Source organism: Lissotriton vulgaris, chromosome 5 (assembly GCF_964263255.1).
Source record: "Lissotriton vulgaris chromosome 5, aLisVul1.2, whole genome shotgun sequence".
In the NCBI taxonomy this organism is placed as follows: domain Eukaryota; kingdom Metazoa; phylum Chordata; class Amphibia; order Caudata; family Salamandridae; genus Lissotriton; species Lissotriton vulgaris.
In genome coordinates this window covers 1,050,372,590-1,050,516,768 of record NC_141693.1, presented here as the reverse complement: position 1 = coordinate 1,050,516,768, position 144,179 = coordinate 1,050,372,590, and positions in this window count along the sequence as shown.

Genomic DNA, 144,179 nt, shown 5'->3' with positions numbered 1-144,179 from the left:
TCCCCTGAGTGATGTGGTGGTGTCCCCGACTGATGTGGTGGTGCCCCCGAGCAATGTGGTGGTGCCCCCGAGTGATGTGGTGGTGCCCCTGAGTGATGGGGTGGTGCCCCTGAGTGATGGGGTGGTGTCCCTGAGTGATGGGGTGGTGTACCTGAGTGATGTGGTGGTGCCCCTGAGTGATGTGGTGGTGTCCCTGAGTGATGTGGTGGTGTTTCTGAGTGATGGAGGGTGGAGTTGGAGGGTGGAGTTTGAGGGTGGAGTTGGAGTTGAAAGGTGGAGTTGGAGGGTAGAGTTGGAGGGTGGAGTTGGAGGGTAGAGTTGGAGTTGGAGGGTAGAGTTGGTGTTGGAGGGTGGAGTTGGAGTTGGAGGGTGGAGGTGGAGTTGGAGGGTGGAGTTGGAGGGTGGAGGGTAGAGTTGGAGGGTCGAGGGCGGAGGGTGGAGTTGGAGGGTGAAGGGTGGAGGGTGGAGGGTGGAGTTGGAGTTGGAGGGTGGAGTTGGAGGGTGGAGTTGGAGGGTGGAGGTGGAGGGTGGAGGTGGAGGGTGGAGGGTGGAGTTGGAGTTGGAGGGTGGAGGGGGAGGGTGGAGGGTGGAGGGGGAGGGTGGAGGGTGGAGTTGGAGGGTGGAGGGTGGAGTATGGAGGGTGGAGTTGGAGTTGGAGGGTGGAGTTGGAGGGTGGAGTTGGAGGGTGGAGTTGGAGGGTGGAGAGTGGAGGGTGGGGGGTGGAGGGTGGAGGGGGAGGGTGGAGTTGGAGGGTGGAGGGTGGAGTTGGAGTGTGGAGTTGGAGTGTGGAGTTGGAGGGTGGAGGTTGGAGTTGGAGTTGGAGGGTGGAGTTGGAGGGTGGAGTTGGAGGGTGGAGGATGGAGGTTGGAGGGTGGAGTTGGAGGGTGGAGGGTGGAGTTGGAGGGTAGAGGGTGGAAGGTGGAGGGTGGAGTTGGAGGATGGAGGGTGGAGTTGGAGGATGGAGGGTGGAGTTGGAGTTGGAGGGTGGAGGTGGAGGGTGGAGGGTGGAGGGTGGAGTTGGAGTTGGAGGGTGGAGTTGGAGGGTGGAGTTGGAGGATGGAGTTGGAGGGTGGAATTGGAGGGGGGTGATTGCATGAAGAGAGAGTTAGGTGGGGTGAGGGGCATAGAGAGGGTAGGGTGAGGAGATGGTAGAACGGAAAAGGGAGAACACTGAATGAGCAGAAAGGTGGGACACGGATACAACCATTGTGGTGAGAAAGAAAAAAAACAAACGAGAAAACACACAAACCCGAGGAGGGCCACAAGAGGCAGGAGGAACAGAGAGAGAAGAGACTGAAATGGGGAAGAGAAGACAATTGAGCAGAAAATGGGAAGAAGAGTGTGACTGAGTGACATCATATGCACTCGCCTAGGAGCCTCGAAGCCAGCAGCAGCGCAGTGCTGGCTGGCAGCGCAGTGCAGACCTAAAAAAATGATATTGGACTTAAGCACGTGTGAACTAACTTTTGCACAAATCTGTTATGTATCATTTACGTATTACTTTTTCGTTTTTTGTAATAACTGATAGATTTAAATTTTGATGTTTCAACTTATCATCTTTGACCTTTACTGTGGTACTTGTGACATTTTTACTAATACTGTTTTCCTTTTCTTCTTTGTATTTTCCTCTGCTTATGTTTCCTATTGTATCTTTGAAAGTTTCTGTTTCTATGCAGAAGTTTGTTTACTGATCGTTGTTTGATTATTATTGCTGAAGTTTAATAGAGAATTGAAATACAAAAAAAGGATTTCATGTTCAGATAGATGGCCGATTCAAAATACGTCTCAGTCTATGAACTCGTTGTCTCAGACGTTAATATTTGACCTTAACAAGGTTTGCTGCTCGTTTCCGGGTCAGACCGGAGATACCTCTATGAAGTCAAGCTCACAGACTTTAATCGCAACGCAGGTGGTCATCCTGGTTGCAATATGGTGCTCGAAACCTAAAGGTAAAATAATTCATTTTTTTGCGTTTTGAAACCTAAAAGTGCCAAAACGGATGACATTGAAATGTCCCTTGTAATTTCACGTGACTTTGTGCGTCCACGTGTTTCAATTAAAACGATGAGTCCCTAAAGAGGTAATGACTGGCCCGTGTGCAGTGGGGACAGTCATTGTACACCTGACCTGACCCTGCCGGGCAGATGGGTGGAAGCAGTCAGTGGTTTTTATAGCATATTTAGTTGGCCTTGGAGGCGGCGAAAAAATAAAAGATTTTATTGGGGTAGATAGCCGAGGAAATAGCTGAATATCACGGAATACGGTGTGATAAGCAACATGTGCCGGGAAGGGCAAAACAAGCACCTGGCTGGGACAAGGGAGGTACTAGCGGAAAGTGCCGATGGAGATTGCATGGAGGAAAGAGTGCGAAAAAAGAGCGGCGAAGTGGAACCGAAAAAAGAGCGAAAGGAAGAGAAGCAATGTGTTGGGAGAGGTGGAAATGAAGGGAAGGAACACTTGTTCCGAATTGTATGCCCTCTTTTCACAGGTTTGGGGTGTACCACCACTTCTGGCTCATCAGACGCGGAACTAGTTTCAATACAGGCCGACATGTGGAAAAAACGTACCTTTAACAAGCAAGAGGGGGAAGTGCACTGCGCCTTCTGAACGTGCCTGCTGAAATGCGAATGCCGTTTATGCCAATGCAAGAGGAGGAAGTGCACGGAACAGGAACAGGCACCCTTGGAAGCATCTGGTGAGTCACATAGTGGAACACACATTGCTCACATTGCAATACAAGTCTAAAACATGATTATGTTGCATAAGAAATTCAAATATAGTGGTTAAACCTCTCAACTTTAACAAACATGTTATGCGAAACCAAGAGTTTATTTTGAGATCCTTCTGAAACCCCAGACAAAATGGCAGCTTGTGTCCATGGAGGCAAGTAGTATACTTAACAAATGGACTTCGTTAATCCCAGTAATGTTCATGACGAGATTATGCTTGTACAGTCAATGAAACTTGGTTAAACAAAAAAAGATTGAGCAACATTTTGGACAAACGTCAAGTAAACTGAAGGGTGTCCGCACAATAAGGCAATGTCCGGTGTTACTGCTTCCCTGGAAAAGAGACAATTGCTGGCAGTCACTAGAGACATGCTAACGCCCTTGTTGAGATCTTACAAAAGATGATTAAACAAAGGTCAACACCACAAAAAAAAAAAAAGCTCCCGGCATTGCTGTGGCGGGGGGCGAGAGGAGCACTTTCCTTTGAAGTCTGATGGTGGGGGCGGGGAAGCGGCTTGAGAGCGGATTCCTTTTAAGACTGATGCGAGGCAGATGGTGTTTGATGTGCACGCGCCTTCCTCACACGAGTGCATCACATGAACTGGACGTAATCCGCATTGAAAAGCCCCTTGGTAAGCTTCCTGGAGCAGCTCTCTACATCTCTCGCATTGCGATTGCTTACGCAATACGCTAGGCGAGACCTAAAAACCATAGACATGTCATAGTCCTCTTTCTATGATTGGAGCCGGTGGCGTGACCTATTACTGAATCACAAAACGGGTTTGCGATTTGGTAAAGCAGTTGCAAAACATTTGCATTTTACCGCTAACTCCAAGTTGGTGGTAACCCATCCGCAAACAAGAAGGGGTCCCCAAGGGACCCCTTCCTCTTTGTGAATGTATGAAAAAACGTTTTTTAAGCGCAGGCAGTGGTCCCACGTACTGCTGCCTACTCTTAAACAAGCATTGCCAAAGTTAATAGGCGGTGCCTATGCAAGAGCTACTGTCTTTGGCAATGTGTTTATGTCATGTTGTACACCAGTGTGGTTTCTGTTCAGCATGACCTAAAGTAAGTTGCATGGAGTGTCACAGAGTCGAATGGGGAATGTGAGCATCGCAGAGGGGATTTGTTGGTAATACAGTATTGCAAAGTGGAGTAGGGAAGCAGAGTGTCACAGAGTTGAGTCGAGGGGAGTAAAGTTCAATGGTTCTGTGGTAGAGAGTGTCGTAGAATGCAGTGGCGTCAAGTGACGTGGGATGGGGTGGGGTATGGTGGAATAGGGTGGTGTGGATTGGAGTGGAATGGAATGGAGTGGGCTGGATTGGAGAGGGGCAGATGGGCGTTAGGGAGATTTTTATGTATTAGAGTGAGGCAGATTGTTTCATATAGGAGTGGAGCAGTTCTTTTGAATTGAAGTAGGGCAGATTGTTTTGGATTGTAGCCGGTCGGATTGGTTTGGATTGAGGGGGCAGATTGGAGTTGGGCAGACCGTTTTGGATTTGAGTGGGGCTGTTTGATGTGAGGCAGATTGTTTTGGATTGGAGTGGGGCAGATTGTTTTGGATTGGAGTGGAGCTGTTTGGAGTGGGGCAGATTGGTTTGGAGTAGAGAGGGGCAGATTTTCTTGGATTGGAGTGGGGAAAATTGTTTTGGATTGGAGTGGGGCAGATTGTTTTGGATTAGTGTGGGGCAGATTGTTTTGGAGTGGAGCAGATTGTTTTGGATTAGTGTGGGGAGGAGTGTTTTGAATTGAAGTAGGGCATATTGTTTTGGACTGGAGTGGGGCAGATGGGTGTGGTGTGGGTTGGGAGGATTAGATTGGTGTATTGGGGTGAACTGGATTGGTCTAGGGTGGAGTGGATTGAGTGGATTGATGTGAGGTTAGGTGGTAGGTGGAGTGGATTGGCGTGCATTGGAGTTGGCCAGATTGAATTGGAGTTGAGTGAATTGGGGTGTACTGCACTGCATTATTCCGAAAATTACACATAAGAATGGAACATTGTCAGTTTGCAATATATAGAACAAGATAATCGTCATATTTTGAGAACAGCGCCCAGTACCAAAAAAACTATAGAAAACATGAGTGCAAAGTGAGGAAAGAAGAATTGGCAAAATTAAAGAAAGTTAACTATAGATAATAAAACTTAGAAATGTTGTTAGTCCTGCTAAGCACGTTTTTGCCAGTCACACGTCTTCTGTTTGCGGGGCACTAGAAGTTAAAATAAACAAAACAGTACCTCAATCACGTCTGGAGCAGCGGACGGGCACTGAATATTTTGAATCAATCAGGGCTTGGTCCCTGTTCCACACAAAGGAACGGAAATTATGTTAGGTCTTCAGTGACCATTTACGAGGCTGTAAAGAAGAGTGCCAGGCAAGCCAACAAAATGTAAGCAACAGGGCAGGTTTCAAGCCCTTTTTGCTAACAACAGTGTCTTTCAAGTGAAACGCATGCGCTAGCGCATACTGTTGCAGGCTCAATCCTAAAAATTACAAAAAAACTCTTCATTTCACATTTTGAAACGCATCCCATTTTCTTTTAAGGAAAATGGGCTGCAGTAAAAAAAAACATTCCTTTTATTTTTATTTAAAAGAAATCACAGACGTGCTCTTCTGAACCCAACAGGCCACCATCCCTGTAATTTTAGCGATTTCCAATAGGCCGCAAATTGCGACCTACCTCATGAATATTAATGAGGTAGATCAATTTGCGATCCACTGCAAATGGCAAACAGTGTAAAACACTACCACATAATTGTTTGTAATTACCAAATAGTAAATCATAAAAAATCGTTATTAGGTAATTCCAAACCCAAAGCTATTTATATCTGGCCCATAATTCTATGGAGTGGATGGAAAACAAAGTGTGTCAATGCTGTGTGCCCTACTTGGGAAGCATTTTAGTGTAATGAGTGTGTCAGAAACCGCTCAAACTGTTGAAGTTACCTGTACTTGCAAGAGAACGTGTATTTGCGCTTGCATGAAGTTATCTAGAATAGACTAATGAACATTTTATGATTAGAATATTTATCATTTTTTATGATGAGAGAATTTGGATGTGCTGTGAGATTTTCTTTGTAGTTTTGCATGTGCCTGTCACTTTTTTACGGGAGACTAATAATGCATTCGAATAAATTAACAGACAGTGATTGCTTTCCTTAGGCTTTATTACATAAAGTTCCGACAAACTATGTGCCAATTGGAATGTCTTAAGTTTATAATAAATGTATCAGTTCTGAAAAGATTAACTTCTAGGGAGAAGTTGGGTCCTACCAGGGTCCGACTGGCCTATTGGGCAATCAGGCACAGTGGCGTAACGAAAGTTGATGGGGCCCACCTGCAAGGTACGTGAAGGGCCCCCCCAGACTCTATCAGGAGCTCTCCGGGCAAAGAGCTGTGCAAAGGCAGGCCCGCCCGCACCGTGAGGGTTGGGGGCCTGTGTTACACCCTGATCAAGCAGTGTCCAATGGGCTGGTCTGAAATGTCAGTGTGTGGGCCGTTTTTTTGGTCCCCTGGTACAGTCTTTACCGTTGATTTCCCTGATATTAAAACAAACATTGCCTGCAGCAAGTTCAAATCTATGCAGCTTCCCACACCTTGCAAAACACTTATACAGCGAACATGGATCCTCTTTTAGTTCACTAATGAGGGCCTTTGTTATTTTGCTGCCCGGACGTATTTTTTGTCTCAGTCCGATCCTGCTTACTACTTCTGATTTGGTTATATGGAGAGAGTGTCTTCACCTTCATTTGTATGTTACATTAATGTTATCTAAGGCTACTCAAATGTTTTAGTAATGGTCCCTAGGCTAAATCATATAAATAGTGACATTTCTTACCCTTTCAAAACGAATCAGAATATTCTTTATCTTGTGCTGCTAAAAAACATACAGTTGATTTCTTGAAGATAGGTTTCATAGCTTCTTTTATTGAAGTCAACACCCTTTATTTTGTGGAACAACAGACCAACATGTGTTTCGCACCCTTTGTCTCACGGGCCTGGGGATTTTTCAATGCATTAGCAGACTCTCAGATTAAGTGAAGTGCTAGCCCCAGTCGTAGATCTTGTTTTTAGGCTTATAGTGCTTGTTTTCTTTAAAAAGGGGAACAGGCTTCTTTGGTTCTGCGGCCATCATAATAATCTGTGGTCTGGATCTGATTGGTTTCCTGTTCTAGGAAAATATTTGGCAATGGTGGTGCATTGCAAATTATATATGTGTGTGTGTGTGTTAGTTTAGCGGTCACTGTGGGACTTGGAGAAACGTGTGTATATATATATATATATATCCATACTAATATAATAAAGAGAGAGCCCAAACCTTTGAGGTGGGTAATCTCAGGAACCACAGCACCAATCACAACACCCAATACAGCGTTGGAAAGGGCAGTTGCAGCAGAAGGACATAGGCTATGCAGACGCCCACCATATACATTTAAAAGGTAAAAGAACCGTGCCAGCAAAGTAGTCCCTTGTGGGCGTGTCTGCGTTGTGCTGTGGGCGTGACAAATGATGGGGGCGTGTGGTACTTTCCACCCTTCATGCCATGTCTCATATCGTGTGCTAATCCCACCCTGCTCCCTTTAAATACCCCTGCACCCCATAATCATAACACACCCTTACTCCTTAAAATACCCCAACACCCTTAAACACTAACCCATCTTAACCCTATGAATATACCCTGTATCCCAAAATCCAAACCTATCCCTAAACCCTAAAAATACCCCTGTACCCCAAAACCCAAACCTAGCCCTGAACCCTATAAATACCCCTGTCCCCGAAAACCCAAACCTAGCCCTGAACCCTAAAAATGCCACTCTACCCCAAAACCCAAACCTAGCCCTGAACCCTTAAAATACCCCTGCATCCCAAAACCCAAACCTACCCCTGAACCTTAAAAATACCCCTGTACCCCAAAACCCAAACCTAGCCCTGAACCCTAAAAATAACCCTGTACACAAAAACCCAAACCTACCCTGAACCCTAAAATACCCCTGTACCTCAAACCCCAAACCTAGCCTTGAACCCTAAAAATACCCCTGTACCCCAAATCCCAAACCTAGCCCCGAACCCTTAAAATACCCCTGTATCCCAAAACCCAAACCTACCCCTGAACCCTAAAAATACCCCTATACCCCAAAACCCTAACCTAGCCCTGAACCCTAAAAATGCCCCTGTACCCCAAAACCCATACCTATCCCTAAAACCCAAAACTACCCCTGTACCCCATAACCCAAAACTATATCTGAAGCCTTAAAATACCCAAACACCCCAAAACCTATACCTCAGTACCCCAAAACATATACCCGTATACCCATACTTACCTTATCCAAACATTTAAAAAAACATGCTTTTACCATTCATGCATTTACAACGAATTTCCTTGTAAATGTATGCGTGGTAAAAGCATATATAATGTAATGCCATGCGTTATAATGGCATTGCGGAGTCATGGTACTTTCGTAATGAAAGTATGCGGAGTGATGGTATGCGGAAAGAAAGTTGCGGAAAAATGGGTGTTTACCCTCCCCTGGTAAGTACATTGGTGGCACGGCGACACACATCTCCAAAAACATAATCATATTTTTTCACCCCCCTTTTGAAAAATACACAGGTCTCTCTCATTGATGGCCAGCACCGACATACACTTTTAGACACACCTCCCGCCACAAGTTTTAGAATTGCGAACTTTAGAGCTGGGGAGCTACGTTCGAATCTCGGCATCAGCTCAACATCCTGTGATTCCAGGCAAATCACTTTGTCTCCCCGTGCCTACCACAAATGAATGTGTTCTTCTGTAATGTAAATTGTGCTCATGCCATGTTGTCGAGTTCGCGCTATATAATATTGCAAGGAAAAATAAAGTAGGGAAACTCGAGTTCACACACTACTGAACGCGCACTCTTAAGTGCATCAGCAGTGCACTGCGAATCGGAGCGTTTCATGCCTGTCACAGATAAGAAAGGCTATCAAAACGAAATCCTACAAAACAATATACTACTAGCCGGCAGCAATTCATACCCGGACAACGTCGGGACGGGCTGCTAGTATATATATATATATTCATACACACACACACACACACACACACGCACACACACACACACACACACACAGACTAACAAGCATGATTGATAAGAAGTAGCCTTTCCTTACTTTTCATATACCACCTTAAAGGCTTAACCATGAGACACTCTGACTAAGCAGTGGGATTTATCCGGCTTGCCTTTCAACGGCCACCAAGCCAGCAACCTACAATTATGTGTGATGATCTGATGGGGCAGCCACACCACGAAAGACTTACAGCAATGCTTAGTTTTTGCAGGTGGTTGCAAGTGGTGGGCATCAGCACTTTCAGTGGGGAGGGTCCCTCTGGGACTGACTTTGAAACAGGTCAATATCAGGACCTATTCTCCTGCCCTGAGTGTCCAACTGTTATCTGGATCCCTAATGCTGATGTTTGTTGTCATATGCAAACATGGATCATACATCTACACCATGACATAGGTCTGTCTCTTGGGTTGTGGTTTTGTCGGACTGGGAGGTGCACCCAAAGCAGCACCCTTATAGTGTTGGAAGGCTACCACCTTCAGCAGGAGTTAAGCAGCTCAAGCCAGTTGGAGGCAGCATACTGTGTAAATACCAGTAGCAGTAAACAGTTCATTTTTAGCCTGTGTCACTGGATTGAGGCCCACAGCCTCACTCATCTTTTCTGCTGTTGGGTGCTAATCTCACTGTTGGCCTACAACGGTGAGCTCTAAAGTGCTGCGCAGCGCAGGAGTGGTGACTCTGCTCTAGTTTTATGTGTGTCTGGGTAGGGTAAAGTACAAGGATAGAGCAGTGTTTTGCAGCATGTGCATGGTGAGTGCATGTATGTAGTGAACGTATACCTGCAATGAGTACATTAAATGAGAGATGTAGTGCTGTGCAGTGCATGCACTGTGAATGCTGTACTGGGTGTGTGTACTTGCAAGAAGTACAATACATGAAGACTAAAACGTTGTGCAACGTGTGCATGGTGAATATGTGTGGTAACAGAGTGTGTGCTTGCAAGGGGCAGACCATGACAATACAGAAAGGCTACCATACTGAGCACCGTGTGCAGAGGAATGTATGTGTGCCTAGGTTGGCACAATGCATGGAGGTAACAGTACTGGTTAGCAAGAGTGCTGTGTGCATACACTGAGTGCAAGTGTATCTGTAATGGAACATTACATGGAGGACACTGGGTTCCATTTTGGTGAGCCATGACATGCCTGGTAAAGACAGTATGAGGCAGAGGAACCCCCTCCGCCCCCCAAGATAAATTTGTGTATTGCTGCAGTTTAGTGAGCTGGAAGGAGCACACTGGAGAAGGGAGGGAGAGACTCTCCTCCTGTACGCTTCAAAGGGCGCTCTATCACCCAATAAGAGGTCAGAAGGAAGGGACTTGGACACATCTCAGGAAGGAGATGAAGCTCATAAGGGAATCATAAAGAGTAGGACTGGGAGCCCAGGATTAACCTGCTGATGCACATATCACTGTGGCTGACATTGAGTTGTGAACTCTAGTCACTCCCATGGCCTGTGTTGTGGGACTATCAGCTTCGGAGTCTCTGCTGCTGTGAACCCTCAAGAAACCCTACATAAAACTTCAAAGACCCAGACCTAAAATCACATTTGCTGTATGGAAATGGACTATAAGAAGGGGAGGTTGAGACCCCAAAACGTTTTCATCTGCCAAGCAGCCAGATGGACTGTGTGAGGAGGGAAACTCTGCCAGCCTGTAACCAGGACAGGGGGGGCAAGTCCCGCTAGCCTTCCTGCTAGCTGAGGAGATATCACCCAAGGAAACGAAGACCCTGTGCCCTGGAGCACGAGTTCTTACCTGCTTTTCAATATCAGTGTGTCCTGTGAGACCGCTCAAGGGAGCAAGGTCCAGTTGACAGCGCAGCCAATTGGATCTTAACAATGAATGTAAAACCCATTAAGGAAACGTGTGTCTGTGAGGTAGTTCCTGTTTGCGTTTCACACGCTTTACTTAATTTACTTCCCCAAGAGTGTTTGCTTTGTGCAGGATGTTGTTTTTCTCTAGTTTTTTATGCTACATATTGTATTGGGCGTACCGTAAACTGGGTCTGTGAGTTCGATTTTATGGGTGGGTGTATATTACTGGCCATGAATGAGTGCTCTGGAGTTGAGGCTGAAGGCAAAGTGAGCTTCTCCCAGTGCCTGTCAGTTTTTCGTAAGGTGTTCAAAATACAAGGCCATCCAATCTTCGCTACCTCTGCAGAGGACTTGTAACATGTTCCAATTGTAATTGTGATTATTTGTGAAAGTAAGTGAAGTAGGTACAACTCTGTTGAAATATTGAGAAGGCGAAAGTAAAAGAAACTGCAGTGCTTACCGGTGAATGGGTGCGTTGTTGTGTGCGAGGGAGATAGTGTATTCAAGAAGATGCCAGGAGTTACATGCACAGAGAGAGAGGGAAAGCAGGGTGAAGAAGAAGAAAGTGATGAAATGTGAAACATGAAATAAACCTGCCTGTTTTAGGCACATGCCTTCTTATGTGTGTGATCTGAGAGGCACTGACATACTAATCAGGTTGCAAGCTATTTGAAGCACAGGATTTTAGTTTGCACGTCTTAAGCCACACCCTTAACTACGTAGGCCAAGCCTATTGGAACTAATTTATAGTTATAATTATTTGGCCACAGCAGTGTCTATATAAGTGCATTTTAGGTGGGTGGAACATATTAGACCAGAAATACACAGATAAAACACAGATTTGCTTAAAATATTTAAATCTAACTTTGTATGTATGCGTGCATATGCATTTATTTATTCATGTTTAGATTTAATTATACACTCACATACATCCAAAGTAAAATGTTAACATTTTAAGCAACAACACTGCTTTTCAATGTAAGGCGATTGAGCATATAATGTGTGTGGTAAGGTGCAGTGATGTTTTTTCTGTGTCACGTTCTGGTACATTCAGAAGCAGTGGTGGGGAACAAAATGGGTTAGAACAAATAGTGCAATGACATAGCCCCCCACTCTCAGAGATACCACTGTTTGAACAGAACCCTTTCAGAGACTCCCCAGTTTTTTCATTGCAGTTAATAGCCCGGCCAGCTAAAGGTGGGTGAGCCAAAAACTTAACAAGGAGATCCGAACTAAGGGTCTGGCTTGCCATTTAAATCGTGCAACAGACATCATATAAAAATATGTTATAGTGTCTTCAAATTTGAAAATATATATTTCTTTACTAAGCAGAAGCATTTCACCTTAATACATCAAATTATATCACTGCTTTGAAAGACATTTTTAAAGTGATAGGTTTTAAACATAAACTTGGAAACATTCCTGCCCCGCACTGACAACAATGCCATTAGTAAACTATGAGGCAAGTCAGCTGTCACGTGTACCCTATATGTGGCCTAGATTCATTGGAGCAAAATTATAGTCTATTAAATGAATCACAACATTTTTTTTCAGCACAGATTCTGAACTCACATATTTCAAGATTCTCTCATCTGCAACAATGGAGGAAAAAGAGACCTGGTAAAATAAAATATCTGTCAAAGATCACACAATTTGGTCAAGCAGGGAAGCTGGATTAATACAAGATGTTCTGGTTGTGCAGTTCAGCCAGTAGATTAGTATCTGTTTCTCTGTCCTGTTTTACATAAAAAGTTAAAACTTTGGGCCTGAGTACGAGTGCGGCGGTCTTCGGATCGTCGCACTCGCCGTGGTGCAGCAGTGGTGGTACGCCGCCTGCCGTATTACAACTCTCACATCGTACCGGTGGCAGGCCACAGCCTTCTTCAAGAAACCGCTGTTCCGCTGGCGCGGAAGGAGGGGCAATGTAGCATGCTAAGCAGGACTGGCACAGTCCAGCCGAGCATCTTTTGAGTTCCTCCACCGCCAACCTTGTCATGGCGGTGAGCCTGCCATGTAAAGGCTGGCGGTGGGGGAACAAAGGGGAACCTACAGAGCCTGTATGCCCCCCACCATTGGGATGCATTCAGGGGGGGCACACCATGTGCCCCCCTACCTGCTTGCACACCCCCAGTTCCAACACGGCATGAACTTCCCAGTCCATGCTGTGCTGGCACATTTGTGCCGTTCCCATAGCGGTGCCCTTTTTCAGAGTACAGCCGAGGGAAAGATAAAAAGTCCCTCCGCCTGCACGAGTTGAACTCATAATCAGGCGGGCTGTCTTTGCACGGCTTTGGCGCAGCCGCGCCGGTGGATAGCCGGTGCAACTGTGCCAAAGCCGTAATCAGCCCCTTTGTCTTTTAATTTCTGGTGCATGAGGTTACAGCATGGACTGGAGCCAGAATCCACATGAATGCGTCACTAGTTTTGGGCTTGAGGGGTCAAGAGCATCTTGAGCTGAGCCAGAGGTAAGCATTTGGCTCAAGTCTGTCTTGTGCCATCAGTAGCTTGCCCACCTCTACTGCTGGCACTCATGTTTGGATCCAGGACATATTGCTCTTCTTCAGACTTTGACCGAAAGCAAATAATGGAAAGGCAAACTGGAAGGAGTGGAAGAAAGATTGTAAAGGGGTTGTGGAAGAAAGAGACTTGAGGGAAAACAAAGACTAAGTGAGTGCTTCCCAAGCTTTTTTAAACCACCACACAATTTTTAGAATGACAAACTTTTGTGACATGTGGTGGGCGAATATTTATTGTAACTAAACATGGTATGGTATCGTACTGTCATTTACAGACAGCACATTTTCTATTAAAATGGCCACTTTTCCTGATAAAACTATATTGTACACAAATGATAATGTGTGGAAATCGGGTTTCAGTGAATATTTATCATTTGTGAATCACCAAGTAAAGTGTATTGATTTGTTTTGATCCTATTAAAATCTTTCTTTCTATAACTCTGCAGAATTACAGAAAATATGCTTTTTTTTGCTTTCCAAATTGCTGAATGTGTATAGTTAATTTACAAGTATTTGCATGTTGTTGGGGGTGTTACAAAAAAATATAACTTACAACCTTTCCTTTCACACTCCCTATACCCGAGACAGACTGTCATATAATTCACTATACTTTTCTTCAGCAGCGGCCTGTGCAGGTAAGAGCAGTGTGGCGGTGGGGAGGGGTGGGAGGGGGTCATTTCGACAGATAACCACAAGGGGAAATTAAATAAATGAATACCTTTCCCTCATCGTCATCTGTCGAAATCCCCCCATCCGCTCCCACCTTCCCACCGCTCTTACCTTCACGAGCTGCTGGAGCTTTGCCTTCTCTGTCTGCAAAGTGAGAGGAGATTGCAAACACCAGCTCCAATAAAAAAAGTAAGCAGCAACTTCTTAGAAGTCATGGCCTGACAGTTGGCCTCTGTCTTTGAAGTACAGTAAATGTGACAAGATAAATATAGAACTTAAAGGCAACCTCTAATAATTTATTGGCCTTTCGTGACGACCTAAAGCAGCTTGCGACCCACAGTTTGTGAAACACTGAACTAAGCACCTTGATATTTCACAACAGGGGTTTTGAGCAGTGCCAGTCATGGGCCAATCTTTGGGCCCCTGCACTTTTTTTGGGGTCTCGTTTAGCAGCACAGTTGCTCAATACTTTCATCATGGCCTGTAAGAAAGGAAATCTTAGGGTCGGCCGAGCAAGGGTGAGAGGCCTCCTGGCGAGGTTCCTCTCCTAGGATCGTACAGACGAGCAATCACCCCCCCTACAGATGGACATCACACAAAGATAGGTTCTTAACGTTTTTATCAGTACTTTTAGGCAGGTTATCGTAACGATACAAGAATAACTGGATCCAGGGATCTTCTCAAAGTTAGTCTCTGTGGGAAGGGGGTAGCTGGACAGTCTTGGCACCAGCCTGGTACCGGGATACCCTGCGCTCAGCTCTCAATCCTCGAGCTTGGGGGTTCTTCGGTAGGGGCAGCGGCAGCGGCAGCGCCAGCAGGACTTCCAAGATGGTTTCACAAAGATGGGCCGCGGCAGCGCCAGCAGGACTCCAAAGATGGTTTCACGAAGATGGGCCGCGGCAGCGCCAGCAGGACTCCAAAGATGGTTTCATGAAGATGGGTCGCGGCAGCGCCAGCAGGACTCCAAGGATGGTTTCACGAATATGGGCCGCTGCAGCGCCAGCAGGACTCCAGAGATGGTTTCACGAAGATGGGCCGTGGCAGCGCCAGCAGGACCCCAAGGCGGTACGGGTTCCAAGTAGATGAGTTCGTCTCGGTGTCTCTCGACTCCAGGATACATATGCCGACCTACTCCGGAGCTGCCCCAGTTATAGGTCTGGCGTCCTTTGATGTCCGGACCCTCGCACTTGGAGGTCGGAGGGTCCGGGATGTGCGGGTCCAGACACCCAGCAGGGGGGTGGAGCCAGCACCCAGGGAGGCTGGGGTCGATCGAAACCAGCCGTCGGGGGACGGATGGGGGGACCATCGAAACTCCTTCTTTTATTGATCCGTCGAGTGGTCTCTTTACCCCCTGGTTGGATCGTGGTGCCTTGATGTCGGGGCTTCGCTGGGTCTGCGGCTGGGGTCGGGCCGAGGCCACGAGGCCTGGTCGTGGAGGGTCCAAGATGGAGTCTGGGTCTGAGATGGGGGCCTGGAGTAGGATTCGGGCCAGCCGAGGGTGTTGAGGAGAGGTCGTTGAGTCCCAACGGGGGGGAGCTGGGGGCGGCCCGGAGGAGCGGCACTCGTGGAGGGTGGATGGCACGGCTCTCGACCGGGGAAAGAGGTCGAGGTAGTCCGGGACCGGCCATGCGGGAGGAGTGGGGCCATGCCACGAGGCTGGGTCCAACACGGCCGCTCTGAGCTATTGCTCCGTAGTTAACCCTCTTTCCAACTTCGTGAGCAGCGCTCTGCCGAATGGTTTCTCTACCTAAAGCTGTTATTCCTCCACCGGAATACAAGCGGAGCTCGTGGAGTTAAAACCCACCCTTCTCCGACCGAGCATCGCAGAGATATAAGGTCAGACAAAATCGGCACCTCGGGGCTCGTCTGTCCCGAGAAAGCAGAGCGGTTTAAGCGCAACACCTTCCCGCATAGAGACAGCAGCGACCCTCTAGGGTGATACAGCGGAGGCGCATTGTGAACCCAGCCGGTACAGAGAGGGTGCGCACAACATGGGGAGGAGATAACACCGATCCTATGAGGATGCCGCCCGCCATTGCAGACACTCACCACAAGATGAAAGACGGTGAGCGGGGACATTGTTTACATTGCCGGGAGCACTGATGGTGAGCCCGCGAGGCTGGAGCTCCTGACACTGTCCTCCTTAGTATTTTAGGGCATTCAATTCTATTTGAGAGCCTCTATTTAATGCGCCTGACCCCAAAATGGCGCCTGCAGAAGATCGTCGCCAAAGGTAAAAAAAGCAACACCCCAAGGGAGGCCCCCTTTAGTGCCTACAGCATAGTGGCCGCTAAATAGATGGCCATGGTAGTAACAGCTCCAACCTCTAGGGAAGATCATGATCAGCTTCATGATCGACCGAGAGAGACGCTGGAGGCGCCCCGCCTGACCCTAAAATGGCAGCCGTCTCCCCCTCGGCAGCAATAACACAGAAATACTCTCTTCCTCGAACACTGGCTCCTCCCTCAAGCTGCTTCTCTGCACAACAACTCCCCTCCCCCCTTGTTGAGCGAAAGATAAAAATGGGGACCGTCTGAATGTTAACACCAAGGTCAGAACCTCTTACCTGACCCCAAGATGGCTGCCCCAGTGGTCTCTGCCACATTGTGCTCCTACTATGGGATATAAATCTTGACACCGACCAGATCTTAAACCTTTCCCCCATCTGGCCTACCCATCAGGACATTGAATCTGTGAACTTACCCCCGACCGTGGAGCCCTAGTTTCTGGCTGATGCCCGGTGGAGATACCTGATAGCTAAAGAGGCGATGGGCTGTGGACTTCCCCCCCTCGGCCGTCACCTACCCAGCTGATCATTGGGCAGTTTTTCCTTCGTCTCTCTGTTGTATTCTCCCTCCTACCCCATTACCCCTCTACGCTCCATTTATTTCATCCTCTGTGTTCTTTAAATGTTTTCTCGTTGAGACCTAGCTATTTGGCCAATGCCCGGTGGAGCTACATGATAGCTATAGAGGAGATGGGGTTTGGACTTTCCCCTCTACCGTCACCTACCCAGCAGGACTTTGGGCAGACTTTCCTTCGTCTCTCCATTGTATCTCCCCCTACCGCTTTACCCTTCCCCTCTTCCCCTCTACACTTCACTTATCTCATCTTCAATGCTCTTGTAATGCTTTTCTAGCAACTGATGTAACTTGTAACTGATGTAATTTTGTAATTTTGTGGAACCTCATGTAAAGCTCTCTGATACCTCTGGGTCTCGCCAGCGCGATATAAAACTCATCAAATCAAAATCAAATATGCCATCCTCCAGACCCTTGTCGCGCAGGAAGTGACGCACAAGACTGACCAAGTAGAGAATTATCGCGTTGTATAGTGGGCATAAAAGAATGTCAGACAAGAATGCAGGTTATTATAGGGCAAGGGTTGCCTGTCCTGAGCATAGTGTATACAGGTGTGAGTAACCACCCGTTCTACCATACATCATTCCCCCCAAGAGAACAGGCATTCTTTGAAGCCCTCATCTATCGAAGGTCGTACATATAATGTATTACACTTATTGATCTAATACCAGTATCACGGATAGGGGGCATAGTAGTCTCCCATCGGTTGTGGTTTCACAACCAAATCATATCAGGGCACCCAGTGGAAGAGGCACAATAGACGTATGGTCACACAAAGCAGAGGGACACCATTCATTTGTTGTCTACTGTTCATCAACATAACTGCCTGCGCAAATGCCTGGCCGATGCAGCAGAGTAGGTGCACCCTGTATACAAGGACCTGTTACAAGTTCGCCTATAGCCAGGGCAGCCAGGCATGTTGTGTAAGTTGTCATCTAACAAGTGGTTTGCGGTGCAATGAGCTGGTGGGACCATGGGGCAAAGCACAATTGGCCTCATTGACACTTGTATTAGCAGTTCGGATCCTACCACAGGGAGCAAAGACAAGACCATGGCCCCGGATGGAATAGGTTTAGTTTTCAGTTACGTAGGGTCGGGGCTTGCAATCCCATTCCAAGTGCAGTCAGAAACTGAAATTGCAAAGGAATTGACCTCATGATGACCTGTCTTAGCAGTCCAGGTCTCACCACAGAGGGCAAAGGCTAGGCCTCGGCCCCTGATAGACTAGGTTTAATTTTGGTTGTGTGGGAGTGGGGCTCACAATCTCATCACATCTCGCTATGCCTGGTCGATGCAGCTAAAATGTGCCCTCTGCAAACAAGGGCAGGTTACAGGCTGCTTCAGTTAAGCCATATTCACCCACGCTTTAGCCAGGGCAGCAGGCGGTTGTGGTAGTTCTCATCTAACAAGGGGGAGCTTGGTAAACACTGCATTAGAGCACAGATGGCAAGAAGGTATTATAGACCATTTGGCACTTCCCAATAGTCAGGAAAGGGCAGGTACATGCACATTTTGTTCCCCTACGCTTCCCACAGACTTGTCTGCTCCCTGGGTTATCCGTTAATGCGCTAGAACCTGAGATTGGAAGGGGCATCTTCTGCGACCGGTGTCCCAAATAAGTTGATAGCCAACACTGAGGAGACGTGCCAGGAAGGGCATGGTTACTACTTAGGTTGCCCCTAAAAGTTTTGGGGTCAAACTGGGTTGGAGCAGTAAGTCCACAGTCCTTAGGAAGCAGTCAGCATTCCCTCAACCCAAGTCAGGGCAGTTAGCAGTACATAAGTATCAGCGTGTGGGTAACATACACCTGTTATCCAGTGACATCATGCACCAGGGATATGCGCACTTCACAAAGACACAATGAGGTTAGGGTCCATCAAGCACTATACACAGCGAATTGTAAGAGTGAAAGTAAGGTAGGCCGGACATCCCTTGTCTTCTACCTGTGCTGAAATATCGTGACAAGAGTTGCTGGGTCAAAGGTATGGCTGACAATTATAGGGACCTTTGGCATCCCCTTTCAAAGTGCAGGTAAAGAGGTTTAACATATGTTTATCCCTGGCCTTTTGGCTTTGTAGGGCCTTTCTCTGTAGAGGTATGTCCAGGGCGGGTGGCGTTTTATTGGCCTAGCCAGGACAGTGACACACACTTCACACGAGCTGGAGCCCCCATGAAGGCAGTCTACAACACAGACTGGTACGCTGAGATAATAATCCTCTTTACCAAGCTGCTGGGCATTATGTTGCCAGGGTCGTTGAATTACAGGCAAGGGCATTAAGGGGCCGTATTAAGCAACAGGGTCAGCTCCAGGGTAGACTGTGTCAATTGTCACTCCACTGAAGGGTGGTTGGCTCTAATAGTGAACACAATACATATACTCTTTCAAACCAGATGTGACACTATTAGGGTGTTCACTAGGGTTTAGCAATAAAGAAGGTTGGTGCAATGTCTGGTCAATATTGCAAAGTAGGTGGATCCTAAAACCAAGGGTAGACTCCGTGTTGCTTCAGTTAAGCTCTAATGCCCCGCCCGGATAGCTGGGCTAGCCAGGCTGGTTGGGGATGCTGGCAGCCAACATAGGGTGTTGCTGTTCAAACAATTGGGGAAACAGGTGCCAAGAACAAAAGGTTCTATGTAAAGAGAACAATTGACACATCCAGTATCCAAAAAGCAAGAAAGAATTAGACTTAGAATTCAATGGACCAGGTAATTTTCCACTGCTTGGTGGCACACGGTTGGCAGTGGGAACCCCCATCCTGGGAATAGGCTAGTACGGAGGTTAATCAAGAGCTTAGTCGATCCTGAAGGTTAGGCACTATATTGCAGACGGTTTAAATCAAATAGAATCATGAACCTAGGAAGCCTAGGGGTTACACCAGAGGGAACATAAACAGGCGAAATTCCCATAAGGAATAAAGGATACAAGCTAAGGGCCCGATTCACAGAATGAACTTAAGACTAAATCCTAAATGTACTACATTTTGGTATTCACAGAATGCACTTACTACTTTTGGCTTTCACAGAATGAATGTACTACTTTTGGTATTCACAGATTGAACTTACTTCTTTCGGTATTCACAGAATAGACTTACGGCTACTAACTTTACGTCCGCACCCGGGCCGTAATTTCCGCTACTGGGCCGGAATTTACGGCACTGCAGCAGGATTTACGACTCCGGCCTGCAATTTCCGCCATTGCACCATAATTTCCGATTCCGGGCTGGAAGATACGAATTTTGGCAGTTGGTCACGTTACCCAAGGATAAACACCTGTCCAAGTGCCTACCATCCCCCACCTTGGATCAGCTGACACACTGCAGCCAATCCCAGCCCTGCAACATGTATTAATTCAGAGCAGACACGAACAAACCCTTTCAGGATGTCACTGAATGTGTTTGTAGCACTGCCCTTTGCCATGCGGCAAAACAACTTGAGGAGGAGAGCTGAGAAGATCTTCAGACAGGGGATGAACCTATTTGTTTTGTCTAGCCAAGGTGTAAGGGCCAGGTACCATTTCCCTCCAGAAGTCATCTTGGATATGGTATGTGAGTGGGAGCAGGAACTTGACTCTGTGACCTGCTGCTCACATGCAATACCAGCATATCTCAATATCCTTTCTGCTCTCCACTTCTTTGCCACTGGGTCTTTCCAAAGGGTCTCCAGTGACCTTGTGGGCATTTCCCAGGCGAGCCAGTCGCGGTGCCTGCATCAGGTACTGAAATGCATCACTGCTAGAGCCCCCAACCACATACAAATGCCACATACACTGGTCATGAGACAAAGGGCAGCAAGAGATTATTATCTCTTCGCACAATTCCCACGTGTGCTGGGTGGAATTGATTGCACCCATGTGGCCCTTCAGCCACCCCGCCACATTGCACACACCTTCTGCAACAGACACAGATGGTATTCCATCAATGTGCAAGCTGTCTGTGATGCCAGTGGAAGGTTCATCAATGTGCATGCAGTGTTCCCAGGCAGTGCCCATGACAGCTTCATATTCCGCATGTCACCTCTTGCCCGGCGTTTGGCTGCTGGAGAATTTGGCAACATGTGGCTACTGGGTAAGTACCAAGCACTAAAAATTAGTGATATGTGTCATTGAAATGTCTGAATGCCCCCCAATATTAGCCATTGTACAATAAGAATCATAGCCCAACGGACACTGCATGTATGAACATATAGATCATGTTCTGTGCAAGTCAAAGAGGGAAATGTTAACAACTGCCCTTTCTTCCCTCCTCAGGTGACGCTGGGTATGCACTCTCCCCACATCTTCTCACCCCTTACAGGCGTGCAAACACTGTACCTCAGCGTAGGTACAATAGGGCACACATACGGACTCGAGCCATCATCGAGCGCACTTTTGGTCTGTTGAAGATGCGATTCAGATGTCTCGACCGTACAGGGGGTGTGCTGCTGTACTCCCCAGAAGTCATGTGCAAGATTATATTAGCCTGTTGTGTTTTGTACAACATTGCTTTAACGCATGGCTTACTCATGCTTCTGGAAACTCGGCTACCTCTGAATCTGGGAAACCGACGTCAGTGCATTCAAGCCCTTGATCAGCTCATTGCCATGTTTTTCACATGAGCAACCTGTAGTGTCATGGACAAAATGTGGTTTGCTGTCTGTTGTCAATGATGAAACTTGGATAGACACAACTGTGTCAATAAATCCCACCCTGAGACGACTTTGCAAGCCACACTAACTGCATGTAACTCACAGCCTCTGACAGTAGTCAAAAGGTGGAGTGTGCCTCAGGTAATGTGCCCATGTCAGCGATCAGTGTAGTGGACGCCCCTAAAAACAACTATTCACGCTGATGAAAAACAATACATGTCCTGAGAGACATAACTGGACCTCATGAGAATGGGTCACCTAATCACAAAAGGCTATAAGCCTTGCCTACTCAGGCCTGTGACCTCAACAGATTTGACTCCCCCACAAATGATGGGCCCAGAATGTGAGTGATGATGTCATGGGAGAATCAGGCACCATGGGGCTGAATTACAATAACTGGTGCATCCCTGCATATTAGCAGGGATGCCCCAGTTATTGTGCGTCACAGCAGACACCCCTTGCGCCATCATGGATGCGGCGCACCATGGGGCAAGAAGACACAGATGCGTGACGCATCTGCTGCCATAAAGGTGAAGCACTGCTGGAGTTGCGTCGCAAGCGCAACACAGATCCAGCAAGGCTTGCGGTGACCCTATGTCTAACATGCTGGTTCAATCCTTACACCTGCTTCAAGCAGGCACAGGGTTTTGACGCAGCTTGGCCATTAAAGTGACTGAGTGAAATCTTGTAGATTTCACTCAGCCACTTTTAGGAGGCGTCCCTGTGCTGGAACGCCCCCCCCTGCGCAGGAATACCCAACTGTGCCGAGGTCTTTACAACGTGACACATCTCCCAGATGCGTCACGTTGAAAATACCCCACAGCATGGCGGTGGCTTTGCGCTGCCGCTGCGTCACACAAGTGAAGCAAATGTGGCGCAAATGTGGCATACGGGGCTTGTAAATCTGCCCCCATGTGTCTGTGATATAGTCACACTGCTCCACACCAATGTTATGTAACACATCACACAACTCTGAGAATGAGCACTCAATATGGACTACATGTCAAATATAATGCAAAGTAGGAGAAAATGAAACTAGGGTTTGATGTTGTGTTAGCCCCCCGTCTGTGCAGAAATGTAATGAAATGGTCTGTTCCCCCTTTTGTTACATATTCATGATTTTCACCTGCACTGTCATTTCAGTTTTTTCTACAACAGAACAGCATGATGGCAGTGGATTTGATTACTGATTGTAAATGGATCAGGATGAATACAAAATGGCTGCCAACTACTTCATGTGATGTATTTCCTGTCTCCCACTTCCTGTATAACATTGCCTGTATGATCTAATGTGTTCCGGGTCATTTTCGGAGGTGACGGCCCAAAAACGTAATTTCCGGTTTTGCGACATAATGCACGTGCGCGTAAATGACGCTCCTGATCCGGAAACTACGTTTTCGGACCACAATATCCGAAAATAAACTAGAACACATCATTTCATACAGGCTATGTTATACAGGAAGTGGGAGACAGGAAATACATCACAGGAAGCAGTTGGCAGCCATTTTGTGTTTATTCTGAGTCACCCTCTATCACTGATCAGATCCTCAGACATCCTGCTGCTCTCATCAAACTGATTTCCCCAAAATGGCTGAGGAGTATGAGGAGAGAGCACCCCCTTTCTCAGAAAGGGAATTGGACAACTTGGTGGAGGGCGCGCTGGAGAAATTTCCTCAGCTATATGGGGACCCTGAGTACCAGCTGAGCACTGCAGCCCGGGCCAGGCTGTGGGCCAACATCAGCGAGCGTTGCAGTTCAGTGGGAGTGTACACCAGGAGTGTTAGGGCATGCTGCAAGTGCTGGGAGAACCTAAAGCGCTGGTCCCGCCACAAGGCTACGGAGCTGGTGGGCCTGTCTTCCCAGCACCATGTGCATCATCCTCACCTCTCCCCACTGTACAGGAGGTTCCTGCAAGCAGCTCGGCTGACCCTCCATGCTTAGCTGGAGGAGCATGAGCAGCAGGGACCTAGTAAGTACATCATATGCAATATGTGTCTTGGAGTATGATGTGAGTGAAACAGTGCTGTACCATTGTGTGTCCCATGCCTCCATTCACCAATTCCGTGTCCATGCAGCAGTCACCAAGATTAAAAAGGCACACTGTGGCAAATGGACTGTACCGGGCAGAGTGCATTTTGGGAGTTGTAGTTTCTTCATGACAACTGGGTAAATTAGCCACACTTGTGCATTCATATTGAATTCTGCTCTGCCAGCACCACTATCATTGAACCAAGGAAATCATAACTGATGTGTGCATGACAGGCCATAGGGTATTGGATACTGTGATTTGCATTGCATTTGTAGAGTTTGGGTTCCAATTGAGACAGATCATCATGTGCCATGATAGACTTTGAGATCCTTGCATCACTCTTAAGTTTTCCTAAATTAGCAAGGTGTGTCCACTAACAGACGTCTCACCCTCAGTGGTCTGTGTGACATATCACATGTATAGGTAGCTGTCACAACCACCCACCACTGTTCACCGGTGTACTGCACTACCTTGTAAGTCAACAAAGCCAATATGTGGCACTGGATTGTCCGATGATGTGTGGGGACGGCAAAAGGCTAGACTCACAATGTAGCTAGAGCAGTAGCCCAGACCCTATGTGGATGTGTGACCCACATTCGGCTTGTCCCATACAATGCTACAAAGCAGATGACACTTGTCCAGACGTTAAATAGCTGCAACTCCATATCAATGGCCAAATTCTATTAAATCTGGACTCTTCATGTTCTCCTTTGGTGGACTGGTTTTGGAACTGGCACATGTAGCAGTGACAGGACACACAGATCACAAGAATGCCAAGGTTGACGTTTGGCCAATACAGTTGCGTAAGCCACAATAATACACATGAGATGTCCATGGCAAACTCAATTCAGTATATGACAGTACACATACATGTAATGTAAGTTCATAAACACTGAGGGACAGATTTACAAGGCCCTTGCGTCTCATTTACACCCCTGTTGGGTCACTTTTGTGAAGCACGGGGGGAACAAACCAAGCGACATGCTGCTGGGTAATTACAATGTGACGCATCTGGGAGATGCATCACGTTGTACAGCCCTGCACCACATGTAGGCGTTCTGGCACTGGGGGGGTGCGTTCCCTTGCAGGAACGCCTCCTAAAAGTGGCTGAGTGAAATCTACAAGATTTCACTCAGTCACTTCTAGGGCCATGCTGCGTCAAAACCCTGCGCCACGGTGTGCCACATTGTAAATGCGGCGCATCAGGGGTGACGCACAGGTGGGCAGATGCGTCGCAACTCTTCTGGCACATCTCTGCTGATTAGCAGAGATGCGCCAGAAGTTGTAAATCGGACCCTGACAACTGTAGAGTGTGATCAGAGGAGAACAAAATCTGACCTTGGCTCATCTATGTATGTGTCTCATCCGGCATGAAACAACCACCACATCAGGATTTTGCTTACATTTCTGCAGGCACGGCTGGTGAGACAGAAGAAGTGCAGGGACCGGTCCGGAGCAGGAGGACATCAGTTTGCCGGCGGCTACACCCTCTATCCACCAGCAAAGAAGAAGAGGAGGAGGAGGGGACCTCAACATCAGGAGGCCAGGGGATTGTGCCCACCCGGGAAGAGGAAGAACACGACTCTGGTGCTACGTCCCGGGCGGAGGCTGTGGACATTGTAGGTGGGGAAAGGACTGGACACCTCGGACCACGATGTGGTGGAGAGCCACTCTCCCACATACTCTTCACCAGTGGCTCCCGAAGAGGTGTCCAACATTCAATCTGGGCCTGCCATCTGCCCCTCCCTACCTCTAGTGTCCCCCATGCAATGGGGGGCTCCAGCTCCAGCTCCATCCCCTGCAACCTGTCCCCCTCCCTGTAGCCGCCAAGCCGAACACATCAGCTCTGGACCTAAGGCACCACATCCCTCCTGTCCCCCCAGGCCCTTCTTGGTGTTGTTCCTCCTGTGGCTGTGCCAGGGGACTTGAGTTGGATGGTTGAGGGTCAACCAGACATGTCTGCTCGCGTCATGCTACAAGTGTGTCTAGAGATATGCACAATGCAAGCGGACCTTGTCCGATCTATGGACAACCTCGCCACCCACAACCAGTCCCTGACCACAGCCATGTCGTCTGTTGTCTCACAAATCCCTTCCCATACCACCGTCAATGTTCCCCTGTCCGTTTCCCCGCACTGTTTCCCCCGTACTCCTTGTGTGTCAAGTACCCAAGTGGTGCCTGTTCCTGCACCAGCCAGCCGGGTGCCTGCGTCAGACCCTGAGGATCTAGACATTCTGGTCCTGGAGGATGACCAGAAGGACACTTGACTTTTGGACTGAGACATTGTTCTAGAGAAAGATTTCTTTTTCCCCTTGATAGACTGGTTTCCCTGACGCTCCCTGACGTATTATATTTTTTTTGCCCCACCCCAATCCAAGTTCCCTTCTCCTTCTGCATTAAGATCATCATTTGTTTTCCTTTCACCCTTCCAAACTGATGTTTTTTTGTTCCTACATAAAAATCTTTGAGGAATTCTACTTAGATTTACTTGTTTTTGAATGTCTGTTTCCAAATATGGACACATATTTTGTGAGTCATATGCTATGCACATAATAGCGTGTTTTAATGATCGGTTACACTTGTCACTGTGTCTCACACACACACATGCCTACATTGTTAGACAAGACATGATACACAACAGGATATTACTTTTGTAGATCTTTATTTTCACTATACACCTAAGGACCACAAGGCAAATTGACCACGTGAATGTCACTGGCGATCTGGTTTGCGTCTCCGCAATTTTGGGGGTGATGAACGCTGTGAGGGGTCAGGTTGAGCTTGTCGCCTACGTGTATGTGGGTGTTGTACAGGGTGATATACAGGTGCAAGTGGAGATGGTGTCTGCACATTTGTTGTCTGTGCCTGGACAAGGGCTGGTTGTGCATGTGGTTGGAGTGACTGTACAGAGGTTGGTGGTGGTTGTGCAGGTGGTGGGAGTGACAGTATAGGGGTTGGTGGTGGTTGTGCAGGTGGTGGGGGTGGTGGGAGTGACAGTGCAGGGGTTGGTGGTGTTTGTGCAGGTGGTGGGAGTGACTGTACAGGGGTTGGTGGTTGTTGTGCAGGTGGTGGAGGTGCCTGTTCAGTGTGCCGGTGTGTTTGTGTAGCTTTGCTGTGGTGCTGTGCAGTTGGTGTTACAGGTGTGTGGATGTCCTGTCCTGCAGGTCGATATGATTGTTCCCCTCCCTGAATTGGCCGTGAAGGGAGACTTTGGATCACTCTCACCATGCCCTCCATCATCTTCATGGCCAAGGCATGGTGTCTCGCACTCTCTTCCCTTTGGATGGATATCAGGTCTGTCATATTCCTGGACATGGCCTGCCAAGTACTATCCATCCTATCCAAAGCTTGGCTCACCCTGTCAACCACCTGAGGGAATTGGACAATGTTCTGCAGGGACCCAGACAAGCCTGACAGGGTAGCCCCTATGGCACGAATGTCCTGCCTCACATCTGCCTGCTGTTGGAAGAAGTCCTGCTCTCACTGGCCACCATCTCCAGGTGCAGGCCCCCTCTGCAGGGGTCTGCCAGGGATGAGATGAGCAGGTCCAACACCAGGGGGGTGGCAGGTGGAAGACTGTGGCCAGGAGAAGGGTGCCCAGGGGATACCTGCACCACAACAGGGTTGGTACTTCCAACCGATGGTGTAGAGAATGGCAGGGATACACTGCGTAGGGAAGAGCGGGTAGGGGAACCACCATGTCAGTCCAGGACGTGAGGGCTGTGAGGGAGTGATGTCTGTGATTGGATGTGTGGGAGCGGTGGCTGGTTTGATCTATGCTGAGGACATGGTATTGTTTGTTTGGGAGGAGGCTGACGAACGTTGCTTGGCGGAGGATGTGATGCCGTGACATCAGAATCGTCATCCGTGGAGTGGATGGATATGTGGTCATATCATCCTCAAAGTCAACGTCCTCATGATCTTCCTCCTCCTCTTGAGCATGACTTGCTGCCGACATTACTGCCTGGAGGATCAGGGGATTCTCCCCTCTGATTCCCAGTCGTCCTGCACTGGTCGCCGTTCTGTCATCCTCTCCCTCAGCATCATCTGAAACACAGAGGTTGCGACCGTATTAGTGATTGACCTGGTATTACATGTGGTGCAACACCAGGGTTGTATTACCTGTACTTTGCATCAGCAGATGAGCATCATGTGACCTGGTTAGGGTGCCACCACAAATGACCGCTCAAACCATAGCATTGAGGTGTTACACAGAGATATACATAATACTAGCAAACTCACCAGCTCCAGCCACAACTCGCTGTCCCTTCGTGTTCCCCCCTGGTGTATCCTGTTATGTTATGTTATGTTATGCAGGGGTTTTGTATAGCGTACGGCTACTCAGAAGAGTGTCCCGACGCTTTAGATTGCACACTAATCTCATAACACAACAGGGAAAATAAGAAACAGACATAGAAGGAAGCTAAAAGGGACCGAAACTAAGAGGAAAAGAGCCAGGTTTTAAGCCCTTTCCGGAAGGCCAACAGATTAGGAATGCTGCGCAAGGACACAGGCAGTTTATTCCATAACTGAGGAGCTAGTAGTTTAAAAGAGCGGCCTCCGATGCGGGCTCTCTTCACACGAGGAACCGCCGCAAGAAACAGGGCTTCAGACCTGAGCGACCTAGCAGGCAGGTAAAAAGCCAGCCTATTCTGCAGGTATTTTGCTCCGGAGGCGTGCAAGGCTTTGTGCGCCAGAGTAAGAGTTTTAAAAATTATCCGCTTCCGGACAGGGAGCCAATGCAGGGCCTCCAGAAGACCCGAGGCTCTGGCACGGCGCGATAGTCCAAAAATGGCCCGTGCTGCCGAATTCTGGACAACCTGTAGCCGTTGGAGCAGATACTCTGGCAAGCCGAGATAAAGGACGTTGGAGTAGTCAATTCTCGAGCCTATAATCGCCTGCACCGTGATTTTCCTATGTTCCTCCGATAACAGGGGAAGGAACTTGCGTAGCATCCGGAGTAGGCCAAAGCATGTACCAGTGAGACCGATTACCTGTGAACGTAGTGTGAGGCCATTATCGATCTTAATCCCAAGGTTTTTAGCCACCTGGGACGGACTTGCTGGTGGAAACATGTTCTCAGGCCACCACACTTTCCAGTCCGGATCCGAACTGCACCCAAAAAAGAGGACCTCGGATTTATCCGAGTTGCACTTGAGGCTGTTGTGATGGAACCAACGAAACACAGCCTCAAGGCAACCCTGGATCCTACCTCCATCGAAGTCCGCACCCCTCTCACAAGTGAAGAGGAGCTGGGTGTCATCGGCATAAGAAACGATCTGGGCCCCGAAAGACTCCGCCAATGCCGCCAAAGGGGTCATGAAGATGTTAAAAAGAGTTGGACTCAGGACAGAGCCCTGAGGAACTCCGACACCCAATGGCGACATCTCGGCGGAGCAAGCAGAAGCCCAGACCGTTTGTCGACGGCCTGCCAGGAAAGATCGAAACCACTGGAGCACCGTCCCTCGGAGACCAACCTCTGAGAGTCTAGCAAGGAGACCCTCATGAGGGACGGTGTCGAAGGCCGCCGACAGATCTAGCATCACCAGCATCGCTCTCCCGCCCGAATCCAGCACCTCCTTAATCGCCTCCGAGACTTCCAGGAGGGCTGTTTCGGTGCTAAGATTGGCGCGGAAACCCGACTGGGTAGGGTGCAGTAGATCGTGTGACTCCAGGTAATCGGCAAGCACCTTATGGACATGCTTTTCAATGACCTTAGCAAAAGCCGGCAGGAGCGAAATAGGTCTATAATTCGCCAACACCTCCACATCCAGGCCAGGCTTTTTAAGCAGGGGAATGATCATGGCCTGCTTCCAGGCCTGGGGAACCACACCCTGTGCAAGAGAACAATTCAACAGGGGGTTCACCAGGGGGTTAATGACAGCTGCCATTTTAGCCAAAAATTTTGCCGGACAGGCATCCCGAGGGGAACCTGATTTAAGGCCAGCCATCAGGTCAAATGAGGCGGTCAGCGAGAGAGGAGGGAAAGCTGCCAAGGCCACACCTGCGTTAAGTCGGATATCAGCGGTGTTCTCCACCCGATCCGGTATCTCAGGCTCCAGTACCAGGAAGGAGTCCTGGATCCGCTGGATCTTAGAGGTGAAAAAATCCGCAATCGCCCTGACCCAAGGCGCAGGAGGGGGAGACTGGGTTGGTACTGCGCGAGATGTTGTAAACTCCCGCACAACGGCGAAAAGCTCCTTGCAGGAATTAGAGGCAGCTTCAATTTTTCTCGCGAAGTAAGCCTTCTTCTCCGCGAGGATGTTCCGATGATAAGCTTTCGCCACAGACCTGTAGGTGAGTTTCGCCGCTGCGTCGTAATTTGCGCGCCATGCTCTTTCCGCTACCTTGCATTGGCGCCGAGAGGCCGCCAATGCTTCCGTAAACCAAGGGGCAGAAGCACCTTTTCCAGGTTTGCGGAGGGGTCTCAGAGGAGCCAGATCATTAAGTCTCTCTGAGAGCCAGGCCTGCAGTTGTTCCACATCCTCCTCTAAGTTCCCAGCTAACACGAAAGGATGGTCCGCACAAGCTTGTGCCAGCAGTTCCGGAGTAATCCGGTGAAGTGCCCTGAATCCCACGGAAGACTGCCGGGGGGCGCCGGAAGGCTTCCTAGCTTCCGAGAAGTAAAATTTCACCAACCTATGGTCGGACCAAAGAACCTGGCTAGGAGCCAGCATCTCAATAGGGGTCGTAGAGAAGGTCAAATCTAAAGTATGTCCCTTCTCATGGGTCGGTCCGATATGATATGGAACCAGGCCCAGAGGGGCTGTGACCTCCAGCATTTTTATCGCATCGGCATCCGTTTCCACGTCCATGTGGACGTTAAAATCCCCGGCAACAATACAATGCTCTGCCGTGAGTAATAAAGAAGAAGTCACCGACTGGAACTCTTCAAAGAAAGAGCCCATGGGCCCTGGCGGCCGATAGACTAGGAGACCCTTCATCGATTGGTGCGGTGAAAGAACAATGGCAAAGGCAAGGGATTCGCAATCCTTGATCGCGTCCGAGGGGATGATGGTACAGGAGGCTATTTTATTTACTATTAGTGCAACCCCCCCTCCACGCCCCTTCGGCCTGTCCTGCCTGAAGATGTTATACTCGGGCGGGAGGGCAGTAGCAATATCTGGGTTGGACGCCTCACCGAGCCACGTCTCGGTGAGCATCAGAAACAAGGGTTTTTCTGAGTCCAACAGATCAAATATGTCCAGAGCATGCCGGCCCAAAGATCTAGTATTGAGCAGTAAGCCCAGATGTTTAACGCTAACCGCCACCTTCTGCGGCGCCCCGCCAAGATGTTTCTGCGGGCACCAGCCACACTCAGGGCACCAATACTTGCCCTTGTGGCGAGCAGGAAACACCGTACGGCAGGAGCCATTGATGTGTTGCAAGGAGCGAAGTTCCGAACCCGAGTAGTAAAGCATCATGCAGACGTGCACAAGCTACAGATGGAATACAATTGCCCAGTCCTGCCCGTCGCCTCGGACGCCTCCGGGACGCTGACGGGCGCAGACGGGCAGGACTCTGGCACGACTCCGGCTAAGCGACGGCGTCCCACTGCGCGATCCCGCTGCGCGGGAGAGGACGACTTTAAATAGGCGTCTCCCACATCCCCTCGAGCGTCGAGCCACTCCAAGATGGCGCCCGCGCACACACACACTCAGCCCAACCAAAGATGGCGCCCACAAATGAAGTCAGCCCCGGAACCCGGACCCGCCAAATGGCGGTGTATTTTCCAAAAATTAAGTGCAGGTAAGGGGACAGAAGCCCAGTGGAGCGACAATAAAATCAGGGGTTAAAGGAACCTAGGTAAACAAAGATAGGTAAAGGGAGTTTTAAAATCACCAGTTGTCCGAGCTAGGTGTCAGCGCGACCTGCGCTCGTGTAGCAATCAATCAGAATGCCTGAAAGTCGAGTCCGCCTTAAATAGGCGTCTCCCACATCCCCTCGAGCGTCGAGCCACTCCAAGATGGCGCCCGCGCACACACACACTCAGCCCAACCAAAGATGGCGCCCACAAATGAAGTCAGCCCCGGAACCCGGACCCGCCAAATGGCGGTGTATTTTCCAAAAATTAAGTGCAGGTAAGGGGACAGAAGCCCAGTGGAGCGACAATAAAATCAGGGGTTAAAGGAACCTAGGTAAACAAAGATAGGTAAAGGGAGTTTTAAAATCACCAGTTGTCCGAGCTAGGTGTCAGCGCGACCTGCGCTCGTGTAGCAATCAATCAGAATGCCTGAAAGTCGAGTCCGCCTTAAATAGGCGTCTCCCACAACCCCTCGAGCGTCGAGCCACTCCAAGATGGCGCCCGCGCACACACACACTCAGCCCAACCAAAGATGGCGCCCACAAATGAAGTCAGCCCCGGAACCCGGACCCGCCAAATGGCGGTGTATTTTCCAAAAATTAAGTGCAGGTAAGGGGACAGAAGCCCAGTGGAGCGACAATAAAATCAGGGGTTAAAGGAACCTAGGTAAACAAAGATAGGTAAAGGGAGTTTTAAAATCACCAGTTGTCCGAGCTAGGTGTCAGCGCGACCTGCGCTCGTGTAGCAATCAATCAGAATGCCTGAAAGTCGAGTCCGCCTTAAATAGGCGTCTCCCACATCCCCTCGAGCGTCGAGCCACTCCAAGATGGCGCCCGCGCACACACACACTCAGCCCAACCAAAGATGGCGCCCACAAATGAAGTCAGCCCCGGAACCCGGACCCGCCAAATGGCGGTGTATTTTCCAAAAATTAAGTGCAGGTAAGGGGACAGAAGCCCAGTGGAGCGACAATAAAATCAGGGGTTAAAGGAACCTAGGTAAACAAAGATAGGTAAAGGGAGTTTTAAAATCACCAGTTGTCCGAGCTAGGTGTCAGCGCGACCTGCGCTCGTGTAGCAATCAATCAGAATGCCTGAAAGTCGAGTCCGCCTTAAATAGGCGTCTCCCACATCCCCTCGAGCGTCGAGCCACTCCAAGATGGCGCCCGCGCACACACACACTCAGCCCAACCAAAGATGGCGCCCACAAATGAAGTCAGCCCCGGAACCCGGACCCGCCAAATGGCGGTGTATTTTCCAAAAATTAAGTGCAGGTAAGGGGACAGAAGCCCAGTGGAGCGACAATAAAATCAGGGGTTAAAGGAACCTAGGTAAACAAAGATAGGTAAAGGGAGTTTTAAAATCACCAGTTGTCCGAGCTAGGTGTCAGCGCGACCTGCGCTCGTGTAGCAATCAATCAGAATGCCTGAAAGTCGAGTCCGCCTTAAATAGGCGTCTCCCACATCCCCTCGAGCGTCAAGCCACTCCAAGATGGCGCCCGCGCACACACACACTCAGCCCAACCAAAGATGGCGCCCACAAATGAAGTCAGCCCCGGAACCCGGACCCGCCAAATGGCGGTGTATTTTCCAAAAATTAAGTGCAGGTAAGGGGACAGAAGCCCAGCGGAGCGACAATAAAATCAGGGGTTAAAGGAACCTAGGTAAACAAAGATAGGTAAAGGGAGTTTTAAAATCACCAGTTGTCCGAGCTAGGTGTCAGCGCGACCTGCGCTCGTGTAGCAATCAATCCTGCTGAACCTGTCTCCTCAAGATGTTGTAGACATAGCTGTAGAGGGTAGAGACAACATTCTCAATGATCTGCATCAACAATTGACAGACATGCACATGTGACACTCCTGATTTGTATTACACTTTGTAAACAACAACTGTTGATTCCATGCAGAAGGGGATCTTGATCTCTGTCATGGCCTAGTAATCAAAGCTAGTGACACACCTCAGGCCAGATTTACCTGAGGGACAGGCCCGCAAGGTTTTCACTGCTGCAGCCAGGATATCATGCATCCCCCGGGATGCTGTCCGCTGCAGTGGTATCATCCTGCCAGCACCTGTGATGAGACATACATGTCCATATTTTAGTATAACAGATTGTAGCTATGAGCCAACATGTCATTCTCAATAACCATTTGCAGATAATCCAGGACAATGTGCAGCATATTTATCCTCATGGACTTTACATGTGGGCACCTGCTCACATGCAGCATTTGCCAGCTGTTACATCCATGCAGCACTGACATCAATAAAATGACACATCAACTGACAAACTTGTATGAGAAGGTTACTAATACTTCAAGGAAGGGGATAAATGACCCAGACTCATCCGCATCACACTGATTTCACCTTTACCATTGAGAATTACATTTTTAATGAGTGTAATGTTGTCTGTTGACAAGTCAGAAAGGAATTCATGTGAGAGATGTGCAGTAGTCAGGGACATGATGTTGCTCATTTGTGCTTCCCTACCCATGAGGTCACACAGCTCATTTATGAATGTGAGAACACAGATTTCTAATGTCCATCCTTTGAGTGTCCTCTGTTACCATACTCTATTTCCAACATCACGGGACTACTTACCTGACAATGGATGGTGTCTTGTGCAGCAGACATCCAAACCTCATATGTCAAACACTCACCTACACATGTGAATACGATAGAAGGGAGGCAAGCAGAAAACAACATTTTGTTATGATCACACATTGCAGATGATGTGAGAAACTTTGAGGCTTCCCGCCTGCACTGGATTATCGCGTTGGTCTTCAGCCAATTCATTTTGCAGGTGTAACTGCATGTTGAGTCACCTTAGCAGCCCCAACACTCATCTCTAAGGTACACAACTGGCATCAGTGTGTGCCTCAGCCATACCAATTTCATTTTGATTTGACCATGTATAATTTTGCAAAGGGATTTATCCTATCATTGAATTGCAAGCCTGTTGTGTTTTGGTCAGTTCATATGACACATTGTTCTATCATAAGTCCATTCTGCACTCACTTGGCATACATTTTGTGTCAGCCTCTCATTTGCCTCCAGAGTCTGATCTGCCATGTGTTCAAATGCCACATGTGAGCATATTGTGATGCAGGACAACAGTGTTGAACAACACATACAACTTACGGTGGAGGTGAAAGGTCCAATTAATGAGCATTCAGCCAGGTTGACTTACCTTGGCCCAGCACCGGAGCAGTGTGTGGTCCCTGACCAGATGTCACGTCCAACCTTGTAGCAGTAGTCAGTGTGTGTCTTTGATTGTGGGAGGACCACATTGTACCTACAATGATAAGTGTGCTTTTCAACATTACATTTCTGCTGCCACATGTTATTCACTCAATTTCTGGCACAAAGGACGAGCACAAGCAGTTGTGGGCACCACCGTTGCAGAAGTGTGTCAATCATGATGTCATGAGTGATCCCACATATAACTTAGAATGGGCCCACTACCTTGATGCTACCTATATCACAAGTACATGCCTACAAATCCAGAGGTAAGGTCGACTATCCTGTTTTGTTGATGCCCGACAAATAATTCATCCAATGTAAGCAGTACATAACCAGCTGTGTGGACTGTTTAATTTAATGTCTATTGGTAAGATTCTAAATTGGACAGTGGATGCATTGTCAATACTACTGAGACTGGTATCTCCCTGCTTGTTGATCATCACCAAATCTGTACAAATAGGATTTCTTGATTAGGTCTACAGTCACTATTACAATGTAGTCGGCACACCCTTCTGACTAGTTTTGGCACTTGATTACAGGATTGGATTCCCCAGTCTGGGACTGTTGGTGAGATACATGTTGTGTACTACAATTACAAAGCTATGATGAGCCAAGACATGTTATATTTTGTCTTTTGTTGTAATGTCATATGGTAAAGGTGAATGTCCATTGACAATTCCCATTGTAACAAGCATTTGCAGTGCAATAGGTCTCGCATTAGGAAAGTTTGAGTTATTTGTCCTGTACATGAGAATTTTTTTATTTATGTGTTGTTTTTGAAAATTGTGAAATTAATAGCTTTATCATTTACAATGTTAATACTTTTATTTTTTGACAATGTGACACCTATAGCATTTTTAATGCAACATGTTTTGTATTTACGTGACTTAGAAGTAATGATTTTACAAAGAATTTTTTTTTAATAATTAATACTTAAATAAAAGTTATTGTAATTTATGATGGCAATAGCTTAAACTGTTGTAAATAACTTTTGTGAAGATTATGTTCAGTGTATTTTATTGTGACTAAAATATAAGAACAGAAGTGAAATATCAATTTTTTTTGTGACATTTGTAATAAAGCTTGAAACATTGAGAGAACATATTTGAATGAGTTGTTGAATGTTTGCACGGATTGATACTGTGGTGGTGCTGAGTGATGTTGTGGTGGCGACAAGTGATGCTGTGGCGTTCAGTGATGCTGTGGTAGCGCATAGTGATGTTGTAGTGCCCCTGAGTGATGCTGTTGTTGTGCGATAGATAGATAGAGCGAGGGCGATAGATAGATGGAGTGAGGGCGATAGATAGATGGAGTGAGGGCGATAGATAGATGGAGTGAGGGCGATAGATGGAGTGAGGGCGATAGATAGAGTGAGGGCGATAGATAGATAGAGTGAGGGCGATAGATAGATAGAGTGAGGGCAATAGATAGATAGAGTGAGGGCGATAGATAGAGTGAGGGCGATAGAAAGAGTGAGGGCGATAGAAAGAGTGAGGGCAATAGAGAGATAGAATGAGGGCAATAGATCGATAGAGTGAGGGTGATAGATAGAGTGAGGGCGATAGATAGATAGAGTGAGGGCGATAGATAGATAGAGTGAGGGCGATAGATAGAGTGAGGGCGATAGATAGATAGAGTGAGGGCGATAGATGGAGTGAGGGCGATAGATAGAGTGAGGGCGATAGATAGATAGAGTGAGGGCGATAGATAGATAGAGTAAGGGCGTTAGATAGATAGAGTGAGGGCGATAGATAGAGTGAGGGCGATAGATAGATAGAGTGAGGGCGATAGATAGATAGAGTGAGGGCGGTAGATAGATAAATAGAGTGAGGGTAATAGATCGGTAGAGTCAGGGCGATCGAAAGATAGAGTGAGGGCGATAGATAGATAGAGTGAGGGCGATAGATAGAGTGAGCGCAATAGATAGATAGAGTGAGGGCAATAGATAGATAGAGTGAGGGCGATAGATAGAGTGAGGGCGATAGATAGAGTGAGGGCGATAGAAAGAGTGAGGGCGATAGATAGATAGAGTGAGAGTGATAGATAGATAGAGTTAGAGCGATAGATAGAGTGAGGGCGATAGATAGAGTGAGGGCGATAGATAGAGTGAGGGCAATAGATAGATAGAGTGAGGGCGATAGATAGATAGAGTGAGGGCGATACATAGATAGAGGGAGGGCGATAGATAAATAGAGTGAGGGTGGTAGATAGATAAATAGAGTGAGGGCGATAGATCGGTAGAGTCATGGCGATAGATAGATAGAGTGAGGGCGATAGATAGATAGAGTGAGGGCAATAGATAGAGTGAGGGCGATAGATAGAGTGAGGGTGATAGATAGATAGAGTGAGGGTGATAGATAGATAGAGTGAGGGCGATAGATAGATAGAGTGAGGGCGATAGATAGATAGAGTGAGGGCGATAGATAGATAGAGTGATGGTGATAGATAGAGTGAGGGCGGTAGATAGATAAATAGAGTGAGGGCAATAGATCGGTAGAGTCAGGGCGATAGATAGATAGAGTGAGGGCGATAGATAGAGTGAGGGCGATAGATAGATAGAGTGAGGGCAATAGATAGATAGAGTGAGGGCGATAGATAGATAGAGTGAGGGCGATAGATAGATATAGTGAGGGCAATAGATAGAGTGAGGGCGATAGATAGAGTGTGGGCGATAGATAGAGTGGGGGCGATAGATAGAGTGAGGGCGATAGATAGATAGAGTGAGGGCGATAGATAGAGTGAGGGCAATAGAAAGAGTGAGGGCGATAGATAGATAGAGTGAGGGCGATAGATAGAGTGAGGGCGATAGATAGAGTGAGGGCGATATATAGATAGAGTGAGGGCGATAGATAGATAGAGTGAGGGCAATAGATAGATAGAGTGAGGGCGATAGATAGTGTGAGGGCGATAGATAGATAGAGTGAGGGCGGTAGATAGATAAATAGAGTGAGGGCGATAGATCAGTAGAGTCAGGGCGATAGATAGAGTGAGGGCGATAGATAGATAGAGTGAGGGCGATAGACAGAGTGAGGGCGATAGATAGATATAGTGAGGGCGATAGCTAGAGTAAGGGCGATAGATAGAGTGAGGGCGATAGATAGAGTGAGGGCGATAGATAGAGTGAGGGCGATAGATAGATAGATAGAGTGAGGGCGATAGATAGATAGAGAGTGAGGGCGGTAGATAGATAAATAGAGTGAGGGCGATAGATCGGTAGAGTCAGGGCGATAGATAGATAGAGTGAGGGCGATAGATAGAAAGAGTGAGGGCGATAGATAGAGTGAGGGCGATAGATAGATAGAGTGAGGGCGATAGATAGATAGAATGAGGGCGATAGATAGATAGAGTGCGGGCGATAGATAGAGGTGTGTGGTTGTGTGTGTGGTTGTATGTGTGTTGTTGTATGTGTGTTGTTGTATGTGTGTGCGTGCATGGTTGTTTGTATGTGAGTGTGCGCTTACAGAAGGATGTATGTCGAAGAGAGCAGCAGATCAGAATAATATAGGAGAACAGGGAGTTAAAGAAGGATGCGTGTCAAAGAGATCAGCAGTTCAGCACAGGAGAAGAGAACAGGAAGTTAGAGAAGTAGGCAGTGGAAGGGAACAGCAGATCAGCACGGGAGAAGAGAACAAGGTTTTGGAGAAGGGAGGCGGGTGGAAGAGAGCAGCAGATCAGGATGGGAGAACGGAAGAGGGAGTTAAAGAAGGAGGCGGGTGGAAGAGAGAAGCAGATCAGCTCAGGAGAAGAGAAAAGGGAGTTAGAGAAGAAGGCAGGTGAAAGAGAACTTCAGATCAGCACAGGAGATGAGAACAGGGAGTTAGAGAAGTAGGCGGACGGAAGATAGCTTAAAGATTATCACCGGAGAAGAGAACATAGAGTTAAAGAAGGATGCGGATGGAAGAGAGCAGCAGAGCAGCACAGGAGAAGAGAACAGGGAGTTAAAGAAGGAGGTGGGGTGGAAGAGAGCAGCAGATCAGTACAGGAGAAGAGAACAGGTAGTTAAATAAGGAGGCAGGTGGAAGAGAACAGTAGATCGGCAAAGTAGAAGAGAAGAGAACATGGAGTTAGAGAAGGAGGTGATGTGGAAGAGAGCAGCAGATCAGCACAGCAAAAGAGAACAGGGAGTTAGAGAATGAAGCGGTGTAATAGAGCAGTAGATTAGAATGGGAGAATAGAAGAAGCAGGAAATTAGAGAAGGAGGTGGGTGGAAGAGAGCATCAGCTCAGCAAAAGAGAACAGGGAGTTAAAGAAGGGGGTGGGGTGGAAGAGAGCAGCAGATCAGCACAGTAGAAGAGAAGAGAACAGGGAGTTAGAGAAGGAGGTGAGGTGGAAGAGAGCAGCAGATTAGCACAGCAGATGACAACAGTGAGTTAAAGAAGGAGGCGGGTAGAATAGAATAGCAGATCAGCACAGGAGAAGAGGGCAGGGAGTTACAGAAGGAGGTGATGTAAAAAACAGCCGATCAGTAGAGGAGTAGAGAACAGGGAGTTAGAGAAGGAGGTGGGGTAAACGAGAACAGCAGATCAGTACTGGAGAAGAGAAAAGGGAGTTAGAGAAGGAGGCGGATGGAAGAGAGCAGCAGATAAGCACAAGAGAACAGAACATGGAGTTAAAGAAGGATGTGTAGGGGAAGAGAACAGCATATTAGCACGGGAGAAGAGAACAGGGATTTAAAGTAGGAGGTGGGGTGGAAGAGAACAGCAGATCATCACGAGAGAAGAGAAAAGGGAGTTAGAGAAGGAGGCGGGTGAAAGAGAACATCAGATCAGCACAGGAGAAAAACCAGTTAAAGAAGGAGGCGGGTGGAAGAGAACAGCAGATCATCACAGGAGAAGAGAACAGGGAGTTAGAGAAGTAGGCGGATGGAAGATAGCCTCAAGATTATCACAGGAGAAGAGAACATAGAGTTAAAGAAGGATGCGGATGGAAGAGAGCAGCAGAGCAGCACAGGAGAAGAGAACAGGGAGTTAGAGAAGTAGGCGGATGGAAGATAGCCTCAAGATTATCACAGGAGAAGAGAACATAGAGTTAAAGAAGGATGCGGATGGAAGAGAGCAGCAGAGCAGCACAGGAGAAGAGAACAGGTAGTAAAATAAGGAGGCAGGTGGAAGAGAACAGTAGATCGGCACAGGAGAAGAGAAGAGAACATGGAGTTAGAGAAGGAGGTGATGTGGAAGAGAGCAGCAGATCAGCACAGCAAAAGAGAACAGGGAGTTAGAGAATGAAGCGGTGTAATAGAGCAGTAGATTAGAATGGGAGAATAGAGGAAGCAGGGAATTAGAGAAGGAGGTGGGTGGAAGAGAGCATCAGCTCAGCAAAAGAGAACAGGGAGTTAAAGAAGGGAGTGGGGTGGAAGAGAGCAGCAGATCAGCACAGGAGAAGAGAAGAGAACAGGGAGTTAGAGAAGGAGGTGAGGTGGAAAAGAGCAGCAGATTAGCACAGCAGATGACAGCAGTGAGTTAAAGAAGGAGGCGGTGGAATAGAATAGCAGATCAGCACAGAAGAAGAGAGCAGGGAGTTACAGAAGGAGGCGATGTAAAAAAAACAGCCGATCAGTAGAGGAGTAGAGAACAGGGAGTTAGAGAAGGAGGTGTGGTGAAAGAGAACAGCAGATCAGTACTGGAGAAGAGAAAAGGGAGTTAGAGAAGGAGGCGGATGGAAGAGAGCAGCAGATAAGCACAAGAGAACAGAACATGGAGTTAAAGAAGGAGGCAGGTGGAAGAGAGCAGCATATCAGCACAGGTGAAGAGAACATGGAGTTAAAGAAGGATGTGTAGGGGAAGGGAACAGCAGATTAGCACAGGAGAAGAGAACAGGGATTTAAAGTAGGAGGTGGGGTGGAGAGAACAGCAGATCATCACGAGAGAAGAGAAAAGGGAGTTAGAGAAGGAGGCGGGTGAAAGAGAACAGCAGATCAGCACAGGAGAAAAACCAGTTAAAAGAAGGAGGCGGGTGGAAGAGAACAGCAGATTAGCACTTGAGAAGAGAACAGGGAGTTAAGTAAGGAAGCGGGTGGAAGAGAACAACATATTATCACAGGAGAAGGGAACAGTGAGTTAGAGAAGGGGGCGGGGTGAAAGAGAACAGCAGTTTAGCACAGGAGAAGAGAAAAGGGAGTTAGAGAAGGAGGCGGGTGAAAGAGAACAGCAGATCAGCACAGGAGAAGAGAAAGGGGAGTTAGAGAAGGAGGCGGGTGAAAGAGAATAGCAGATCAGCACGGGAGAAAAAAACTGGGAGTTAGAGAAGTAGGCAGATGGAAGAGAGCTTAAAGATTATCACAGGAGAAGAGAACAGGGAGTTAGTGAAAGATGCTGGAGGAAGAGAGCAGCAGATCCGCATGTGAGAAGAGAACAGGGAGTTAGAGAAGGAGGTTGTGGAAAGAAACAGTAGATCAGAACAGGTGAAAAAACAGGGAGTTAAAGGAGGAGGCGGGGTGGAAGAGAGGAGCAGATCAGCACAGGACAAGAGAAGCAAACCAGGATTTAAAGAAGGATTTGGGGTGGACGAGAGCAGCAGCTCATCACAGGAGAAGAGAAGAGACCAGGGATTTAAAGAAGGAGGTGGGGTGGAAGAGAGCAGCAGATCAGCACAGGAGAAGAGACCAGGGAGTTAAAGAGGGAGGTAGGTATAAGATAACAGCAGATCAGCACTGGAGAAGAGAAGAGAACTGGGAGCTAGAGAAGAAGGCAGTTGGAAGAGAGCATCAGTTCAGCTCGGGAGAAGACTAGGGAGTTGGAGAAGGAGGTGGGTGACAGAGAGCAGCATAACATCACAGCAGAAGAGAACATGGAGTTAAAGAAGGAGGCTGGTGGAAGAGAGCAGCAGATCAGCACAGGATAAGAGAACCAGGAGTTAAAAAGGATGCAGGGTAGAAGAGAACAGCAGATCCGCACAGGAGAAGAGAACAGGGAGTTAGAGAAAGAGGCGGTGGAAGAGAACAGCAGTTTAGCACAGGAGAAGAAAACAGTGAGTTAAAGAAGGGGGCGGGTGGAAGAGAGCAGCAGATTAGCACAGGAGAAGAGAACAGTGAGTTAGAGAAGGAGGCAGAGTGAAAGAGAGCAGCAGACCAGCATGGGAGAAGAGAAGACTAGGGAGTTGGAGAAGGAGGTGGGTGACAGAGCAGCATAACATCACAGCAGAAGAGAACATGGAGTTAAAGAAGGAGGCGGGTGGAAGAGAGCAGCAGATCAGCACAGGATAAGAGAACTAGGAGTTAAAAATGATGCAGGGTGGAAGAGAACAGCAGATCCACACAGGAGAAGAGAACAGGGAGTTAGAGAAAGAGGCGGGTGGAAGATAGGAGCAGATCAGCACAGCAGAAGAGAACAGGGAGTTAAAGAAGGATTTGGGGTGGAAGAGAGCAGCAGATCCGCACAGGAGAAGGGAACAGTGAGTTAGAGAAGGAGGCAGAGTGGAAGAGAGCAGCAGATCAGCACGGGAGAAAAGAACAGTGAGTTAGAGAAGGAGGTGGGTGGAAGAGATGAGCAAAGCAGCACAGCAGAAGAGAACAGGGAGTTAAAGAAGGAGGTGGGATGAATGAGAGCAGCAGATTAGCACAGGAGAAAAGAACAGTGAGTTAGAGAAGGAGGCAGAGTGGAAGAGAGCAGCAGATCAGCATAAGAGAACAGGGAGTTAAAGAAGGAGGCGGGTGGAAGAGAGCAGCTGGTCAGCAGAGGGCTGAAAGAAGAGAACAGGGAGTTAGAGAATGAGGCGGTGTAATTATGCAGTAGATCATTATGGGAGAATAGAAGAGAACAGGGAATTAGAGAAGGAGGTGGCTGGAAGAGAGCATCAGATCAGCACAGCAAAAGAGAACGGAGTTAAAGAAGGAGGTGGGTGGAAGAGAGCAGCAGATTAGCACAGGAGGAGAGAACAGTGAGTTAGAGAAGGATGTGATGTGGAAGAGAGCAGCAGATTAGCATAAGAGAACAGGGAGTTAATGAAGGAGGTGGGGTGAAAGAGAGCAGCAGATTAGCACAGGAGAAGAGAACAGTGAGTTAGAGAAGGATGCGATGTGGAAGAGAGCAGCAGATCAGCATAAGAGAACAGGGAGTTAAAGAAGGAGGTGGGGTGGAAGAGAGCAACAGGTCAGCAGAGGGCTAAAAGAAGAGAACAGGGAGATAGAGAAGGAGGTGGGTGGAAGAGAGCAGCAGATCAGCACCGCAGAAGAGAACAGGGAGTTACAGAAGGAGGTGGGTGGAAGAGAGCATCAGATCAGCACAGCATAAGAGAACAGGGAGTTACAGAAGGAGGTGGGTGGAAGAGAGCAGCAGATTAGCACAGGTGAAGAGAACATGGAGTTAAAAGAAGGAGGTGGTGTTGAAGAGAGCAGCAGAACAGGACGGGAGAAGAGAACAGGGAGGTAGAGAAGGAGGTGAGTTGAAGAGAGCTGCAGATCAGCTCTGGAGAAGAGATGTGAACAGGGAGTTAGAGAAGAAGGTGGGTGGAAGAGAGCAGCAGATCAGCACAGGAAAATAGAACAGGGAGTTTGAGAAAGAGACGAGTGGAAGAGAACAGCAGATTAGCATAGGAGAAGAAAACAGGGAGTTAAAGAAGGAGGCGGGTTGGAAGAGAGCAGCAGATCAGCACATGAGAAAAGAACATGTAGTTAGAGAAGGAGGCAGGGGAAGAGATCAGCAGTTCTGCACGGGAGAAGAGAAGAGAACAGGGAGTTAGAGAAGGAGTTTGTTGGAAGAGAAGAACAGATCAGCACAGCAGAAGAGAACAGGGAGTTAAAGAAGGAGGCAGAGTGGAAGAGAGCAGCAGATCAGCATAAGAGAACAGGGAGTTAAAGAAGGAGGCGGGTGGAAGAGAGCAGCTGGTCAGCAGAGGGCTAAAAGAAGAGAACAGGGAGTTAGAGAATGAGGCGGTGTAATAGAGCAGTAGATGATTATGGGAGAATAGAAGAGAACAGGGAATTAGAGAAGGAGGTGGCTGGAAGAGAGCATCAGATCAGCACAGCAAAAGAGAACAGAGTTAAAGAAGGAGGTGGGTGGAAGACAGCAGCAGATTAGCACAGGAGGAGAGAACAGTGAGTTAGAGAAGGATGCAATGTGAAAGAGAGCAGCAGATTAGCATAAGAGAACAGGGAGTTAATGAAGGAGGTGGGGTGGAAGAGAGCAGCAGATTAGCACAGGAGAAGAGAACAGTGAGTTAGAGAAGGATGCAATGTGGAAGAGAGCAGCAGATCAGCATAAGAGAACAGGGAGTTAAAGAAGGAGGTGGGGTGGAAGAGAGCAACCGGTCAGCAGAGGGCTAAAAGAAGAGAACAGGGAGATAGAGAAGGAGGTGGGTGGAAGAGAGCAGCAGATCAGCACAGCAGAAGAGAACAGGGAGTTACAGAAGGAGGTGGGTGGAAGAGAGCATCAGATCAGCACAGCATAAGAGAACAGGGAGTTACAGAAGGAGGTGGGTGGAAGAGAGCAGCAGATTAGCACAGGTGAAGAGAACATGGAGTTAAAAGAAGGAGGTGGTGTTGAAGAGAGTGGCAGAACAGGACGGGAGAAGAGAACAGGGAGGTAGAGAAGGAGGTGAGTTGAAGAGAGCTGCAGATCAGCTCTGGAGAAAAGATGTGAACAGGGAGTTAGAGAAGTAGGTGGGTGGAAGAGAGCAGCAGATCAGCACAGGAGAATAGAACAGGGAGTTTGAGAAAGAGGCGAGTGGAAGAGAACAGCAGATTAGCATAGGAGAAGAAAACAGGGAGTTAAAGAAGGAGGCTGGTTGGAAGAGAGCAGCAGATCAGCACATGAGAAGAGAACATGTAGTTAGAGTAGGAGGCAGGGGAAGAGATCAGCACTTCTGCACGGGAGAAGAGAAGAGAACAGGGAGTTAGAGAAGGAGTTTGTTGGAAGAGAGGAACAGATCAGCACAGCAGAAGAGAACAGGGAGTTAAAGACGGAGGAGGGGTGAAAGAGAGCAGCAGAGCAGCACAGGAGAAGAGAATAGAATAGGGAGTTAGAGAAGGAGGTGTGGCGAAAGTGAGCATCAGATCCAGCAGAACTTAACAGGGAGTTATTATTATTATTATTATGTTTCTTATATAGCGCCTGAATCGACCCCCGAAGGGGTATCTCCGCGCTTGCCTTGGGAACCCGTCCTGGCTTTTCCCTGTGAGATAGTCCCTACAGGGCATCCCCAAGGTGAAAGCCAGGCATCCCGCCGCGGGGGGGGCCATTGTGGAGATTAAGCAAGCTTAATGCCCAGAGTTGCAGAGTGTGAACCCATGATTAGGTCAATTTACAAAAGGGGGTGGTGATGAACAGAGTGTCTGAATTGAGCAGACCACTCTTACCCAGTCCAAAGATCAGGGCTTGATCCATCACCGTTATTTATCTCACTGCCCCATCCCAGCTCAGAACCTGGCTATATGCAAATCAGTCTGTCCCTGGCCCAGTGCATCATGGGAACAGGGCAGACTAAACTACCAAGCCAATTCTTTACCAGAAAGGAGACAAGCTACCGGGGACCGGTTTCTGGCATTTCAGCCTCTTCGGCCCGGCTTGCTTGAATCCTGATGGAGCAGTGAGAAAGGGACTCATGTCTGAGTATACCCTGCCACACCTATAGTGGCCAAAATCGATTTACAAAAGGGGGTGGTGATGAACATAGTGTCTGAATTGAGCAGACCACTCTTACCCAGTCCAAAGATCAGGGCTTGATCCATCACCGTTATTTATCTCACTGCCCCATCCCAGCTCAGAACCTGGCTATATGCAAATCAGTCTGTCCCTGGCCCAGTGCATCATGGGAACAGGGCAGACTAAACTACCAAGCCAATTCTTTACCAGAAAGGAGACAAGCTACCGGGGACCGGTTTCTGGCATTTCAGCCTCTTCGGCCCGGCTTGCTTGAATCCTGATGGAGCAGTGAGAAAGGGACTCATGTCTGAGTATACCCTGCCACACCTATAGTGGCCAAAATCGATTTACAAAAGGGGGTGGTGATGAACAGAGTGTCTGAATTGAGCAGACCACTCTTACCCAGTCCAAAGATCAGGGCTTGATCCATCACCGTTATTTATCTCACTGCCCCATCCCAGCTCAGAACCTGGCTATATGCAAATCAGTCTGTCCCTGGCCCAGTGCATCATGGGAACAGGGCAGACTAAACTACCAAGCCAATTCTTTACCAGAAAGGAGACAAGCTACCGGGGACCGGTTTCTGGCATTTCAGCCTCTTCGGCCCGGCTTGCTTGAATCCTGATGGAGCAGTGAGAAAGGGACTCATGTCTGAGTATACCCTGCCACACCTATAGTGGCCAAAATCGATTTACAAAAGGGGGTGGTGATGAACAGAGTGTCTGAATTGAGCAGACCACTCTTACCCAGTCCAAAGATCAGGGCTTGATCCATCACCGTTATTTATCTCACTGCCCCATCCCAGCTCAGAACCTGGCTATATGCAAATCAGTCTGTCCCTGGCCCAGTGCATCATGGGAACAGGGCAGACTAAACTACCAAGCCAATTCTTTACCAGAAAGGAGACAAGCTACCGGGGACCGGTTTCTGGCATTTCAGCCTCTTCGGCCCGGCTTGCTTGAATCCTGATGGAGCAGTGAGAAAGGGACTCATGTCTGAGTATACCCTGCCACACCTATAGTGGCCAAAATCGATTTACAAAAGGGGGTGGTGATGAACAGAGTGTCTGAATTGAGCAGACCACTCTTACCCAGTCCAAAGATCAGGGCTTGATCCATCACCGTTATTTATCTCACTGCCCCATCCCAGCTCAGAACCTGGCTATATGCAAATCAGTCTGTCCCTGGCCCAGTGCATCATGGGAACAGGGCAGACTAAACTACCAAGCCAATTCTTTACCAGAAAGGAGACAAGCTACCGGGGACCGGTTTCTGGCATTTCAGCCTCTTCGGCCCGGCTTGCTTGAATCCTGATGGAGCAGTGAGAAAGGGACTCATGTCTGAGTATACCCTGCCACACCTATAGTGGCCAAAATCGATTTACAAAAGGGGGTGGTGATGAACAGAGTGTCTGAATTGAGCAGACCACTCTTACCCAGTCCAAAGATCAGGGCTTGATCCATCACCGTTATTTATCTCACTGCCCCATCCCAGCTCAGAACCTGGCTATATGCAAATCAGTCTGTCCCTGGCCCAGTGCATCATGGGAACAGGGCAGACTAAACTACCAAGCCAATTCTTTACCAGAAAGGAGACAAGCTACCGGGGACCGGTTTCTGGCATTTCAGCCTCTTCGGCCCGGCTTGCTTGAATCCTGATGGAGCAGTGAGAAAGGGACTCATGTCTGAGTATACCCTGCCACACCTATAGTGGCCAAAATCGATTTACAAAAGGGGGTGGTGATGAACAGAGTGTCTGAATTGAGCAGACCACTCTTACCCAGTCCAAAGATCAGGGCTTGATCCATCACCGTTATTTATCTCACTGCCCCATCCCAGCTCAGAACCTGGCTATATGCAAATCAGTCTGTCCCTGGCCCAGTGCATCATGGGAACAGGGCAGACTAAACTACCAAGCCAATTCTTTACCAGAAAGGAGACAAGCTACCGGGGACCGGTTTCTGGCATTTCAGCCTCTTCGGCCCGGCTTGCTTGAATCCTGATGGAGCAGTGAGAAAGGGACTCATGTCTGAGTATACCCTGCCACACCTATAGTGGCCAAAATCGATTTACAAAAGGGGGTGGTGATGAACAGAGTGTCTGAATTGAGCAGACCACTCTTACCCAGTCCAAAGATCAGGGCTTGATCCATCACCGTTATTTATCTCAATGCCCCATCCCAGCTCAGAACCTGGCTATATGCAAATCAGTCTGTCCCTGGCCCAGTGCATCATGGGAACAGGGCAGACTAAACTACCAAGCCAATTCTTTACCAGAAAGGAGACAAGCTACCGGGGACCGGTTTCTGGCATTTCAGCCTCTTCGGCCCGGCTTGCTTGAATCCTGATGGAGCAGTGAGAAAGGGACTCATGTCTGAGTATACCCTGCCACACCTATAGTGGCCAAAATCGATTTACAAAAGGGGGTGGTGATGAACAGAGTGTCTGAATTGAGCAGACCACTCTTACCCAGTCCAAAGATCAGGGCTTGATCCATCACCGTTATTTATCTCACTGCCCCATCCCAGCTCAGAACCTGGCTATATGCAAATCAGTCTGTCCCTGGCCCAGTGCATCATGGGAACAGGGCAGACTAAACTACCAAGCCAATTCTTTACCAGAAAGGAGACAAGCTACCGGGGACCGGTTTCTGGCATTTCAGCCTCTTCGGCCCGGCTTGCTTGAATCCTGATGGAGCAGTGAGAAAGGGACTCATGTCTGAGTATACCCTGCCACACCTATAGTGGCCAAAATCGATTTACAAAAGGGGGTGGTGATGAACAGAGTGTCTGAATTGAGCAGACCACTCTTACCCAGTCCAAAGATCAGGGCTTGATCCATCACCGTTATTTATCTCACTGCCCCATCCCAGCTCAGAACCTGGCTATATGCAAATCAGTCTGTCCCTGGCCCAGTGCATCATGGGAACAGGGCAGACTAAACTACCAAGCCAATTCTTTACCAGAAAGGAGACAAGCTACCGGGGACCGGTTTCTGGCATTTCAGCCTCTTCGGCCCGGCTTGCTTGAATCCTGATGGAGCAGTGATTAGGTCAGGCACCGAAGCGAGAATTATCGAGTCCATGGACATTTGAGCTCAAGACCCTGCCGCGTCGGGAATTGAACCCTGGTCCCGGGTCTGACCTCTGCTTCAGGGTCTGCATGCTCTAACCAGTGAGCCACACTTCTCCACGAGAATGCAACGCAATATGTTTCTCATTTGGAAAGTTTGAGCTATTGCTATTGTAAATGACCAATTTTATTTTAATGTTTTGTTGTGGAAAATAGTGAAAATAATTGCTTTGTCATTTACAACACTAACAGTTATAACTTTTCCAAATGTAACACCTATAGCATTTGTAATACAATATGTGTTGTATTTATGTGACTTACATGTATTGATATTACAAACACTGGTTTGGAGTTGGAGGGTGGAGATGGAGGGTGGAGATGGAGGGTGGAGTTGGAGGGTGGAGTTGGAGGGTGGAGTTGGAGGGTGGAGTTGGAGGGTGGATTAGGAGGGTGGTTTTGGGGTTGGAGGGTGGAGTTGGAACGAGCGGTGGCGGATCGAGCGGTGGCGGATCGAGTGGTGGCGGATAGAGTGGTGGGCGCTAGAGTGGTGGGCGCTAGAGTGGTAGTGCATAGAGTGGTGGTTAGGGTGGTGGCGGAAAGAGTGGTAGACTGTTGGTGGTAGAAGGCTGTACTGTGTGTGAGAAAGAGAGGATGTGTGTGTGAGAGAGAGAGTGTGTGTGTGAGAGAGAGAGTGTGTGTGTGTGTGAAAGAGAGAGTGTGTGAGAGAGAAAGAGTGTGTGTGTGAGGGTGAGACAGTTTGTGAGAGAGTGTGTGAGAGAGTGTGTGAGAGTGTGTGAGAGAGTGTGTGAGAGAGTATGTGAGAGAGTGTGTGAGAGAGTGTGTGTGTGTGAGAGAGAGAGAGTGTGTGAGAGAGAGTGTGAGAGAGAGTGTGTGTGTGAGAGAGAGTGTGTGTGTGAGAGAGAGTGAGTGAGAGAGAGTGTGAGAGAGAGTGTGTGTGTGAGAGAGAGAGATAGAGAGAGAGATAGAGAAAGAGAGATTGAGAGAGAGATTGAGAGAGAGAGAGAGTGAGAGAGAGTGTGAGAGAGAGTGTGACAGAGAGTGTGACAGAGAGTGTGACAGAGAGTGTGAGAGAGAGTGTGACTGAGAGAGAGTGACTGAGAGAGAGTGACTGAGAGAGAGTGACTGAAAGAGAGTGAGAGTGTGAGAGAGAGTGTGAGAGAGAGTGTGAGTAAGAGTGTGACAGAGAGTGTGAGAGAGAGTGTGAGAGTGAGTGTGAGAGTGAGTGTGAGAGTGAGTGTGAGAGTGAGAGTGAGTGTGTGAGTGAGTGTGTGTGAGAGAGAGTGAGTGTGTGAGAGAGTAAGTGTGTGAGAGAGTGAGTGTGTGAGAGAGTGTGAGAGAGAGATAGAGAGTGTGAGAGAGAGTGTGTGTGTGAGAGAGAGATAGAGAGAGAGAGATTGAGAGAGAGATTGTGAGAGAGAGAGTGTGAGAGAGAGTGTGAGAGAGTGTGACACAGAGTGTGACACAGAGTGTGACAGAGAGTGTGAGAGAGAGTGTGACTGAGAGAGTGACTGAGAGAGAGTGACTGAAAGAGAGTGAGAGTGTGAGTGAGAGTGTGAGAGTGTGATTGAGAGTGTGAGAGAGTGTGAGTGAGACTGTGAGAGAGGGTGTGTGTGAGAGAGAGTGTGTGTGTGAGAGAGAGTGAGTGAGAGAGAGTGTGAGAGAGAGTGTGTGTGTGAGAGAGAGAGATAGAGAGAGAGAGAGATAGAGAAAGAGAGATTGAGAGAGAGATTGCGAGAGAGAGAGAGTGAGAGAGAGTGTGAGAGAGAGTGTGACAGAGAGTGTGACAGAGAGTGTGAGAGAGAGTGTGACTGAGAGAGAGTGACTGAGAGAGAGTGACTGAGAGAGAGTGACTGAAAGAGAGTGAGAGTGTGAGAGAGAGTGTGAGAGAGAGTGTGAGTGAGAGTGTGACAGAGAGTGTGAGAGAGAGTGTGAGAGTGAGTGTGAGAGTGAGAGTGAGTGTGAGAGTGAGTGTGTGTGAGAGAGAGTGAGTGTGTGAGAGAGTAAGTGTGTGAGAGAGTGAGTGTGTGAGAGAGTGTGAGAGAGAGATAGAGAGTGTGAGACAGAGTGTGTGTGTGAGAGAGAGATAGAGAGAGTTTGTGAAAGAGAGAGTGTGTGAGAGAGAAAGAGTGTGTGTGTGAGGGTGAGACAGTTTGTGAGAGAGTGTGTGAGAGAGTGTGTGAGAGTGTGTGAGAGAGTGTGTGAGAGAGTATGTGAGAGAGTGTGTGAGAGAGTGTGTGTGTGAGAGAGAGAGTGTGTGAGAGAGAGTGTGAGAGAGAGTGTGTGTGTGAGAGAGAGTGTGTGTGTGAGAGAGAGTGAGTGAGAGAGAGTGTGAGAGAGAGTGTGTGTGTGAGAGAGAGAGATAGAGAGAGAGATAGAGAAAGAGAGATTGAGAGAGAGATTGAGAGAGAGAGAGAGTGAGAGAGAGTGTGAGAGAGAGTGTGACAGAGAGTGTGACAGAGAGTGTGACAGAGAGTGTGAGAGAGAGTGTGACTGAGAGAGAGTGACTGAGAGAGAGTGACTGAGAGAGAGTGACTGAAAGAGAGTGAGAGTGTGAGAGAGAGTGTGAGAGAGAGTGTGAGTAAGAGTGTGACAGAGAGTGTGAGAGAGAGTGTGAGAGTGAGTGTGAGAGTGAGTGTGAGAGTGAGTGTGAGAGTGAGAGTGAGTGTGAGTGAGTGTGTGTGAGAGAGAGTGAGTGTGTGAGAGAGTAAGTGTGTGAGAGAGTGAGTGTGTGAGAGAGTGTGAGAGAGAGATAGAGAGTGTGAGAGAGAGTGTGTGTGTGAGAGAGAGAGAGATTGAGAGAGAGATTGTGAGAGAGAGAGTGTGAGAGAGAGTGTGAGAGAGTGTGACACAGAGTGTGACACAGAGTGTGACAGAGAGTGTGAGAGAGAGTGTGACTGAGAGAGAGTGACTGAGAGAGAGTGACTGAAAGAGAGTGAGAGTGTGAGTGAGAGTGTGAGTGAGAGTGTGATTGAGAGTGTGAGAGAGTGTGAGTGAGAGTGTGAGAGAGGGTGTGTGTGAGAGAGAGTGTGTGTGTGAGAGAGAGTGAGTGAGAGAGAGTGTGAGAGAGAGTGTGTGTGTGTGTGAGAGAGAGAGATAGAGAGAGAGATAGAGAAAGAGAGATTGAGAGAGAGATTGCAAGAGAGAGTGAGAGAGAGTGTGAGAGAGAGTGTGACAGAGAGTGTGACAGAGAGTGTGAGAGAGAGTGTGACTGAGAGAGAGTGACTGAGAGAGAGTGACTGAGAGAGAGTGACTGAAAGAGAGTGAGAGTGTGAGAGAGAGTGTGAGAGAGAGTGTGAGTGAGAGTGTGACAGAGAGTGTGAGAGAGAGTGTGAGAGTGAGTGTGTGTGAGAGAGAGTGAGTGTGTGAGAGAGTAAGTGTGTGAGAGAGTGAGTGTGTGAGAGAGTGTGAGAGAGAGATAGAGAGTGTGAGAGAGAGATAGAGAGTGTGAGAGAGAGTGTGTGTGTGAGAGAGAGATAGAGAGAGAGAGATTGAGAGAGAGATTGTGAGAGAGAGAGTGTGAGAGAGCGTGTGAGAGAGTGTGACACAGAGTGTGACACAGAGTGTGACAGAGAGTGTGAGAGAGAGTGTGACTGAGAGAGAGTGACTGAGAGAGAGTGACTGAAAGAGAGTGAGAGTGTGAGTGAGAGTGTGAGTGAGAGTGTGATTGAGAGTGTGAGAGAGTGTGAGTGAGAGTGTGAGAGAGGGTGTGTGTGAGAGTGTGTGTGTGAGAGAGAGTGAGTGAGAGAGAGTGTGAGAGAGAGTGCGTGTGTGAGAGATAGAGAAAGAGAGATTGAGAAAGAGATTGCGAGAGAGAGAGTGGGAGAGAGAGTGTGACACAGAGTGTGACAGAGAGTGTGAGAGAGAATGTGACTGATGGAGAGTGACTGAGAGAGAGTGACTGAGAGAGAGTGACTGAGAGAGAGTGACTGAAAGAGAGTGAGAGTGTGAGTGAGAGTGTGAGTGAGAGTGTGATTGAGAGTGTGAGAGAGAGTGTGAGTGGGAGTGTGAGAGAGTGTGAGAGAGAGTGTGACCAGAGTGTGACAGAGAGTGTGAGAGAGAGTGTGACTGAGAGAGTGACTGAGAGAGTGACTGAAAGAGAGTGAGAGTGTGAGTGAGAGTGTGAGTGAGAGTGTGAGAGAGAGTGTGAGAGAGAGTGTGAGTGAGAGTGTGACAGAGAGTGTGAGAGTGAGTGTGAGAGTGAGTGTGTGAGTGAGTGTGTGAGTGAGTGTGTGTGAGAGAGAGTGAGTTTGTGAGAGAGTAAGTGTGTGAGAGAGTGGGTGTGTGAGAGAGTGAGACAGAGTCTGTGTGTGAGAGAGAGAGATAGAGAGAGAGAGATTGAGAGAGAGATTGGGAGAGAGAGAGAGTGTGAGAGAGAGTGTGAGAGAGTGTGAGAGAGAGTGTGACACAGAGTGTGACAGAGATTGTGAGAGAGAGTGTGACTGAGAGAGAGTGACTGAGAGAGAGTGACTGAAAGAGAGTATGAGTGAGAGTGTGAGTGAGAGTGTGATTGAGAGTGTGAGAGAGAGTGTGAGAGAGAGTGTGACAGAGTGTGAGAGAGAGTGTGAGAAAGAGTGTGAGAGAGAGTGTGAGAGTGAGTGTGAGAGTGAGTGTGTGTCAGAGAGAGTGAGTGTGAGAGAGAGTGAGTGTGTGAGAGAGTGAGTGTGTGAGAGAGTGTGAGAGAGAGATGGAGAGATAGAGAGTGTGTGAGAGAGAGAGAGAGAGAGAGAGAGAGAGAGAGAGAGAGAGAGAGAGAGAGAGAGAGAGAGAGAGAGGGAGAGAGTGAGAGAGAGAGAGTGAGAGAGAGAGTGTGAGAGAGAGAGAGAGTGTGAGAGAGAGAGTGTGTGAGGAGCGTAGAACTGAGGTGCGATGTCGGCACTGGTTGAAGCTGATCAGCAAATTTGACAAAAAAGAATGCAAGCGCCAAAGAGCAACTTTATGTTATCTTTGACCCTGTACAACACTAGCTCTGTGCTCGTGGAATGCCATATACATACATACAGGCTGCCAGATTGCATGACAAATATTTTAGTGTATACTTGCAATTCACAAAGTAATTACATAATCAATCCTCTGGGTCTTTTTGATCCATTGTTACTGCCAGTGTTCCAAAACCTGTCTTCTCCACTTTGGTTTGATTATGGGCGCCCATGAGTTGAAATAGTTAGTGAATGTAGTCGATGAAATTCGACACTAGTGCTTTGAATTGATAAGGCGCATTAATTATTGCCTATCTCTAGTTTTGCCATGACAATTGGGAATAACATGACCATGTCCCGGTATTTTTCTCTTTTTTTTTTATTCTTTAAAGTATGTAAGTTTGACCTGCTAAAAATGTAACCAGTGGTTAAGATTTTAATAAAATTGGTGATTACGGCACTTATACTAAATTCTGACCGGTTCAATTATGTAGGCCCTCATTACTGCTGGGAAGGAGATTATTATTCATGGGGATAGAAATGTAAAAGGTATAAGAATGTTCGTGCATTACAAGTTGTATCCTTTAAATGGGGCACAACTTGCTTATTTTAGTGCTTTGCGCATTAAACTCCACATGTTCCGGTATTTAACAGGTATTTTTCCAGCTAGAATTAGGTGGGTTTTTCCTTCCAAAATGTAACCGAGCAAAATTGTGAGGCATGTTGTAACTACCACAAATAGCACTGATTGCACAGGGATCGGAAAAGAAATGTCTGTTGACGGCCTTAAAAATCTTCTCTTCCTTCACCTGTTAAAGTTCCGAATGTTAGTGGAAATACCAGTGAAACCCACTAGAGGAGAGGAAAGGACTACATAGGCAGATATGTGTGTTAATAACCGGAATCACTGTATCAGCCAACTATTACGAATTCATTTATGACAAATAATAATTAGCAAAAGCTCTTCAGCTTGTCATGTGCCATGAGCGCTGGGAGGGGGCTGGGCAACGATGCCAGCATTCACGAGCAGATGGTCATGTTTATGACCTGCAGCGCGTGAAGTGCTGGTGGCAAATGGACTCAAAGCGGCCGTTCGCTTTGATGTTCTTGGCTTGTCTTGCTTGGTGGGAGGGTCGGATTTCTGTGCACGCGCATTTCACGTGAACTGCATGGAATCCGCAGTGTTTAACTTTTGAAAGTCACTTAGTATACATCTCGCCGAACAATGCTTACGCATTGCTTCAACGAGACCTAATGAATCAATTTTTGCATCTCTAGTTGATTTTCATAGGTGGGCACTATATGTCCCTCAGTTGTCTCCTGACAATGTATGCATTTTGACTATTTCATGGCCAGTTTGACTTACCAGTTAGTGAGGTTGTCATGCCTTCCTCTGTATGTTGTTGATTCCTCCCAGTAGATGCGGTGACCTCTGCTATTGCAGTTGTCTGTCCTCTGGCTGGATGTGCCAATGGATGAGAAGAGAGAAATGTAACCAAATGGGAAATGTGCTTGTGGAACTTTTCAGGGATTTCCCCATATCTTCTGCGTTCTAACAGTGTTGTGAAGTACTGCCGCAGACGGGGCAGGTAGGAGCCGTGGTGGATTGGGGATGTAATGGCGTGGTAGAGTGGAAATGGGCAACAGGATATGTGTATGAAAAATTTAGATCTGATGATTCTCTCACCTTCTGCTTTGTGAATTAGGCTGGCATGGGGTGATGTACTTCTTGGAGAATTTGTGGCAGGTTTACACGCCCCTTGAATAAGATTTACACTACTGTTTCATCACTTCTGTGACACAGCTATGGTGTCCAACAGACGTCACATTTTGAATTATTCTCAACTTAACGCATCTATGGTGAAGCATCACGTTATGAGGTCCTGCGCAACATTGAACCTGCATCAGCTTTGATGTATACAGGGTGGGCATTCCTTTGGGATATGCCGCGTAAAAGTGATTCAGTGAAATCTACAAGATTTTACAGGTTCACTTTTCTGAGGCCGCTGCGACGCAACCTTACGCCTGCTTGAAGCAGACGTGAGGATTGGCGCAGCACGTTAGTTATGGGCAGTCCATGAACATTATTGGAATTGCATCGCTCTTGCAACACGACTCCAGCAAAGCCCCCCAACACAGATTCGACACACATGTGTCTATCACAGTGCACCGCCATGTAAGTGCGACGCACCTGTGGTTGCACAAGGGTTGAATTGCATGTCACATTGGTACTGGCGCTTCTCTGCTAATATTTGTCAATTGCTACTTAGCAGGGTTGTGTATGTACGGCAGCAGTACTGTGCCCATGTTTTCAAAAGGGGGGGGAGGGATTAGCCTTTTCTAATGCAAAGGATTCTGGGACTTGTGGTGCTACATCAAGGATGACACATGAGTCTCTGACTGACTATATTTTTATATATACTTTGGACAAGTCCTTACTCACAATGACAGTGTGAAACAGACAATCTTTTCATGCACTTTTCCTTTTCATTCCATTTACCTGGTACCACGTAGCGGACGTCATTGACGGGCAGTCCATGGACCAAGTAGGGGTGTATTGTTGTGAAGATATCCTCCTCCAGTGGTGTGAGGCGGATGCGGGGTCCAGGGTATGCAGCAGGGAGGATCCTGCTTAATTCAATCCTGGAGTATTTCTCCTTCACCCTCTGCCTTTCATCCTGCCACTTTCCCTTTATGTCCTGTACTGTGCGCCTCTCCTCCCCCAATGCTGAGACAGCAGTGGCTAACTGCTGACATAGGGCTGCCTTCTGTGTCCCACTGGTGCTGTAGGGTGGGAGTCCATATAGGCGGTTGTGGTGCCAGACTATGAACTCCACAAGCATGGTGGTCTCCTCTGTTGAAAAGTTCCTCTTTCTCCTCATTTCCATTTTCACCGGCAATGTGAGCGATGTGGACACGAACTCTCTGTGGCAAACCTGTTCCTTCAATGTGTGCTGCTTCCATGTGTTTTGTGGTGCTGGTCAATTAGTGTTAATTGGCTTCAGCTGGAGCGTGGTGGGGGATGGTAGGCACTGGCAACATTCATCATGACAAAATGGAGCTATTGGCTGCGATTGACTGCAGTGTGTCAGCTGATCCATGGTGGGGGATGGGAGGACCTTGGACAACATGACCAACTGCCAAAATTCGTATCTTCCGGCACGGAATCGGAAAACACAGGCCTGAATCGTAAATTATGGCGCATTGGTGGAAATCGCAGCCAGAGTCCTAAATCCCGCCGAAGAGCCGTAAATTACGGCCCGACAGCAGAAATTACGACCCGGGTGCGGACGTAAAGTTAGTAGTCGTAAGTCTATTCTGTGAATACCGAAAGTAGTAAATTCCATCTGTGAATACCGAAAGTAGTACGTTAATTCTGTGAATGCCAAAAGTAATAAGTGCATTCTGTGAATACCAAAAAGTAGTAAATTTAGGATTTAGTCTTAAGTTCTTAAGTTTAGTCTTAAGTGCCCTAAGTGCTTGATGACACACTGTCTCGTAGTCACATACTGTTAGTATGAACATTCCTGTTCGCCATGATTTAGCAATCACAGAGGACTGTGTAAATGTCGGGTCAACCCCAACAAAACATGTGCACTCTGCCACATGGGCAGGTTACAGTTGCCTCAGTTAAGCATAGAAGCATCTCGCCCTGGTAGCCAAAGTAGACAGGCTGGTTGTGGGTGAGGTCACCTAGCAAGTGGGCTGCTGTCCCATAAATTGGGGACACAGGTGTTGAGGCACTTGGAGTGCGAGATGTCTGCAACTACAAGTTACAGAAGGTTGGAGCCTACATTAGCTGGGAGGTCCCAGTTCACAGGTTTACGGTTCTAAGCGTTTTTTTGGGCTCATTCAGGAACAGGCCATCCATGCGTACGCCTAAAGTTAAGTTGACAAACATGTGTGTGAGCTGTGGTGAAGTTACAGGGTGATCTGGAAGCAGATGGGTACAGAAGGGTACCTCTGTGCGGCGCAATAGGGGTGCCAGAGCCAAATGCCAGGAGCCTCATGGCAGGTTCCTGGGAAACCGTGTCTGCGCCCCGTTAGTCCTTCAGGCTGTTGTGGGCCTGAGCAACCGGGGGCTTGCCTTGCTATGCTCCCCCCTGAAAGGGGCTTGAGTATAAGGGACCAATGTGTCTCGTGATCCGGAAAGAGGATCACCCCATAAGGTGTAGCACTGAATGGGTCCTCCACAGTGCTTGGGTCATTAGACGGGCAGGGCAGCATAAGTTGGTTACAGCTGTCTGCCATTGGATCACCCATAAGATAAACCACCATATTGCATACTTTTGTATGGAATAAACCTGCAGCAATATTTTTCCAAACAAAAGTTGTGTTGTGTTTTTATTTATTCAGCATGCATGCTCTGTTGTTGTGAGGGTGGGTGTGTTGCCAATATTGGCGCTATGCGGGTGCCCGCGGCCCACTCAGGGGGCCACCCTAAGTGGGAGGCCCCTTTAGTGCTATTTGGGCACCAACCAGTGCTTACTTTGCGCTGGTGCTTTCCAGTGCTTAGCACCGGCACTCATTTCTTAGGGCCAGGTCTACACACAATATTAACTCACTAAGGGGCATATCATCAAGAAAGGCGATAAGATTATCGCCGCTTAAGCGGCAGGAAACTGCCGCTAAAGCGGCGATAATGGCCTTGATAATATGCCCTTGTGAATTCTCATAGCAGCCCAGGTTAACACCAGAACCTAACCTAAAGCGGCGATAATTTTATCACCTTTCTTGATAATATGCCCCTAAGTTCCCTCTGTTTCCCCGGTGAAGAGCTGATGTTGTGCTGTAAATCCATGCCTGCCTCGGTTAATTGCCTCCTGCCTTGGTCTGTAAAATATTTAGATTTTGATGTCCAGGCCTCCCGACCTATCATAAGGCACACGTACACCACAAGGGAACCACTTTGACCTTAAAACGGAAGTTGTGCGCTCAGGACGTGAGACGCTATTTCATGATTCAGTGGATATAACCACAAACACAAAGCATTAGCCTTGTTCTTTTCTTCACGAGCGCTCCGAGTCCTCGGTGCTGTTCAGTGGAAGAAGTGTCCTTTTTTTCAGGTTGGAGAGCATCAGAGTGTGAGTAGCCTTACTAGTGCACTGCCTGCTGTTTTTAAACAGGTCAGTAATCCCTTGTATATGCTGTTTTAAAGTTACTGTGGATCAGACTATTTGTAGCACTTTCGCTTCTTGTACAGTGGCTATTTATAAAGCCTCTCATTCCTTTACCTTTCTTGAAAACTAGCTGTCAGGTCGCGTTTACTGAAAATGTCCCAAAAAAATGTCATAGAGGTTTGTGCAGCCTGCATGTTTGCACACTGATTTTGAGAGCATTGGATAGGGGCAACATGGGGTTCTAAGAGTTCTAGTTCATTTGTGTTGGGAGTGGAGCAAAGCGCATTGAATTCTCGGAAGGTAGGCTGGTGCCATATGGACTTAATGGAAATAAAGTATTTCTTGTTGGCACAAATCTCTGCTGAGCAAAAAGGTATTTATGCGTGCGGATTTTCTTCGTGGCTGAAAACCAAACTTCTTCACATTTACATTATTTTATAGTCACAGGGTATAGGGTTATGACATAAAATGACAACAAACCAGTTAGTTTAAAATTTAATTGTTCAAGGAGGCGTTTACTGACTGCTACATTTTTCACGTTGATCTTCAAAAGATTCTTTTGCCAGTGGAAAGTAAGATTAAAAAGGTTTATTTTCCATATTTTCCATGGTTCACTGACGACCTCATGAACTCAAAGAAAACCTGCCGCTCCCTGGAGAGAACCTGGCGCCAGGATCAGACAACAGAGAACATGGCAGCCCTCAAGAATGCCACCCGCAAACATCACCAACTGATCCGCACCACCAAGAGAACTACATACAAACAACGTCTGCACAACAACACCCACAACAGCAAGGAACTCTTCAGCATCGTCAAAGAGCTCTCCAACCTCAGCGCCTGCAACAACGACTTTACACCCTCGCAAGACCTCTGCGACTCACTCGCCTCGTTCTTTCACCGCAAGATCGCCGACATACACAACAGCTTCGGCGCACTGCCCAAGCACCCTACCACCGAACCAACGCACCCAACCGCCACCCTCTGCACCTGGACCCCGGTCAGCACCGAAGACACCGCCCGCACTATGAGCACCACCCACTCTCGCTCCCCCACCAACCTATGCCCGCACCACATCTTCAACAAAGCCGACTCCATCATCGCAGCCCAACTCCGGGACGTCATCAACAGCTCCTTCGCTTCCGCCACCTTTCCGGAGAGCTGGAAACATGCCGAGATCAGCGCCCTCCTGAAAAAACCCACCGCGGACCCCACGAACCTCAAGAACTTCCGACCCATCTCGCTCCTCCCTTTTCCTGCCAAGGTCATCGAGAAGACGGTCAACAAACAACTCTCCGCCTTCCTTGAGACAAATGGATCCCTCGACCCATCACAGTCCAGTTTCCGAGCAAACCACAGCACAGAGACCGCCCTCATCGCAGCCACCGATGACATCAGGTCAATGCTCGACAACAGGGAAACCACCGCCCTCATCCTCCTGGATCTCTCAGCAGCCTTCGACACGGTATGCCACCACACCCTGATACAATGCCTCAGCGACACCGGAATCCAAGGCACGGCCCTGGAATGGATCATCTCATTCCTGCCGGAAGAACCCAGAGAGTACGCCTCCCCCCGTTCTGGTCCACGGCTACCGAAGTCATCTGCGGCGTCCCACAAGGATCCTCGTTCAGCCCCACCCTCTTCAACGTCTACATGAGCCCCCTCGCAGCAATCACACGCAAACACGACCTCAACATCATATCCTACGCCGACGACACACAGCTGATCCTCTACCTCACCAAGGACCCAGACACCACCAGAGTCAGCCTCCAGGAAGGAATGAGAGATGTCGCGGATTGGATGAAGTTCAGCCGCCCGAAACTGAACTCAGACAAGACGGAAGTCCTCATCCTGGGACCATCCCCCTCTGCCTGGGACGACTCCTGGTGGCCACCTGCCCTGGGCACCGCCCCCAAACCCACAGACCACGCACGCAACCTGGGCTTCATCCTGGACTCTGCCCTCACGATGACCAAGCAAGTCAACGCCGTCTCAGCATCCTGCTTCAACACCCTGCGCATGCTCCGAAAAATCTTCCGATGGATCCCCACCACGACCAGGAAGAAGGTCACCCAGACCCTTGTCACCAGCCGCCTGGACTACGGAAACACCCTCTACGCCATGAGGTTCCGTGAGAATCGTAACGACGTTTTGGGCTTGTTCGAATATGGACGAGTTTGGTATCTACGAACCGCAAATGACGAGTTTAGTAGGTGTACGCGTTTTCGCTACACTACCTGGAAGGGTTCATCTTATTTGCGGGTTTCTCCATCTGAACCCTCGGGTTCCATTTTAGATACGGCATCCATCTTGTTTCTTGCCCTCACGTAGCCGGCGAACGGACAATGTCCGCTTGAAGACCCTGGGTTTCCCAAGCTCTTGCGGAAGATGCATATTCCTTTGAGCGTCCCTTTATGACTAGGGGGATGACACGGCAAAGGCAGATGGCTCCGCTCGAGGCTCATCTTGCTGTGCCGGTCTATTGTTTCAGCCTTGCATGCGTTAGGCTCGAATCCTTTGATCCTGTGATCATGCTTCCGATATTGCCCCTACACTCTTTTCAATCTGTTGTCTGTCTTTGTCTTCCTTGCACCTGTTTCTGTCTCTTTTCTTAGCCCGTTTACAACTAGAATGGAATGTGCCTAATGGTGGGATAGCGTGCTTTTACAGTTGGGAACCGGCAATGTTTCTGTTCCGGGCTTCTGAAAACATGAATGCAATCCTTTTGAAGTTTACTGTGGGAACTGAGTTGTAACCTTTTGTTCGCTATGTTGTGCAATGACGAAATTGTGTATAAAAGGAGCGATCCACTTTTGCAATTCGAAGCAGACTCTCAGAACCTACACTCTGTTGTACTTCTAGCGATTTCTGTATCCCTGCAGTAAATAAACGCTGATCTTTGACGCCGAAGGAAGTGTCCCGTGTCTCTGTGATTTGTACGCCGGAACAGGTATATCCACGAAGGTTTCAGGTGTTGTCCCCTGGCACCGCTGGGCTTTAAAATAGCCCAGTCCTTCAGTTGGCGCCCAACGTAGGGCGACATCGGCGGTACCGGTCCAAAGCCTGACGATCGTGAGGAACTTCGTGTGAAATCTCAGAGGGAAGGTGCACCCCGCTTCATCGATCCTGTTGTCGAAATAAGTGGTCCAAAGATTTTTCCCGCGAAGATTCCCGCCTCCTGACGGCTGCGACGGACTGATGCCCTGACTTTCGACCTGTTTTGGCGCCTGGCGTAGTCCTTTGTACGGCGAGACGATAGAAAGGGCCTTCCTGGTGACGCCATTGTTCTTTCAGTTAAGTATTTGTGGGTCGCTCCCAGTCCTTAGTTTAATTCTTTGGTTCCTTTTTAGGACATTTTGTTTCGTACTTCGAAACTTGGTTGTTGTTGTTGAAACTTGGTTGTTTGCATGGTTCCATTGCATTTGTGGTCCTTAGTTGTTGGTTCTCTCTTTTGGGTTTTTCTTTGACAATTGTAATTGCCAAAAACCGAGGGTCTCGTATTTTTGCGAGGATATCGTAATTCGATAACCCTTGAAGTTTGTAAACTCGGTTAGTGTGCACGATGCCTGGCCGTAGTATTTTGTTTGGTTTCCTTAAATGTTACAGTACGGATTCCCGGTTGGAGGACTCATGTCCGATACCTCCAGTTGGAACTCCGATTTATGAGCTCTATAGTCGACATGGAGTGGGCCCCATTGTATATAATGAATGTTGGATCCGTTATACTAGAAAGGATGGTGTCCTTAGTTGGCCACCCCATGGTAGTTTTGACGCTGAGATTTTAGATAATCTCGAAGCAAAATTGTTTAAAAAGAAAGCTAGGCCAGCAATGTTTGATTCCTTTCGGTTATGGCGCAAAGAGGCCAGACAGAAGGAAATCAAGCAGATTAAGAAAAATAAGAGAGGCGGTATCATTACGATGATGCAAAGTGCAGAACAGTATCGGCGAGACAAAGAAGAGAAGGAAAAGGAAGTTTCTACCAGACAGCATCGCATGGCGGTGGATAAATGTTATCCGGTTTTACCATCAAGTTCTGAAAAGAAGGGGGACGAATCGAAAGAGGATCCTTTGTTATCTTATTTATTAAAATCACCACCTCCTTATGTACAGGGTACTAGAGCCCCTGTAGTTCCTCCTGTTCTTCCGCCTGTTGTTCCGGCGGCTGCTGGTCAGCCTGTCGTTGGTCCTGTTCTTCCGAATCCCCTTGTTCCTCAAGTGGGCCCTGCTCCTTTACCTCCCCTTCTTCCTACTGCTCCTTTGCCTGTGCCTTCTCAGTCTATTGTTACTACTACTCCTGCTATCTTGGCTACTCCCACTGCTCCTACGTTTACTCCTAATTTTGTTGCTCCTGTTCTTCTTTCTTCTACCCCTTCTGCTCGAAATCGTATACCTAATTCTGTTGCTACTCTCTATTCTCCGCTTTTCGGATCGTTACTTGAGTCCGATGCCTCTGACATCTCTCAGAGCGGGGTCAAATTCCTGGAGGAAGGGAGAGTGCGACGTTAGTCACTATGGCGCGTAGGTGGATTAGACATCCTGCTAAATACACTCTGCGCATAGTCTTCGATACGTTCTCTCAGTTTAATGAGCCCACACAAAGATTCGTGTTCGAGGAGATGTGTAAATCCTTGAGAGAAGAGTGGGATAATGATGAGCTAGATAATGTACCGCCTGATATGACTGAACTTCAGAATCAGTTTTCGAACGGTATGATTGTAGGCGGTGATGTACGACGTGCATTAGAGCGTTTGTTAACTTTTAGGTCTACAGTGCCTTCTCGAGTGTCGTTTGACGACGACTCTGATGATTCGAAAGCGCAATCTGGTCAGTATCCTATAATTGCGGCCAATTTGAGTGAGAAGCCCCACATCGAGCATAGTTCACGCAAAGCCCTCGCTCATGGCAAAGGTTTGAACTCCCTCTATCTCGCCACTGGTAAAAGACACTTCGCCTGTTTACTTGAGGTGTATAGGGCAAAGATTCCTGCTACGTTATTATATGGCATAGAACTTGTAGAGCTGAAGCACTGGGGTTTCTGCCACAAAATTGAAGGGAAACTCCTAAGATCCCTATCTACCCTCAACACCGCGTACTCTTTGGCCGCATGTAGGCTCGATTTTGGCCTTAGGAGCAGTTGGGTTCAGGGACTATGTGCTCTGGTAAGATGGGTGGCTTGCTTGGCCAGAGCTGAACCGGGTTCGATGAGAGCTCTCCTTAAAGGAGAACTGTTGGGCAACTTCAAAGAGTTCTCTCGAATAGTAAGGAACTTCAGAAGAGCTGTGTCACTTTTAAAGCTAGACGAAAGTGCTTTGTTCCTTCACTCACCAACCCAGCTAAAAACCCTGCTGAAACAGGCATCGTGGGAACTCTGTTTTCAAACAGATAAGAATGTAATACAAGAAAAAGGGGGTTGTGACCTCCTCCTTAATTCTTATTCTATGAAGTTGGCCCAACCCTATGCCACATGGAATATTCCACACGTTGTCCGTAGATTATGGTTTCTTTTAAGATATGATTTATTGCCCCTAAATCTACTCTTATCTAAATGGTATGGATCCTCTCCGATGTGCAATCTTTGTAATATGAGTATTCAGGATCGAATGCATGTCTTGTTGATTTGCCCTGCACTCCGCCTATTGCGGTTTAAATGGTTAAAACCAATATGTTTCCCACTAGGCATTTCCAATGTAAATATCTTCCTACAATTTCTACACTGTCCCCCAAATGAAATGTTTTGCTTCTATATTTTTAATTTTTTTAAAGGTTTTTTAGCTATTTATTAATGTGTTATGGAGGTGTCTGATGTTGATTATTCCTGTCTATTGTCAATGGATGCAATTTGCTTTGTGTTTGTTCTATTGAATTTTTCTTTTGCATGTAATTTGTATTGTGTATTTTATGTGGCCCTCGTTGAGAGCCAAAACATAATAAATAAAATTGAATTGGTCAGTATCCTTTTCGAGAAGTTCCCCCAGTGTGGATGCCAGGTGATGCTAATGCCAATCCTGCAATTCTGCCACACTTCCAGAGAGTTTGGATACACCTCCCATGGAAGCGATCAGAAGTTTTGCAGGTGAAACAATCTTTGCCTGACCCGCGGAAGAATCCAGCTGGTTATTACAAGGAGTTATCCCAATTAGTGGATGCTTCTATTATGAACCCTGCTGATATCGACATGTTGTTTGGTAATGTAGTACCACAACCGATTTGGGCGAAAATTCGTCAAGAGAATCATGCAGCTGAGTTAGGTGGTGATTGGGCTGCTCTTGTAGAGGCTGATGGACGGCAAGTTGGTGGGGCTAAGCCTGAACAGTTAATTACGGATCTGCCCCAAAGAATCATTACGCTCATGAAAACACTCATGCCAGCGATGAGGGTGAACTGGGATAAATTGTCTGCTTGCAAACAAAAGAAAGACGAGAGTGTCTCCGATTTCTTTACTAGATTTGAGGAGGCGTTTATCGATCATAGTGGTCAGGATATGAGCACTGAGGGAGGTCAGCGATTGTTTGTCGATAAGTTCGTGCTAAATCTGTTGCCTGAACTATGCAACAAATTGAAAAATTCTGAAAGTGCATGGGCTGTTTCAACCACAGCTCAAATATTAGCAACGGCTCAATATTATGAAAATAGAGATAAAAAGGAGAATGTTCGTGCAGACAAGAAAACTAAAGAGCTAAAAACTAAGGTCTTATTGCAGCAAGCGTATCCTCCACGCTCGAATCAGAATGACTCGCAACAGCAGTATCGACCGCAAGCGCAGTCTTCTAGGATGCAGTCGCGCTCTGACTCCTCTGCATCCAGATCTATGCTTGGGTATAATCAGTGTGCATATTGTAGGGGTGAGGGCCATTTAAAGTTTAATTGCCCTGTTTTACGTGACCGAACGGATGGTGTCTCGGTTCGAGGAGGTCGTGGTGGTCATCAGCAGTCCTCTCGAGGTAGAGGTCGTGGCACCTCTCGAAATCAAAATGAGCGTTCTGCTCCTTCATCGGACACGGACAATTGTTTTGATCAACGAAATACATTGTCTGGTAGATCTGCACAGTATCATGTGGATGACTATTATGTCGAGCATGAGATTGGTGCAGACAACAATTACTAGGACAGCCATAGACAAAGAGAGGGAGTTGTATCAGTTCCGGTTGATCAGAGAGGGCCTTACGTCGCAGTTGCCACATCGGGCGTAGTTGAGCCTTTTCTGTTGGACACTGGTGCAGCAAAAAGTTCCATCATGCATTCGAAACTCCCTGGCGCACCTTTGTCTGGCTTAACGAACGTTTCTGTTGGATTCTCTGGCGCCCCGGTTAGCAATCCAGTTTCTAGCCCTTTGACCCTTACGATTGGGCCACGTGAGCTAGAGGCTCCTTTGATTTTGACTACTGGTTGTGGTGAGAATCTTTTGGGTCTGGATTTGTTGAAGCGGTTTTGAGTTCCCTTCCTGAGTCTTTATGGGCAACAGGGCCCAATGATGTGGGCCTACTGGACATACCACCTTATGTCGTCCAATTGAAATCGAATGTGAGATTACCACGTATTCCCCAGTATCGTATCTCTCTTGATGGCGAACGAGCGCTATTAGCGATCATTTATGACTTGATCGAAAAGGATGTTATCGAAGAAACTCGGGGAAATGTGTGTAATAGTCCTGTGTAACCTATTTTGAAACGAACTGACCCATCCAAGCCTCCTGTGTATCGTTTTGTAATTGATTTGAGAGAAGTGAATAAAATCGTGATCCCACAGTTTCCAGTGGTGCCTGACATTACTGCTTTGTTGACCCTGATTCCAGCCTCTGCCTCCTGGTTTTCGGTGATCGACCTAAAGAATGCTTTCTTTAGTATTCCGATTGCTGAGGAAAGCAGAGATCTATTCGGCTTCTCATTAGGTGGTCGCAGTTTCAGGTTTAAACGTGCACCTCAGAGCTACTGTGAGAGTCCATCGATCTAGAGTCAAGCCCTTAAGAGTCAACTTGATGCGTTTGTGTTACCAGCTGGTGCGGCCCTGATTCAGTACGCTGATGATCTGTTAGTGGCTGCCGACACTGAGCAAATTTGCAAAACTGCTACAGTATCGCTGTTAAAGCATTTATGTGACTTACATCACAAGGTGTCACCTTCTAAGCTACAGTATTGTTGTCAAGAAGTAACCTATTTAGGTCACTTATTGTCAAAGGAGGGAAGAAGGTTGACCCCAGAAAGAATTGCAGCGATTGCTCGAATGACTGCGCCAACAACTCAGAGAGATGTACGTGCCTTTCTAGGTATCACGTCATACTGCAGACAATGGATTCCAAACTTTTCATTGTTAGCGAAGCCATTGTTAGCTCTCACGTGCAAGGGTGTTCCGACTCCTTTGCCATGGACTGAAGAGTGTCAGAAAAGTTTTTCTGAACTGCGTGATGCGTTGTGTTCGGCTCCTGTGTTAGGTACTCCTGATTACAGTAAGCCGTTTACACTATACGTTCATGAGAGAGAAGGTTGTGCGTTGAGTGTTTTGACGCAACAATTTGGTGGCAAACAGCGTCCATGTGCATATTTTTCCTCGACTTTAGACCCAGCAGCTAGAGCATTGCCGAGTTGTTTAAGAGCAACAGCGGCAGCTGCGGTGTCCATTCGACAGTCCGCAGGTCTGGTCATGGATAATATGCTTACAGTGATGGTTCCGCATGCAGTTGACACTCTCTTGAATCGAACGGAAACTCAACACTTGACGAGCGCAAGGTTGTCTGGTTATGAGTTGACACTTTTGGCAAGTCATATACAGATAAAACGTTGTAATGTGCTGAATCCAGCGACATTGTTGCCGATTAATGTGGAATCAGGTGATGTAGCACCACATGACTGTTACTTAAGAACTGAAGAAGAAACGAAGGGTCGTATTGACCTGAAAAACACTCGATTGGTAGATCCCGATGGTACTTTGTATGTTGATGGTTCATGTTTCAAGTTGCCGAATGGTGATGTGACGACTGCGTATGCTGTAGTGACGTTGAATACGGTTGTGGAAACTGCGAGATTGAGTCAGTATTCAGCGCAAGCGGCAGAGTTGATTGCATTAACGAGAGCGTGTGTTTTGTCTAAAGGAAAGCGAGTGAATGTGTTTACTGACAGTCAGTATGCATTTGGCGTAGCGCATAGTTTTGGTCGATTGTGGAGAGAAAGAGGATTCATGATATCGCATGGAACGAAGATCCAACACGGACAGCTCGTGAACGATCTTCTAGATGCACTTACATTGCCTAAGCAGGTGGCAATCATTAAATGTAGCGCGCATCGAAAGGTTACGGATGATGTTGGTCGTGGTAACGCATTTGCGGACGAGATTGCTAAGGAAACGGCCAAGAATTTGATGAATCGAATGTATGTTACGAGTTCAGTGAGATGGCCGACGGAGACTAGTATGTGTGAGGACACAGTTGAGAGTGTGAAAGCGATTCAGAATGAGGCCACCGAAACTGAATAGACTAAGTGGAAAGAAAGCACAGGGAAGTTAGACGTGAATGGATGTTGGGTTGATTTGTCAGAATATCAGAGATGGATGTTACCGGATGCGTATGTGCTTGCCGTCGTTACTATGGCCCACGGCATGTCACATATTAGTGCGAAAGGTATATGTAAGTTGTTGTCTCCTGTATGGAAAGATGATGGGATTGCTAAGTGTGCTGAGAGAGTGGTCAAGAACTGTATGGTATGTTTGATGTATAATCCTGGCAAGGGCACCCCCACTCCACCTGGTCATTTTGCTCCTCCTACATGTCCCTTTGAAGTTATCCAGTTGGACTTCATCCATATGGAGAGATGCAATAACTTGAAGTACGTATTGGTTGTGGTTTGTGCGTTCTCCAGATGGATCGAGGCCTACCCTCTTAAGGATAATACTGCCCTGTCCACAGCAAAAGTTCTACTCAAGGAATATTTTCCCAGGTATGGCATGCCACAGATTGTATGGTCGGATAATGGAAGTGAGTTTGTGGGAAGTGTGATGAAGAGTGTATGTAAGGGTTTGGGAATCCGCCAAAAATTTCATAGTGCTAATCATCCTCAATCGGCGGGTTTAGTGGAAGGGTACAATGGTACTCTAAAACTGAAACTTGCCAAAATCCAAGCAATCGACTGGTTTATCATGGCCTGATGCATTGCCTCTAGCTCTCTTATCGACCAGGGCGACTGTGCACTCTCGAGTAGGGCTTAGCCGATATGAGATTGTGTTCGGCCGTCCTGCGAACGTTTGGGGAGTTCCGAGGCCTAAGGAGTTCGATAGACTTGAATATCCAATGTTGATTGACTATCTTTACGATCTGACTGCTAAATTGAGTTTGATTCATCAACAGGTTTTTGAAGCTCCACCGGCACAAACAGAAGGATCTGGACATCGGCTCCAACCTGGTGACTGGGTGGTAACCCGCAACTTTGGAGAAAACGTAATCTTGAGCCAAGGTTTGTGGGACCCTACCAAGTCTTGTTGGCAACGAGGACTGCAGTTTGGCTGGACGGCAGGAAGCATTGGGTGCATGCCACCCATACGAAAAAAGTTCCGCTTCCATTGCCAGCAGATAACTGGATAAAGAAAGGCTACGCCTCGACGGAGACCGATGCCATTCCATACTACGTGCCATTCAGTGATGCTCAACCTGTAGAGAACGATTCAGTTCAGTCAGATACACCTGTTGAATCATCTGGAACTGTACCTTCGTCTTCAGCATTGGAGAATTCAAGTTCTGAACTGTCACCTGAACAATCGAACACTGTTTTGCCATCTGAACCGTTGTTTGAAGAGCAAACTCGACCTGGAAAAAGTCGATATTTTCTTCGATCGCGTGACATGGACAAATAAAATCCCCTTTTGTTTTTGAATATACATTACCCCCTCACTGTTGCTACGAACATTGTGAACATTTGCATTTTTTCATTGATTTTGAGTTTTTTTCAATTTTTGTTTTATATATCATGTGTGTTCCTGTCAGACGAAGTCTTCCTCGGAATCTGATGCGATGATATAAGGGCCCACCTCTCGATACCTCCAATTCTGATTGTAATTATTACACAGAATATTGAAGTGATCAAGCGGGGGGAAAAGGGGAGTTGGGAAGGGAACAGCTGGGAGGGAGATCTGAAAAGGAAAAAGTTAGACACACACTAATACCTATTTACTTATATTTCAGTAAATTTTCCTTAATGCAAGCAGCAATCTAAGCATGGAGTTTTCATGTAAAACTAGATTCACTTCACAAAATTCTGTGGAATAATATCGCAATTAAACCTCTTGCAATTTGACCTTTTATACTAATTATTCTCCAAATGCTTGATATTTCTTTGCACATAAAACATCTGTACTTTTCTAATAAAACTCTCTCAGAAAAAATAGCACGATTTACATTATCTTCTGTAAATTGTTCACTGTTAGATAGTATCAAAACCTTTAAACTTGTTCACATAGCACGAAACTGTGTATTGCAAAACACTCTAATATTGTCTTGTTATAGCTTCATAATCAAGTTACATGTAGAAAACATAAGCAAGAGATTTATCTTGTTTCTGTGCTAAAACAATAACTTTCTATTCGAAATATTATGTTGGGTTTACTTCATACCAAAAACATTGAAGATTTCTAATTCCTTAAATAACATGATATAAAAAACTGAAACAGCGTTTAACTCTTTCTTGCTCTTTAGATTCTGTAAATACAAAAAATAAAAACCTTTTTGTGCATTAAATCGCCTTCATACCTAAAGAGTACGACCTACTCTTAATTATAGGTTCATCTGCAAACTCTGGACCCCAAAGGAAGAAATTCCTTGAAGAAATCCGGTCCAAAACCACCTTCTCAAAGACTGCCGGAGAAGTTACCAACTCAAGAAGCTCCTCCGGAAAGGTCTGCTCCAGCGCGGCACACACAAATCTGCATCAAAGGGTTAAACAGCATACCAAAACACAGAGCCTGCCTGGAATCAACCTCCTTGTCAGAAATCTCCAGATTAGTGAGCACAGATCCTTGGGTGTGGTCACGTACATCAACGTAACCACACCCGCGTAATTTCCCCTGCTTGCGGCGTTGAAATGCGAGAGCATGCCAAATTGCACGCATCTCGTGGTACGCGGTTGCCAAAGTGCACGCATCTCGCGTACCCTGCCAAACCTCACTCATCTCGCGGACCATAGGGAATCAATGGAATTTTTAGGGCAAAATACATTTACAAAGTTTAGCCTGCCCTAGCCCTATAACAAAGCAACCACCAATGTCCAGCAGGGGAAGACCCATGAGTCTTTCCACATAAACGTTTGGGACATGGCCGAAGGCCAAATGGGGCGGGCCCTAGACCGCAAGCGCCCCTGGGCCTGACAGTATTCCCCCCTCCCTGGAGCGGTCTAGGGCCCGGCTTCGAGGGATGAAGGAGGTGGAAACGTCGCACCAAGCGAGAGGCATGAATGTTCTCTGCCGGTTCCCAAGAATCGTTCTCAGCTCCGTAACCTTTCCAGGAGACAAGATACCACAATCTGCTTCTCCTTAGTTTAGAATCCAGTATGTCCTTTACCTCGTATTCCCAGTTACCCTGAACCAAAACTGGCGCTGGCCTAGTTGCAACATTTTGTCTAGCTGGTTTCAAAAGGGATGTATGGAACACTGGATGGATTCTCAAAGTTTTTGGAAGTAACAATTTGTACGTTACTGGATTGACTTGACGAAGTACTGAATATGGTCCAATAAACTTAGGATGAAACATACTTTTTCTTTTGAAGGTTAAGTTCTTGGTAGACAACCAAACTTTATCCCCAGCAACATATCTTGGACCAGGTCTATGATGTTTATCATACTGCTGTTTGTACTTTTCCTTACTTTGTAGTAAACGTTGGTGAGTTTGTTGGTGAACAGTTTGCATATGTTGTATAGCATCCTGTACTGCAGGTGTATCACTTACATGTTTGGGCAATACTAAAGGAATTGTGTTTGGTAAATAGCCATAGAGAGCCTCAAATGGAGATGACCCAGTTGAAGAATGCGGTGATGTGTTATAAGCCATTTCTGCAATCCAAAGCAAATCATACCAAGATCTCTTGGAGTCTTCTACGTAACATCTTAAGTATTGCTTTAATGTCTGATTTAATCGTTCAGTTTGACCATCAGTTTGGGGATGGTAACTAGTAGACATATTAGATTTGATTTGTAGACTTTGACACCATTGCTGCCAGAATTTAGATGAAAACTGAGACCCTCGATCAGACAGTAACACTGAAGGCAAACCATGTAATCACACAATGTTTGTTAGTAGTATTTGCGCTAATTGTCCTGCTGTTGGCAATTTTTTACAAGCAATGCAATGGGCATATTTTGTTAAACTGTCCACTACTACCAAAATTACTGAATGAAGATTCACTAGTAGTAAATTTGTGATGAAATCTAAAGAAACATGTTCCCATGGTTTGATTGGTGTTGGTAAGACTTGTAACAAACCTTTTGGTTTGCTATGATCAGTTTTAAATCTAGCGCATGTTTCACAGTTTTGAGCCATCAAAGAAACATCCTTTTTGAGAGTTGGCCACCAAAACAAGTTTTGAATCTTTTTTAAATTATTTTTTTATTTTCTTCCACTTTTCTTTTTCTGTTAATTACGATACAGTATTTACAGTACAGAATTTTCACACAATTATACATATATAATACAACCATCTGTATACCTGTAACAAAAACCAAAACTAAAAAAAAAGGAACATAGAGATGGAAAAACAAGTCAAATCAAATCAAAATCTGACATAACCCAAAAATTTTAGATCTTTCTACTTTTCCACTGTTCGATGGGGAACCAGATCTTACCCCCAAAATTCTTGCCCTTCTGCCTTTCCTATTGTAGATAGCTTTCTCCAGATTATATATGTGTAAAATCTTTGCTATCCATATCTGAAACGTCGGTGCAGATTTGTCTTTCCAAGCTTTCGCAATAATAAGTCTAAAAACTGCTGTGACCACAAACAAAAATTCTGGATGTATATTATTATCACCTATACCGATGCCTAATATTATCAAATCATCCGTTAATTTAACTTTTAACCCCAGAGATTTCTCCAGAAATACCTCTATTGCCAATTTTAGAGTAAAAAGCTGTGGACACTGTGAAAACATGTGAGTGATATTAGCGCTCGATGAGTTACAACGTGGGCAAGTTATTCCAGTGCTGCCCCCCCATTGTGCAATTCTAGCTGGCGTATGGTATAATGAAAAAATGGTCTTGTAATGTTGGGTTTGTAATGTTGCTGAGCATAGAATGGTTCTTCCTAGATCTAATGATGCTTGCAGAGCTTCCGGATGGACCCTTACTTGTTCCACCCATTTATTGCTATATTTCTCCCTATCATCAGTTTTGTATGCCTGTAGTTCTGCGTATAATTGCCTAACTGAGCCCCGTAAACTGCTCCCCAAATAATCCATTATCCTGCAGCTTGTCATTCCTACTGCTCCCCCCTGTTTTGTATGAAAGTAGCTTCTTACTTGTAAATATTTAAAGAAGTTGTTCCCAGGTATTTTAAATCGATATTGAATTTCCAGAAATAGTAAGAATCCACCTTCCGCATCCAGCATGTCTCCTAATTTCTTAACTCCTCTGCCATCCCACTCCTTCATAACAGCATCCCTAAAAATCTCTGTCGGGAGATCACTATTCGTGTATAACCTCAAATATCTATTATATCTTCCCAGTCCTACCTTTTTCTTGATAGCCCTCCAAATTTTGTATACTGCACTCAAGGTCTTGAACCTTGTATGTTTAAAATAGGCAAAATCTACTGTAGTGACTAAAGCGTTCTCTGCCCTTTTTCCCAACAGTGCCTTGTAGACATTCTCTGGGCATGCTCCCTCCTCTTGGTGATCACTACCTCCTAAAAGCCCCTTGGAATATTGCAAAACTGCCGCCCAATAGTAAAATCTGTAATCCGGTGCCCCCCAACCACCCTTCTCCCTTGATAGTGTCAAAAATCTATAGGCCCTACGTGTCTTCCCTTGTGCCCAAATTAATCTATTCATTGTTGCTTCTATTTTATTAAACCATATGCCATCAAAAAATAAAAGAATTGCTCTAAACAAATAAAGGAATTTTGGGAAAGTAACCATTTTGATGAAATTAATACGGCCCATTAGTGTCAGATGTAAATTGTTAACCCTCTCCATATTTCTTTTAACCTTCCCTAGCAATGGTTCCATATTAATCTCTACCAATTTCCCTAACTCTGCGGTCACCCTGACTCCCAAGTATGTTGCTTCCGGGACTACTCTTGCGTCCATGAGTGTTGAGAATCTATTCTGTACTACCTGTGTCTTCCCTCTATTTATTGAATACCCTGAGAACGCACCAAATTTCCTCGCCTCCTGTTCGATTTCAGTCAACGCTCCCTCCGGTGCTGATGTTGTGATAGCCACGTCATCTGCGTAAGCAAATAGTTTGAAGTCTTTTTTATGCATTGTAACTGGGGGGATCCTACAGTTATCTGTAAGTCTTCTCAAAAACGGGTCCAGATAAATGGCAAATAGTAGGGGCGAGGCTGGACATCCCTGTCTAGTCCCCCGCCCAATCTGTACCGTCTTTGAGTAGGATTTATTAATTCTAGTCCTAGCAGTAGGGTGTCTATAAAGTGCCTGAATTGCTGAAATAAATCCCTTACCTATACCTGCCCATTCCATAGCTTTCCATAAGTAAGCCCAAGAAACCCTGTCAAAGGCCTTCTCGGCGTCCAGAAAGATCGCCGCGACAGGGTCTCCCGAGGCCTCTGCTGCATCTAAAATAGTGATCATCTGCCTGGTATGTTGGGTAGTCCCTTTACCAGGTATAAATCCATGTTGTTCCGGGGATACCACTTTCTCTATAACCTTGCTCAGCCTATTAGCTAATGCTTTGGAGAATATCTTAGCATCAGCATTTAACAAAGTAATTGGCCTATATGAGCCTGGTTCTGTTGGCGGTTTATCTTTTTTTAGGATCACTATAATGTCCGCGTTGGCCCATGAATGTGGAATAATTCTACCTCCCTGTGCCAGACAACAGATTGCCCACAAATCCTTACCTACAACATCCCAAAAGGTTTTGTAAAACTCTGCAGGTATCTGGTCTTGTCCTGTTGCTTTGCCCGATGGCAAATTAGCTACTGCATCTCTTATCTCCTGAACCGTTAACAACTCATCTAATTTATCCCTCTCCTCTATACTTAACCCTGTCTGTGGCCTTTGTGTTAGATATTCCGTAATTTCTTCATCTATGGCTCCAGTACTTGCGTCTTGTTCATATAAGACCTCATAGAACCTCCTAAACACCTCCTGTACCTCCTCCACCTTGTTTACAATTGTCCCATTGCTATCCCTAACTTCTTTTATCTCCCCTGCTGCTAACGTTTGTCTGGTTCTAATTGCCAGCAGATGACCAACCCTCTCATTGAATTCGTGGCACTTCTCCTTTTTTACTAGGTAGTTCCTTGCTAACTTCTGCGCTAATGTAGTGCCTGTTTCTGCTTTCTGTGTTTCCAAATCCAGTAATATCTGTTCGAAGGGTTCTTGCTTGCTTACTGCCTCCACTAGAACCTCTTCTAGTGCCACCAAGGTTCTAATCTCCTCTTCCGTTTTCTCCTTTTCTCTTCTACTTCTTGCTATTGTGTAACTTAATGTCTCCCCTCTTATTCCTGCCTTAAAGCTATCCCATACCACATCCGCAGAGGCTGAGTATCTATTGATATCCCAGAATTGTGTTATCCAAGCATTCATTCTTGAAATATACTCCTTCTCTTTCAGCAACCCTCGTTCGAATGTCCATGTAGATCTTATTATTTCTTTATCTTGGGAGATTGGTAAACTTAGAACCAATGGATTGTGATCTGACACTATTCTGGGGAGCCGTTCTATTCTGGATCTACCTACGAGTGAACTAGAAATAAAAAAGTAATCCAATCTCGCTATAGTTTTGTGTGGAGCTGAATAAAAAGTGCTGCCTGTACCCACTGGGTTCGCTTCCACCCACATATCAATTAACGCATTATGGCGAACAAGATTTTGTACAGATCTGCATATCTTTTTCTTCCTTCCAAGGTATCTACCCCCCTTCCTATCAGTAAGGCCATCCAAACCGTTAATGTTAAAGTCCCCACAGCATATCACAGGTTCTGGCCATAATGCTAATTCTCTATCCACAAACTCAAATAGATCAGGTTCATCGTCATTTGGACCATACAGTGAGATAAGTGTGCATCTTCCTGCAGTAGTTTCTATCTCAAGCATTACCCATCTCCCATCACGGTCCTCCTTTTTCTTTTTAACTTTTGCAATACCTTTTCTCGCCAAAACTGCCACTCCCTTGCATCTCTCTTCCTGACCTGTATAAGCAAGAACCTCAAAACCCATTTGCTCCAACAAAAACTTATCCTTGACAGCTACATGTGTTTCCTGTAAACAAATTATATCTATTTTCCAGAAACGTAGTAGAGCAGCCAATTTTTGTCTTTTCCCCCCGTTATTTAGGCCACAAATGTTCATCGTGATTATCCTAATTGCCATATCTCATATTCTACTTTTTCCATCACTTCAATTGTCCACGCAAAATCATTCACACATTTTCTCTCTTCATAATGACTTTTGCAAATCTGTACTGTATTACTGCTCCACCCAACACCCGTGTTCCAGCCCCCCCGCCACCCTCCCCTTTTATAGCCCCCCTCCCAGACTGCAGTCCCACCCCCCCTACGACAGGCAAATAGGTCACTCCTGACCTATGCGTGTCCACTGAGCATTGCAGCGTCGCCCCCCTCTCCTCCCCTCTATAAAAAACTTCTCCTCATGAAAATTCCTGCCACCCAGGCAGTTGATTGGCTTCACCTCTTACTCTTTACCATTCTTTGCTTCTTTACCTTTTCCCGCCTTTCTATATAAACACTTGCTTACTTCCTTCTAGCTCCCCCTTGTTCTTTTAACTCTTCTAGATATTCTCCAGCCTTAATCTCTGAGAAGAACATTCTGATTCTACCGCCTGAAATGATTTTTAACTTTGCTGGGAACATCAAGTATGCCTCAGCGCCTTGGCTCTGAAATGCTGAGATCAATTGTCTAAGTCTCCATCGCCTCTCCACAGTTACATGACAAAAGTCAGGTCTTGCAAAGAATGTTATTCCATCAACCGTCTTCCTAAAATCAGGTCTGGCTTTCTCCATCAGTTCTTGTCTCGCTAGGAAGTTTCCAAAGAATACTAACATAGCCCTTGGCAATGTACCTGTACCCTCGTCTCTTCTTTTCTTTACCGTGAGCGGAAACCTGTGGGCTCTCTGCACCTCTTGCTCCCAATGCCATGGCGCCTCTGGGAAGGCACCTTTTAACAGCTTAATAACGAAGCCTCTGGGGTCTTGCCCTCCGCCCCTTCCTCAATTCCAAGGAGTCTGGCGTTATTGCGCCTCTGCCGATTCTCCAAATCCTCCACCTTCCATTGTAGATCCTCGACAATCTTCATCTGCTCTTCTCTATTTGACTGCCAGTCTGTAACTTCCTCCTCTAGTCTGCCCGTTCTCTCTTCAACACCTATGACTCTCTCCTCCACTTCCTCGCACTTTTTGTTTATTTGCCTGATTGATGCTTGAATTTTTTTGGTGTCGTGTCTGGCCCTCCTACTTTCGGCTCTGGCTTCTGTTTGTATTTGCTTTAATGTTGCAAATATTATATCCAGCTTCCCATCTTCGCTTTGAGCGTCTTGCCCGTCTTCCTTATATAAATTGGAGGTAGCAGAATAGTCCCATACCAGTTTTTTATGAGTGTTCTGAAACGAGCTCAGAGGGGAGCCTGTTTTTCTGGCTGTCAGCTTGCACCTTTTTTGCGTACCTTTCCCCTTGGAACCAACAGTTTCGCCGGAGCTTGAGCATGAGTCTGATGAAGCTCTTTCCTCTTCGCTGCTTGTCATCGTGGATTCTGACTCTTCGGGTACAGAGAAAAACCCATCCCCCTCAGTTCCCTCTGTAAAGTCAGGGTCTGCCTGCTCATTTTGCCCTCTCTGTGGTCTAGGGCTCAGAGCGCTGTCTCTCTGTGCATCTCTCGCGAGTTGGGCTTGCTCCTCTAATATCTCAGCCTCCACCTCCTGAAGAGCTTCTAACATTTGCCCAGTGCACAAAGCCTGCGTCATTCCAGCCCCGCCAGCGGTCTCTCTCACCTCTTTTCCTGCATCAAAGCGCTCTTCATGGCTCCCCTGGCCCCCCTGCACCGAGTCTCTCTCAGCGGCATTCGAACAGCTTGCCGACGGGTGCTCCGCGGGAAGCGTAAGGTCTGTTTGTTCTGGTTGCCTGGCTACGCCTCCGCTTGCGTCCTCGAGGACGCTGCTGCTGCTGCCTGATCCGACTGACGGCGGGATCGCTGTGTTTGACAATGCCGCTGTGCCTGCTCCTAAAGCCCCCGGGGATGCCTTAACGCCGAAGACTTCTGTCATTGAGGGCTGTCGGTAGGTGAGGTTGAATTTCTTTTTGTCCGGTAGAACTTTTCCCGCTTGACTGTTGTTGCCGCTGCGAGTGTCTGTGCTCAGCTTGAGCTCTTTGTCCTTTTCGCTGGCTTTCTCAATTTCCCGCTGCTGAGCCTTGGACGCCGTCGATATTGTAGGTGTTGAGCGTTTACTGGGGGGTGGCATTTTTGTTTTTGGAATGGTGCCGGTCCTCCCTGAATCCTTCTGGCACGTTTCTTTAGGTAATCCGCTAGTCGTGGACTGTTTATCCTTCCCTCGGGTTGCCATCTCTGCCTCGATAGCTTTTAGAAATAAGGTGATCAGAGACTTCACTTTATCAGCAGCCCGTTTAAGAATGTGAGATCCACCGCTTTGTTCCTTGGATCTCAGCCAGCAAAACCACCGCAGCATACTGTCCTCAAAAGCCCATCAGGTGCCTGGGTCTATCCATGGATTGGAGAGGGGTCAAAATGCGACTAGCGCCTACAAAGCTTCAGCGGCCATCTTGCCTCCAACAAGTTTTGAATCTTTTCTACAGTCTTTTTTGGACCTGGATGTCCTGCCATAGGATGGGAATGTAGCCAATTAAAGACCGTCTCATGTAATTCCTTGGCTGGAAGGTAGACTTGTTTTCCATGAAATGGCATTCCTTCTTTGATTGTTTGGTTTTTCTTCTTGTTATTCCATTTCTCCCATTGTGATGGAGGAAAATTCTCATGTATACTGTCTAAGAACTGATCAGCATTCAACAAACAGATCACTTTGTCAGGTTCTATTATTGCTTGTGGAGTTCCTTCACACTTATGTAATGTTGAGTCTTTCCTGGATAAAGCATCCGCCTTTTTGTTGTCTTGTCCAGGTCGATAGGTTACTATGAAATCATAATCTGCAAAGAACATCATCCATCTCATTTGTCGTGGAGTTAACATTCTGGCTGAACTCATGAATTCTACGTTTCTGTGATCTGTATACACTGTTACTGTGAATTTTGCTCCCATAATATAATGTCTCCATTCCTTGAATGCTTCAAGTATTGCAAGCAACTCTTTCTCTGCAATTATGTAATTCTGTTCAGCTGCATTCAGTTTATGAGACATATAAGCAACAGGATGCATTTGACCAGTTTTGTGATGTCTCTGAGATAAAATGGCCGCAATTGCAACATCTGAGGCATCCGCTTCGATTATAAAAGGTTCATTCACATCAGGATGCATCAAAATTGGGGCTTCAGTAAAAGCTTTTTTCAAACTTTGGAATGCTTCATTTGCTTCTGTAGTCCATTCGAACTTCACCTTTTTTCGTAACAGACGAGTTATGGGAGCTACGACTGCTGAAAAGTGATCGATAAATCGTCGATAGAAGTTTGCGAAGCCCAAAAAACATTGCACATCTCGAACAGATTTTGGGATTGGCCATTCTGCTACTGCCTTTATTTTTCTATCAGTCATTTTCATGCCCGTTGGTGTGAGCAGTACTCCAAGACATTCGACCTCAAAGACATGAAAATCGCATTTGGATAACTTGCAATACAGATTGTGTGATTGTAATGCCTTTAAAACTTGTTTGACATGACCTTCGTGCTTTTCTTCTGAATCGGAATAAATTAAGATATCATCTATATAGACAATAACAAATAAATCTAGAAATTCCCGTAGAACATCATTGAGGAAAAACTGGAAGGCTGCTGGCGCATTACAAAGACCAAACGGCATTACCAAATATTCGAACAGTCCATATCTAGTTTTAAATGCAGTTTTCCATTCGTCTCCTTGTCTGATTCTCACCAGATGGTATGCTCCTCTTAGATCAAGCTTGGTGTAAATTACTGCTGTTTTTACTTGATCTAAAAGAACTGGGATTAATGGTGAGGGATATTTGTTTTTGATGGTGATTTTGTTCAAAGCCCTATAGTCAATGCACGTTCTTAATTCACCATTTGCTTTTGGAATAAAAAACAAAGGGGAGGCGGCTGGTGACTTTGAAGGACGAATGAACCCATTTTCAAGATATTGATCCAAGTATTCTCTCAAGTGTTGATTTTCTGTTTCAGAGAGTGCATAAATCCTACAGTTCGGTACACATGAACCCGGCATGAGATCGATTTGGCAATCATAGCTGCGATGAGGAGGAAGGACTGCTGCTTTCTCTTCACTGAATACCTCCTGAAACATTGTGTAACATTTGGGTAGACTTGTCTCTTTTTCTTCTGCAGTAGCAATTTGACTGATTGTTTTTGTGAGAGTTCCCATACAAGATGATTGACAAAAATCAGATTGGAATACAAGTTCTCTCTTTTGCCAGTCAATAATTGGATTATGTAGACAGAGCCATGGCATTCCTAAAATAAAGCCGTATTGAGGTGCTTGGATTACATCGAATTGAACCTCCTCTCTATGATATCTCTTTTTTGAGTCTTCACAACACATTATTACCTTTGAGGTTTGCATGGTGACTGGACCTCCGGACAAACCTTTCCATCTACGGCTTGGACTATTTCAGGAGTGTCTTTTTTCTCACAGATGATACTCAATCGCTGGGCGGTTTTTAAATCGACAAAGTTTCCTGTGGCCCCAGAGTCAATTAAAACTTCCATTTACCAGATTTTGTGAATCAGTTGTATTTGAACTGCTAATCGAAAATGTGCTTTGTAATTACTTACACAAGAGTTTATTGAAGGGTAAGCAATGGTTCCCAAGATATCCCCTTCTACCAATCCTGGGCATGTTAGTTTCCCGACTCAAAGTCTTTTGTTTCCAAAACTGACACTTTACCTGTAGTTGGAGTTTTATTCTTAGGTTTCAACATACAATCTTTCACAAAGTGTCCTTTGCGTCCACAATAGAGACACTGTCCATTTTTGCGTCTATTCTCTTTCTCGTCTTTTGACAATGGTTGTCTAAGGGTTCCAATTTCCATTGGTTCAGAGCTAGATTCAGAATGTGTGAACTGAGTTCTGGGTTTAGTTTCACTTTTCCAATTAGGTTTCTCTCCTCTTTTTTTATCACCCCTTCGTTCTGATAGTCTGTGATCCAATCTCAAAGTTAGATTAATTAAATCTGAACAAGTTGTTGGTTGTGGGTCAATTTGAGCTAACACATCTTTCAGATCGTCCTTCAACCCTTGATAGAAAAGTGCTGCTCTTTTTTCTTCTGGCCAAGAGGTTTCTGCGACCAATCTATTAAAATGTGACAAGTAGGCAATGAGATCTCGATTTCCTTGTCTTAATTGTAACAGTTCCTGATCTGCAGACAAAGTTACTGTTCGTCTGTCGAATACTTTCTCAAATTCTTCTACAAAGCATCGCCAGTTATACAATAGAGCGCTATCTTGACGTACTAGCGGAACTGCCCAATTTGCAGCATCTCCAGACAGATAAGAAATTAGAAAAGCTATTCTGGATTGAGGGGTGGGAAATGCTGCAGGTCTACAAGAAAAATGCAATTCTATTTGTGTTAAAAATATTTGAACCTTAGAAGGGTCTCCTGAAAAACGTTCAGGCGCAGCCAGAGGAATTTGTGGTGGAACAGTTACTGATATGTTTGTGGAAGCTCTAGTGTCTTGCGCCTCCTCAGGAAGGGGAGTGTTCAAAATCTGAATATTATCTACTTTATCAGACAACAATGCTGTAGCAGCCATAGTTTCATTTAAATCTGCCTGCATTTTAACTATTGCCGCAAGTAAATCATCCATGGTGACCATTATGTCAACACAGTCAGATCGGGAGGAAAATAATTTGTGGGCTCACTATTCTGTCAGACGAAGTCTTCCTCGGAATCTGATGCGATGATATAAGGGCCCACCTCTCGATACCTCCAATTCTGATTGTAATTATTACACAGAATATTGAAGTGATCAAGCGGGGGGGAAAAGGGGAGTTGGGAAGGGAACAGCTGGGAGGGAGATCTGAAAAGGAAAAAGTTAGACACACACTAATACCTATTTACTTATATTTCAGTAAATTTTCCTTAATGCAAGCAGCAATCTAAGCATGGAGTTTTCATGTAAAACTAGATTCACTTCACAAAATTCTGTGGAATAATATCGCAATTAAACCTCTTGCAATTTGACCTTTTATACTAATTATTCTCCAAATGCTTGATATTTCTTTGCACATAAAACATCTGTACTTTTCTAATAAAACTCTCTCAGAAAAAATAGCACGATTTACATTATCTTCTGTAAATTGTTCACTGTTAGATAGTATCAAAACCTTTAAACTTGTTCACATAGCACGAAACTGTGTATTGCAAAACACTCTAATATTGTCTTGTTATAGCTTCATAATCAAGTTACATGTAGAAAACATAAGCAAGAGATTTATCTTGTTTCTGTGCTAAAACAATAACTTTCTATTCGAAATATTATGTTGGGTTTACTTCATACCAAAAACACAAGATTTCTAATTCCTTAAATACCATGATATAAAAAACTGAAACAGCGTTTAAATCTTTCTTGCTCTTTAGATTCTGTAAATACAAAAAATAAAAACCTTTTTGTGCATTAAATCGCCTTCATACCTAAAGAGTACGACCTACTCTTAATTATAGGTTCATCTGCAAACTCTGGGCCCCAAAGGAAGAAATTCCTCGAAGAAATCCGGTCCAAAACCACCTTCTCAAAGACTGCCGGAGAAGTTACCAACTCAAGAAGCTCCTCCGGAAAGGTCTGCTCCAGCGCGGCACACACGAATCTGCATCAAAGGGTTAAACAGCATACCAAAACACAGAGCCTGCCTGGAATCAACCTCCTTCTCAGAAATCTCCAGAATAGTGAGCACAGATCCTTGGGTGTGGTCACGTACATCAACGTAACCACACCCGCGTAATTTCCCCTGCTTGCGGCGTTGAAATGCGACAGCATGCCAAATTGCACACATCTCGCGGTACGCGGTTGCCAAAGTGCATGCATCTCGCGTACCCTGCCAAACCTCACTCATCTCGCGTACCCTGCCAAACCTCACTCATCTCGCGGACCATAGGGAATCAATGGAATTTTTAGGGCAAAATACATTTCCAAAGTTTAGCCTGCCCTAGCCCTATAACAAAGCAACCACCAATGTCCAGCAGGGGAAGACCCATGAGTCTTTCCACATAAACGTTTGGGACATGGCCGAAGGCCAAATGGGGCGGGCCCTAGACCGCAAGCGCCCCTGGGCCTGACAGTTCCTCTTCTGTGCAGCTAGGAGACTTATATTAAACTGAGTGCTTAATTGATTAAAACCTACCATCTGGGTTGGCCGTAGGGCCGTGCGGGTACTGAAGGACTGGGTTTTTCTAGACCCAGCGGTGCCAGGGATAACACCTGAAACCTTCGTGGGTTACCTGTTCCGGCGTACAAATGACAAAGACACGGGCGGGACACTTCCTTCGGCGTCAAAGATTCGAGGTTTATTTACTGCAGGGAACACAGAAGTCACGAGAAGTACATAACATGTATGTTCACGGAGACTGCTTCAAATCGTATCTGTGGATCGCTCCTTTTATACAGTTTTTCGTCATAGGATAACATGGCAAACAAAAGGTTACAACCCGGTTCCCACAGTAAATTTCATAGGGGGTCGCTTTCATGTATTCAGGGCCCGGAACATAATTACAGTAGCATTTGTTGGTTCCCAACTGTAAAAGTACATCTTCCCACCATTAGTGCATTCCGTTCGGCTGTAAACGAATCAAGGAAGAGTCAGAAACAGGTGCAGAGGAAGACGAGGATAGCGAACAGATCGAAAAGAGTGTAAAGGGGGTGGTATCAGGAAACACGATTGCAGGGATCAAAGGAGACGTGCCTAATGAATGCACAACTGAGACAATAGACCGGCACGGCAAGATGAGCCTCGAGCGGGGCCATCTGCCTTACAGTGTCATCCCCCTTGTCATAAAGACACTCTCTGATAGGAACACGTGTCTTCCGCAAGAGTTTGGGAATCCCAGGGTCACGAAGCAGACAGTGTCCGTTCGCTGGCTACTTGAGGGCAAGAAACAAAATGGATTCCGTATATAAAATGGAACCCGTGGGTTCAGATGAAGAAACCCACGAAACAGACGAATGGTTTAGGTTAGCACAGCGAAAACGCATACACCCACTAAACTCGTCATTTGTGGTTCATAGATACCAGACTCGACCATATTCGGGCGAGTCGAAAACACCACTTACAATTGTCACGGAACCTCAGACGCTCCTTTTGCCCTCATGTAGGCAAGCACTAGTCGTCATCAGAATCGATCTCAATATTCATCAGACCATCCAGATGTTGCTGCAACATTATTCTATCCATCAGTGCTTCCTTGGTAACAGGTGGCCGTCTTATACACGTCGTAGCACAGAGGCCACATAAGGCAGGACCACACTGTACACAAAGACAACACGTGAACAGAAATGCTACAACAACCCCGATGATCATCAGAATTTTCCAACCCCACGTCGACATCAGGCCCCAAAACCACCCTAGTAGCGTCCAATCCCCTACGTCCACGTGTATGGACTCGGAGATCTTATGCAACTTCGAGATGGCTTGATAGACAGTTGGAGCGTTGTCAGGAATGAAAATGCAGCAACTCGAATGGATCACCTTACATACTCCACCTCTATCTGCAAGGACAACGTCTAAAACTATACGATTTTGTAACGTCATAAGCCTGTCCGCCTGAAGCTCTGCTGTAATGTTGCCAAGGGCACTTGCAGTGATATTAGCGGTCGATTCCACCACTCGAGTCAACTGTCTCAGGTTCCTACTATTAATCATAGGTCCCCAAAAAGGCAAGAAACCCTTAAAGAAGTCTCCCGCTTCTTGCCCGGCAGTGTCCTCTTCACTAATCACGCCTCTCACAACTCTGGTCTTGTGATAATCCGACCCAACAGTAAAGGTCGGCGGCAACAAATTCGCAATATAACATGTGCCTGAGAAGTCACGAGGCAACCATGTATATGCGCGGTCGTAGCAGACAAAGTAAGTACCCTTGGCAGTCAGAAGAACAGGGGAAGAGGCCGTCGGTAAAACATAGGTTTCAGTACAGGCACTCCTCCCAAGCTGAGCTCGCGGGCTTCGGCCAAGGCCTTTCAGACAGAAATTACCGAGATGGGGTACGATCCAGATCGGAGACGAGCTTTTAAGCTGCCGATCACCCACTGACATGCTATACTCAGCCTCACTCAGATCTCTGTATGCTCGCACCTCTTCCTCTGGGATAAGCGATGCGTCGAAGATATCCCTATCTAAATCGGCAATCGCTCTTGCCAAAGGCTTGTGGTACGGGCCAGGACCCTGATCTGCAGTGCGTGGCTCTCGATGGGGGTAGGAATCTAGTGCGCTACGAAACATTGATTGAAATGCTCGAGCTGAACCCTGGGAACTGTAAGGAAGGACCAAGTACGGAATTCCCCTATCGGTGGTATGTGGCATTAACCCACACACCCAACAGTTGGTAGTGTTCATCACCAACTGATGCTGATGAAGAAGCTGAACGAAGGAATTGTTCATAAATTCCACACGTCTAACCTGCTCGTGTTGGGGTAAGATGTGAAAAGAATGAGGAGAAACAGTGGAAGTAGGTTTTGGTTCAGAGGAAGGGGTAGGTGAAGCAGAAGGCAATAGTGATTGTATCACATAATACACTCCACCCACCAGTAATGAGGAAACAGTTAGGAACAGCAGGAACACCTGAAACATAAAGCATTTGGTACGTACAATCCTATGCAATTCGGATCTTTGCGCTTGAGTCTTCTCCAATTCCGACAACTTTGAGAATGCCATTCTCTAAAACCGTCCGCAACGTTCTTGACGCACTTCGTTCTGTGTAGCAATAGTCAATTTCCCAGGAGTTCCTAGGAATCGACGGCCTTCAACCTAGTGTCAAGACCTACTAAACAGAAGGAAGTACCCACACGGCCCTACGGTCCACCCGGATGTAAGGTTCTTTTAATTAAACAATATATACAAAATCTCCTAGCTGTGGAAACAAACACACATATGTGGAAAAGAACTGAGAATTCAAACAGAAACCACAGTTGTTCAAAAATGTTCAGAGTGATAATGGGGGTAACGTGGATTTCAAAAGGAAAAAGCAAAAATAATTTTATTAGTCTCTAGTATTGGAACGAAGAAAATATCTGCTTCTTCCAGGACGAGTCTGCTCTTCAAACAATTGGTCGGATGATGAAACAGAGTCCTGTCGATCAGACAATAATTCAGATCTTGAATTCTCCAATGACAAAGGTTCAACAGTATTGTCTGGCTGCACTGAAGTATCTCCCACAGGCTGAGCGTCACTGAACGGCACAAAGTTCGGCAAAGCTTCGGTTTCAGATGCGGCGATGCCTGTCCTCACCCACGAGTCCGCTGGTAAAGGTATCGGTACCTTTTTGTTGTGGGTGGCATGCATCCAATGCTTGCGGCCCTCCAAACGAACAGCAGTTCTCGTGGCGAGGAGCACTTGGAAGGGTCCAATGAACCTCGGCTCAAGGTTTCGCTTTCGGCCAAAATTCCTGGTAACCACCCAGTCTCCGGGTTGGAGCTGGTGGCCTGGACCCTCCGTCTGCGCCGGCAGTGCTTCAAAGACCTGTTGATGAATTAACCTCAGTTTAGCAGTCAGATCATGAAGGTAATCAATCAGCATTGGATATTCAAGATTGGTGAATGCACTGGGTCTATGAACCCGCCAAATATTTGCAGGACGGCCGAACACAATCTCATATGGGCTAAGCCCTACTCGAGAGTGTACAGTCGCCCTAGTTGACAGAAGAGCCAGGGGCAAAGCGTCAGGCCACGAGAGACCAGTCGTAGCCTGAATCTTTGCGAGTTTTAGTTTTAGAGTACCATTGTACCCCTCAACCAAACCTGCTGACTGGGGATGGTTGGCGCTATGGAATTTTTGTGTAATTCCAAGGCCCTTACACACACTCTTCATCACACTCCCCACAAACTCACTTCCGTTATCAGACCATACAATCCGTGGCATTCCATACCGAGGAAAGTATTCCTTCAGTAGGACTTTCGCTGTGGACAAGGCAGTATTGTCTTTGAGAGGGTAAGCTTCGATCCATCGGGAGAATGCGCAAACCACAACTAAAACGTATTTTAGGTTATTACATCGCTCCATATGGATTAAGTCCAACTGAATTACCTCAAAGGGACATGTAGGAGGAGCAAAGTGGCCAGGGGGTGTAGGAGTGCCCTTGCCAGGATTGTACATCATACATATCATGCAATTCTTGACCAATCTCTCAGCACACTTAGCGATACCATCATTCTTCCATACGGGGGACAACAACTTGCAAATACCTTTCGCACTAATATGTGACAAACCGTGTGCCATGGTCACAACAGCTAGCACATATGCATCCGGCAACATCCACCTTTTATTCTCCGACAAATCAATCCAACAGCCATTCACATCCAACTTTCCTGTACTCTCTTTCCACTTGGTCTTTTCAGTCTCGGTGGCCTCATTCTGAATCGCTTTCACACTTTCAATAGTATCCTCACACATACCAGTTTCTGCAGGCCACCTTACCGAACTCGTCACATACATTCTAGTTGTAAGGTTTCTCGCAGTCTCCTTAGCAATCTCATCAGCAAACGCATTGCCACGACCAACATTGTCCGTCACCTTACGGTGTGCACTACATTTAATAATCGCCACCTGCTTGGGCAATGTAAGTGCATCAAAAAGGTCATTCACAAGCTGTCCATGCTGGATCTTCGTACCATGCGACGTCATAAAACCTCTCTCTCGCCACAATCGTCCAAAGCTATGGGCGACGCCAAAAGCATACTGGCTGTCGGTAAACACATTCACCCTCTTTCCTTTCGACAAAACACACGCTCTTGTCAACGCAATTAACTCTGCCGCCTGTGCAGAGTTCTGATTCAGTCTCGCAGTTTCCACAACCGTACTCAACGTTACCACAGCATACGCAGTCGTCACATCGCCATTCGGCAACTTAAAACACGAACCATCCACATACAAAGTACCATCGGGTTCTTCCAATGGAGTGTTTTTTAGCTCAACACGACCCTTCGTTTCTTCCTCAGTTCGCAGATAACAATCGTGTGGTGGTACCTCGTCTGATTCCATATTGAGTGGCAACAAAGTCGCCGGGTTTAGGACATTGCAGCGCTTTATTTGAATGTGACTTGCCAAAAGCGTCAACTCATAACCAGACAACCTTGCGCTCGTCAAATGTTGGGTTTTCGTACGATTCAAGAGAGTGTCAACTGCATGCGGAACCATCACCGTAAGCATATTATCCATGACCAATCCTGCAGATTGTCGGATGGACACCGCAGCTGCCGCTGTCGCTCTTAAACAACTCGGCAATGCTCTAGCTACTGGGTCCAAGGTCGAGGAAAAATATGCACATGGACGCTGCTTACCGCCAAATTGTTGCGTCAAAACACTCAACGCACAACCTTCCCTCTCGTGAACGTATAATGTAAACGGCTTACTGTAGTCAGGAGTACCTAACACAGGGGCCGAACACAACGCATCACGCAGTTCAGAAAAACTTTTCTGACACTCTTCCGTCCATGGCAAAGGAGTTGAAACATCCTTGCACGTAAGAGCTACCAATGGTTTCGCTGGAATCCATTGCCTGCAGTATGACGTGATACCTAGAAAGGCACGCACATCTCTCTGAGTTGTTGGCACAGTCATCCGAGCAATCGCTGCAATTCTCTCTGGGGTCAACCTTCTTCCCTCCTTTGACAATAAGTGACCTAGATAGGTTACTTCTTGGCAACAATATTGCAGTTTAGAAGGTGACACCTTGTGATGTAGGCCACAGAGATGTTGCAACAAAGACACCGTAGCAGTTTTGCAAATGTCTCGTGTATCCGCAGCCACCAATAAGTCATCAACATATTGGATCAAGGCCGCACCAGCCGGTAACACAAACGCTTCAAGTTGACTCTTTAGGGCTTGGCTGTATATCGATGGACTCTTACAGTAGCCCTGAGGAGCGCGTTTAAACCTAAAGCTGCGGCCACCTAAAGAGAAACCGAACAAGTCCCTGCTCTCCTCAGCAATCGGAATGCTAAAGAAAGCATTCTTCAAATCGATCACTGAGAACCAGGACGCAGATGCTGGAATCAGAGTCAGTAAAGCCGTAATGTCAGGCACCACAGGGAACTGAGGAACCACAATTTTGTTCACCTCCCGTAAATCAATGACAAAACGATAAACAGGAGGCTTAGATGGATCAGTGCGTTTCAGAATGGGTAGCACAGGACTATTACACACGTTTCCCCGAGTCTCCTCGATAACATCTTTCTCGATCAAGTCATAAATGATCGCTAATAACGCTCGCTCACCATCAAGGGAGATACGATACTGGGGAATACGTGGTAATCGCACATTCAATTTCAATTGGACAACATAAGGGGAGATGTCAAGCAGGCCCACGTCATTGGGACCTGTTGCCCACAAAGATGCAGGAAGAGAACTCAATTCCGGTGGGAGCTTATCAATTGACAAGTACATAGGAGAGATTACTCTCTCACCCAATGTAAGCTTTACTCCCGCAGGAGAACAATATAAAGTCGCATACAAACGTTTCAGCAAATCCAGGCCCAAAAGATTTTCACCACAACCAGTAGTCAAAATCAAAGGAGCTTGCAGCTCACGAGGCCCAATTGTGAGGGGCAAAGGGCGAGAAACCGGATTGCTAACAGGGGCGCCGGAGAATCCAACGGAAACATTTGTTAAGCCAGACAAAGGTGCGCCAGGGAGTTTCGAATGCATGATGGAACTTTTCGCTGCACCAGTGTCCAACAGAAAAGGCTCAACTACGCCTGAGGTGGCAACTGCGACGTAAGGCCCTCTCTGATCAACCAGAACTGATACTACTCCCTCTCCTTGTCTATGGCTGTCCTAGTAATTACCGTCGTCAGTACCCTGATCAACGTAATAATCGTCCACATTGTACTGTGCGGATCTACCCGATGATGATCCACGCTGATCAAAACAATTGTTGGAATCAGAGTAATTATTAGAACGCTCATTTTGATTCTGAGTAACACCACGACCTCTACCTCGTGAAGCCTGTTGAGGACCACAGCGGCCTCCTCTAGATAAATTGCCACTATTTCGATCGCGCAAAACCGGACAATCAAATTTCAAATGACCCTCACCTCTACAATAGGCACACTGATTGTACCCAAGCATAGATCTCTGCGAAGGAGAGTCATTTCGCGACTGTGACCTAGCGGGCTGTGATTGCGATCTATTCCGTTGTTGAGAATCATTTTGATTTGAGCGCGGAGGATACGCTTGTTGCAACAAAACATTCGTTTTGAGCTCTTTCGTCTTTTTGTCTGCACGATCTTTTTCCTCTTTCTCTCTATTTTCATAATATCGAGCCGTAGCCAATATCTGGGCAGAAGTAGAAACAGCCCACGCACTCTCTGAATTTCTTAATTTATTGCTAAGGTCAGGCAACAAATTCGACACAAATTTATCCACAAACAATCTCTGGCCTCCCTCAGTGCCCATATCTTGACCACTATGATCGATGAATGCCTCCTCAAATCTCGTAAAGAAATCGGAGACACTCTCGTCCTTCTTTTGCTTACAAGCAGACAATTTGTCCCAGTTAACTTTCATAGCTGGCATAAGCGTTTTCATAAGGGTAATTATTCTCTGGGGAAGATCGGTAATGAGCTGTTCAGGCTTAGCCCCACCAACCTGTCGTACATCAGCCGCTGTAAGCGCAGCCCAATCACCACCTAATTCAGCTGCATGATCTTCGTGACGTATTTTCGCCCATACCGGTTGCGGTACGACATTGCCGAACAACATATCGATGTCTGCAAGATTCATTATTGTAGCATCCACTAACTGAGACAATTCTTTATAGTACCCTGCAGGATTTTTGCGAGGGTCAGGCAAAGTTTGCTTAACCTGCAAAACTTCCGATCGTTTCCATGGGAGGTGTATCCACACTCTCTGGAAATGTGGCAGGATCGGAGGAGCAGCACCAGGATTACCTGGCATCCACACTGGTGGAACTTCACGCATGGGAAACTGACTAGGCATCGACATCCATTCCTCATGTTCGTCTTTAAACAATGCACGAGGCATTATAGTGGGACGAAAAGATAGTAGATGCTCGACGGCACGTCTAACATTGCTACCCACAATCATACCACTCGAAAACTGAAGCTGAAGTTCAGTTAGAGCAGCCAATACATCATCTGCCGCATCAACTGATATCTCGTCACGTAAGAGTTTGCACATTTCCTCAAACACGAACCTCTGTGTTGGCTCATTAAATTGGATGAAGGTATCAACAACTATGCGTGGAGGATTTTTAAGGGGATACCTAATCCAATTTTTCGCCATTTTAAATAGCGTATCACGTTCCCTACCACCAGGAAGCTGACTCCGTCTTTGGGGAGCATCAGAATCAGCAGACCCAAGAATCGGTCCAAGAGGAGAGTAAAAGTTAGCAACAATATTAGGAATACGTCGCCGAACAGATGGGGAAGAAGAGAGAAGTAAAGGGGTAACAACAGGAGGACCGAAAACAGAAGGTGCAGGATCAGCAGGAGTAGCCACAAGAGTGGAAGTAGCGGGAACAGTAGCTTGAGAAGGTATAGACGGTGGAGCAGTAGGGACAGGAGCAGGTAGAGGAATAGGAACAAGAGGATTCGCAATAGCAGGACCAACGACAGGCTGATTAACAGCTGCCGGAACAGCAGGTTGAGGAACAGGAGGAACCACGGGAGCTGTGGTATCCTGTGCATATGGAGGTGGCGACTTCAGTAGATAGGACAACAAAGGGTCCTCTACTGCTTCCTCTCCCTTCTTTTCCGTACCCGTCGGTAAAGCGGGATAGCATTTATCCACTGTCATACGTTGCAATCTATCAAAAATTTCCTTTTCCTTCTCTTCTTTGTCTCGCTGAAACTGCTCTGCATTTCTCATTGTTGTAACGATACCTTCTCTCTTATTACGTTTAAGCTGTTTGATTTCTTTCTGCTTGGCTTCTTTACGCCATAACCGAAAGGAATCAAACATGGCCGGCCTTGCTTTCTTTTGAAACAATTTAGCTTCAAGATTATCTAAAATCGGGGTCTCAAAACTACCATGAGGTGGCCAACTAAGGACACCGTCATCTTTAGTGTAACAAGCCCAATAATCATTGAATGTGAAAGGACCCATACCATGTCGACTATATAATTCGTAAATTGGAGTTCCAACTGGAGGTATCGGACACGAGTCCTCCAATCGGGAATCCGCACCACAACCTCTAAAGCAACTGAACAAAGTACTACGGCCAGGCATCGTGCACACTAACCGAGTTTCACAAACGTCAAGGGTTATTGGATTACAATGTCCCCGCAAAAGTGCAAAAACCCTCGGTTTTTGGCGACTGCAGACGTCAAATAGAACAACTACGAGCAAAATACAAAGAACCACAAATGCAATGGAACCATGCAACAACTAAGCACCCACAACAACTAAGGATTTTGGGAGCGACCCACAAATACTTAACTCAAAGAACAATGGCGTCACCAGGAAGGCCCGTCAATCGTCTCGCTGTACCAAGGTCTACGCCAGGCGCCAAAACAGGTCTACAGTCAGGGCAGCAATCCGTCACAGCCGTCAGGAGGCGGGGATCTTCGCGGGAAAAGTCTTCGGGCCACTTGTTTCGACAACAGGATCGATGAAGCGGGGTGCACATTCCCTCGGAGATTTCACACGAAGTTCCTCACGATCGTCGGGCTTTGGACCGGTACCGCTGATGCAGCCCCACGTTGGGCGCCAACTGAAGGACTGAGTTTTTCTAGACCCAGCGGTGCCAGGGATAACACCTGAAACCTTTGTGGGTTACCTGTTCCGGCGTACAAATGACAGAGACACGGGACACTTCCTTCGGCGTCAAAGATTCGAGGTTTATTTACTGCAGGGAACACAGAAGTCACGAGAAGTACATAACATGTATGTTCACGGAGACTGCTTCAAATCGTATCTGTGGATCGCTCCTTTTATACAGTTTTTCGTCATAGGATAACATGGCAAACAAAAGGTTACAACCCGGTTCCCACAGTAAATTTCATAGGGGGTCGCTTTCATGTATTCAGGGCCTGGAACATAATTACAGTAGCATTTGTCGGTTCCCAACTGTAAAAGTACATCTTCCCACCATTAGTGCATTCCGTTCGGCTGTAAACGAATCAAGGAAGAGTCAGAAACAGGTGCAGAGGAAGACGAGGATAGCGAACAGATCGAAAAGAGTATAAAGGGGGTGGTATCAGGAAACACGATTGCAGGGATCAAAGGAGACGTGCCTAATGAATGCACAACTGAGACAATAGACCGGCACGGCAAGATGAGCCTCGAGCGGGGCCATCTGCCTTACAGTGTCATCCCCCTCGTCATAAAGACACTCTCTGATAGGAACACGTGTCTTCCGCAAGAGTTTGGGAATCCCAGGGTCACGAAGCGGACAGTGTCCGTTCGCTGGCTACTTGAGGGCAAGAAACAAAATGGATGCCGTATCTAAAATGGAACCCGTGGGTTCAGATGAAGAAACCCACGAAACAGACGAATGGTTTAGGTTAGCACAGCGAAAACGCGTACACCCACTAAACTCGTCATTTGCGGTTCATAGATACCAGACTTGACCATATTCGGGTGAGTCGAAAACACCACTTACAATTGTCACAGAACCTCAGTACCTACTTCTGTTTAGCAGGTTTCTGTCACTAGGTCGGTTACTTTTGTCGATTCCTGGGAACTCCTGGGAATGGATAATCGCTACTCAGAACCAGGTGCGTCAAGAACGTTACGGACGGTCTTTAGAGGATGGAGTTCTCTAAGCTGTCGGAAATAGAGAGGATGTCGGCGCAAAGATCTAAACTGCATCAGATTTTACGAACAAAATGTTTTTTGTTTCAGGTTTTCATGTTATTCCTAACTGTTTCAATGTTATTGGTGGGTGGAGTGTATTTTGGGATTCAGTCGCTATTGCCTTCCACTTCACCTACTTCTCCTTCTCATGATCTGAATTCTGTTCTCGTTCCCACTATTTCTCCACATTCCTTTCATCTTCTGCCCCAACATGAACAGGTCAGACGTGCGGAATTTATGAACAATTCCTTTGTCCAACTTCTGCATCAACATCAGTTGGTGATAAACACTATCAACTGTTGGGTGTGTGGGTTAATGCCACATACCATGGATAAGGGTATTCCGTATTTAGTTCTTCCCTATAGCTCCCAGGGATCAGCTCGAGCATTCCAAACCATGTTCCGTAGTGCACTGGATTCCTACCCCCGTTGAGAGCCACGCTCCACAGACCTTGGTCCTGGCCCGTACCACAAGTCTTTGGTGATAGCGATTGCCGATCTGGATAGAGATATTTTTGATTCATCGCTTATTCCAGAGGAAGAGGTGCGAGCCTGCAAGGATCTGAGTGAGGCCGAGTATAGTATGTCAGTGGGTGATAGACAGCTTAAGAGCTTGTCTCCGATCTGGATCGTACCCCACCTTCGTCATTTCTACCTGCAAGGTCTTGGTCGAAATCCGAGAGCTCAGCTTGGGAAGAGTGCTTGTACTGAGACATACGTGTTACCGATGCTCTCTTCCCCTGTCTTCCTGACTGCCAAGGGTACCTATTTTGTATGTTATGATCGCGCTTATACGTGGTTGCCCCGTGACTTCTCGGGCACATGTTATATCGCGAATCTTTTGCCACCGACTTTTACAGTTGCCTCAGACTATCACAAGACTAGAGTTGTGAGAGGCGTTATTAGCAAAGAGGATACTGCCGGTCAAGAAGCAGGAGACTTCTTTAAGGGTTTCCTACCGTTTTGGGGACCTATGGTCAATAGTAGGAACCTGAGACAGTTGACTCGTGTAGTAGAATCGACTGCTAACATAACTGCAAGTGCTCTTGGTAACCTGACAGCAGAGCTTCAAGCGGATAGACTTATGACGTTACAGAACCGTATGGTTCTAGACGTTGTACTCGCAGATAGAGGTGGTGTGTGCAAGGTGATCCATTCGAGCTGCTGTATTTTCATACCTGATAACGCTCCAACTGTTTATCAAGCCATCTCGAAGTTGCATAAAATCTCTGAGTCCATACACGTGGACGAAGGTGATTGGACACTTCTAGGATGGTTTTGGGGTTTGATGTCGACTTGGGGTTGGAAGATTCTGATGATTGTAGGGGTTGTTGTGACGTTTCTGTTCACGTGTTGTCTTTGTGTACAGTGTGGTCCAGCCTTATGTGGCCTTTGTACTACAACGTGTATAAGAAGGCCATCTGTTACCAAAGAGACATTGATGGATAGAATAATGTTCCAGCAACATCTGAACGATCTGATGAATATCGATATTGATTCTGATATCGACTAGTGCTTGCCTACATGAGGGCAAAAGGAGCGTCTGAAGTTCCGTGAGAATCGTAACGACGTTTTGGGCTTGTTCGAATATGGACGAGTTTGGTATCTACGAACCGCAAATGACGAGTTTAGTAGGTGTACGCGTTTTCGCTACACTACCTGGAAGGGTTCGTCTTATTTGCGGGTTTCTCCATCTGAACCCTCGGGTTCCATTTTAGATACGGCATCCATTTTGTTTCTTGCCCTCACATAGCCGGCGAACGGACAATGTCCGCTTGATGACCCTGGGTTTCCCAAGCTCTTGCGAAAGATGCATATTCCTTTGAGCGTCCCTTTATGACTAGGGGGATGACACGGCAAAGGCAGATGGCTCCGCTTGAGGATCATCTTGCCGTGCCGGTCTATTGTTTCAGCCTTGCATGCGTTAGGCTCGAATCCTTTGATCCTGTGATCATGCTTCCGATATTGCCCCTACACTCTTTTCAATCTGTTGTCTGTCTTTGTCTTCCTTGCACCTGTTTCTGTCTCTTTTCGTAGCCCGTTTACAACTAGAATGGAATGTGCCTAATGGTGGGATAGCATGCTTTTACAGTCGGGAACCGGCAATGTTTCTGTAATTATGTTCCGGGCTTCTGAAAACATGAATGCAATCCTTTTGAAGTTTACTGTGGGAACTGAGTTGTAACCTTTTGTTCGCTATGTTGTGCATTGACGAAATTGTGTATAAAAGGAGCGATTCACTTTTGCAATTCGAAGCAGACTCTCAGAACCTACACTCTGTTGTACTTCTAGCGATTTCTGTATCCCTGCAGTAAATAAACGCTGATCTTTGACGCCGAAGGAAGTGTCCCGTGTCTCTGTGATTTGTACGCCGGAACAGGTATATCCACGAAGGTTTCAGGTGTTGTCCCCTGGCACCGCTGGGCTTTAAAATAGCCCAGTCCTTCAGCCAGAACCACAGCCAACCTCCAGAAAAGACTACAGCGCATACAGAACGCCTCGGCAAGACTCATCCTGGACATCCCTCGGCACAGCCACATCTCTGCCCATCTGAAAGACCTGCACTGGCTCCCCGTCAGCAAGAGAATCACTTTCCGATCCTCACCCACGTACACAAGGCTCTCCACGACGCAGGCCCCAGGTACCTCAACAACCGCCTCGCATTCTACACACCAACCCGCCAGTTCCGCTCCGCCAGTCTCACCCTCGCCACCGTCCCACGAATTCGAAGAGCCACCGCCGGAGGAAGATCCTTCTCCTATCTGGCAGCCAAGACATGGAACTCCCTCCCCACCCACCTATGGCTGACCCTGGACCATCTCTCCTTCAGGAAACAACTCAAGACCTGGCTGTTCGAGCAGTAGCGACCCCCCCTCCCGACCAGCGCCTTGAGACCCTAACGGGTGAGTAGCGCACTCTAAAAATTACATGATTGATTAATTGATAATTGCGTGCTCCACTAGATAGATCAGTAAGATGTAATAAAACTTGTTCGCTCTTGATGCAGTGGCATATGTCGGGGCCAATGGAATTGGGGAACAATGGAGCCCCAAATCATGGGGCAGAGCTGGCAGTAATAAAGAGCAAATAACAAGGCACATTTTTGCAGTCCTTTTACTTTCTATTTTCACAGTTTACCAAATAAATATTATCTCAGGAAAGGATTCACCTCTTTAGTACCAGTTTAATACTTGGATAACAGTTGGCAACTGTAAGGTTGACCAGTACACATTTGTAAATGGTTCGAGGGTCTGCCACCATGTGGCTTCACGTTTGATGTTTTTTTAAAGTAACACTTGAGTTGTCAAAGTTAGAAACATTTTTGTTGATAGGTAGATGATGTAGTAGATGGTGGATCATCTGACAGAAGCAGTAAAGTCATAATAATGTGGAAACCACTACAGCTGCGGAAACACAGAATTCTAGTGGCCCAACTTACACTGCATGCCACATATGATAAGGGCCACTGACCCTTCTCTGTATTATTTGTTTCAATGTGCTCCATTGGTCAGTGAGCAAAATGCAAATGCTCTGCAAACTGAATAGTCTCCTGTGAAATGGTAGCCAGGATGAAATGTGTAAGTCTAGGATGCCACCAAAGAACAAGTTTGCTAAAAAAAAAGAATTTTTAACTTTAGCAATTCTATCTTCCCTTCTTTTTGTACAAGACTTTTGACCTCATTTAGAGTTTTGATATCCTGTTCCCTAAACCCTCGGTTTCCCTCTATTTCGAGCCTGAAGGAACACCATGTTTCTAATGAAGAGCCTATGCTCGCTCCGACGTAAGAACTCTCTTGATGGGTAGCTCATCTCCCATTAGTCCATCACTCAATCTACGGCAAACTGTCCATCCTAATTAGGACAAAAGTCCTGCTGTAGATTTTTCCTGTTCTAGACAACTAGGGCAGGCCTGTCCGTTCTGACAGGGAAGCCAAAGAAATTACCCTCTTGCACTGGTAGAAAACTCCCTGCATGCCAAGGCCATTTTTTTCAGTAAATAACTTGAGTTTTTGCAGTTTGGTTTTGAAAAACAAAACTTTGAGCTGTGAATTCAGCATGGGGTCTGGTAAGTAAAGCACTAGTGCTTTCTGCGCAGTCACCACAATGATAGCTTCACAGCGATCCCTTACTGCCTGGCAGAGAAATCTATAAATATGGTGGTTGGACATCCTCCAGTGAAGCGAAGGACCTGGCTTCGAAGACCAGGCGGCCATTCTACAAGCTCTAAACAAGCCCTTAGTCTTTAAATGAGTTGGGAAGAAGTTAAACCACGTTTCTCTTGAAATCAAATGATGCTAAATGTAAGTGAGCATGCCAATTGCTATAAACAGGGGGTTAATGGTTATGTAGTGGACATTTTAATAACATTTCTGAATTGTGAAATATTACTGATGACAGGCCCTTGATCTCCTTTTTTCAGTTTAAAGAAATGTATTTTGGATACACCAGAGGCCATTGAGTTAAACCAATCAATTGCTTGCAATTATCTCAACTAAGGTCACTGTTATTACTGTGATTTAGCCAATCTGAACCAATTCCTCAAGTGTGCCAATTTAGTTTGGGAAGAAAGCAGCTAAGGTACCTGTTCTAAAAGAAACCCAAAGAGAAATTGTAAGGTTTTCATTATGGGTACAGAATTAAATGAACTGGAAGTCATGTGACTTGTCCCTGATTCTCTCACACTCTACACTTTGCTTGTATGTTGACCAGAAGAAGTTGTAGAGAAGTGGTTCTTAACCCTTTGACTTATGTGGACTCCCACTTAATCAGAGTCTAAGGAATACCACTGAATCATGATTGGAATTGGGCATCTTGTCGTGAGCAATCTCGATGATGAACCGCAAAACAATACACAAAACGAACAAAAGCATTCATCGAACAAGTACACATGATTACACATGATTAAATATTTTGTTTAATTCACAAATAAATATATAAATACAATTTTAATGGGAATTTTGCAACTTTCTAAATTCAACTGAAGCCACACTTCATCCAAATGATATGCTGTTTGATGTACAGACTGCTACCATGAATGAATATGAGGATACCAATTTATATTTTACCCTCCAATTTCAAATTCCTTCACATTTACAGAACATTTAAAAATGTAAATTTTACATCATTCTGCTTCTTTATTTATGTTTGCTTTACTGATCTGTAAATATTAATATTTTTTTAAGCAGTCATGGACCCCCTAAAATTTGCTTTCTGGACCCTTAGTGGTCCCTGTATTACACCTTAAGAACTTCTGGATTAGAGGATTGCTCAGCATTGTGTTCAATAAACCTGGTAGTAGATGGCTATGTTCCATGTCACTACTAACAAGATGTAGTTGAAGGATACTTATTGCTCTATTGCTCCATTAACTGGACCCTTAGTGGTCCCTGGATTACACCTTAAGAACTACTGGATTAGAGGATTGCTCAGCATTGTGTTCAATAAACCTGGTAGTAGATGGCTATGTTCCATGTCACTACTAACGAGATGTAGTTGAAGGATACTTATTGCTCTATTGCTCCATTAAGGGACTGTATTGAGAGCAAGGATATCTGGTGTATGCACAAAAGTACATACTTATGTATCTCAGTGCTGTTACCTGTTGCACCCTATCCTGATTTGACCTTTCTGTCTTGCTTTGCGTTTCTTCACTTCAACCTGATGTGAAGAGCCAGGTCTCCAGCTTCTTGTGGAGTTTAAGAAGTGAGGTGGTGGCTCTGATGTGTAGACTTGTGGATTTGAGTGGAGCCAATAAAGGAAGCGAGTGGAGTCAATAAAGGACGTGGGTGGAGCCAGGGAAGTGGGTGTGGCCTCCCCCCCAAAACTTTGAACACCTGCACTTCATTTTTTTTACAAATTAAGCACTGGCAACCCACCCCCTCTCATGTCGGGACTCAGGGAGGAGTCCCCCTTTTGCCTAAGGGGCACTAGGCGCGTCACTTCCTGCACAACAAGGATCTGGGGAGGGCATATATGCCTCCCCTGGCCATCCTGACATCCTCTGTTGCACCAGGCACGCCGTCTCCCACCCTACTGCTTACCCGGCGTGGGGCTGGCACGCAAGTTTCATGGGATGTTGTAATGTTTTCCTTTTGTGTTGCAGGCGGAGTTACAGGGTGAGCTGGAAGCAGATGGGTACAGAAGGGTACCTCTGCGCGGCACAATAGGGGTGCCAGAGCCAAATGCCAGGAGCCTAAAGGGCCAATGTGTCACAAGATCCGGAAAGAGGATCACCCCATAAGGTGTAGCACTGATTGGGTCCTCCACAGTGCTTGGCTCATCAGGAGGGCAGGGCAGCATAAGTTGGTTACAGCTGCCTGCCCTTGGATCACCCCTATGATAACCCACCATATTGCAAACTTTTGTATGGAATAAACCTGGAGCAATATTTTTCCTAACAAAAGTTGTGCTGTGTTTTTATTTATTCAGCATGCATGCTCTGTTGTTGTGTGGGTGGGGTGTGTTGCCATTATTGGCGCTAAGGTTTTTACACATCGTATACAAAGTCCACTGAAAGTATATCACAAGTATACTTTGTATATGACTTGTACTCAGGGACTCTAGTTATTGTTTCCCTATATACATTCTACACAGAAAGCAATATTTTATGCTACATTTTCCAGCACACAAAGCCAATAGAACAGGCTTTAATGTGAAAAACAACATTCGGTTAAACAACATTTGCAAACGCCCGCGTTTACATTTATTGGTACAGTGAATCGAGATCTATTGGTTTTGCCAATGCTTGTTACAAATTAACTACTCCTCACTTACAACTACAGCAATGTACCATGCAGCTAAATAGCTGGAATGCACCATTGAACCTCGGAGTGTTCAGCCAAGATTTTGTACACACCCACTCTGCCCCGAGCGTTTTCTTTTCACTGCGCATCCAGGCTGTGTTCCCAGACTACGGAAGTCTTTCCTCTACGTCTAGTGACCTGTCCCTGCTCCCACGCCACTTGAATCTCTCACAGCCGACGCGGTGTGACGGCGTCAGGCGGTTTCTCAAAGTGAACGTCCAGAGTAAATGTTCTCGTGCCAATGTCTAAGGAGGGGGGTTCCAACTCCGTATAAATGCAATTGGAATAATATCGGTCCCGTTTTAAAAATACGCCTGTAGGGAGTTATTTATTGCTGTGAGCTTTTCCTGTCCCACCACAAACAGTGCGTGGTGTTCAGGAACCGAAGTCCACGTTAACCTCACATAAGACCCAAGCGAAAGCAGCTGCCGATGAGCAATTCTTCTCACATAGAATGTGTTATTTCCTGCGAGCTGAACATCAAGTCACTGCTGTCGTTAATCGCAACAATGTGTTAACATGCTTAAAAAGTCAAACGCTGCGGACAGGATAGCCATTGGCAGTCACATTAAAATTCATTGGAGAACTCTCCTTTGTAGGCATAAATTATGTGAAAACCAATCGGATTAAATAATTTGGTAAACCAAAGTAAAAACATAGTTCAGAAAGAGTCCCAAAGCTAATGACGCTGAAGGTGGCTCTAATGTAAACACACATTAAATAGTATTTGATATGTCCCTACTTTTACACTCAATCAGAACATGGCTCAAATGCAGCTTTTTCAAATTCATAAACATATGGGGCCTCATTTATGAAAAGTGACGCATCGCTGCGTGAAAACAGCGATGCGTCACTTTTCGCTGCGCACTCCTTGCGACACCAATGATGCGTCATATTTAATGTATGACGCATCATGTCGCAAGGACTTACAGATACGTCAGTATTTCTGACGTATCTGTAAGCGCAAAAGTGACGCATTGCTGGAGTGTGTCACAAAAGTGACGCAACTCCAGCAATGCGTCCTTTCACATGGGGAAAGCCCCATATAAAAGGGCTTGCGTCAGTCTTACGCCTGCTGTGAGGCAGGGGCAAGATTTTGACGCAACAGCATCCTAAAAGTGACGCAGTGAAATCTCATAGATTTCACTGCGTCACTATTACGAGGCTTTTTGCGGGGGAACGCCCCCTCTGCATACATTATACCTGACGCAGGTATAATGTGGTGCAGGGGTTTAAAAAGTGACGCTTTAAATATGGCGCAACAAGGCGCATATTTTACGCCGCTGGTGCGTCACAAAAAGCGACACACTGGCGGCGCAAAACTGACGCAAGGCCTCATAAATAAGGGCCATGGACTTTAAATAGAAATTGCGACAGAGTATCTAGTAAATTTAGACCACAGCAATAGTTTGAAGCACTATTAATCTTGAGCCAAAGAGATTGGTCCGGTTTAAGTGCAAAAACAGAGTTGAATTTGGTCTCGCCTACATAGCGCATGTGCAGTACTGTGAGACGTATTGTTTACAATTCAATGGGTTTACAATACGCCCACAGCGTACCATTAGTTGTTTTCGTTGTCACTCTCATTTGCAATCTTACCATTGCATAGCGCTGTAGGCTTCCTGACCTTTCTTGTGTTAGCTCCTCCATGGAGCATGGATCAAGTACATGTGTTTTTTTCCGTCTTTGATCTTCCTTGTCTTTTTACAACACACTATTTTTATATTTTACGTGCTTTTCATGATTCATCTTGGACGTGCAATGTACTTTCCTCTTTTCAACACAGGCCTACAGCTCTTCATTTATATTGTTTTCTCCCTATCTGCTATTTCTCTTTACTCATTTGTTACATACACTACTCCACTCTACACAATTCTACGCTACTCTACACCACTTCACTCTATGACACTCCACTCTAGGCCACTCTACCCGCCACTCTACACCACTCTAATCTAAGCCACTGCACTGTACTCTACGCCACTCCGCTCTACTCCATGTCACTCCACTGTACTCTACACTTCACTCTAAGCTACTCCAATCCACTCTACGTCACTCTGCGCCATGCCACTACATGTCACTCTCATCTATGCCACTCTACACCACTCCACTCTATTCCTTGCCACTCTACTCAATGCCACTCCACTCTGTTCTACACAACTCCACAAAATGCCACTCTTCTGCATTATACACCACTCCACTCTACACCACTCTACTCAATGTCACTCTACTTTACTCTACACTCTATTCTATGCCAATCCACTCTACTCTGTGCCACTCCACGCTACTCTATGCCACTCCACTCTGCTCTACGCCCCTCCACTCCACAAAATGCCACTCTGCGGCACTCTAGACCACTTCACTCTACGCCACTCTACTCTAAATCACTTTAATCTATGCCACTTTATACCACTCCACTCTTCTCCATGCCAATTTACTCCACTCCATTTTTCTCCCCTCTACTCCACTCTACTCTACACCACTCTATACCATTCAACACAATGCCACCCTACACCACTTTATGCCACTCCACTCTACGCCACTTTGTTCTATACTAATCTGATTTAGACCACTCTGCTCTAGGCAACCCTATGCAATTCGACTCCACGCCACTCCTTTCAACGTGACTTTACGCCACTCCACTCTACACCACTCCATTATATGCCACTCCACTCCACACAGTGCTACCCTGCGGCACTCTATACCACTCCACTCCACACCACTCTATTTCATACTCCGCCACTCTAAACAATATGCCACTCTACTCTATGCCATGCTATGTCACTGTATATACCTCTTTACAACGAATGCGCTACAACGCATTCCATTACAATGCGGTTGTTACAACAGCTGCGTTGTTACAAAGCGAACCATTACATGGCAAGTCGTTACAACGACTTGCTGTAGGGGCTGCGCTGGATTTAGGAATAGTTTAATTTACTAATCCTACTCCAGTTTGTGCCACAGCAGGGAAGGTGTTGGATTGTAAATCCAACACGAGCGTGCCCCCTACAGCAAGTCGTTGAAATGACTTGCGATGTAATAGTTCGCTTTGTAACAACGCTGTCGTTGCAACAACTGCGTTGTAATGGAATGCATTGTAGCGCATTCGATGTAAACGATGTCTCCTATGCCACTCCACGCCACTCTACTGTATGCCGCTCTACTCTATACAAGGAGATGATGGACAGAGCGTCAAAACTTTTCAGACACTCACCCCCAGTCACAGATCTGGGTTGAATCCATCATCGTTCTTCAGCTCACTTCACCACCCCAGTTCAGACCCAGCCATATGCAAATGAGTCTTGACTCTGTTCCTCATGGGAACAGTCCAGCCCGAACTGCCAAGCCAGGTCTTCTCTGGACCGGAAACAATCATCCTGGGACCGGTTTGGGGGTAACACCTCTCATCAGCCAGGCTAGCTTGAATCCAGTTGCAAAGTGAGCAAGGGACCCACGTCTGGGCATACCCTGCCATCTTAGGCCGAACAAAGCAAACACAAGGAGATTATTGGTGGAGTGCTGAAACTTTTTAGACAACAACCCCAGTCATAGATCTGGTTTGAATCCATTATGTTTCATTAGTTCACTTTGCCACCCAGTTCAGACCCAGCCCTATGTGAATCAGTCTTGACCCTCTCTACTCTATCCCACTCCATTTCACTCTATGTCACTCAACATCATTTTACGCCGACCTACTCTATGCCACTATATTCTATGCCACTGTACTGTATGCCACTATATTGTACGCCACCCCACTCTATGGTACTTCACTCTACGCCACTCCACTCTACTCTTTGCCACTCCACTCTACGCCACCCTCCTCTACCCCACTCTTCTCTATGCCACTCTACCTAACACTACACCACTAATGTTTATTATGCTGCTGTACAACATGGCTAAAAGACATTGGCAAAGCCAATAGACCTCACAAAGGCGAGACCTACAGGGCTTATTTTGTAGTAAACAATTTAAAAGTCACATCGGGATTAAATCTAAGATATCCTGGCATGTAAAAAGAAGTCTTCAGTCAAATGATGATCTGACTTCTTTTCCTTACCAAATTGTATACCTATTCCTGTCTCAAAGTTATATTTATTTATTTTATTTATTTATTTATGGAATTTTTAATGCGCAACTAATACCCTAGGGTGTCTAGGCGCAGTGAGATACTCTGGGATGCACAAAATTCAGGGCGTGAACTTATTGGTTGAATAGCCATGTCTTCAAGGCCTTGCAAAAGGCAATGAGTGTTGGTGCTGTTTTAATGTGCAAGGGGAGTGTGTTCCACAGTCTGGGGGTTGCTACCAAGAAACGTCTGTCTCCCCATGTGGCCGTTCTTGTGCGGGGGACATGCAATAGGCAGCTTGCCGCTGATCTTAGATCCTTTCCAGGTATGTACACCTGAAAAGCTTCCTTTAGGAACTTCGGTCCAGTCTGATGGATGGCCTTATAGGCGATACAGAGAGCCTTAAATTTGATTCTGCTCTCCACCCTTAGCCAGTGTAGATGGCGTATGGCTACTGAAGTGGAGTGTCGCCAGGGGATATTAAGTAGGATCCGTGCTGCCATATTTTGCACAGACTGTAGTTTATTCAGAATGTATTTGTGTGTACCAAGGAAGAGGGCGTTTCCATAATCCAGCTTCGAAAACACTAAGGTGGTGATGAGTGTTTTCCCTGCCGAGGCAGGCAGGTATGGCATGAGTTTTTTTATTTTCTTCAGCACGAAGAATGCAGCAGAGACCACCTTATTTACATGGTAACCAAATGATAACTTGTTATCGAAGATAACTCCCAAATTCCTAACCTTAACAGCAGGAACCGGGGGGGGAGCCCATCTGACTGGGCCACCATGTTGAGGACCATTCGGGGGAGATCTTACCGAAGGTCATAACTTCGGTTTTCTCTGCATTAAGTTTCAGGCAGTTACTGTGCATCCATGATTGTACATCCAGTAGTCCCTCCTGAAACTTCGCTGCTACCACTGGACCGTTCTTGTGTACTGCCAACACAAGTTGGGTGTCATCCGCGTAGGTAGTCAATCGCATCCCATGAGATTTAATGACCCTCGCCAAGTCCGCAACGTAGATATTAAAAAGCGTGGGACTTAGCGAGGATCCTTGAGGGACCCCACAGAGCAGTTCACAAGTGGGCGAGTAGTAGTTGCCCAATTTGACTGCCTGTTTACGATTGACTAGGAAAGAGGCTATAAGATCTTTAGCCAGATGACTAATTCCAAGGGCTGCGACACGGTCGACCAAGATGACGTGGTCGACCGTGTCAAAGGCAGCTGACAGGTCCAACAAGATAAGCACTGCCGCGCCTCCCGAATCCATGATCTCTCGAATTTCATCCGAGGCTTTTACCAATGCTGTCTCAGTTCCGTGTTCCTTCCGGAACCCGAACTGAGTATCATCTAGGAGCTTATGTTGTTCAATAAACTCGGAGAGCTGTTTATTCATTATTGCCTCTACTATTTTGGCAGGGAAGGGAAGGCAGGCAATAGGCCTGTAGTTGGAGGTGATGGTAGGGTCTAAGGAAGGCTTCTTAATCAAAGGTTTAACAATAGCCTTCTTCCAGGTCTGTGGATAGACACCGGTTTTGAAGATGGAATTGCATATGTTGGTCAGCGGCTGGGTAACAACATTGTGTAGTTGGTTCATTATGGTCGGAGGGCATGGGTCCAATGGAGAGCCTGATTTAATCTTGCCAACAAGTACGTTGACCTGATCTTCGGTAGCTAACTGAAACTGAGTAAGGGAAGGATACTTTAGTGCTGGTTGAATGGTTAAATCAGCGGTTCTTCCTGCCAGCTCTTTGGAGAAGGTGGAATAAATATCCATTACCTTAGTGGTAAAAAATGTGGCTAGTGCGGTACAAAATTCCTGCGAATTCTCTATTGTAGATCCAGCTGGAGGATTGGACAGAGAGTTCACCACTTGAAATAGCATCCTAGCTGAGTTCTGTGCGTGCTCAATTCGACCAGTGAAGAACAGATTCTTTTGTGTGCTGATGGCTTTTTTATATATTGCTAGAGCACTTTTACATTCTTGTTTAGCCGAAGGACTATAGTGCTTTCTCCAGCGCCTTTCTAAATTTCTACAGAACTGACGCTGGAGCCGTAGCTCCTCTGTGTACCATTGAGCAGAAGGAGTCGCTCTATTGGGGCGATAGATTTTTTCAGGTGCAACTTCGTTCGCTGCTTTTAAGATCCATTCCTGAAATTTAGTGGACATGGTTTCAGTATCGCCTCCGTTTTCCGGGGCTGATGACAACAGGAGATTTGAAAGATGTAGTATATCTACATTTTTCCACATCCGCGCCCCCACTGATGCTCTAACACTGGTCTGAGGGGGTTTGAGTGGTAGCATCCGAATCCTAAAAATAATGGCTTGGTGATCAGACCATATCAGAGGTAGCATTGCTCCCAGCTCAATGCTTTGGTCATTAGTGAACAGGCCATCCAGCGTATGTCCGGCTTCATGCGTGGGGCCCTTCACCAGCTGCTGCAGTCCTATTGCCTGCATATCAGTGATAAGATGGGATGTATCTTTATTTTCCATATTTTCCAGAGGAAAATTAAAATCCCCAAGAATTGTATAAGTCGGGGATTCTATTACTGATTCCATAATTTCAGTAAGTGCATCTAGGAATTTAGTGCGCGCCCCAGGTGGCCTGTACACCGGGGTTCCTTTGAAAGCCTGTTTATGTGTAAGATTAATAGTAAATGCGAAAGCTTCGCAACTGGTGCTTTGAATAGGCTCAAATTTGGCACGATAAATGTCCCTATAGATAATGGCTAGGCCTCCGCCTCGCCCCGAGGCTCTATCTTGTCTAGCTACGCTATAACCTTCAGGGGTAGCTTGCACAAAATCTGGGCCTGATGCTTTATCTCCCCATGATTCTGTGATGAACAAGATGTCCAGTTCACGATTAATAATGCTCTCCCTGATGTCCAGACTATGTTTGGGGAGGGAACGTGAATTAATAAGTGCGGCTCTAGTATACTGTGCCGCTAGGGAAGAGGCACTGGCAGTTATAGATGAATAGGATGTGGTATTTATCGCAGGCAGGGGAGGTGGCAGCGTGAAAGAACAGCCTACACATGATATGGACGTGGAAATTGAATGTTTTAGAGACGGTAGTACTTGACAAGACGTACCCAATCCAGTGTTCCATTCATTCAGCTGAGTGGAGGTGTAGCGTAGGGTAGATGCGGTATTCAGGATGTCAGCAGGACCAGGGGGGGTGGCCCTGGGCCCGGATCTGGCTCGGACGGGCGCAGACAGGCTTGTCTTAGGTGCGTCTTCGTCGCGCGCCCGCTGCGCTCGTCCGCTGCGCATCCTAGGCGAGCGAGGACTAAATAGCTCTCTCCCGCAAGTGGAGAAGAGCTAGACCGCGTCCCGACCCAGCCCCAAGATGGCGGCTGGTGCTCGTGGTCGAGTGCCCTATTCCCTTCGCTCTAGCGCGTCGGGTAGGTGCCAAACAGTGTGCAAAATTATGCTAGGATCAGTGCAATATTAGTATCTTCGTAATCAGCAATTAAAAATACACTTTTTAAAAATTGTCAAATTTTCTAAAATTCATTCAGCAGCTTCCTAAATTCGTTTCTAGCAGCCTACAAGGTAAATAAAAGGTTTCTATATAAAAACGATCAGCGCTAGTGCAAGTTCAGCTTCGTGTAATGTGCAAATGGTATCATATAAATATACATATAAATGTGTTAACTCTTTTGCAGTTCTTGGATTGCAAAGTTAAAATTACTCAATAATGAGTTGTCTCTATCAATTTCATATTTTCAAAAAAGTATGCTAAATCCTTGAAAAATTGCTGAAAGACATGCAAGATTATTATTTTAAGAAATGCATGGAGGAATTCAACCTGCTTAAAATGTAGTCTTATAACCCGCCATAGCGGGCTATACCAGCTATTAAAGACCGCTCCAGCGTTAAAGGCCTGAGCTGAAGGCGAGGACCTTTAATAAAGGAGCGGGACTTTAATAGCTGGTATAGCTCAGCTACGAAGGGCTATATGGCTATTAGAATATTCTGCCACTAGATGCCCAAGAGACCTTTGTTTAAGTAACATTGAAATGTTGCTCGGCAGGCCTTTACTGACCCGTAGAAGCAAGGAGCACTCCATTGTCTGCAATGGAGTGCTCCACATTCCAATGTTCTAATTAGTTATTAGAATTTGTAAAACATGATAACATTAGATATCTGTATATGTGTTCATCTTGGAACAGAAAGCTATAACACAGACCTGCAGTATGGGCAATGTTTTCTTATAACTGAATATGAGAGTTATAACTTGTGAGGTTGTGTTGGTGTCTGCTGCCCCTGGTCAGTATGCACTTGGTGGAGCTGAGACTGTGGACTGTAATGAGAAGGGGACTGAATGTTTTTGTGAGCAATCATCCTTGAAGTAACAAAGCACAGCGATATACTATTTGTAGATGATAATAATTCATGTCTATGCAGTGGCTCATACTGTACTTCTGCTGTTTCTAAGCGCTGTAAATAAGAGATGTTACTATTACCCACTCCTTGTATCCATGGTACTCGTGGTACAATCATTACAAAGGGTTCTGGTGGGCTTAGCCTTTAGTAATCAAGAGAGTGAGACCACCATCCTGTTAAATGCACACTGCATCATATTTACAAAGGTTACGCACTCCTGTGATAAGGATCAGATGTGTAGCGCATAGATTGTAGTGAAGCAAAAGAGAGAAGTAAGGTGGCAGTAGACTGGTTTCTTCACCAATTAAGTACTCCTTAATTGTTTTTCTCATCCTGCTTATCCCCTATTGGAAACTCAAACACCAAGGGAAAGTACCCCATGCAACTTTCTGGATTGGGACACTCTATAGCTTAATTCACATGCTTTCAATAGTAATTCCCTATACCTTTCATTATAGTTCACAATTAGCTGATAATGTACAAATGGGGGATTGGTAAAATCGCGTATGCTGAGGGTTACTGGAATTACGTAATGCTTCATTTGCTGCATTTCTGCATAAACATGGATTTGCCTCAAATGGCTCCTATGCCAACATCGCTTTTGAAAATTCCTGATCTCAACAAGTGAAACAATGTTTCAGGCTCACATGGAACCAGTTACCAGAAACTACAAAGAAATTAAATGTTACTCCCAACCCTGAGATAAAGTTAGCTAGTCACAGTTCCCTTGTTGATTGGTGTATTCAGGCATTGACCCTGGTGAATAATTCCAAATAATGTTCACACCTCTTTAAGGTTTGGTACCTTAAAGTGAGACACACTAAAATGTTACCCACATAATGTACACAACTGCAATGTCAATATTTTCAAAGCCCTAAGCAAAATGACATTTCAATGTTTACTGTCCCCTTTACCCTGCAAAAACTGTCTTTTTTTAAGCCTTCTATTGCAAACTGGCACCATCTTGTGGACACATAATGTCGTGCCATAAGGCAACTGTGTGTGATTTTATTTTTTGTAGCACCAGCCTTCAGTGTACAATACTTTTCAGCTTGGGTGTATCTTTTTGGGTAGTTTTGTTTCCAAGGACCCTGCTGTTTAGACCCTAAACGGATTTCCAGAAGACAGGTATTACATTACAGGTGGATTGTACAGAATACCAGAGAACCTTCCTTCATTACAGTAAGTGTTTACATGTACATTTGTCCCGCTGAACGTAATATTGTATTCGTTTTACACACACTATTATACTCTAGGGGGTAGGAAAGACCATGCCAATAAAATAGAACCCGTTTCACGAAAAAAATTCTCTAATTGTTGTGGTATAGCTCTTAAAATAGGATCTGCTTTATGTTCTTAAGAAACCTTTATATGTTCTATACCTTTAGAATCTCTGATGTGTAATTAACTATTTGTGTTAAATGAACACAGTAGCTAGCTAATAACGCCACAGAACGTGCTGCGCATTTGTTTTTGATTGCTCGATACGCCATATATTAAGCTTTCCCTTCCCCCACGATTCAGGCAACTGCGTTGCATAATTTGTTCGTCCATTGCCGCATAATGTCGGTGGCCTGCATTTACTTTAACACCTCAAAATAATTTTAGTCAGTCTGTGATTGCACCGTTTGTAAACTGTAGGTTTCTTGGCTTGCATTTGGGTTGCAGGTATCACACAAGCAGCGGCCCTGCCTCTCGCTTACACCTGAGCAGCAGGGACCTTGGCTGTGGGTGACAGAGAGGGGAACAGAGTCCCTGTTCTTCAGCCGTTTTCTTCTCAGAAGAAATCTGCCAATTAGGGTACCAATTACTGTCGATTGTGACGAGCTTTCATGCGTACTCGTGTCTCATGGGGGCCCATGCTCTCAGGCCATTAACTCGTTTCACCGAAGGCCCTGCCAGGCCATGAGGAGTTAATGACATCCAATCACTGATGACATGGGCCAAACTGGGGCTGCTGACCTGGAACTGAAATGCGCGAAATTCTCTGAACTCTGCAGCCCCTATCACCAGTCTTCTTTCATAAACAGCCCTGCTTGTTTCCTAGTTCAAACTACAATTTGTGGACATCTGACTCCGAATTAACCTCATCGAGCTATGCAACTCTGCAAGCAAAACAATCTAAAATTGCATTTTTACCAAAAGTGTTTATTACTTTAGAATTTTGTTTACCTTTCGTCACCTACCCGTTTCACAAGGTTCAATATTTTTTCGATTGGACTCTCAGCAGTTGAGCTCCAAAGTTTGTTTAGAACTGGGCATAGTGTAGATTTTGCACAATAAGATGCCCTCCTTGTGACATTTCATTTCACTACTCATTCTCTAATACAGTAAGTGTAACTTTTCATGTTATTATTAACCACTAAGCACCTGTTTATCTTATTACTCATTCTTCAAAAGTAGTCACTAAGAACTTAAGCGCTCTAGGCAAGGTGGCACCCAGAAAGGCATCTTTTCTAGGCTTTTTTTTTATTGTTTGCTGCCACTTAGTCATGGCACAGTAAGGCTTTAGGGGCAGGTGGTCTTTACAGTTACAGTTCATAACATCTTATAGCACTATTGCTTCTTTCAAAAGCATGGATTCCATCCCAAGAACCATAATGACATCTGATGGTGACATTATCTCATGCCACCGTCTTCCTCCGCCAGATAAGGTTTAATTATCCCCCACAGATGGTAAAACTGATGGGAGTATCTCAGGCGTGGCTCCCCTAGATAACAGGGACAGAAAAGGCTATTTTAGAGGAAAGGATTACAAGAGAGGAAGTTCTCTAGACAGCTAAAAGACTTAGGGCCAGATGTAGGTAATCTCGATTTACCTACTCTTAAATACCGAATCATACCGATTCGGTATTTAGGAGTGGGTAAATGGGATGTAGGTAATTTCTCTTTTGAAATTACCGAATCGGTAAGAATTGGTAATTACCGAATCGTTATTTACCGATTCGGTAATTGACATTCATTCCTATGGGCCTGGAGGCCCATAGGAATGAATGTCAATTACCGACTCGGTACATGCCGATTCGGTAATTGGGGGAAACATTGAAGGGTGGCAGGGTGTCACTTTGACACCCTCTTGCACCCCTCAATCGTGTATGGGTGCACATGTTGCAGACATACATGCCCTAAGGGCATGTATGTCTGCAACATGGCAGCGTTTGAAAATTAAAACAAATGCTTTTTCAATGCTTTTCATTATTTACCACCAACTTCTAGTTGGTGGTAAATAACGAATTCTTAAAGCCCTGTAGCACTGATTACAGTGCTACCTACATCTAAAAACGCAGATTCGGTAATTTTACCGATTCCGTAATTTGACAAAATCAGTAAAATTACCGATTCGGTAAAATTACCGAATCTGTATTTTAGGTGGCCCTACATCTCAGTATACAAATACCGGTCAGTAACGGACGAAAATCGTTATTTTTGGGCCGTTACCGACCGGTATTTGGATACCTACATCTGGCCCTTAGTTGTTTAAAAGAACCATTCTCAGATTTGTTAGAAGTGTAATTCTGTTTCAGTCACGTGATGATTTTGCAGAAATAAATGCTTTCCTATGCAAGAAAATTGTATATAAACCCCAGATGTTGTGTGTGAGTCAGAATACTTTCCTGATTCTCTTGGGTGCTACTAGGGATGCTGGCAGATTTCATATTGATTGTGCTGTTCATTTGGGACTTCAAATGTTTTTGATAATGCAACTTTTTCTGTATTGCCCTATTTACTGAGAGTCTTCATGGCAATGACTTCATGAATTTGCATTTACATTTTTTCATAATCTTTTAAAATTTCTGTGCCTGCCCCAGCACTTAATTATCTAGCCTGTCTTTACTTATCTAACTGTGTTTTGATATGGTGTAAGGTGCCTTATCTTGGGGGCACATTACCTCAGGAAATTGAGGTTAACACCGTCTCCAATTCATCCAGCCTTGGACGTGCTGTTCAGGTAATATTTTGGGTGTACAATTTAGGGGTTCTCCGCGCCCACTCTAAGAAGGGATGCATTTGAACCCACTATGTTTGCTGAAAATATACTGTTGTCTGTGACGGGCCCATCAAGCTCTCTAGCCGTAGTTCTAGAGGAATTTAAACTGTAACCCATTTGTAAGGGTGTATAATAAACTTAAGTATGTAAAAAGGATGCCACCTCTTACTGACCCAAATGATAAAACAGACCCTAGTGCAATCAACTCATTTTCAGTGGTCAGAATGCCATTTTAGATATTCAGGCACAACCATGTGGCCCTCCATAAAGCTCTGAGATCAGAACTGATTGCCTGGAAACATAAAAGGTTCAGCGTAGGTTGGATAGCCATATTCAGAATGATTGTTCTCCCAAAAAAGCTCGACATCCTCCACACACTACCCCTATACGCAGGGAAAGAATACCTAGTTGTCTACAACAAATTTGCTTCAATTTCAAGTAGCAGAGAGAAAACATTCCATGTAGGGAGAAAGCAGTGCTCACCGCAGTCTAGAGATGGGGACCTAGGTACCCAAATCTAACTAAATAGTTCCAAGCCGCATGCCTACAATATCTTGTTGAGTGGGTGCCGAAAGAAACAGACCAGGGCTGGTGTATATTCTATCCTACATAGAGTCATGGGCCAGTCTGGGAAATTCCTCCAGCACACAGAAGTCCAAAACTGTACATCTTCCTGATGACTAGAGCAGTACTAAAGATTTGGGATAGCATAGGCATCAAATGTAAATTGACGACACTATTTCTATCTCCATTCTTTCCATTATTGGGTAAGAAGGGTTTCACACAAGGGCTAGTGAGGTGGGATTTTTTTTTAACCCTGTAGGGGACAATTGTAGCCGCAAGACCATAAGGGATATGTTTAGTCGGGGAGTAATCAAAACATTTGAAGTCTAAAAAGACTTTGGACTGCAGATGGCGAAAGATTTAGATACCTCCAGGTCAGACACTCACAGGTAAAGAAGAGGGGATGTTCACTTCCTTCAGGAAATATCTATTGCACTGTGGTGGTGGAAAACATGCAGTATCTCATATTTACCAGACCTTTAACAGTCCTAGGAAAAAAGACAAACTAGTGTGGCTCACTGGTTAGAGGCGGCAGACCCGAGAGCAGAGGACGGCCCGGGACCAGGGTACGATTCCCGGCGCGGCAGGTTTCTGGGCCAGGGTCAGCGGACTCGATAATTCTCTCGCCTCGGTGCCCACTCTGATCAGCGATCACACTCGGCAACTCTGGGCATTAGCTTGCCTCATCTTCACTAACGGCCCCACCAGACCGCCGGGGATGCCTGGTCTCACCCTGGAGATACCCATTAAGGGACCATCCCTCAGGGAAGCCAGGAAGGGTTTCGCAGCGGTCGAAGCGCCTTGGGACCCTCCGGGTAAGTATGCGCTATATAAATGCCTATACATACATACATACATAACACAGAGCATGGGAAAAATTACTGGGGATATTGCTAGACATTGTTAAGTGGAAGAACACATTAATGAGAACAAACACTTTTATTTGGCATGCAAGAGGGAGGGAGATCATGTTCAAGATCCTAAACCAATAGCACTACATTTCAGCAACAATGGCGGATTTTGATCCCCTGTAGGTAGCCTATGCTGGAAGGGTGGTGGGACAATAGGTACACCTGGTGTGTTTTTGTGGGTTTCTTGTCAGAAAAGGAAGACTACCTTGAACAACCAACTGGCCGATGAGGCCAGACTTTTATCATTACCTGATTGACAGGCTAATCCATTATAGGGGTCTACTACTTTTGCACCTGGGTGACCCTGCAATCAGTGTTTAATTAAAAAAAAAATAAGTGCCAGGGCACTCGTCAGACGGCCACTTAGAGTAACAACGCAACTACAAACCATCACACTCCTACATGTGTGACGATTCTGACTATTCCAGGCCCCAAATGCTACAAAAATGGCTTTGGCTGAAGGTATTAGTCAATTTAAATGCATATTCAATTAAAAACTGTTGTTTTGCTCATCTTTCAAGTAAACAAACAGCACTGGCATGTGGCAAACTGTCATAAGTGCCGGTGTTGACAATTAAGTGCCGGTGCCGAACACAAGAAGCCACCAGCTCCAATTAAGCACTGCCGCAATCCTGGGGCATTTTTCCTGCATATTCACTGCGTGATCAGTCCATTTTTAGTCCCTGTGAGGAGAGTTTTCCCAGTCTCTAGGTACCTGTTGGTCCTATCACCCAGAGATGAGTTTTAATTAACTCCAGAGGCCTTGACCATCACCCAGCAGAAAGGAAGTGGGGCACCCTAGCAGAGGAAGTCTACGCTAAATACAGATAATAGCTAGTGCCTATCTCAACCCACCAAGCTTCTACTCAGAAAAGGGAATGGCACAAAGGAGCTAAAATATCCAGTAGAGCAGATACTAGCTCGGCTCACATTAAACACAATCGCTCACCATCCTCACCCGGTGAGCCCGCTGGCTCTCAATACACACATCCCGCATAGCCAGAGGATAAAAAGATCTCAGGCAAGGGAGACTGCACAGACTTTACCCGGAGCTGGTAGCCAGCCCCTTCTAAAGGGTAGAAGGATACAGGAAACCCTGTTTATAGATTAATGCTGTAATCACTGTCAGCCTACCACAGCCTGAGTAAAGGGACAGTAGCTACTCTCTGTAAAAGAGGGTTGCACTGTACATGCCCCCTTGATATCAGAGCCAAGCTCTAGGGTATCAATCCATGTAAACAGGAAGACCCCCAGCAGGCATGAATAATTGTCATATCCATTGAGATAGAGATCAAGAAAACCTACAGAGCTTTCCTGTCACTCGCCAGGAGATCTAAATAGAGTAGGTAAGTACGCTCGCCAGAGCCATGCAGAAGACTTCCCAAACCAAAGGATACACAATGCTCACGGGGGATACCTGCAAATCAGGATAAATCACAGCACAGCAGCAGGTAAAGTGTTCTTGACATCCTCAAGTTTTTTCAGAAAAGGACATTTCAGTATCGCACCAAATAGAACGCATCCCTGAAACAACCTTAGTGGCTTTTAGATCACCTATATCTTGCAAAATATGGATTAATGTCTTATCAACAGAGGCCGTCTTAGGAGTATTATAGCAAATGGAACTCTTGTCTATAAATATATTTAAATTCATGTGTGATAAATACATCAACAACTTTGAAGTGCAGGGCAAAAATGAGGCATGGTCATCCATATCTTTAAGTCTCGGAAGTGGGCTTAATGAGGAAGCACACCCATATCCATCTAGCACTTAACTGAATGCTAAAAAGTCAGTCAAGAGCGTAAATGCTACATTGTGACGAGGATCCCAAAGAAAGGAGCCAGATCAGACATTGGACATTGGATGCAAGGGAAGTTTACTGGCGCAGGGACACTTTTAGGGAGCGTTCAAACATCATAAGAGTATAGTCCTTAGCCTTTCTGGGTCATAATTTGTCTCAACAGTTCTTCTGAAGACGTGGAGTTGAATTATTTTCTTCATCTACAGTCTCAGAAGGTTAAGTAAAAAAGTGACCTTGAATCCAGGACTTCAGGACCTGCTGGCTACACAAGTCAATCACAGGGACCTAATAGTCAGGGTCAATAGAAGCAGGGCTCAATACATTTGCCTGAGTCCCTCCCAGAGAAGGCAGAGTATGAAAAGGAGTGAATCAGCACTTCTGCTGATCTTGTTTCTTCTTCCCCTGCAGGATGCCCTACTTCCCCCCTTCCTGTCAGGTTACCCTGCCACCTTCCTCATCCCTCCTTGTGAAAGCAACTTCATCTCCCGAACACCTATGTAGGTATTCAATGTGGTATTACCACCTACAGTATCAATCTGGAAAAAGCGGGAAAGGGGAGTGAGGGAGAGAAAAATATCAGACCAGAGCTCAATCTTTGTTAAAGGAATCAATTCAGTCGACAGAATGCACAACTCTATCTTATTGACGTAGAGACAGGTCTTTCTGAACCAGTGTCATAGCAGATATAGGACATCAGGAAGTTATTGATACCAGCCAGGTTTGAATATTCACAAGATAGTAGCTTTTGCAATGCTTACCGGTTTTAGCAGCAGGCATTGATTTGACAAGCCTTAAGAAGACCTGGGTTCAAGATGAGGGCACTAGAAGCCACTTCAAACTCACCAGTTGGAAGCTAGGAAGTAAGGGCCCCATCAGGATGTCCACTCGCCACCCTAGCAGTGCTGGGACCGGCCGCCAGGGTGCGGTGGTCCCTCACAGCATATTAGGATGCGACGGCCACCCTGGCTGTCGCATCCCGCATATTCAACATTGTGGAGGGCGGTGCTGTAAGCAGCACCCGCTACAATGTTGAAAATGCATGTTGTGAATTGGCATGCACAATGTGACAGGCACCGCGCGGTGCCTGTCACCTTGCGGATGCCAATGTTGGGGAGGTACCATAGGTACCCCCCTGTAGTGTACATCCTATATTCCCAATAGGCTCTGCGCATTGGAATAATATATCCTATAGAATTGACGTAGGACTTAGGTCGACTGGGTCTCTATCGAATATATTACACTTAATTGTGAGTGCCAGCTAGCTCAGAGGTCACTAGAAACGTTCTTGAATAAACAAGAAGGTATTCGTTTCTGACAACCGCATAAACATGACAACTTTGTTTCCCCAAGATAAAATGTATCTTCAGAGTCGTGGAAACAATAGATAGATAATTCACTCAGTCAATCATTCATGCTTCATTTCACCAGAGGTGCAGAGAAATAGAGAGACGGGCGTTTTCAATAAAAGGTATTAATTAAACAGTCTTCTTTTTCATGCAGAAGTAATGAACTGCTACAATCGTTATACTGGCTGTAAAGTATAATGCGTACAGCAAGAAGACTATTATGAAATAATACTGTAAAAGCTTGGTATGGTTTCTAAGCCATAAAATATATAGAATACATACATTAAATAAATAAGGACTACAAGTACTCAACTGGTGCTTCTCAAATAAGCCTACCCCGATGTACCTAACCTAAGCATAGTACGAGGGAAGAAGTAAGTGTGGTGTAGCATAAGTTTAGTATTCTTTTTGCCAAGAATCTATCCAAGATTTCTCTTACGGTCTAATCAGCTCCGTACCTTGGTTTAGAATGAAGGAGGTCTGGTATCTCTCTGTCTCAGGTCTAGATTTCCTAACAACCCGCAAGGGTAGCTTGGAAACACTGGAGCTGGATTTCTCGGCAAGAGAAAAGACAGCGTCCCTCTAAGTGCGTCTGCTGGAGGGTCGGCTTCCTTCGGCACTTGTTGCAGCGAGATACGTTGGGCAAGTAGATAGTTGAACTGCTCCAAACCACTGTGTGTTTGCTTGGACAAGTGTGGGCATATTTATACCTTGAAGGTGCCGAGTTTGACGTAAGGTTGGACATAATAACGTCATAAAAGAGTCTCAGTTCTTTGAAAACTCCTTGAGTTCTTGGATAAATCAATATTCAAGCAAGGGGAAGTCCCTAGCTGCTGAAGGTGAGTTTTCCAAGAAATCGTTGTGGATTTTCGGAACTAGTGGAAGTAGCCATGCCGTATTTGGACTGCATGAGCTATGTCTAAATATGGTTATGATTTCTATGCCTATATAAGGATATGGTGATTTATACCTATATAAGGGCATGAATCTGGAAATTTACACTAGGGTCCTAAAATGCTATACAACACCCACTCCACTTTATTATGTTTTATATTACTAAATTATGAGCACTAAAACATATCTAAAGCATGTGTTTACAATCCCACCCCAAAATACATAAAATGCATTTGAAAAATGGTTTGTACACATAAAATGAGCATTTGTATAGTACGCATTAAAAAGCAATAGTCGTCATTCAAAGCATATGTTATGATGTTGGCAATGCTAACTGAATGAATCATGAAATTACATTTATGAAATCGCTCTAAGTTACAGAAGAAAAGGTCGAGACCATTCCATAGCAGAATATATAAACTGTTATTGTTTTGAGGACAAGGCTAAATATTGTCTCTAGGAAACGTTCAAAAACTTCTAGTTCTCTAAGAATAGTTCTACTTTAAGCAGATTACTTTGTGCCAAAAAAAGTTCAAAACAAACCGTAGAAAAACAGAGTTCCAAAGTTAGAAGATTTGTTTTGAAAAAATGAAGGTCGAATTCTCAGTTGAGAGAAAGCTGTGTGCAAATTTTCAAAAGTTATTCTTGGTGTCAGGAGAAAACATGAAATCGTCTAAGCTGGCAAAGAAATCGTCTACCACAGTAGATGAAAGTTGAACCACTTCATTAAGTAGATCAATTGTACACAGATGAGAACCATCGCCGTCAGCGTCAGCCGCATTAGCAATGTTCGCAGTAGATGGTACCTGTTGTCTCTGGATATATCTTGGATCTGGCCTAGCTACTGTAAACCCTTGTGTCTTGTTCAGGAATCTATCTTGACAGTTATTCATGTCTGTGGGCCAGATTAACCATTTTTTCCAATCAGGATTAGTTCTGTTCTGTTGAAAAATATAGTTTACGTCTACCTCCTCATCTGTAGTTCTATTACTATCAGGTGTGGGCTTAGGTATGGACGGTTTGTTTAAATCTTTTATTTTAGCAAGGCCAAGACAAGATGTCTGTTGAACAGTTTCATTTAAAAACATTATTTGTTCTGGGATGATGCAGGCTCTAAATAAGACTTCTAAACCTTGCACCTGCCAGTCTTTTGTGCCCCAGACAGTTTTTGTCTCAATTTTGTCTTTTCAAAAGTCAAAACTTAATGTGGATAATTGAGCATAAAAGGCCGCAGAATAAATTTGCTTAGTATTGGTCAACATACTTTTTATTCCTGTCTTATTTATGTTTTTAAAGTGAAACGTTTCTGGATTTGTGACATTGAAGCCAGAAAAGTATGGAAATTGTGCATTAAATGTTTTTGAGCTGCCCTTTGGCGGCGTAGGACATTGTTCCCATTGATTATAAGTAAAAACATTTCTAGGGTTTGCAGATTTATGCAAATAATTATGACCATAATGATTAAAACAATACATTTGTTCATAATCTGATGCGTCTTCTAAGTATTCATGTTTTGTGAATTTAGCCTACATTTCTAAATCTGCCATCATGTTATTAACAGTCTCAAAGTCCCAATCATCAGAAAATGTGCTGGGTGATACAAAGTCACTCAAAGAAACCTTAAATTGGTGTAGAATCTTCAACAGCTCCAAAGGGCCATACATGTCATAATCAGTTGTGTCCCATGCTATACCACCAGGTATAGGAATGGCTGTGATGTTTACTGATGACAGGTCTCTTTGTTCACGATGAGAAGATTTGTGAGGTTTTAGGAGCAAGTTGATATTCTTACTTGCTGTGTCCATTTTACTGTACTTTCCATCTATCAGTTTTCCCAAACTTAAAACAAGAATGAGCCAAAGTAGTAGAAACAGTACACTTAACACAAACCAAAACTCAACCCATGGTGAAAGCAGATATGTTTTGTCATGTTGATGAAAGAGTTCTGTTATTTTTTCTTTGAAAGTTTCATTAGCTGGCGTTGTTTCAGGCTCACTGGAATCCTCAGAAAACGTATCAAAGTTGATAAAATAGCCAGTGGCAGTTCTGTCAATTGTTGGAAAAGCATCCGGATTACTTGAAATTGCTGGAGTTGCTTGGTCCATTGTCATATTAGTATAGTCAGAGGCTATATAATTGTAGACAGGAGTGTCTTGACGAACTGTTATTTGGGTCTCAAGAGGCACAAGTTCCATGGCTTTGTTACATAGTCCTTCTTATCTTACTGCAGATTCCTCAAATGTGATGAGTCTGTCAGTTTGAACCTCTTGGATAGTAGCAAGATTAGGTTGTCTGCTACATCTTTGGAGTCCACTGGGCCTACTACTTATTATCTGCCACATGATGTGGTTTGACCAGGTCGATGGACACGACTTGGTTCTCCTTTCTTCCAGCAAGGGGCAGCAGTAACACTGATCTTGTTCCGTGGATTGCTAAGACAGTTACTGGTTTTCTGTAAGAAGGCCCAAATTCCTTCTTAACCACGATCTTTTCCTTGACTAGAGCCCCAATTTTTGGAATCCAGACAGGTCTTGCTGGGACAGGTTGTTTTACTTCAGTGGTCGTTGGCATTTGTGTTGTGTTGCTCAGACTTCTTTGTGTTTCATTTAAGTCCTGTAAAACCGCCAAACGATCTTTGATATCAAATGGTTTTTGTTCCACCACTGAAGTATGACGATCAAGGTCCTGGATAAGCATTCTAGTACCAAAAAGTATTTCATATGGAGTGATTCCACCCAGAGGCCTTCTTGGCAGATTAGTAAGACTACGTTGGACACTTATTAGATGTTTGGCCCACCCGTCACCTGAACCTAGTACCCTAACTGTTATAGATTGCTTTATGTCACGTTTTTTTCTTTCCACTACCGCATTTCCCTCAGGATGGAATGGACTTCAGTACCGCAATGCAACGCCCAAACTGGCCATGGCCTCCTTGTAAGCTCGAGAGCTAAACGCAGGACCTTGGTCAGAATGTAGCGTGCCGATTACGTATGTGCCGATAAAGACTTGCAAATCTTTTATAACAGTTCGGGCGTCAGCCGAGCACTGAGGCCACATCCAAATGGATCTGTCCTAATAGTTGTGGGACCGCATTTGTTCATAGGGACGTCTGCGTGTAGAAAGTCTAATGCTGTCTAACAATGGTGTCTGAACTGGGCTGGCTATACTGTAGTCAGGTATCTGGTGGTTTTCAAAGCTATGATCTCGGTAATAGACATCGCAATTAATCCCAAATTCCTAAATGTGGGCATTCACCCCTGGTCACCAGTACGTCTGTTTTAATTCCACTAGAAATTTAGAGATCCCTTGATGTGTCAGACCCTCTCCCATATGTGCTTCTTGTATCAAAGCACCTCTACATTTTCTGTTTGGAATTACTCTGTCCCTCACTCCAAGGATTCGAGCAAAAGGAACGCAGTTTGCATCAATTATGTATGAATATTCGAGTGGATAGTTTAGGGGTAACGTACCTCCGCTGCCTTTACTTGTGGCATTGACAGCTAACATTGTTTCACCGTCTATTTTTGTTTTTGAAAGAGTGATTGCAGCTACGGAAGCCATTTGCACAGCTGCCTTTGCGGCTTCATCAGCCAATGAATTCCCTGCAACGTGAACGCCATCACGTTGATGACTCAGTGTATGGATCACGTGAGTCTTTTGTAGTTCTTTCTGTAATTGAACTACTTGTTCCCAAATAAGCATGGGCGAATTTTGCGAATCTGGCGTTCACGAATTTGCGTATTTGCGAACTCGCAATCCGCAAAATCCGCGAATTCTCGCGAATTTGCGGGGGTTTTTTTTGTGTTCGCAAGGGTTTCTGCCAGTTCGCGAGGGTTTGGTACCAGTTCGCAATTGCGAACTTACTTGTCGGCTCCCAACGGTCGCGACTATGTTGTTTCTACGTCTGGTTCATCGTCACAGGTTCCCAGCACCCTCTGTTTAACCACTGCCACCCTCTGTTTCACCTATGCCACCCTCTGGTACATCAATGCCACCCTCTGGTTCATCATCACTGTAGATTATGGGGGGAAAAGCAAGCACACCTGCCCTGCTTCAACTGACATGAATTAATTTGGGGTTGGTTTATTAATGCGTCACTGTTTTAAAATTCCAGTCTGGCACCTGCTTCCTTATCTGTAATTTGCTGTCTGTTGCAGTGCAACTTTTTTTTCCCAGGACCTTTGTGGCCTACTTGTAGCTATTCTATGAGCCTGCTTTGAGGGTCAGAGCAGGGTCATACAATTGTTGCAACTAGCAACTGAACTCTGGAGGGGCCCCAGTCAGGAAGCACTACAGGGAATGGTTACTATTACTAATGATGAGTTTGAACTTTTGCACCTGCTGAGTGCTTTCATTTTTGAAAATTCGTTTTTCTGCAGAGCAGCAACTGTAATGCCCCAAACAAACATAGGCAACTGAACTCTGGAGGGGGCCCTCAGGAAGTACTACAGGGAATGGTTACTAATGATGAGTGAACTTTTGCACCTGCTGAGTGCTTTCTGCAGAACAGCAACTGTAATGCCCCAAACAAACTTACTTATGAAAGTTGATTTCTAATCCAAAAGTGATCCAAAGAGAGTCAAAAGGCCTCAAATCCCAAAAAGTGCAGGCAAATGTCAACCTGAGGAGTTATTCTGATAAAAATCATCATTTTCAGAAGGTCTATGCTGCTTGCTAGTTGATTTCTTGTGCAGAATTGCACATTTTGTAATTTCGCGAGCACAAGATTGTTGCTGCCCGCCGCACCTACATGTTCGCAATTGCGAACTCTCGCGATGCGTCGCCAAACTCTCACGGGATCCCGCAGCAAGATCCAAAATGGCGCAGCACTCGCAAAAATATCGAGAAAAACAACTCGGTAAACGCTGAATGACGGTAAGTGAACGCCGCACGCCGCAAAATTGTATCACCAAGAAAAAAAAATCCGCTGCGTGCGAATTTGCGGATTTTGCGGGAAATTCGTGAATCTCGCGGATCGCGAATTTACCGAAAATCCGCAAAATTCACGAGCGGACCGGTTTTTCCGCCCATGCTTATTCCCAAAGCAACTTATGCTTGGTTGTGCCACCTTTTGCGTCTTGGAAACCGTTTTGAACCCAGTTCTGCAAGTATTCAATGTAAGATTGGACGCAATAATACAAATAGCACACTATGAGTGTGGGGAATTCGCGATCTGTATTTTCAAGCGACATCTTGAAAGCCTGTAGTTCAGCTTGCTGAGCTGTACAGCCTCCTAGTAATTGAGTTTTTGTGACCATAGGTCTGAATTTACCATTGCGCCAGCGACCTTTAACAATCGCGCATGCAGCACTATAAGCTTGTTTGCCCCCAATTGCGGGCTGGGCTGACCCGTCTGTATAAATTATACATCCGTAATGTTCTAGAGGCAGAATTTCGGTCGGCAGAGGACATTCGTTTTGGTATTGTTGAAATTCTTGTGTTTTCAAGTATGGGTCAAAAACATATTCCACGTCTGTTGCAACAAGAGAGTTAACCCATTGTATCCATCTTGGATGTAAAGCGTTAGCATTTGAAATGCTCGCTTTTGTTACTGCCTCTAAGACAGGTACAGGCGTGACGACCATTATGCATTTACCCTGCGCGAGAGCTCTCTCTTTTGCTACTTCAGTTTGAACCGCTGTCAGAATTTTTTCTGTTGAAGTGAATTTCATTTCAGCTTGTGTGTACAAGTGTGATTTGTATGCTATCAAACCTTTTCACCTTCATTAAAGGTTAGGTATGTGAATCCGCATCTCCCTGGGATGATTCGGATTACAAGGTTGAGCACGTTGTCGCATGTTTGTAACTGTGTTTTTGCTAACATGTCTGTTTGCACTGAATGCTAAATTTCCATGTGTTTTTTAATCCAATTAGTTGGTTTGAAATCAGGTTTGATTAATTCGTAGAGAGGTTTAACCCTTTCTGCGTAATTGAGAACGTAAGTTCTTCCAAAATTATGGGAAACCTAGAATTGACTGTAAGTTTTTCAGCATTTTTGGAGGTTGGAGCAGCGCACATTTCTCTAGAAAGTTTGCTGCCAGGCTTTTGCCTTCACTTGAAAGTTCATATCCTAAGAATAGGACGTTAAGGTGGGCAATTCGTGATTTCTTAAAATTGAATTTGTACCCTTCAGAAGCGAACCCAAGTATTATGCTGTTCACTCTTTTCAAGTGCACAGCCAAGTCATCGTCTGTAAGATAGATGACATCGACATAAGATAATGCCTCATCATCATACGTTTGTAGTAACTCTGTTACTCTGGCTGAAAATACCCCTGGACTATTCTTGAATCCTTGGGGGGGACGGCAAAAATGACGCTGTGTCCCCATGATTGAGAAAACTGTCAATTACCTGCTTTCTGCTGCAATGTTTTGACAGAAGAAGCCTTTAGAAATATCTAATGTCGTTTTATATTTTTTGGGCACGATGTTATTCATCAGTGCTGCACTGTGTGCATTTTGTACTGCAAAGGTTTTGCAACAAGAGTTTAAATGTCTGTAGTCCAAAACTAGACGATATGTATTGTCTGGTTTGGAGACAGGAAACAAAGGATTGTTCATTGACGAGGTGCATGTTTCAATCATCCCTTGGTATTCAAGTTGATCTAAGATCTCCCTGGCCTGTTTTTTAGCTTCCTGCTTCACTGGATACTGCCTCTGAGCAGTAGGCTGATTTTTTAACTGGATTTTATGGTGAGGTGAATCCTCATCCCATCCCACATGATTTTTATATAATGCTGGAGCTTGGGCCACAGCCCATTTTCTGGCATAGGTGTATTTTTTATGAATAGGAATATGATTGGAGAAGGCTGGCATAATGATGTCTTCCCCATGTGGGCACTCCCTGACAAATGTAGGTGGCCTGTCTTTTTCAGCTAAAAGAATGTCATAACCATAAGAGAGCCTCTACCAAAAGAGTGCTTTTATTTTTTTGGGTACGTACCCCTCCATCCAGAGTGTTACTTCATATAACTTATGGGGTACACTAACCCTGGTGTTGGCAGTTTCAACTTGAATGCATTCATTCAAGTCCACTGTCTCCAGATGATCCTTAAAGATCTTGCGAGCTATGGTAACTTCTGCTGGGCTGTCCAGCATTGTCTGGGCCCCTTCCCCGTTCTTGAGTTGTGTCCTCAAGATCCTCGGATTGTCTGATTTTTAGACTTGCTTCCTTCTTTTTGGAGAATTGCATTTTCTTATTTTTCTGAACGTGCTGATCGTCTTTGGACTTCACGCGTTCTTCTTTGTGTTCTGATCGTCCTCTTCTTTTAGATTTCTGTGAGGAACTCTGAAAGGTATGAGAGGAACGAGTATCAGTATCGTGATTTCTATCAGGTTTCCTCAAATTATCCCTATTTCTGAGGTTATACCTCTTTTCAGAGGACTCCTTTTGAGGAGACCTACCTCTGGACTGAGAACGCTTCTTTCTTGGAAGTGTCTGTTTAGTGTTTTCCCACTTCTTTTTAGGAGTAGTAAGATTGGTTTTAATAAAGACTTTTTCAGGATTTTCTGTCTGTTCTTCTTAGGATTTTTCAATAATTCTAGCAAGTTCATATGGTTGCTCAGAAATGTCACATTCTTTTAATTTTTGGCAGATTGCTACGGATGCTGCTTCACCTTTAATGTTAGCTAATAATATAGCCGAGACCTGTTTGTAATCTTTTAGTAATTTCATACCAAGATTCAAGGCAGGTTCTGGTCCATATTCATTTTGAATCTGTTTCAGGATGTCTGGTATTACCGCCATGGACGGAACACCATGTGTTTTTATGTAGATTGAAGCAAAGACTGTACCCCAAGTGTCACAGTCCTCCACGTGTGGTGCTATCCCCATTGGTAAACAGATTGTTAGAATCCTGTGTTTCTCATGAGGTGTACTATCGGGAAATACTGCCTCTATTTGAGTAATTTTCTGAGCTAACCAGGACGGAATTTTTTCCCTTTTTGCGGGCAATTTACCAATGACTGATTTATAGTGTGTGGTGTCATTTTGTTTGTGTTCCTCTGTTGAGGGGTGTGCTGTGGAATCCTTATAGGAGGTTGGACTGTTAAGGTCCACATGACATATTGAACCAATTGTCTATGTATTTTGATTAACTGTTTTAGCTGAGCTAATAGTTCTGGTCCTGTCATTCTTTCAATGTCAGAATGTAGTGTTTAGCTGGCTAATACCGGCCATGTTGCTCCTGGTCTACCTAGTGGACCGAGCCTGGTAATGTGATTTTGATGTTGTAGGGCGCCTTAAAACCAGAGCTGATGCTCTTGGTAAGTTAATGAAATTTCAACGTCCTCGAAAGGAATGTATTCCGCTGGAGGTTCCTCTACTTTGTAGTAGTGGAACTCATGTGTTACTAGATTTGCTGTAGGAAACAGAATCCATGAATAGAATACCTCTGTCTGCCGATATTCATGTGCCTCTATAACAAATATTACTCTACTACCTCTCAATGATGCGCCATTTGTTATGAGCTTTATAGTGATGGTTTTCCTTACATTTATTGGGATGATTATTGCATCATCGTCGGCTACACTAAAGCCTGTTGTGTCAAGACCCGGTTGGTCTGCTGCTGCAGCTCCACCGGCCGCGTTGTTGTCGTTATTCGGCATTGTTTAATGAAAGTTTGCAGAGCAAGTTTCAAGGAAACAATAAGCTCTGCGCATTGGAATAATATATCCTATAGAATTGACGTAGGACTTAGGTCGACTGGGTCTCTATCGAATATATTAGACTTAATTGTGAGTGCCAGCTAGCTCAGAGATCACTAGAAACTTTCTCGAATAAACAAGAAGGGATTAGTTCCTAACAACCGCATAAAAATGACAACTTTGTTTCCCCAAGATAAAACGTATCTTCAGAGTCGTGGAAACAATAGATATATATTTGACTCAGTCAATCGTGCATGCTTCGTTTCACCAGAGGTGCAGAGAAATAGAGAGACAGGCGTTTTCAATAAAAGGTATTAATTGAACAGTCTTCTTTCTCATGCAGAAGTAATGAACTGCTACAATCGTAATACTGGCTGTAAAGTATAATGCGTACAGCAAGAAGAGTATTATGAAATAATACTCTAAAAGCATGGTATGGTTTCTAAGCCATGAAATACCTAGAATACATACATTAAATAAATAAGGACTACAAGTACTCAACTGGTGCTTCTAAAATACGCCTACCCCGATTTACCTAACCTAAGTCTAGTACGAGGGAAGAAGTAAGTGTGGTGTAGCATAAGTTTAGTATTCTTTTTGCCAAGAATCTATCCAAGATTTCTCTTAGGGTCTAATCAGCCCAGTACCTTGGTTTAGAATGAAGGAGGTCTGGTATCTCTCTGTTTCAGGACTCGATTTCCCAACAACCCGCAAGGGTAGCTTGGAAACACTGGAGCTGGATTTCTCGGCAAGAGAAAAGACAGCATCTCTCTCAGTGTGTCTGCTGGAGGGTCGACTTCCTTCGGCACTTGCTGCAGCGAGATGCGTCGGGCAAGTAGATAGTCGAACTGCTCCAAACCACTGTGTGTTTGCTTGGACAAGTGTGGGCATATTTATACCTTGAAGGTGCCGAGTTTGACGTAAGGTTGGACATAATAACGTCATCAAAGAGTCTCAGTTCTTTGAAAACTCAAGGGGGCAGATTTACAATAACTGGCGCATCCCCAGGGATGTGCCAGTTATTGTGCGCCGCAGCTCCGCCACCCATGGTGCGCCACATTTACAATGCGGCGCACCATGGGGCAAAAACGGCACAGATGCGTGAAGCATCTGTGCTGTAAAGGTGGCGCATTGCTGGAGTTGAGTCGCAAGCGCGACGCAGCTCCAGCAAGGCTCGGGGGTGCCCTATCTGTCCAAAGCTGCGTCAAGCCTTACGCCTGCTTCAAGCAGGCGCAGGGTTTTGACGCAGCATTGGCCTAAAAGTGACTGAGTGAAATCTTGTAGATTTCACTCAGCCACTTTTGCGAGGCGCACCTGCCCCGGAACGCCCACTCTGCGCCGGAACGCCCACATGTGGCGCAGGGCTTTACAACGTGACGCATCTGCCTAGATGCGTCACGTTGTAAATGGGTCGCAGGGATGCGCAACGTTTACACCGCCTTTAACAGAGACAGTGGTCCCTAAACAGACAGGATTGATTGAATGAATATAGACTAGATAGTTCTATATTAAAGTCCAGCCGGGCCGTTTTATTTAATTAGATAATTAATTGTATCAAAATCTTAAAAATGTAAGTGGGACACCAGCCGGTGCCCGACTAAACACACTCCACAAGGAGAAAAACATACAACATAAATTGTAGGCAAAACAAGAGGAAGTCTGATTGGCATGAATTATAAACAGACTAATCATAAAATATGCATATGCACATACAGAATCTCAATACATTAGTGACATTTGTGTATGCTGTCGACGACGTTTCGAACTGCAACTTATTTAGAGTTCATCTTCAGGACTATTGATCCTTTGCCTAGTCTAAATGGCTGTGCTAAATTCGCATACCAATAACAAATTATACAATTTGCCAACAAATAAACAAGAACAAACATGGATAGGAAAAGAAAAGAATAAAAACAATACATTAGAGATTGGCATATCAGATTGTCCACACTATTTATCACATTTGCGAAAAATTATTTTACTCTCCAAAAATTGTGGTGACAGGAACCAATAAAGCTTGGGACCTTATAACCCTTGTGACTTAATACAAACAAAGTCAAAAAAAATTTGTGTGGGTAATACTGGTGACCCCAGTGTGTGACGCGAGGTTGCAATTAAAATGACCGTGCACATCTAGGTGAAAATAATTGATGGAAAGTCTACGGTGGTATTTTGAATAACCTGACCGAAGACGCAGTGTTTGTGAAAAAACCAAGACCAGTATCAGTCGGGATAGGAGGCTGGTTCGCATGCATAAAACCAGCTCTATCAAACATGCTGCATTAGAACGAATAGGCGAGTATGGACCTAGCTGGCGCTTACCAAGCTCATCAGAGGGGTGGAAGGCCGAATGGCGAATTAGATTCCACCGTTAAAGGGCCTGGGGGTGTAGAATAATTCCGAGGTTATTTATATCCACACTCTAGTTCAGGCTACTGCACGTTAGTTAAGTGCATGGTTTACCGGGGAAGAATTTAATGCAAGGGCGGACGGCACATCAGTAAAATTACATAAAATACAGAATCCTAATGAAGGACAGAAAAATCCAAAAGGTAGTAAATGGCCTGTCTCTTATAGCGAAGGAAGGTGAGTTGGGGCGCTCTAGATATTACGCTTACCCGGTAACCGTTGTGGGTAGGATCCACAGTGGGAGTACAATGTACGCTGGGGTCGATGCCCTGAAATCAAGGGAATTAGTTATAATGTGAACTAGTTCCGAATTATGGAGGTCCCGAAACGACGGGTAGCCACTCACCAATAATTAGCAGGGTAGCAGGTCCTCAATGGGAGTCCGTTCTGCTTGTGGCTGAATTCGCATTAGGAAAGACGCCGCGCATGCTCAAATACTGTTTAGAGCAAGCCGACAGTTTATTCGATGTAGTTGTGGCGGCCATATTATAATGGTTAATAGGAGTTATTCGTTATTGGTACAGCGTGTTCAGTAGCTGATCTCAGCTTATACTAGCGGGGTCCGTGATGGTGTAATCATGTTACGTGTTAATCGTGACAATTTAATAGTGCAATTATAACAAACACATTTTTTTTAAAACAATTGTTTTAAAAAAAGTTACAAGGTGAGTGAAGAGAATGTGACCCTTATAATCCAGAACCATTGGCTATGCCATTTTCGTCATACCTTTCTCAGACACTGTTTACGCATATACAATGACAAAGAATGACAGTCTCAACTGATAGAAACAAGCCTGAATGGTTGCCGGGGTGTTATGAGAAAGACAGCAAAACAAGTTCAAAGTAATGAGGTCCAGTCCTCCTGCCTGTTCAATCCTTCATGCAGACTCTGTGTCTTCAAGATCCAGTGTAACTCCTCCTTATTTAAAAGTTGCTGGAGGTTTGCACCACGGGGAGGTTGCTTAACCAGTGACGCAACGGCGGCTTAAACGTGGCGCAAGTCCAATTTAAATCTGCCCCAACGAGTTCTTGGATAAATCAATATTCAAGCAAGGTGAAGTCCCTAGCTGCTGAAGGCGAGTTTTCCAAGAAATCGTTGTGGATTTCCGGAACTAGTGGAAGTAGCCATGCCGTATTTGGGCTGCATGAGCTATGTCTAAATATGGTTATGATTTCTATGCCTTTATAAGGATAGGGTGATTTATACCTATATTAGGGCATGAATCGGGAAATTTACACTAGGGTCCTAAAATGCTATAAAAAACCCCAAGTGCATCCCCTTACCCCCGGGGACCGCAACGGGCCCCTAAAGCAAAATGCGCATGCCTTTTCATGGCGGAGTCTCTGCCATGGAAAGGCATTGAAAATGCCACATACTAATATGGATGTGGTTTCCCAATCAATTTATTGAAGGAGTTGTGCCAAACCTCTATGACATTGTTTGCTTTTGCTCCTCCCTCTAAGCAGGTCGAGTAGCAGTTCCACAACTTCACTTGGAAACGTGGTTTCCTCCTGCAATCTGACCTGCTTAGATGGCCAATCCATGTGTCTTCAAAATAATTTAGATGGGGTGCCAATTTGTCTTTGTTTGCAGTAAAGTATTCAGATTCTGTAATAGATGTGTAGTATTCCTCTACACTGTCAGGAGAAACAAAACAAAGGGGCTGATTAGGATGCCTGGTGGACTTTTGTCCGCCCGCCACCCTAGCGGTGCTAGGATTGTCCGCCAGATGTGCGGCGGTCTCGCACCACTGATTAGGATACGACCGCCACAGTGGCGGCTGCATTCTGCATTTCCGACCCGCTGCAATAGTGAAAAGACATGTTGTGCATTCCCATGCACAACGTGGCAGGCACCAAGCGGTGCCTGCCACCTTGTGAATAGTAATACAAGGGGGTACCATGGGTACCCGCCAAGTACACCTCCCAACCCCCCAGGCCCCTGGGGGCCTGCAACGGGCCCCAAAAGCACATCCCTGCCGGCCTTTCCATGGCGGCATTGCCACCATGGAAAGGCCTTTACAAACAGGCATCATAATATGGATGGCAGTGCCTTCCAGGCACCGCCACCATACTATGCACCAGCTCTGCCCGGCTGGCAATCGCAACGATTGCTGACAGGCGGAAAAAGCGGCGGTCGGACTTTCTGGCCGTTGCGATACCCCGCGCCATAATAATATGGCAGGGGGTAAATCAGGTAGAGATGGCGGGCGGATTGCCACTGCCGACTCGGCGGTGGCAATCCGCCCGCATCATAATCACCCCCAAAGTGCAGTTCGTTTTTTTAACCACATGGCTGCTGCGGGGATTTTTCCCCTGTGCTGCAGATTGCACTTTTGCTGCAGTTATGACGAGCTCAGCTCGTCATCAGCACACGACACCCGTGGGTGATGACGAGCTGAGCTCGTCATCAGCAGCGAAAGGGTTAAATTCAAATTGTAGTTTGCTATCTGATATATAACTCAACTAAAGATGTTTTTTAAATTTTTCGTCAATATGCCTGTGAATAGTGAAAAAAAATCTTACATTTGGGTATCCATGTACATTTCGGTTGTTGTGTTAATCATAGGTAATTCAAAGTCAAGTAACACTTTTCTAGGACTTTTGTTCATTGTTTTAGCTTTTATCACTGACAAAAATTCAGTGTAGGTTGGGGATTGTTTATCAGGGAGTGCACACTAAGAGAACAACTGTATGATTAATGAACAGTGTATATTTGGGTGAATGGATGGGGTGTGGATTTAAACATCTCACCTATCATCCGAATATCACTACTCTCGAACTTAACAGGATTATGGGGTGTGCTAAAGATTTGTACTCTTTTAAGAGGGTTTTGGTAGTCGTGTAAAATAAATTGTTCATTAGTAACTGTTATAGAAAGTTCAGAAGGAGAGAGGCTCTAGGTGGCACACGTTCAAGATAGCTGCACTACAGTGAGGCTCTTGTTGCTTGTTGGCATGATCCAGCATTTATCCTGTTTACAACTGCTGCATTAACTTAAAAATACGTGCTGATTGCTGGTTACCATTTTGGCAAGCTCCGACCTTAATTTCACCCGAAATGAACACTTGCTGACGTGCTAGCGCCCTGCTGAACTCCTGTCGCGGAGACTGCGGTGTACACTGCTGGAGGTGTGGCCGTCTTCGCTGCTATGTGAGCCCCGGGGACTCCACGTGGTGACTGGGCCCCGCTACGCATAAGGCGAGCGGAGTGATGACGACCGCCACTAAAAGCGAACTGAGGTGTGTCGCGCAGTTTGGGACTCTCCTGGCCAAACTTTGAAAGAAAACAGTGCAGCAGTAAGAGGAATGACAGTGCGCTGATTGTTTGGGAGCGTTATTGATCTCGGCTCCTCCCGCGGACCTCCCGCCTACACCCGTCCTTATGGTGAAGGGAATAACGCCGCGCAGGAAGGCTCCCTCTAGCCCACCGTCGCTGAAGGCAAGAGCAATCTCGATCGGTGACCAACCCTGTTGTGCAGAGACATAAAACACTAGCGCACAAAGCCAGTCTCAAATGCAAGTTGTTCGTTTTGAAACACTGAAGATCCCTTAGCTAGCAGCTACTGCGCAAATCTTTTTGACCGCGTATAAGGCCTTTTACACACAAACATTTCAGCGGTCCATACTGTACTACAGCGGTGGATTGATGTGCTTGCCTACATATTGTACAATTGATTAAAACTCCTGTAACCATGGCGCAATCAGTATTCACTGCCTCTGGTTTGGTGGTCAAATTTGTCGCACTTTCTCATGTTTGAGGCAGTTAAGTATCTTGCAGAGTGAGCTGTTCCTAGGCATTTATGCAAATATAGGGGCCTATTAGCATGGCGATCCGCCCGCCCAAACACCCTGCCGGACAGCCATTTACCCCGCCACATTAACATGCCTGGGGGTACCACTGCCACTCTTCCACCGGTAGGCAATCATCACGATTGCCTACGGGGCGGAAAAGGTCCACAATACGGTGGGGCACCGCCATCCATATTAGTATGTAGCATTTTCAATGCCTTTCCATGGCGGAGACTCCGCCATGGAAAGGCATGCAGATTTTGCTTCGGGGCCATTGGCATCCACAAGGTGGCAGGCACCGTGCGGTGCCTGGCACGTTGTGCATGCCAATGCACAACATGCATTTTCAACATTGTGGCGGTGCTGCTTACAGCACCGCCTGCCACAATGTTGAATATGTGGGATGCGACCGCCATATGTGGCGGCCGGTCCCAGCAAAGCTAGGGTGGCGGGCGGACTAAAGTCCGCCTGCCATCCTAATGGGGCCCATAGTGTGCAATCAGAGGAGACCAAAAAAACGTATTAGTAGAGGAATATTCTGGACTGCTCTGCTTCTGCGCACACTGATACTTACCTCGCAGTAGTGGAACACACTATCTAGCTGCTGCCTGGATTGCACTGCGGGTGCCACATCACAACCATTCTGAAATGGGGAGGACAGACGGTAAACAGTCCAAACTTCTCTTTGAAGACAAAAAACCCATCACCAGCGTCAGTTCAGATGACCAAGATCAGGCCAACGCGGAACATGCACAAGAGCCACCGACCGCTTAAGAAGATGACCTGAAAATTCTACTACTTGCCATGCAACACAGCCTCTCCTCCATTGAGAGTAAAATGGACTCCATGAACAATTGTATGGACTCCATAGTCCACAAATTAGACAAACACAATGAAAGAATTAAGGAGACGGAGAGATGGATATCAGATAATGAAGATGACACAACACAAATGAGGCAGCAGGTCACACAGATAGACAAGGTCCTCAAAGTAATTGCCGCAAAAAACGAAGACTTAGAAGCAGGCATCAGAAGCAACAACATACACGTCATTGGGATTTCAGAAAGCATGAATATGGGGTGCATGAAAGATTTAATTGAACGCCTGCTGCGGGACAGGTCTTCCCTGAACCGGAAACAAGCATCATGGGACCGGTTTCTGTGTAACATCCTTCATCAGCCATGCTAGCTTGAATCCAGTGGCAAAGTGAGCAAGGGACCCACGTCTGGGCATACCCTGCCAACTTAGGGCGAACAAAGAAAACACAAGGAGATGATGGACAGTGCGCTGAAACTTTTCAGACACTCATCCCCAGTCACAGATCTGGGTTGAATCCATCATCATTCTTTAGCTCACTTCGCCACCTCAGCCCAGACCCAGCTATATGCAAATCAGTCTTGACCCTGTGCCTCATGGGAACTAGGGCGAACAAAGCAAACACAAGGAGATGATGGACGAAGCACTGAAACTTTTCAGACACTCACACCCAGTCACAGATCTAGGTTGAATCCATCATCATTCTTTAGCTCACTTCGCCACCTCAGTTACTACCTGCCAAACAGAAACTTTGCAAGGCACATTTTGACTACGTTTTAATGTATCTGGCACACTTACGAATTACCCATCAGGGCAAACAACAGTTCTGCCTAAATGAGCAACAAGTGGACAACTTCCTCAAAACCATCAAGCGACATTGTTTTACCTTCAAACAAATTGTAATACGAAATGGGTAAACTTGCGATTACTTGCACAGATTTACATGGGCAGAACTATATCCAGAACACACCACAATAAACACAGGTTTGCTTCATGGCTCCATCAGCTGAGGTGCTAAAAATACACCTTCTAATATGGAATGTTAGAGGTTTGGGGGACCCCCGTAAACGCTGGCAAATTCTAGCATGCCTAGATAGACATCAAATCCACATTGCCATGCTTCAGGAGATGCATTTCGATTCACATCACACTCCCTCATTCGCCAGTAAATGGGCTGCAAATAGTTTTCTCCTCATACTCCACATACTCTAGAGGTACAGTGATTCTTATTAAAAAGAATACTCCATTTATCCTGGGAGGGATGAGTCAGGACTCGCAAGGGAGGTTTTCGCAATCGATCACACTAGTGTGCTGTTATGTGCCGAATGTACACAACCCCAATTTTATCACCATGAGAACGAATTCTCGAGGTAGGATCCACACACATCATATGGGGAGTGGATTTTAACACAGCATTTAATCCCACCTATGACAGATCCAACCCTCTCCTTTATCATTACACAAAAACATATGGCATATTGGCGGATATGTTCTCAGATCATGGTCTTCTGGATGCGTGGAGACATGTTCACCCTATTGAGAAGGAAGGCACACACGATACACCGATGCATGCAGCTTGGGCTAGACTGAACTACTGGGTGGTTTCCCGAGAGGTGGGTCTATGGATACTTACTGCAGAACATCTGGACAAAACTTTCTCTGATCACGCATCAGTGTGACTGGTGATATTCCCCCAGCTTTGACCCCTATTCCTAGGAGTTGGAAGCTCGTGCCAGAGGCACTACTGGACACTGTCTTCAGGTTGGAATTGGGACTGGAAATTGCTGAATTCTTCCAGAGAAACATAGGGTCAGTCACACATGTGGGCACAACTCGGGAGACCTTTAAGGTCACGCTACGGGGCTTCGGCATGGCCAAGAGGTTTGGAGTTTTGCTGGGCATTAGATGTAGTTTGCGTAGGCTTGAGGGAGAGCTAAAGCAGATGGAAGACAAAATGGGACGCAGCTCTAATGAGATACATCAGGTGACGTACAGGGAAAAACTCTCTGAATACAAAGATACCACAGAGAGAGAGATACGCTTCAGGGGGAAATACTTTGTGGCGCATAAGTAAGGAGAGGGTAAGCGACCAGGCAGGGCAATAGAAGTTTGCACTCCTCGCTTCTCCAATCACATCCTAGAAATTCTGGATGGGGATGAGATACGGTATAGAGACAGTCACAATATCCTTAACATCTTTTCCTCGTTATATAACGAGCTATATAGCACTCGTAGACAAGAACCACCTGATCTATCTAATTATTTGAAGGATATAGCTCTTGGCTGGCTGGGAGCGCACAGAGAGAATTCCTAACTGCGCCCCTCGAAAGCGATGAGATACGAGCTGCAATTGTCTGGGAAAACCCCGGGGTCAGATGGTCTTCCCATTGACTTCTGTAAAATGTACATTGACCAATTGATTTCCATATTGAAAGAGGTCTATGACGAGGCTCAAGAAATAAGCGTCCATCTGGGCCCTATGAGAGAAGCTCTCATTATATCTCTACTAAAGCCCGGTAAACCCCCGGATACTTGTGATTCCTATCAGCCTTCATCTCTGATCAACAATGATGCAAAAATTCTCGCCAAAATATTTGCAAACAGATTTCGCTTTTTAATTGAAAATTAGTCTTGCCAGATCCGGCTGGTTTCATTCCAGGGAGGGCAACGTCCCACAACCTTTGTACTCTTTTCTCTATTTTACAAAATGTAGACCCTCGGCTGGCCCTAGTGGTAGTCTTTTTAGAAGCCACAAAGCCTTCGACTCAGTTGAATGAGATTATCTATTTATCATACTGCAATGCATGGGGCTTCCTAAAGGATTTCTGTCATGGGTACGACTTCTATACACCTAAGGTCCAAATCAATGGTCATACTTCCCTCCCCTTTGCCATCACGAGGGGCACCCGACAGGACTGCCCCCTTTCCCCACTGCTCTTCGCTCTTGCGATTAAAACCCCTGGTGGCCAAAATCAGGCAACATCACCAAGATAAAGCGCTGCGCTGTAAGTTACGCCCAATACTCATTTGACTATACGTTGACGATATCACCTTGTATATTAGGGATCCCCAACAGAATCCTAATCCGATATTGCGAGAATTTGTGCGGTTTGGAGTACTCTCTGGTATACACATAAATTGGAATAAACCTCAGATTTTTCCACTCACTGCATCTGAGATAGCGATCACTCCAGATTTCCCAATAGAATGGTGTTATACGGAGGTGAAATATCTAGGGATCTACATTACCACTTATCTGGCTGAACTGATGCGTCTCAACTACGGCAGGGCATCGGAGAGCATCACCAGTAGCGTTACGAGATGGATTGCACTCCTACTATCTATGGCGGGCGCACTTCACTCATTAAGATGATTATTCTCCCCAAACTTTTGTATCTTTTTTTGAACATGCCATATGACCCAGGCAGACACTTCTTTACCCCGGAGTAGATTCGGCTAAAATGGGGTGGCAAACAACCCAGGCTAAAATGGGAGACATTCACCAGGCTACTCCCAAGGAGGGTTTGATATCCCTAATTTAGAACTGTATTATATATGCGCGCAAGCTCAATATGCCCACTATCGGTTTCATCCACCTAAATACATGCCACAAGTGACGGCAGAACAATGGTTAGCGGATCCTGTTCCCCTGAAAGGCGCCATACTGAGCGTGACTACACCTAGTGAAGCGGACTCGACATCGGTTACATGCACGGTGAAAGCATGGCGGCACATTGCCAAACGGATGCAAGCACCTATGCTTTACTCACCTTTACTTCCCCTGGTGTATCACCCTAAGATGCCAGTATTACAAGATGGGGTTTTCAAAAAGACTAAAGCTAAGTTTAACATTACCTGTTGGGGGGACCTATATTTAAATGGCAAGTTCTACACTCTGCAGCAAATGTTTCCTACAGCGACACCCTCTCCCATGGACATTTTTTTATATGTCAGATTAAGGAAAGGTATAAAAGAACATACACCTATGTATTCTCAAGAGCCACAGGAAGTTCCCCCTACATACAATATTGCATTGTGATACAACCTCACACGTGGTATCTACATTATATTATGGTATATTTGCCAGCCAGGCCCCAGACCAATGCACTGCCAGGGAAAGGTGGCTGCAGGCATTAGACAGGAAATTACTGACAAGCAATGAAACTACTGCTGTACCCAGACAGAACAAATATCCTTTAGCAGTCGCTTACACATCAGGCATTATAAATTCTTGCACCGCACCTACTACACCCTTGTTAAAATGTACAGGTTTAAATTGTGAGATAATGATAAATGTGACAGATGTGGAATGGAGACTGCAGAATTTTTACACCTTGCTTGGAAATGTAGCACTGTACAGTAATACTGGTGACAGGTGTTTTTAACATTAGAACAGATGGCATCACTTCAAATTCAGGCATCTCCCATGCTATCTTTGCTGGGATACACGGAAAATATAGATGTGGCATCTCGTCGATTTGTGTCTCTTGGACTTTTGCTGGCCAAATAGAGAATAGCATGTAGATGGGGACGGGGCAGGGCACCTAAGTTTAAGGATGGAATCAGAGATATGATCTTTTGGCAGGATCAAACATTTACATATGCTGAACTCCCCCCCTTAGCGTCATGCCCCAGAGACATATGAGACCCCTTAAAGCATATTTACTAGCACACCCTATCGACACCGCGAGCAATACACAAGCGCCTTGATGATAGTAGAGTGCGTATGGCCCAAGTATTAATTAAATGCAAGGTACGCACACAGGTGATCAGAAGCATAGAGTTTCAGTTCAAAAAGACACGCTGTTAGATGGTAATTGATGCTTATTGCATGAGGCCAACAATAAATTGACCAATGTCTTCAATAGGGTTACAGACGCTGCCATGTATTCTCACATTGTCGTACAAATTGTATAAGCATGTATCTACCTAAGGAATGTATGTACTGTGCTCGTTTTATGTTTAATAAAATTAAAAAATGTAAACATTTAAAACAAGTTCAGGAGGAATGTTAATGTCAGAATAGGTTTGGGGTGTTACTCTTAGGGGGTTACTTGCTTGTTTTTTACGCTGAATAATTCTGCGTAGGTTGGGTATTGTGGGCATACTACTTGCAACATGAGATGGAATGTGTTGTCAAACCTCCCTCAATACTGAGTTTATTGGAGGTGGATTCAAGTTTTTTTAATTTCATTGATGTTTTCTCATACCGCTATCTCCATTGGAGAGGCTGAGTGGTTATGCTGTGTGGTTCTTTAAACAGAGTCACCGAGAGTAACCGCTCTACCTGTGCAATGGGAAGAGTAGTATTGCACACACCTCCAATGACACCTGGGCTCAATTAGTCTCTACTTACAATAAACGTACCGACTATGACTTAAAAGACAGTTTCCTCTGCTGGATTTGATGTATTTGGCTTCTTTATTGAATGCCATTATCTGTAAAGAATTCCAAAAGAAAAAATATTGTTAAATTTCTTTGAAGTGTTCTTGATTTCCTATTTAAAAAAAATTGTTAGAGAAAATTTAAGGCATAATTTTTTTCAGCTCAAATATTAGGCAGTATGAACCGTGATTTTATTGTTTAACATTGTTGATGTTGGTTTTGAATAGTTTTGTTCTTATTTTTTACCTAGAAATGAATAATCATTAGGTTGTTATACACAAGAGTTATTTGTAAAGCTTACCTTTTATGTGTTCTTTTTTGTTGCTTCTGGATGTTCAGTGGTCCTGTGTTGGTTGTTCTCTGTTCTGAGGCTGTGTTTCAAATTGGACTTTATTGATGTTTTGTTTGTTCTGAATTTTTTTTTTTAATTAAGGATTATTTTTGGGGGTTTATTATAAATTTGATTACCCTGCAATTTAAAAGATTAGCGCTTTGTAATGGTTGTGCAGTTTCAAGTAAGACTTGCTTTTTTTGGGACATTTTGCTTGGGTTTGACTGTTTTTGTTGTTGTAGAGGTCTTATAACTTTATTTAAAAAACATATGGCTAATTATTTACCTTGGAAAGTTATTTTTCTTCGGAGGGGCTGTTTATAATTTTTTCAGATTTTTCAAAAGTCTGTAAAAAAAGATTAGCATCTTTACATTTGTTTGAAGACAGTTTTATTTTGAAAGTGTTTTTCATTGTTGAGATGCACATTTACATAAACTTTGCTGCAAATTGCTTGTGCTCTTATAACCTGTAAATGTTTATATAAAAAATGGAGAATATTATTACCTTGATTTCTTTTTTATTTTCGTAGAGAATGAATGCTTGTCTATTGTTGCATTTGGAGGGTGATGTTATTTGATCTTTTTTTCTGTTGAGAAAATTAAGGGGCACTTTAGGATGGCGGGCGGACTTTGCCCACCCACCATTCTCGTGGAAAACGGGACCGCCCGCGATCTGAGCGGTTGTCCCGCCATGCACATTATGATGCGCCCGCCACACTGGCGGGCGCATCATGTATTTTTAACATTGCTGCGGGCGGTGTTAACACCAGCCCCCGCTGCATTGTTAAAAATGCATGTAATGCCTTTGCATACACAAAGCGGCAGGCACCGCGCGGTGCCTGCCGCATTGTGTATGCAAATGCAGGGGGGTACCACAGGTACCCCCCATGTGCACCTCCCCTCCTTGCCTTCACCATGGGGGCCTGCAATGGGCCCCAAAGTAAAGACCGCATGCTTCTCCACGGCGGCAACGCCGCCGTGGAAAAGCATTGGCCCGCCCTCATCGTGATATGGTTGGCGGTGTCTCTCAGACACCCCACCATAGAAAAGCACTTTTTCCGCCAGTCGCGAAGTCTACCGGCGGAAATGCGGCAGACGGACTTTTCATCCGCCGTGGACCCCCCAGCCATCCTAATGTGGCGGGGGGTCATTTTGTTGAGGATGGCGGGCGGATTGCCCCCGCCGGCCCGGCGGTAGCTACCGCCAGCCCGGCGGGGGCAATCCGCCCGCCATCCTAATAGGCCCCCTAATGTTTAAAAACTGTTTTATATTTTGTTTTTCACATATTGCACATAATCATGCTAATTTAACAGTTTTAGTAATTAAGACATTTTATTGGGTTACTACAACTTTGCATTCATTCACATCCCAAACTTTCCCTGAGGCAAACACAGGTCGGATTTGGATTAGTAAATTTGCCACCACCACCATCCAGCACTTACCCTTAGGCAAACACAGGTCGGAGTAGAAATAGTAAATTTGCTCCCAGCCCTATCCAGCACCTTCCCTCAGGAAAACACCTGTCCAAGTAGGAATAGTAAATTTGCCCCTCAACCCCATTCAGCAATTTCCTGTGGTAAACACAGGTCGGAGTTGGAATAGTAAATTTGCCCCCACCACCATCCAGCACTTTCCCTGAGGCAAACACAGGTTGGAGTTGAAATAGTTAATTTGCCCCACCACCATCCAGAACTATCCCAGAGGCAAACACAGGTCGGCAAACAGAGGTCGGAGTTGGAATAGTAAATTTGCCCCTCAACACCATCCAGTACTTTTCCTGAGGCAAACACAGGTCGGTGTAAGCATAGTAAATTTGCCCTCCAAACATCCTACACTTTCTCTGAGGCCAGCACAGCTTGGTTTTGGAATAGTACATTTCCCTCTCCCGTCCCAACATCCAGCATTTTCCCTGAGGCAAACAGAGGTTGGAGTAAGAATAGTACATTTGCCCTCCCCCCATCGTCTTACACTTTCTCTGAGGCATGCACAGATCGGAGTTGGAATAGTAATTTTGCCCCCCCACCATCCACTACTTTCTCTGAGGCAAACACAGCTTGGAGTAGGAAGAGTAAATGTGCCCCCACCACCATCGAGTAATTTCACTAAGGCATAAACAGGTCGGAGTTGGAATAGTAAATTTGTCTCTTCTACCATCCCGCGCTTTCCCTGAGGCAAACACAGCTCAGAGTTTTAATAGTAAATTTGCCCCCACCACCATCCGATACTTTCCTAGAGATAAACACAGGTCAGAGTTGGAGTAGTAAATTTGCACCACAAAACGATCCTTATTTTTCAGTGCAAAGCACAACTGTTTTTTGTTTAACAATTTATTAACAGCTGTCTTTTTTCAAATATTAATGCTTAATGTTTATATTTGAATATATATATTTTTTTAAAGCTTAATTATATTTATTTTATAAAAAATGTTTTTTTTTGCAGTGTTGTCATTTAAATTATTGCTTGTTAGTATTTCTGAATTATGTTTTAATTTTGTATTTAAAATAACTTTAATTGTGCCCTTTAATTGTGCACTGCTATCCATATAATGATGCAGGGTTCAGAAGGCCTTTCCATGGCGGCTTCGCCACCATAGGAAGGCTGGCGGGGGGATGGTTTGGGGTCCCGTTGTGGGGTCTGCACTTGCAGGGTACCTAAGGTACCCCCTTTATTGCTATGCACAAGGTGGCAGGCACCCCCTGGTGCCTGCCACCTTGTGCATTGCAATGCATAACATGCCTCTTTGGCATTTGCAGCACCCGCCGCAATGTCAAAGAAGCGGAATGCAACCGCCACGGTGGCAGTCACATCCTAATTGGCGATGCGGGACCACCGCACTGCTGACAGCCGGTCCCAACACCGCTAGGTTGGTGGTGGGACTTAAGTCCGTCCGCCATCCTAATGGGCCCCATACTTTGGACTGTAGATGGCACTGTTTGTGTTATCCAAAGTTCAATAGCTTGCTGGCTTGAAAACGTGTGTGGTCTCCGTGGGAGTCAGTTTACCACTGTTTTCAAAATGGTGGACGGCTGTTTTTATATGTTTTTTTGATGGTGAACGATAATTTACAAGAAAATATGTTTTGTAAACAGTTTTTAGCGTGATTCAGAAGCTGACTAAAACTAGAATTATTTTGATAGGTTTAAAAATGTTCGTTATAACATTTATTGTTGTAATGTCAGCCATTTTGGCAAGTTGCAGATTAAGGGGCATTCATAAAAATAGTTGATGGATTTTCGTTTTTTCATTGTTCAAAATAGTGGCTTAATAATCTTGCTTTCACTTTGTTGTTTTTTTGTCAAAATGATATTCTTTTTTATGTATTTCTTTTAGATTGTTATATTAATAAAAGGGTATTAATTCATATCTGAATATACTAGAATACACGAGTATTAATTTTACTGCACAAGTATTTATTATTAATATCCGTGTATTAATACATTCCCTACCCAAAACCCCTATTTCCCTTGCATCCCATTCCAGGGGTTAGTTGTCATTTTTTGTTTGAGAGATTTTTATTGAAGTTTTACAAGAAATAGTACAATAGAATAGCAGTACAAAATGGAAACAATATACATAAAATATATGCAAAGAGTGAATGAGCACTAACACAAATCAAATGAGTACTAAATGATAAAATGAGAAAAGAAAGAAGAATATGTAAAAGAAAAGAGAGAGATAGAGAGGAAAAGAAAAGAAGATAGAGGAGGGAAAAAGGCAGAAATGAAGGGGGAGGGGAGACTGAAAGATACCAGAAGAGAGGCAGCTAGGAATTAGAAGTAGAACCAGAAAGATAAGCAGGAAAAGGTAACCAAAGAAGATCAGATTTAATTTTGTTAGAGAGGGAGAGGGAAGAGACAGTAGAATTCCTATGTTCGTCACAAACAAAATTCCACCAAGTTACTATAGAAACTTTTGATGTGTATTTCCAAGAAGATAAAATAACTTTAAAAGCAAGAGCAATAAAAAGGTCAAATAACAAGGAAATAGGAAAAGAAGCATTAATATCAGGTGATAATGATCCTAAAAAAACATTTTGAAAAGACAATGGTAAATCACAGTGAAAAACGTTCATACAAATTTCCCAAACTGATTTCCAAAACGAGGAAACATTTGAACAGTCATATAGTTGATGCAGTAATGTACCCTTAACGGTGGAGCAAGACCAGCACATCTGAGCTGCAGATGGGAGAAATTTCAAAATGCAAACAGGAGTAATAACAGCTCTATTATAAATAAAATACATAGACTGCGTAATACGTGCAGCAGGAGAAATTTTAAACAGTTTAGACCACAACTTACCCCAAGTAAAAATAGAAAGGGAAACAGCTAAATCATTTTCCCAGGCAAGTTCAGTAAGGGATTTGGGTCGTTCAGCAACAGTGGACAATTACAACTTGTAAACATGAGCCACCTTAGGTCTATGAGTGGGGGAAAGGGAGAACAAAGGAGAAGAAGGAGTAAGTGGTGGTGTGTCTGCAGGCAAGTCAAAGGTGGCCAGATTAGACTGTAAAGCAGTGGAAATAATGGTATATTGAGCAAGAAAAGAGTCAGATAGAAGATAGGTAGACTGGAGGGTAGAAAAAGGGAGAACAGAACCAAAATGCACCATTTGATGAACATACATGATCCCCTTTTCTTTCCAGTATTTGAAATAAAA